The following is a 139,045-nucleotide window of genomic DNA, read 5'->3' as shown; positions in this document are numbered from 1 at the left end:
AGTATGAGAAACACACACCCTGAAAACAGAAATGTCTAGTGTTTGTATGTAACCTGTGCTTTTGGGCTCAAGCATATGCTTGGGAATTCGTCTCCTGCCCTGTAAATCTTCAGATTTGTTTAACAGCTTCTGCTGCTTTACAAACTATGTTTTTTCTTGCATTAAACATCCGATGGTTAAATTATTTAAAATGTGAAGCAGTCATTTATCTAATTAGTTTTACTGTTCAGAAAGAATATCAGAATTAAGTTCTGTTAGAATGCATTTGCAGCTTTTCAGTAGTAACATCATTTTAACTGATTAATACTTGTGATTGATTTCAGCAAGCCAAAACCTTAAAATACAGGAGTGTTAGTTCAGTTACTTACCTTAATGCCCATATTTGCACATTATTTCTAACTATGCATTTAAAGACTGTTTGTTTCAGTAACTGAATTTGTTTACAATTAGCACAGGGTTCATATAAGTCGACAAGAGTTGCACTGAGACCTGAAGCTCAAATCTGGTGTTGCATCTACTTGGATTTCCCCAAGTTGCCCTTCAAAGCTCACCAGTGTCACTACTCAGCTTTGCCCTGAGCTCCAGGACTCCATTGGTAGCATCTGCCTTCAGCTGCTTCAGACCACTATGTTTTAAAGCTAAAAATAGGTTAAAAAATAGAAAAAAGGCTTTGGGTGTTGGTTGGGGGTGGAGAAAAAGGAAAAAATTACCTTGTGGAAAAACAAGAAAGAAACCTTTCCTATTGGGGCTATGCTTAATAGTGCTGCTTCTAGGAAGCAGTTCAGATAGCAACCTGTAAGGAACAGTCTTGGAAACTGCTGAAGTTTAAACATCTGATTCTTAATGTAAGAAAAAACAGCTTTGCCTTTTTAAGATGTTTTCTGTCAATGGTGTACCATTTCACTGTCTCAGGAAAACACTGATGTAAGTTACTGGTATAGATTCTCTAGGCTATCTCAGTATTGGCCAACATGGAACCCAGGTGAGGGATACCACTGTTACTCCTCTGTAGTTTTAACTTCCTCTGTTAACTAATGAAAACTGTTTCTCAGCATATGCACTTGAGACCATGCAAGATAGGGTAACCTGATTGTCTAGAAGTGTGTTGTATTCTCTGCTGCATTGGGACCATCTCAAATTTCCTGTTGGAGATTCCCTGGTTTCTAGAATTACCCATTCAGGACAATGGACTTTGGGACCATGATCAAGTTCTGGGTTTGTACTTTGATTATTTTTAGCTGGAGAAAGACTCGAGGTCCATCAACCCAGACAGCTGTATCATCTGTGAGCAACTTCATGCCTGGTTGGGGAGAAAAAAAGTCTCTTATGAAGCAAAAGAAATCTATTAAGTTGAAATTGGTTCATTTGGGAGAGAAATCTGCATTTCAGACAAATACAGGTTAAGTAAAACCTGATTATTTCACCACTTTCTCATTATTTAACCATGCAAGAGCAGTTAAACTTTTTAATCTGTAAAGCACTTTGTCATTTAGATGGTGACTGGAATGTACTCTGCTAGCCTCCCTAAGAAACTGTATAACTTTCTTCACACAGTGATCATTGCTTAAGTTTTGTCTCTTTCATATGAAAAATTATTCAAGGACACATTTGTAATTTTACAGTCAAGAAGTACTTTCTCATAATTGGCATGGGATGCTGATGGGTTTCCTATTTTGTATAAATGTTTGGCTTTTAATGTGCTTGCATATTTGTATGTCAGCTAGGAAGGAACTAAATAGTTTTTTAATTCCTGACCTTGTATCCAAAAACCTGTTTACTGTTTGCCAGATTAATAGTATTCATCTAATGACAGTATTTCAGTACTTCTTCCAAAGTGCATCTGAATTTGAGGTTAAGAAAAACTGGAAGAATGCTTACATTGGTTTATCAGGATTGGATGTTAGCTAATTATTTAATTGTATTTAAGGAAATTCTGGTTTGGTTTTTAGATTTTTAATTCACTGTTTGACAATGTGCCTTTTTCCTAAATTGTGTCAAAAAAATAATGAATGTAGGAGGATAAAAAGGTCAGTTTCTGCTATCTCAGATTCTATATCCTTAAACTTGAGAGTGTGAAATGATGTACTCTCATAAAACCCTTCCAGGTCTGGCTTTGATTGCACAATTAAGGTAGCTACTTCTTTACTGCTAATGCTAAATCAAATGAAGGGCACTTTCTATTGATGACTACTTTTTGAAAATGTCTTGTATTTACACTTGAGCTGTATTTCACTTTACAGCAATGTCTTTTGGAGGCCAGGGTTTTGCATATCACAGGAAGCCTTAGTGTGCAACTCTGTGCTGTGCTTTAAAATAAAAATCTTTCAAGAAGTATATGAGATCTCTATGGAAATCTGGATTTATTTTTGTGTAAAGCCCAAAATATTGTCCAGGAAAACGAATTTTCTATTTTTTTTTTTTGCATTTTGTAATATAATCTAGTAGCTGATACATATTTCTAGATATAGCATATTTCTGGAGACCAAAACATGTCAGAAAATAAATATATTGAGAGACTGGTGTTTAAATTGTGATGAATGTACTTCTATTTATTTTGGTGAGTGGGTGTGATACAATATTAAAGTTAGTGTGTAAATAACGGTGCTTCTAGTTTTAGCCAATGTTTTTTTTCCTTTGGGGATCTCATGTGTGCACAGTGTCTTTTTACACAATGTGACAAAATCAGGTTAAAAACTCCTACATAGCTTACCTGCTTTCTGGTGCTGTCAAGGAAGTGTGTACTTTAGCAGACACCAAATGCATATAAATTTTGCAGAGTATGTATACAATAAATTATAGGCATTAAATATTTTATTGCTATTTCTCATTGGCTTACTTTTATGGAAGATTTATCAGAATTGCTTTCTGCTGTTTCTGAGCTCTCACATACAACAGTGTCAGTCTGAATGTTCTTTGAGAATGGTTCTCATGCAGCCAGCAAGAAGGTATGAAAAATGTAATGGAGTCACTTAACCCTTCAGAAAAATCTGAAAGTTCCTGGTGTCTCCTGCAGTTTAGGCTTGACACGGTATGTACTTGGAGGAATGTGTATTTAGAATGATAATATATCCAAGTGTGCCCATTGCCTCGAATATTTTGCATTTGAAGTGTTCACAAGCAACATCCTTCTGGATTTCCATATTCCCATGTAAAGGGGTCTTAACTCCCTTGATGGCTGTCCCCTCTGGAAGGGTTTTCTGCTTTGATGGTGGAAGTAAATGATTGTTCTGATCATCTGGGCCTGTGACCCACTTCCAAATGGATGAATGGATACACATCAGTGAGCTCTTACGAGGAACAGCAATGCATGCACACTCTTGTGCTTAAAAAAACAGTCTTAAAATATTGCAAATCTGCATTTAATGTGTCCTATGACTACATTGTTTTGAAGGAATGAAATCTCATCTTCTTAGGAACTACCATGTATGGAATTCCCTAAGATTTTTAATGTATCTTAATAGCTGTGATCAGTCAATCCTCAGCCATTATTTAAGATGTGTTCTGTTCAGGAGGAGAGTTGTTGCACATTGAGTCATTATCTTAACCCAGCCAGTAAAGCTACTTCTGGAAGCAAAATTATTTCATTCAGATTGGGGAGAAACAAGTAATTACAGGTTTCCCTTGTCTGGGGACAGCTTCTAGTTGTAGTTTATTTGGAATAAGACTTCAGTTCCACAAGACAGAACTACAATTTATTTATCCCATAGATAGCCTCTTCTTACCCCTGGAACTGCATAGGGAAACATTTATTTTTCCATGAGCCTGGTAATCTAAAAAGCCTGGGTATACTATGCTTAACATTCTGTGGAATGAAATTAAAGACAGAGGTAATTCCTGAAGTAATTATATATGTAATGAGTTTAGTTCTGACTTCTCTGTCTACAACTAATAGTTCTGGTTTTCCACACCACCTGGTGCTTAATTTGTTTTGAGGGTTCCTCTGTTTGGTTCTTCATGGGAGGCTTGGGTTTTGCCTACATCCTTCTCCCTCCACTGGCAAATTCATGAACTTTTTTTGTATCCTGGATGTAACTTAACATTCCTTGCTTGAAAACAGGCAAGTGTTCTGAACTGATGCCATCTCTCTTACTGTGTCTGAAAGTTGATGGCAATCAACAGTTTAAAGAACCAAGAGCCTCAGGAGGTTTTTTTGGTTGAAGGAGTTGGCTTGATTCTGATTTGAAAAACACTTGAGTGTAGAGTTCCAGGTTTTGCAGTGCATGGGAATAACTGAATACATACCTATGAACACATAGAGTACAAAAGGCTGTTTGAGTGCCTTGCATGCACTTCACATATGAAACCTCTTGTTGATTTCTTCAGGAGTGGTAAGTAGCTTCTTTGAATGATGCAACTGAGGGTACATGATGTATGTTGTGGATCTGTCCTCAGCTCCCTGTCATAAGGCAATAATTCTCCCTGCCACCTCCTTCCAGCTCTTGTGTTGTATGGATGCCTTGTGGTCCTTACAAATGTTCAGTATGTCAATATTTGACCAAACAAATAAGTATGTAAGTAGAGCGTCTTTGAATTGACCTGCTGCTCAGTAGCTAATGAATAACACTGATTATGGTTATTTTTGGACAGGAGGGGCACTTTATCTGGTTCTTGATCTGTGCAGGATGTGCAGGAAGGGTTTCTGAGACCTCCACAGTTGTGTCAAATGTGACTGTAAATGATATGTACACAAGCACCTAGTCCCACCTGGTTCTGGTGAATGTTGAGAGTTCAGGCTGAGGGATGTGCTGCTGTTACCACCCTCTTCCCCAGGCAACAGGAGGCAGCCAGCAACCCCTTTATTAGTCTGGTTCCTATTTGCCAGCTGTGTACAAAGGGAATGTAGTAGTGGCAGTGCATGGTGCATGACATGGCCCAGGGCTATGGGGAGCCCTGTTTACAAGAAGTGTGAGATGCTGAAGCTGGCAAGAAAATGTAACTATTTTGTGGGAAGTCTCTTCGCTGTCTTGACAGTTGGCAATGAGAGCCGATGTACCTCATAGCTGCTGGCTTAAATCCAGCCTTGTTTGGTTGGTGTTTTGTAAGTGATTGTTATTACATACAAAATGGTCCCAGTGTAGATCACACACATGGGTGACTTGCTGGTTGTTCAGAACAGAGGAGCATTGAGATTAATGCTCGTAGTCATGATATTCCCAGAGCTGCAGGTGGTTTGGATTTTGTTAGGAAGCTTGTTCCTGCCACTTGTGTTGTGGTTGGTCTGAATTTATTACCCAGTCTTTGGTATCTGGGATGATCACTTGAGTATATTTTAAAAGCAAATTTTTCCCATAGCATTTAATATTTACAAGTTGAACTTGTAATTTTCATTCCATTACTCTGAAGTTAATTTAGACAACTCATAGCATTGCATGATTTTCCCCACTGGAGAAAATCCTTTAAAATGCTTCCTGGTTAGTAGTTTCCTGTTGTTGAGAATCCTTTCCCTTGGCTTTGCTCTCACTAGCATGTCTGTAGATACAGAATAATAAGACTAGTATTTAGAGAATGAAAGTTGGAGGCTGTAGAAATGTCATTGTCCTCTTCTGTAGAGCTGAATAAAATTCCAAAGCTGTTATGCTGCAAGACAAGATCCAAGTCACTCCAACACTATCTTTTTGCTTTGCCCTCTCCCTTAGCCCTTGAGAAATTGCAGTTTTTGTTTCATTAACCATCTTAACTTTTCTACCAAGTCTCAAAGAAAACATCTTAGTCAGGAAGATGATCTGTACTGCTGGCAAAATGCTGTTTTTTAACACGTAGGGTAATCTTTTATGCAGTGAGGAGTTGTAATAATACAAGAGCTGGATAAATCCCTGTTTGGGAGAATTCCTATAGCTTGTTTGGTAAGAATCTATGTGACATTCTACAGCTTCATTAGGAAGTGTTCCCAGTGATGGGGGCAGAGGAGCTACTAGAGGAATACATGGAGTAGCAAGGCTGTGTGTTAGCCTGCTAGCAAGATGTTTTGTTACCTAGAGATTAGTTTGCAATACTACGTTGATGTAATATGGAGTTATTCATTGCAAATGCTGTTTAGAGAAGATTTTGAGTCAGAGGGCACAGACCCAGCTTGGAACACAAATGAGTTTGAACAGTGAATACTAGGTGAATCTGTAGTTTGGGTGCACGTTTAGTCAGGGGTGACTTCTAAGCCTCAAGTAGAAACACTGCTACCAGCAGCAGTGAGTTACTGCCACAGGGATGTGGTCACTGTCCTGGTTGCTATGATTGTTTTGATTATGTATGAACACAGAGATTTTAAAAATGTTTCAAAGCACCAAACTTATTAATAACTAAATACCTATCAGACTTTGCCAGTTGTTTTTACCGTGAAATAATAAGGAAAAAATTAGGTGCTTGAGATTTAAAATTTTAAAGGAATGTTTTAGTCTCAAACATTATAATAAGACTTCTATGAAACAAAATTATTTTCAAATTATCTCTGAAAAGGTTTAGATAAATGTTCATGCCAATAATTCTGTAGCAGTTTAATTGAAGATGTACTATGCTTGCTGGGCAAATTGCTGGAATCTGCAATGCCAGTTCCTGAAGGACTGATCTTGTCCTACTTTCCAAACTGAATGTTGAGGCTGTAAGATCCTTCATTACATCACACACAACAACTTCAGCGCAGAAGCAGAATCAGCATCATTAAGCATTATGTATGATGGAGAAGCTTACTGAAGGTTGTTCTAAACCTAATTATTTTCTGCTATGGCTGTATCAACAACCTGTGCTCTTAGTTACTGTCTGCTTCAGGCCTCAAATCAGTGGCCTGAAGTAAGGGAGAAAAAAAATTGTTTGAGCCTGCTCAAGATCTTGGCTCCTTGTAAAAATGTGCTACTGTCATGCTTGTTCTGTCCTGTTCTCTCAGTTTTCTGGGCAGCTGGGGGAACAACTGGCATTTGTCACCATTTACCTTGCTAGACCTACTGTGTTTTCTACCAAATTGGCCATCAGACTTGCATGGCCCATTTTCCAAAAGGTCATTTTCCAGTCTCTGTTGTGTTGTAGGGAGGCTTAAAAAATAAGAGACTAATGTAGGGAAATAAATTCCTATCAGGTTTGTATTTACATACTTGTAATTCCATAAAGTTGCCAATCAGTTCTGATACTGTCAACACAGAGGGAAGAAATCCCTGTGTCCCTATAGTATCTATGTATGGTCACAAGGATGGTGAAGGGTCTGGAGGGGAAGCTGTAGAAGTGGATGAGGTCACTTGGCTTGCTCAGCCTGAAGGAGATGGAGAGATGTCATTGCTGTCGACAGCTTCCTCATGAGGGGAAGCAGGGCGGCAGGCACCGGTGTCTGTGTGGTGACCAGTGACAGGAGGAAACGGCATGATGTGGGCAGGGGATGTTCAGGCTGGATATCAGGAGAAGGTTCTTCACCCGAGGGTGTTTGGGCAGGGGCACAGTTCCCCAGGGCAGGGCTCACACACCAAGCCTGGCAGAGCCAGAAGTGTTTGGACAAGGCTCTCAAGCACATGGTGTGTGTGACTCTTGGGAAGTCCTGTGCAGGGCCGGGGGCTGAGCTCCGTGATCCCGGTGAGTCTCTTCCAACTCAGCGCAGTTTGTGATTCTATGAACAACAGCTTGATTTACTGCATCCTTAAAGCTTGTTCGTTCACGGATGTCCGTGACTGGACGGAGGCTGCCGCCTCTCCATTTGGTTAGGTGTGATATATAATGATTTTACATCAAAGGAGATCCTGGCTCATGATCACGTCGACACATTCCACATCTTACAACACCACGGCGGGTGGAGATAGCACCTAGCCCCGACGGTCACCAAGCGTCGGAAAGGCAATAAAACTCCCCCGTCCTCCCCGCCTTTCCCCGGCCGAGCCCAGCCCGCCTCCCTGAGGGGCGGCGCGGCCGCGCGCGGGGCCCGCCGGGAAGCGGCGCGCGCCGCCATGGCGCTGGCGGAGGAGGCGCTGCGCCGGCAGCTGGGCAAGGTGCGCGCGCTCGCGGCGGGCAGGGCGGGGGGCGCGCGGGCGGCGCTGAGGCGGGAGCGGGGCCGGGATGGCGGCGGCGTGCCGGGGCTGCCTGCCCAGCCCGCCCGTCCCGTCCCTTCGCATCCCGCCCCGTGACAGTTTACCCCCGCGCTTCCCACGACTGAAACCTTACTCTTCACTCATCGGAAGTTGACAATTTATTTTTCCACCCCGGTAGTATTCCCCGCGTTAGCGCCTCCACGCCTTCATGGGCACAGGCGCGGTGTTGTAGCATCGCTCTGAGCGTTTTCATTTCCACGTGAGAAACTGAGGGGGGCGTGTTGAAGCTTTGGGCGTGCCAGATAGTTTTGGGTGCGAAATGAGGAAGATCTGTGTCTGAGTCACCCCGTAAATCTCTAGAAGAGGACAAACTACTTAATGGGAATGCCTCGTTTTGTATTACGAATAGGAGGAGGCCAGCTTGGGAAAGATGACTTTGGTTTCACAACCAGATATATCAACGCCTCCAAAAAATGTCATAAGTGTAAGTTGTGTAGACATTCGTAATTAGGGAACGTTGGATTCTTTTTTTTTCTGCGTGACTTTGCAGAATCCAGTGATGGGGAGAAGCTGACTGAAAGGTGTTTCTTGTCAGCAGCTCTCTGTTTTCCTGTAGACAGTAGAAAATAACTATGCCGTGCCCGTAGCTGTCACATTGCTGCCAGGGTGACAGACCGAAGAGAAATTCGATTTTACCTACTGTTTTGTGACAGTTATTCCAGGGCAGTGAGCAGCTCTTTAAGCCACTGTCAGGCAGCAGCTTTGTTTGCTTAGGCAAGGGTTCCAAAAAAACAGTACCAGGTTTCCTAAAGGAGAAGCAGAGGCTCTAATCTAGGAAATGAAACATATTCTTTGTAACTTTGGGATGTGGTATGATGCAAATCTCTTGGAAGTTCAGGTATTGGATTGGCTGGGGACGGTCTCAAGCAGCGGTAATTAATTTTCTCAGCTGTCAAGGACAGCTTAAAAATGAAAAAAAAATCCTAGAGGCTAATTACTTACACATTTGACACATTTGTGGAAAGTGACATGTTAGTAAACTTCTAAAATGTGTGTGGGTGGACCTGAGTTTAACTGTGTCAGTAAGAAAATAACCTTTTCCTAAGAGGTTCATATTTTTATATTATAATGTGTGTAGAAGAGACTAAATTTTACTAAATTTCTGCTCACCGCTGTAAAGGAGAAGAAATGGTATATAAGGAACGATATTCAGAATTTCAACAGCAGACCTGCAGTAGCTTCAAAGCTTTTGTAATCAATCCTTTTTGATAATTTATTTCACATCAAAACTGTTTATAATACTGAAAGTAATTATTACCTCCCCCTTCTTGTGTTTCTGCCTTCTACAGTGTCCTTTTCCCTAACTGTCATACAGAAGCATTTGAAGTGAAACTTTTTTCCTTATTTTCTTCTCCCCCTTCCCAGTATAAGTTCAGAGACCTGACCATAGAAGAGCTGAAGGATGTTAGCAAGACCTACCCCAACTTCACATTCTCCATGAACACATACAGTAAGAATTGATGCACTTGCTCTGAACTATTTGTGGGGAATCTTACCTGCCATAAATGCAGACTGTGTATAATAGAATGTGAACACATTTCTATTGTGTTCCTGTCTTTATGTTGACTTGCAGTAAAATTTCTCATGCCATGTGACTGTTCCTGAATGCTTTTCCAAGGATGCGTACATATAAAAACCTTAGCAACTCATTTACTTCATCTTACTTCAACTTGTCAGTAATTATAGGAGACTGATTCTTTAAATTCTTTATATTGCCCCCATATTTCATTATTATTTTGATGGCTTTAGCTTGTAGAGTGTGACTTCCAGAATCCATCAGCCTGACTGGAAATTCCCACAACATCAGAATTACCCAGGACAAAAGGTTTTCAGACTAATGATGTGCTTAGTTGTACCAGTGCAATTTCTAGTAAAATGTCATTAAGAAAATATTTTAAAAGGTAGGGGGGACCTCAGTAATAGTCTAGTATTGGTTCTTTCAGGAGCAGTGTATTTTATTTCTAAAGAAAAATTTATGTTGGATATTTGTAGTTGTGGGCAGGATTGCTGTGCCAGGTTTGAAAGGAGTTTTTTGGGGTTTTTTTTGGTTTTTTTCTAATTGCATTTTTAATTTCAGCCTTCAAGGATGGATCCCAGAAGGACCTCCTGAATTTTAGTGGCACTGTTCCAGTGAAATATGGTAAGATAAATCAAATGTCATTTTCTTGCCAGTTATTAATCTAAATGTAGAATGTGTTGGGTACTGCCTCTTTAAGGGTTCACTGTGCAGTGTCTTCAAAGGTGACTAGAAAATATTTTGTTTCAATTGGCAGAAGTCACTCCTACTGCACAAACGAGTGCACAGATGCTGAAATAAGGTGCTAATAATTAAATAAGTAAATCAACTATTTAAAAAATAGTGTTGTGTGAGACCATGTTGGCAAGCTCTTTGATGCTAATGGAGCTTGTGTGAACTCTGTATACACTTGTATAGTCAGTGTCCAAAAATAACTTGTAGGCAATTTTTTATTTTCAACTTAAAGCCTTTGAAGTCTAATGCAAGGCTCTTTATAGATGCTTTTTTGCACTAGGTGTTAAGTCATAAAATAAGTATGACATATATATATATATATATATATATATATATATGAAACCTTTCTTTGCTGGGAAAAGGGGACATGTTGGCTGAGAGAAGACCCTGGGAAGCAAAACAGCAATAGATCTTTATATTAAGAAAGGTAAGAAAGGCACATTCAGTAGCACTTCAAGTTGATCTGGTTTTATTCATTAGCCTAAGTAATATAAATATTTTCCAGTGTGAATCTGGAAGTGCTCTGTCAGGCTTTTTTCCTTTGTTATTACAAAGTGTGAATCACATCACCCACAGCTGGTCTTTAGTGCCTCTTCTCAGTGCAGAAGTTACTAATGGCTTTTGTTTTAACAGGTAATTCCTATAACATACCTATTCGTCTCTGGATCCTGGATTCTCATCCCTTTGCTCCCCCCATTTGCTTCCTGAAGCCAACTGCAAACATGGGCATTGCAGTGGGGAAACACGTCGATGCACGGGGCAGGATTTATCTGCCCTACCTGCAAAACTGGAGCCATGTAAGAGGTGGGGTGGATGACAGGGGAGGGAAGCATTTGGGAATACTGCAGGGTATCATGTGGAGCTTTCAGGCAGTCTGAGGCTTGTAAAGGCACTTGGGAGTAATTCTAATGAAAAAGGGGACTGAGTCTTTACAAAGCAATGTAAGCCTCATGATTCTTTGTTGCTGTCCCAGTTGAATACCCCTCAGGAAAGTTCAGTGGAAGTTTCTGCCTTTTGGGTATGCCTCTTTTGGCAGACCTCTGAAACAGCACAGAGATTCAGAAGTCATTGCTGTTGATGACTGATTTTATGCACTGTATTAAATTACTCACTTAAGTATGACTGCTAGGCCAGTAAAGATTATTTAATGAATGCCAGCTTTTTGAAATGAATGAGCTGTATTTTACATTATTGATACAGAAATTCCTAAGGGAACTTCTGCTGACTTCACAGTGTGTTTTGCCCGGAGGAGGTCTGAAATGCCAGAACTCTGGACAGTTGAGCTCATCTAAGACTGAACTACTCTTTAGCTAGGATTTGTCCCCTTTACAGTACTGGCTGTGGCTATATCAAAGGCTTCCATATATTCATGGATGCCTTCATGGTAATTTCAATTTTAGAACTCCTTTTGTTAAATTCCTTTTAATTCACACTCCTGTTTGGAAAGTATCTTCTTGAAGTGATGCTTTTCTCTCCCTTAGGTGTTTGTGTAAATGTTAAGAGTGTCAGTATTTATAATTTGATTGAATTTTGTTTGGCTCTGGCAGTTCACAGCTGATACCACTATATGAAACAGCTGTTCAGGTGTTTTGTCTTCTGTTTGTCTGATGTATTTCAGCCTAAATCAACTCTCATTGGATTAATCAAGGAAATGATTGCAAAGTTTGAAGAAGAGCTCCCTTTATACTCACTGTCATCATCTGATGCAGCTAGGCAATCAGAACTTCTCTCCTATATTGCAAAGATTACTGAAGGTGGGGATGTTTTCATGGGCATGTTTTTAGTATTCTTATAAAATATATTCACTTATTGTCATTACTTGATGTCACAAAGAAACCTACATGATTTATATTTTACAAATTTTATGACCATGGTCTGTATGCACACCTGTAACAGCAGCACAGGGAGTGCTGTTTTTGTGGTGTTAGTGTTTAGATTCTTGCTACTGTTATGCTTGTGTATTTCTACTTAGTGAAGAAAACATTTCTGTCTAGAGAGGAATATTTGTTTTACACCTTGCAAGTTGTGAAGGATTTTCTGTGGTCAGTCTTGACTACCGTTTTGAAAAAGTCCATGTACCTTGATTTAACTCTGACACAACCATGATCCTTTATGAAGCAGCAATACTTGTATTGATACAGTGTGGACCAGCACCCAAGTTTGTGGTTTTCTTTTAATTGCAGGGGAGACTGACATGAAATCCAGGAGTAAAACTGGAGGCAGAAATGAAGGGTGTTTTAACAAAATTACTGTTGTTGGAGCTGGAGATCTTGGCATTGCATGTGTACTAGCAGTTGCAGCAAAGGTACATAATTATTAAAAATAACAAGAGATCTGATTCCATTCTAGTTCTTAATATCTGACACTAAGGAATACCTCATCAGTTTTAACAACTTTCACTGCATAGGTCATTTGTCCCTTCAGTTAATTTAAGGACACATAAAGGTGTTAGTATTTTGCCCTGGTTTCTCAGTCAGTTTTTTTAATTCAAAGGGTTGAGTATTGAATTCACTTCCTTTGAAAATCCCGGAAGGATTCTTGTCTCAGCAGTAGCCTCTTACAACTGGGATCTCCCATTTCCCTGGAAAAGGATAGTCTGTAGCTGGGCTGTACTTCATCACATCTGTATGTTAGATACAACAGTAACAATATTTTTTAACAGTATTTTTTAGCAACAGTAACAGTGATTTTTGACTTCCCAGAGATAGTTTATGAAGTCTAACTGGAAAAAACATAAAACAAAACAAGAAAAAAAATTACAAAACTAAGTCCTTTTCCTTGTGATTTGGCAGTAATTTTGACCAGTAGTTTTGTTGGATTTGTACACAGTACAGCAAACAATGAAATGGGAGGAATTTTGGTTTTTTATTCCTCATTCCCATACAAACAAATTTTGTTTTAGTTTATCTGTATTCTGATCTGTATTATTTTTATTCATGCAGGATATTGCAGACAAGGTGGTTCTTTTGGATCTTTTTGAAGGTGCAGCAAAAGGAGGGACCATGGATTTGGAGATTTTTGCTGTGCCAAATGTGGAGATCAGCAAAGGTATGAGATGTTATTTCTGGAGCAGGAGTGGGTGCTGTACTGTGTGTGCTTGTGCTCATTTTAACAAGAGCAGGACACCTGGGGAGATACAGTGGCACATAGGCTGTCCTTTTTTACAAGTTTGTACCTGCAGGTAAGAGGCTAATGCTGAAATTGGACTCATGCAGAAATATAGAGAAGCCAAGCTAGAACTTTTGTGTCATGGGCAGAGAGAGGGAAGGGGGAAAAATATTTGCATAGGAAATAGGGAAGGCTGTGAAAGCGGTGTTCAAAAGGCTGACAAATAAAGGTGCATTTCAAAGTGCTGCTTTTGTAGCTTGATGTTCATTAAACATGCACATGGCCAATAGCGAGTCCTTGATCTCTATCACTGCATACTCAAACAATGAGTTCTTAATATCCTTTTCTTCAGTCAGCTGTGAGCATACAAATAACAGAGTCAATGCTATGTCTCTGTAATTAGTGATTAGTTACAGCCTTTGATGATCTTTGATAGTTGCAGAGGTTGAGACCATGCAGCTCAGAAATTTTTCCACAGAGAAAGCTGGAACTGAATTGAGTAACGTTTTTCTTTGCCTATGTGTCATGTTTACATGTTCCTTGCACCCTTTGCAAGATAAAATGAGGGATTTTCTTGTGCTCCTCTTTTAATTTATCTTATTTTGGGGACAGGGACTTGTTCTGGTTCCACCAGGCATCTTTGTGGCTTATTCTGCACCTGGCATTGCCTGCTGTACATTCTTTGATCTTATCTTGCAGGTTTTACTTGTAGCACACCTTTTTTCTGAACACTGATTGTGCAGCTGTACCACAAATCTGTTTGTGCCTCTGTGGCTGTCTGTTGCATGTTTGCATTTAGCTGTGGCATAAGAAGCTTGGTAGTGTTACAATGCTACAAAATGCTTTTATACTGTCACCTGCTATTTTAGTATGTTTAGATCTAGGTTTGGGGCAAGTTGGTATTAATTATATCCTGCTTTGTATGGTTTTAATTTTTCAGTGCATTACACCCCTGCTTTGGCTTAAGTTGGTTCCAAAAGTGGTGCAACAGACAAATCACCTTATTTCCAGGCTATCAACTGTGTGGCACTCAGATATTCAGAGATACCTGCTCAAGGCAGCTTTGATTTATAAATTCCTGCAGCAAGCATGGTTGTGTGTTTCTTTGGGCTAATAAGTACAATTTTTCTTTTATTTGAGTTAACAAATAGACTTTTGGAGTGCTTTTCATAGTTCTCTACATGCCATTGATTAAGGCATAAGATCAAAAAGTCTAGAAGAACCCTCAGATAAAGGAGTAAAACTTTTCCCCTTCTTTAACACTTGGAATAAAAGTTTAGGAGCCTTTTCATGGATTTCTTTTTTCTTTCTTGCCAAGAAAACTTGGAAAAGTTTATCTGTCAAAGCTGTCTAGATATTTTCTTGTCTTTGCTCTGTAACCTTGGACAAATTGTAGTCTACCTTTTGTGTTTGACACCTATAAAACAGGAAAGTAGTTCTGTAGGAGAGCTGTGTTTTATAGGTGCTGTGGAAGTGCCCTAAATTCCACTGGAGGCAAAGAATCCCTAATTAGGCCGGATGCTGCAGTTCAGTCTTTAGAACAGCTCTTGGTTTTGCATCCAAAACTCAGTAGAATGACATAAGTTTCAAAATTTATTTTCTTTATATTTTCAGATTTTTCTGCTTCAGCTGATTCCAAAGTTGTGGTGCTTACAGTTAATTCTCTGGGTAATGCTCAGACTTACCTTGATGTCATACAAAGCAATGTGGATTTGTTCAGAGGAATTATTCCAGCAGTATCCCACTACAGTCAGAATGCTGTTCTTCTTGTTGCTTCTCATCCAGGTATGCTGGTACTTTGCATAAGGTTCTGCCCCTCACCTGGCTTTTTCTCTGGCCTGTTCTAAAAACATGTTACTGCTGAATACACCTCGTTAGTCAAAAATTCTTGCTGCTCTGAAAAATGTTTTCCTTTTCAGCTTTGAGCAGGACACTGTCTTTGAGGGTTTTTTCTTTACTGTTACCAAGATAAAAGAAAATATTGTACTTTGTTTTGTGTAACAGGTATGTATTTCTGTGTTTCTGTGCATAGTTTCAACCTGACTCTGTCTACATCATTAGCAACCATTGGCTGTTGTGTTGTCAGTTGTGATTTTTATGTGCACATTTCTTATTGCAGCAAGGATAGATCTATGTAGGTTATGTTCCATATCATCACACATGCTACTCAGATACCAAGTATAGCATTAATAGTAAATATTTTAGCTAGATTTTTGTGGAAGGTTTAAATTTCCAGGTCAGTGGTATTGTGGACTAAGACAAAGCAAATCACTATTTAGGAAAGGGAAAGAAGTGTCAGCCTCTATCCTGTAATGCATCAAAGACAGCTCTTCCTACTACCTTACCATTATTGTTCTTATTTTTTCACTTCTTCCCCACCTGACTTTGTGTTTTAGGTTGAAATAAACTACCAATATATTCTTACATGCTCATGCCTTTTCTAAAGTAGAGAAATCCAGAGTTTTTTGTAATGATTCAAAAGTTGCAGTTGAGTTGAACTTTGAGTGGTCCTTCATTGACAATATGTTTTTTCTCTGACATTTAGTTGAAGTAATGACATTTGTGTCATGGAAGCTGAGCTCCTTTCCCAAAAGCAGAGTGATTGGGGTTGGTGCCAACCTTGATTCAGAGAGATTTCGGTACATTCTGACCAATCTTTTGAAAGAAGAGGTGCTGGCAAAAGATGCCTGGGTTATTGGTGAACAAGGGGAAGACAAAGGTAAAGTGATACTTTTTTATGACCATGAGCATGTAATGTCTTGGCAGTGCCTAAGTAACTGAATAATGAAAGAATAATTGAGAAAAGTAATCAAGATAATGAGGAGAGTAATAAGAAGAGTAGTAAATTCTCATAGTAATGGCTTTAAGTAATGGAGTTGTGGGGTACCAAATCTGTGGAGTAGTAGCAAAAGTATTTGCCATTTGTCACAGGAAGAAAAAAAAAACCAAACAAACCACAACCTCAAATGCTTTTTGGTTTTTTTGGTTGTTTCTATTTAGTGCCATCATGGACCAGCTGTAATGTAGCTGCAAATCAAACAGAAGCAATGGCTGCTCATAACTCAAGGGAAAAGGTGGCTAACAGGTAGCACCATTATAAACTTTTTTTTCCTTCATGTTCAGGCACTTGGTGTTTATATGTTCTATAGCTTTTTATGAAGTGGGGGAAGCTTGCTCCAAAATGTTCATACATTGAGTTTATAGGAAATTGTATGTCAGGTTGTCATTCACTTTTATGGATGTGTATATGGCCACTGTTTTTCTTACTACCATTGTGTCTGTGGCAATGTAAGGAGACACCACAATATACAGCAGAATATCTGAGCTGTTTGATTGTGTGTTTAAAACAAATACTAGACAAGCTTTCTGGCCCACTTTCCTCAGAGCTTGTGTTCAAGCATTTGCTTCAAAGTCAAGCACCAGTTTGGATTAATTTAATTATCCAAACTGATTTAATTATCAGTTACACCTCTTGACAGAAAAGATAATTGTTACGAGTGTAGAGAAAAAATATTGTAAAGAAATTATTTTCAGCAATTCTATATTCCATTGTGTTGTTTTCCAAAACAGAGAAGCAGCTTTTTATAGTACGCTTTACCTGGTACACTTAAACCTGTATTTTGGGTTTTACATAAAAACCAAAATAAAAATAATTACAATCTCAACATCACATTTTTCTCCTTTTCCTGGTTTATGTGCAGAGTGATGGAAGTCCTAAAGGGAAAAGGTCAGAGATCTTGGTCTGTTGGACTCTCAGTTGCTGATTTGGCTGACAGCATTCTGAAAGATAAAAGAAAGGTTCATTCTGTATCCACTCTGGTAAAGGTAAATGTGTTATTAATACCTTTTGGTTGGCATTGTAATTATATTATTTATTACAGACATGACCGTTAATTTTAGCAGCACAGACATCTCAGTGTTCTGAGGTTACTACTTTCTACTGCCATTACTTTCTTCCAACAACAGCTCTCAATTCTAGTCCAAAAATTAGCAAAAATCAGTTACTGTCTTAACCTGATACCGTTACTAAAAGTGGATTATTTTCCTAAAAATACAAGTCCATATTCCAGCACTCCTGGAATAGCTGGACTTGGCAAATGAAATGTGACTTGTAGTTCCAGAGTGTTCAGTACTAAATGTAGATTTTTTTTTAATAGGAAAAGAATTTTGTATCTTTTTTGAAAGTATTAAATGCATTTTCTGCCAGTATTTTATTTGATTAAGTTTGATACAGCTGGCTTTTTACCCCTTGTGCTTTCCTTAAAAGGAGAATATTATGAAGCAACATTTAACTTCAAATTGTAGACTGAATTTTGTTTGAAGTTTCTCCTAAGAAGCTTCACTAAAGCATTAGGTCATTCCATATGATGAAAAAGCCTATGAAGAAACATTTAATTGTCACTTCAATTCAGAGCCTGCAGAAGGAAAATTTGCATGTTTCTGTGCAGGGAAGTTGAGCTGGCTGCTTACATACCTAATTAAATCATTATGTTTCAAGTGAAGTTTTTAATAATTCCTGAACTAAATATAGATACAGAAGAATCACAAATCTCTCAAAATAAAATTTCCGAGATTACAAAAATATAAAATTTCCCAGATTACAAAATTAAACACATTCTATAGTGTAAACTTGAATTATAGGGCTATAAGTTTGATAAATTCTTTTGCAGAATCCGTATGGGATCAATACTTGAGAAATTTTCTACAGTTCTTAGGTTGCATTATTTAATTTATTATGTTGAGTCCTAAAAGAACTAATTATACTGTACAACGAAGTGTCCCTGCTTGTTCTACCCATGAAATGGTGTTTAGTGGTATAAATTTTGTCTGTGTTATAGAGATTTATCTATCTATTTGGAAAAATTCCCCAATTGTGGCATGGTTCACAAATTTCTATCTGCACAGTAATATGTTACAGTTTCTATACAGTAACCCACTGCACAATATCTAAAATAAATGGAAGTTGACCTATCCAAACACAGCATATGTTGGAATATCCTTGCTTAATTAAAATAATCAAGTAGTTTTGTGTAGTTGTATGTTTTTGTGTAGATGCAGCAGAAATAAGTAACTGTGTGTGTGACAGTGTTCTTTGTGTGTTCTTTCAGGGGTGTTGCAATATAAACAGTGAAGTATTCTTAAGTCTCCCATGTATTCTTGGAACCAGTGGAGTGATTGAATTGGTCAGACTGGAGGAAGACCCACTGGTGCAAGAGAAACTGCAAAGCAGTGCAGGCTCAATTCATGACCTTCAGCAGCAGCTGAAACTGTAAGGAAGCTCAAGGGAAGCCTCTGTGTCTACTCACTGAAGTTGGAGATCTGCAAGGCAGAAAAGGCTGCTTCATATATATGGATTCCTGTGGAAAACAGGAAGCTTTGTTACTTTACTTTCTAAAAGTGCTTTCTCAGTTTAGGTTTGAATTATTTAATACCACACTGTACAGCAATTTTTTTCCTTTGTAAAGTGCACTTTTGAAAGCCAAAATGAGGCAGGTAACACACAAGAATATTTTACCTAAATTCAGGTGGCACTTGCCTGTGGTTTTTGGCTGCCAGTTAGTTATAGCCTGACTCTTAGGTTACTCTTAGTTCTTTGCACATCTTTAGGAGGCAGTCCTAGAGAGGGGCTTACCCAGCTCTGCAGAAACTCCAGCATGCAGAGCCCCCTTGAACCCTTCCTACAGCTTTTAAATGCTGTATCTGAGGCTTGTTTTGGGTACAGTCACACTCCAGCTCTACAGGCACTGGGGATGCAATTCCATAGCTTCATCTTCCATGGCTGTCAATGCTCTTATGTCAAGTATTTTGCTATTTACTAAGGGGAACGTGGTGTTCACAGTATCCTTCAAACCTGAACTATTGGCTATGGATTTCTGTTCACACTTTATCATGTCTGAAAGACTTCCGTCATGACTTGTTTGCTTTTATTTTATGAGGATATTCAGAGCACTAAAGCACCTGCAGTTCTCACTACACACATGCAGCACTGGAACAGGGGGCTCTTCCTGAATGGGAGGAGCAGGAGCTGGGCTTCAAATAAAAATGAAAGATAAAATCCAGCGGTTAAACAGTGCAGATGTATCTGCACATTCAGACCTTGATCCAAAGCTGGCTGGGGGCTTTACATCAGCCTCAGGAGAAGGCAACAGAACCTGTAACCCTCCTCCCTGGAGGCCAAGGATGTGATGAAAAACCAGGCTGTGGATTTGTAGGTAAAAACCAGATGGTTTTGAGATCAAAGGGTGTTTTGGATTCCAACCCCTTGATTTACCACCAGTAAAAGACTGTATTACTCCTGATTACACCTCACCATCACGTGGCAGGCACAGGGGACTTGGGCTCTACTCCTGCTGTGTGTGGCTTAGGAATGTCATTCCACATTTACACTTTGAGGGGTGGCTGGTTGGAAATTTTGCAAATGTTGTTGGAAATTTTCCAAATATTGTTGGTAATTTGTTCTGAGCAAAAGTAGGATCTGTGACAGAGCAAAAGATCTGATCCTTTGTGCGTTTCAGTTCCATCTCACAAGGAGCCAGGCAGTTCCTAGTGCTGCAGACACTCAGCAGAACTCCCTGTCTGCAGGGATTTCTGAGTGCATGCTGATCTCAGAACTGGATTAAACACAGAAAGAAAAAACCTTCAGTAATTCAAACCTTTATTTTTTTTCAAATACCCAAATGTCTTTTACTGTAGTGGTAAATGATGGGGCAAAACTAGTGATGGCTTTAGGTAACCAACTTTGCTGCTATATTTTTAAGAAGCTACACTTTGGGGTTTGGTGGTTTTTTTCATTTAATTCGGAAAAAAAAAAAAAACAAACTATGAATGTAAGGTTTTACATTATTTTTCATGGTGGCGTTTCTCATCTGTTGAGCATTTCTTTTCATGCGAATAATCAAACTGTTGTTTCTTTAGTTTGGCGTTCGTGTAATATTTTAATCCTGAAATGCTGCCAGCTCTTAGAGGCGCGCTTTGTGCGTTAACCCGGTGCTGCGTTCGTGCCGTACGCCGCGGTAAGAGCCAGAGCGGCGCTCGGCGGCGCTCGGTGCCCGCCCCGTGACGCGGCGGCGGCGCCGGCGGCGGAAGCGGGCGCGGGGCCGCTTCCTGTGTTTATGTAGGGCCGGGCCGGCGGCGCCGCGAGCACCGGGAGCAGCGGGGCGCCGACAGCGGCAGCGAGCGGCGGCCGCCATGGCCGTGTCCGAGAGCCAGCTCAAGAAGATGCTCACCAAGGTACGGGCTCGGCCGGCGGGGCCCGGCTCCGGGGAGTCGTGTCGGGAAGGAGGAACGGCGCGGCGAGCCCAAAATGGTCGTGCCCAGCTGCGGGGCTGGGCTGGGGCAGTGCCAGGCACCGGAGGGGCACGCTGCACTTGAGCTCCCGATACGGCAGAGCTCAGCATCGCTGCCCGCGGGGGTGGGTTTGGTTATCGCCTTGTGTGAGGAAACGGGAAATTCTCATGCAAGGCGAATCATTAACCACTGAATCATGCGCTGCCACTCCTCACTGAAAACTGGGCTTTGTCCAGCAGCTTGGAGCGAAAACCCCTAATGCTGCCACTGAGGGGGAGTTACGGGTTTGCTGGGGGGGTTTTGGAATTTTTTTTTTGGCAGCATTTAATCGCACATGTAGCGTTTTGAAATGCAGTGCAGTAGTTGAGACTCTGATCAAAGCCAAAGGCACATTCACCTGCATGGAGTCATAAGCAGAATTTTTTATCAGCCTGAAAATGCGTGTTGAATACCCATGCACTGTCAGTAAATGAGATCATGTATGTATTTCTATACACCTGTCTTTGCTAAATTAATGACTGCAATGCCATAGAAGAAATAGAATTTAAGGTAGTTCAATGTCCTTGTCCCCCAGACTTGTTCATTTTATACTCCATCTGGCTTTCTGTAGGTGATGAAAAATGAAGATGCTATTTCATTATGTTTTTCAAAAATAGTTACACTTTCTGTTCTAGAGAGGGAAGTTTAGTGATATTTCACATATTGAGTAGTTCAGTGAATGAGATAACAAAAGCTTGATCCTTGTTTGGGGGAACTTAAGCACTTAATTTGACTTCAGGTGTTTACCTGCTGTCAGATCTTGAAAAGCTTCATCTTTTTGTGATCTGTTTCCTGGTATGTAAAAGGAGGGGAATGTATTTGCAGTCCGAGAATGGAGGAGGAAAAAGGAGTCTAGAAATTAAGCGTTCAAATTAATCAGTTTTAGTTGCCTTTGTAGAAATCACTAGGATCTTATATTTTCCAAAGAGATTTTGACATTTTTTGGAAATCAATCTAAGTACAGAAATTTACAGCTGAAATTAGCATTTAATTTTTCTTGTGGCAGTAGCTGGAATCACACAACTGTCTCTCTACTAAGTAATCATCACTCAGGGTAAAAACAGTTTGTAAGAATATTATCTTTCTTTGTTTTAAGAGGGATGTGATGATGCTTGCTTGATGTTCAGGTGGTGTGCCTAATTTTTGGAAGTGCCCCCAATAACCAAATTTGTGGTTCATCAGCCCCATAATGTACTAGATTCACAGAGTGCCTGCTGAGCAGGCAGGTGTTGTTTTATCAGTTCTGGACTCAACTGACTTGAGATTCTTGTGGCAAAAGTGGAAGTAAAGCCTGACTCTGCTTGCCTCTTTACTGTGAGGGTGGTGAGGCCCTGGCACAGGCTGCCCAGAGAAGCTGTGGGTGCCCCATCCCTGGCAGTGTTCAAGGCCAGGCTGGATGGGCTCTGAGCAGCCTGGGATAGTGGGAGGTGTCCCTGCCTTGGGCTTGGAACAAGATGATCTTTGAGGTTGCTTCCAACCCAAACCATTCTGTGGTCCTTGTGCCTTTTTGGAGCTTCTGTTAGCAGAATCCTGCTCTCTTTTTAATAGTGAGTATGGTGATCTTGTTGAGGCTCTATCCTGGACCATAAGGCTTGTTCCTATGAGAAGGCCCTGCCTTTTAAAAGTAGCTGATGATCAGTTATCATTTGTCCTGTAGTGACACATGCAGTGGTGTGGATATGTGCTGCCAGTCTGGCTGGTGTACATGAAAATTCCTCCATGTCCCCTCAATGGCTGTTCCTGCTTCTGCCATGTATTGGGGAGGGAGGGAGGGAGGAATGTATTCAAATGCTAACAAAGTTGTCTCTCTGTCAAGCCCTGCTGCACACTCCCAATCCTTCACCAATTTTACAAAGGAGGCTGAGATGCTTTGCTGCAACCCTGCCACCAAAACAGCATCCAGGGGCTGATTGTCCTCTGTGCTGGTGCTTCCCTGTGCACACAGGAATCCCTGCAGGAGGGGTTGCTTTCTGTCCCACAGACCAGCATTTTGCAGACAGACCATGTGGCTCTTTTGTCCATGGTCATTTGAGGAAGAGCAGTCACAGCATCACCTGAGGTGCTGGTGCTTCCTCTAGGCTGAGGTGGCACTGTTGGGAAGTGGCATGGTGGGTTCATCTCTGCTCAGCAAATCCAAGTTGTCGTGCCCAGGAGGAACATCCTTGTCAGTCTCTGGAGGTGACGGGAAGAAAAGTTAATTTCTAAGTTTCACAACTCATGAGTGTTTGTCAGGGCCAAGGTGACCTTTAGCTGTGGCACCACAGTTTGCTCTTGGATCATGTCTGAATTTGTTCAGATGTTGTTAATATTTGCATACTTTGGATGTCAGACATTTCATTGTGCTGGGCCCTTTGTCTTCCTACCATGGGTCAATGAAATGTTGCTGGCTGTATTCCTTATGACATCTGAAGATTGCAGGTTTTTTTTATTGTATTAGAATGAAAAAAAAGTCAATGGACCACATTGCTGGCTTTTCTTTTTAATAGTAATTATCAGGAGAAATGATAACAAGACTAAAGGGCTGCACTGTGTGGTGAACCAACTCTGTTGCCCAGGAGCCTCTTTGCTGTCTCTGGGTTATGGCTCTGAGACTGGTGAATTCTGTAGTGTATCTGTGGTTTACAGGGCACCTGTGCTGTTACTCCCTGCTCCTGATAAAAGGACGGGGTAAAACCAGTATTACTGTGGGTAATATTGTGCCTTGATATGTCTGCTTTCTAGCTGACAAAATACACATAAATGCTAATCAATGCTTGATAAATATGGTGTTGCTTGAAAAGTGCTATGAAATAGATCTGTGTAGTTCATATCCTAGATAGCTGTTTATCAGGAATGTTCAAAACATCACTTTTTTTTTTTTAAGATTAATTCATGTTTCTCAGATACACTTGGTGGTGTTAGAACAGGAAAGAAAATGCAATAGCTGTTTCCCAAATCAATTCTGCTTACACCCTTGTTAAGACTTAACATCTTATTGAAGTTCAATAAGTTATATAGGCAGTGGTTGCTTAAGTAATATGGACAAAAATTATTATTCCAAACTAAGAGTGGAGACGAATGTCCATGTATAGATGTACGCTCTCATATATGCTGTCTATTGTGTAAAATAAAATATTGAATTAAATTATACTAAAAATTTAGCCTCTAAAGTAATTTCTTTCTCTTTTGTTTTCCAGTATAAGTATAGAGACCTAACCATACAGGAGACAACCAGTGTTATTACTCAGTACAAGGACCTCAAACCTGTCATGGATTCATATGGTTAGTTTGTGCATGAGAAAATTTTTATTGGTGAATTGTTGATGTGTTAGATGTCTTTGGTAGTTTTTGTGGGGGGAGAAAGAAGATTAACACTAGAAAACATAACTTGAGTTTCTCTTTTTTGTCTCTGACATCAACACTTCTTTAGAAACACAGACTCGGTAACATAGTAAGGTTACTTTAGAAAATAGCTATCTAATGTGGCAAGAAGTGTCACGTTTTTCACAGCTTAACTCATTGTTAATCACTCACTGATGTCATCAGTTGGTGTCCTGAGATTGCTGGTATCTTACAAATTCAGCTTTGCAGCCATATAAAGACGTTTTTAAAATTCGGTGTAGGAAGAACTGTAAATCAATGAAGAAATGCTTCATTTAAAATCATTGTGATAGCCCTTAAGAGTAGGAATAAAACTGAGACAAGTATACAGAAAATTGGCATGAGGGTTTTGTGATGTAAATTATCTATGATAATCACTGTTTGTTAGCTGTTTTAAATTCTCTAATTTAAATTTGAGTGTGTTAAAGGAAGATATCTAGGGTTTCACAGCATACAGTGAGCCAGCTAGCTGCTGAGATCAGCCTTCTTATGGTCACCTTTTTTTAACTGTTACCTGTGGGACTCCTCTGTGATCTAATTTATATTACTAACACATCATCAAAAATTTTTAAGTCTTCTGCTTTTTAAGTTGTGTATCTGGATTGAAAAATATTAAGGGACATGGACAGGTAAAAGATGAATTGTTTTAACTTGAGTAGCTGCAAGCCAGCAGCTGTCACAGAAATAAAAATTCATGAAGTGATTGGAGAAACAAAACAGGAGTGAAAGGACTGTGGCTGGAATAGCTGCACAAGTTTGCATAAGATGGTGGTCACAATTCCAGATATCCGTGAGCTGTAGCCATTTGTGTTCTCTAATGCTCTTTAAGCTGCCTGGAAGAGGCTAAGCACAGAATCACTTACAGATAATCGATATTATTTGTAGCAGTGACATCAGCTGCAAGAAAGTGATTACATGTGGGAAATGGATTTGTAGAGATTTCTTGTGTACTTCACTGTACATGACAAACAATGAACAAAGCCATCAAAAAAGTTTTTTCCATCCAAGAGAGAGGGGGAAATATGGGAAATGGATTTGTAGAGAATTCTTAAAGCCTGGCAGAAGGCTCACATAGTGTGCATCTTTATGCAAGCTTTGAGATAAGAAATGCTGAGTTAGAAATGCCATGGAATATGATAGACATTGTTGAGAGATAAATGGAACTAGAAACAAGTTTCAAAGGATGGCCTTGCAAATAAGACTAGATACTTTGGAGAAATAAAACTATGAAAGCTGCATTGTAGTAGGACCCACAAGGGGTAATTTTAGATAATTGGCTTTAAGGCATTAACAACATTTTACACACTTGTAGCAAAAGCTGATAGGCCAAGAAACACTTATAGTGTATTGCAATTAGAAAATACCTTCTAATTGTGATGGTGTAAATTATAACATCTGTGTTGTCTCAACCTTCTCATGAGACTAAGAATGCAATAAAAATTTTTAAATGCCTCTCAGTTGCCCCATCTCTAAGTCAGAGAAGAGCATAATCCGACAGTTATGTTGCTGATGAGACAGTTTTCAAGTTCATATTAATAATGGAATGCATACTGCCATTGACATCCCAACACGTTCTACCTGCCTTTGCAGACCATCAGCACCACAATAATTGTGCACAGTAACCTACATTTGAATTATGGCTAGAAACTTTCACGAGGAATTAAAAAGATAAAACTTTCTCAACAGAAGCTGTTTCATTCAGCCAAGAATAACATATTGGATTAAAACTATGAGGAAACTAAATACAGCAACTCAGTAAATTTAGGTCAGAGTTCTTGTGCAGTTTGTGACTAGAATTTGTCAGAGTCAAGCACTTTTTCTTCCTCTTCAGTATGTTACTGTTTGGTTAAATTACCTTTACTGATTTTGTAATAAATTCCTGTGACCCAGGGATTTTCAGTGTTCTTGCTGACATGTTTTTTTTAATAAAGCATAAGGAATTATTTTATAAACCTCAGGTGGCAGTTGTTTTTTTAAATCAAATTTGAGTTCAGATTATCTTTGCAGCAGTTTGCATTACTTGCAGTTTGCAAGGTTCCATCATTTGGCTTGGTCACTGAATGAGGGAACAGTTTTATTTGTAGAGAAGATAGTTGGACAGTGATTAATCATTCATTTCTCAGAAGTGTGTTATTCATAAGGAGTTATCTGACTGTGAACAGTCATCTACTAATCCATAAATGTGCAAGATTTGAGGCTGAGTTTCTATGTGTGTAACTTGTGAAAACTTATGCCTATAAATAGATGGGAAATAACGTGAACCAAGATTAACATAACAAATATATTTGTTTTTAAAATACTGTTTCTTCTCTTTCAGTTTTTAATGATGGTTCATCAAGGGAGTTGATGAGCCTCAGTGGAACCATTCCTGTGCCTTACAGAGGTATGGATGTATTATCATTACCATCATCCATATTATTTTCCCAAATTGCCTGAAAAACTTGGATTTGTCCTGATTCAACTTCACTATTTCAGTGATCACTCTCTTCTTGAAATCCTTTACTTGTCCAAAGTAAAATATTTTAAAGAAATAGTTCTCTGTTTTTGCTGCAGGATAAAATCTGAATGCTGAGCATTGCTTCTTCAGTAATTTACAGCTTTGTAACATCTTTTTTCTTTCAGCATTGCACATTTTTTCAGGCTTGTCAGTTGAATGAGGCTTGCACACCATTAATTGCTGCAGCTAATGATAATTCAAGTCTTATAATGTTGCATTATAGAACAAATGAGACTGGGTATTAGTGGTGAATGATGATTGTAAATCAGATTTTGTAAATTGTTCTGAAAAATGTTGAGTTTGTGACCATAGTGTTGCCTATTCATTGAACATTATTAATCGATTTTGGCACTGGCTTCTAACTTTGTACAGTTGAGTTTACTGGGTTTAGGAGTTTTTAATGAATCTGAATACAGGAGGACTCAATTGAAGAATTGAAATAACTTCTAAAATCTTTCAAAATATCTTTTCTAGGTAACACATATAATATCCCAATTTGCTTGTGGCTGCTGGACACCTACCCTTTCAACCCCCCAATTTGTTTTGTTAAACCCACTAGCTCTATGACAATAAAAACTGGGAAGCACGTTGATGCAAATGGAAAGATATACCTTCCCTACCTGCATGAGTGGAAATATGTAAGTACAGGAAGCTTGACCTTCTTGAACTGCTCATTCTGCATTCCTCAAGAAAGTTGTATCATTTTTAATAAAAACCATAGTCTTTATTAGAGATCTTAAACCATTTTTAAAATAAAATCAACTGTTTGTTTTTTTAGAATGTCTTAAAAGTTCAGGATGTTGCATTCTCTGTTCTGGTTATTTAATGTAATTAATTTTATCTTCAGTTATAACTTATCTGATTAAACAGTGCAGCACAAGGTGACCTCTTCCCTGGCAAGAGAATGATGTGAAGTGTGAGATAAGAATATTTACAGAAGGGAATTATAAATGTACTTAAAACATCTTTGTGATTAAAGTGGACTTCTACAAGCACAGACATTCCTGGAGCCTCATGTATATAGATATATTTGCTTTACCAATAAATAGAGGCATTGAGCACTGTTTTGGCCAAAACTTGGACTTGTAAAGAAGCTAAACTCTGTTGACAAGATTAGAAAAATGATACAAAATGCATGGGTCTGTAAAAAGTTATTAACAGGAATATATTTATTAATTATATTAATTATAGTTATTAAGGCTGGGTGGTACGTCAGTGCTTGCATAGTAATATTGGAAAAAGAGTGCCCAAGTCTTGCACAAAACAAGAGGATCATCTAAGGTGCAGCTGATACAGAATTCTGTGTCTGAGAGGTTGGTAAAAATAATTAAGTGGCTTATAGAGCTTAGTAAACTCTGAATTGGGGTATTTAATCTGGTGCTGCATTCATGATGCTTGTTCTTATTTTGGCAAAATGAAATCATGCCTATATTAAGTAGTTATAAACAGAGGCCTGGTTTAACTGTATTTAAAGGAGGTTTGTGCCACTCCTTAGTGGGTTAGAATATTTTTTCTGTTGAGACATTATGAATCAGAGCAAAAGCTGTGATGTGTGAAATTAAAATGTCCAAAAAGCCTGGGGATCTGTATATTTTTCATGTTGGGTGGTGGATTTAATTTTTTAAAATATTATAATTCATCATTGGACATTTATACCCAGTCATTTATTGTCCTGCAGTTGATATGGAACCATGTATTACCCAGTTTATTCTGGGTGTGTTTTGCTTTATGGTTTTCAGTACAAGCTGACTGGGTTTGGTATGTGTAATAGAATCCAGAAAGGAAGTTAATTATGCACATATGTATACAGATGGAAAAACACATTTTAAGAACATTTAAACCTACAAATAAAAGGAATTCTTTTGAGAGCTGATGGAATGGCATCCTGTTGTTGCTACAGTCAGTTAAACTCTCTGTTAGCAAAATGAAGAACTTGTGATTTTCTTTCCCTCCCAGCCCCAGTCAGACTTGTTGGAGCTGATCCAGGTCATGATTGTTGTGTTTGGGGAGGAGCCTCCAGTGTTTTCTCGGCCTACTGCTTCCTCCAGCTACCTCCCATACCAGGCAACAGGGCCACCGACCAGTGAGTGCTCATCACTATTGATTTCTGCAAATAATCATCTTAACTTTCCAAAGGGGTTGTTGCCCTGCACAGTTTGCCCACAAATAATGCGGTTTACTTTTTATATTGCTGGGTAATGAATTCACCTGGGCTGTGAATTCACTTCACTTTACCTTGTTGGACTTAATGATCTTAAAGGTCTTTTCCAACTAAAAAGGTTCTGTGAGTCTTAAGAATTAATGTGGGGTTTTGGGTTTTAGAGGGGAAGAATTCAGTTTGTATTATAACACACAGCAAAACCCAGACAAAACCAGAACACACTCAAGCACCCTCAAAACAGCCAGTGTCCTGTCAACACTCAAAGATAGATTTAGAAAGAGATTCTTCAAATAGTTTTGTATCTCAGTTTTTTTTTATTCTAATAATACAAGCCCATCTTGTAAGTAATCGTGGAGGCATTGATTCCATAAGGCCAAGCATGGCTATAGCTTGTGTTTCCTATGCCCACACTCCTGTTTGTGTGGTTTGTTTTTCTTTTTTTTCAAATTGCTAGCTGAATATTAAAAAAAAAACAACTCTTGCCTTGTGATTGTTTTATTCTTTGTTCTCTGTTAAATTGGTTTTGTGTCTTTCTTCTAAGAATGGTGTTGTATCCATTCTTATTTTCTTGCAAAAATCCTGAAGACTTTTTAAATCATTTATTTAAATTCTGGAGGCATCTTATAGGTGGGGAGAAAAGAAGTGGGAAACAGAAAATCCTAGGAATTCTTTCAGGAGGAGACTCTGCACTGGGTGGGAAAAAGCCAAAAAAACTCCTCAAGTCAGAAACTGGGACAGTAGGGAAGGGGAAGCAGTTTAGCTGGAGATTGTTTGTTTAATAATGTTATAACAGTTCCACATTAATGGTACAGTAGCTGTATTTGGGGTTATTTATTTTTGCCAGATTTTTAAGGCTGTGTCCATTTTCTATTGAGATATGGCTTTTACTTGATCACAGTGTTACATTTGAAAAGCTGAAATGCTATTCATTGCTATTTCCAGCAGAACCCATTTTTAGCAAGGTTTTAGGCTGTGAACCTGTGAGAAAATGGGTAGGAAACCTAAATGTGACCATTAGGAATAATTGGCTAAAGGCAGGTGTTTGGGATTTTTCAGCTTGTCTGTGGCTAGCCTGCTTGTGAGAGCTCCAGAGGATTGGATTGTCCTGATTTTCCAGGAACACTGGGGGTCAGTATAAGGGTAGTTTTAGCAGAGGCTATGACTTGTGCCTTAAGGACAAACCTTCAATGAACCACATTTCATTGCTCTTGTAGTCACTCAAAGCTGAAGTGCTTTGAATAATTATTATTTTGAATTGAATTGAGCTAAAGTACTATGAATTACTTCATAGAATTGCAAGTAATTCTAGTGAAAATGTTTCAGGGTTTTGAAATTATTAATAGCCACTTAGTTTTACTAGTGTAATCAGACTTTCCTTATTTTACAGACATTTAGGGTTTTCCATGTTATAGATACACTGTTTAAGAAGAAATTAAGTCCTTTGATAAAAATTTTAATCATTTAAAAGCACTGAAGAGTGGAAATAGCTCCACTCTTAATAACTCTTAAAAAAAAAAAATTATTTGATTAAGTATTCCTAAAATTGCTAGAGTGTTGGATATGTATGTCCAAAACATAATTTTGTCAGCTTCTCAAGAAAAATCTTAAAACATGCTAAGACAATTTAGACATTTATATGTGCTGATAACAAATTTTTAAATTTGTCTCAACATCTGAATAGCAGAAATTACTCAATAAGGACATGGCTGGATCATTAAACATCTAATCAACTACTCTGAAGGTACTTAAATTATGCACTTGCTATTTAGTGAGTAGCCATCATTGACAAGAAAGGTTAATTTCTTTTTTCAGCTATTACATAAAAAATGGAGGCAGCTCTTCATGTGGGTCATCCTTAATAGCATATTTTGGGTTTTTTTTCTGAGTACCCTAGCTGCAGATTCTTTTTTTTTTTCCTTAGAATACCTATTTGCTGTGCATTTTTAAATCAATATCTATTTTTATCCATGCAGTAATTAGTTTGAAGTAATGATTAAGAAAAAAAATCAATAAAACAATAGGGTTATTTTTGTATATGAGGAACAACTTCTTTATATTGAGGGTTTTAACTTCTGAAATGTAAAAATATACAAATTTCTTGTTTTATTTAGCTTCCTACGTGCCAGGAATTCCAGGTGGAATATCTCCCTATCCAACATCAAGCACTCCAAACCCAAGGTAAGAGCCTCTTTAAACTATCATAATTTTCCTGATAGAGAATTTCACTGAATAGTGTCTAATCATACTTCTATTTTCTTATTATGCATTCGTTGTATAATTATTCATATTAGCAGCGTTTGTTAAAAGTGAGGGCTGAATTCTTGTTAGTAACCAAAACTGGAGGAAGGTCTATCTTGCTTAGTTGCTTCAAATAAAATATATATGGGTGTGATAAATAGATTTTTGAAATTACCTAACTCCCAGCTGTTAGCGATCTTCACTCATATTTTTATATATTTTCTATATGACATAGAAAGAAATGTACCCCTAAAAGTCAAGATTTTATTAGCATCTCAAAAATTGAACAAAACTTTGCTGGGTTAATACAAACCTTGACTCCAGTGTAAATGTGGACTCTGAGCACTCTAAGGGAATTTGAGGAGCACAAGGTTACTTCAAAAGCTTATTATTAATATTAACCAGGATTTTTTTTTCTATATAATAGTTAGGAATAAAGCTTTTCCAGAAGACTTGCAGATCTGCCTTAGTAAATAGTGAGATGTTGACTACTGCCTCCTAGTGTGTACTTATATTTTTTACATCATAGTTAAATGTTTTTTTATTAATATCCTTATGTCTTGATTTTGTGGTAGGAGCATATGAGATTTTGGTGTAATATGGAGCATTTTTATTTTTAAAAGACATTTAAAATGTAAAAACCTCTGAGGATTGGGAGCGGGGGGAGTGTTATGTTTTAAGAGGATAAAAGTTAGAATTTTTCAGGTTCTTACAGCATGGGTTTTTTTCCTAAATATGTTTGTTAAAAGCACTCTTAATGTTTGTACAAAATTAATAGAACTGTTTTTAAAATGTATAATTTATTAATTAATAGGAAGCTTTTAAGAACTAGTAAATTTGCAGTTGTCTGAAGAGAGAAGAGCATGCTTATTTTATATTTTGCAGGGGGTTTTGGACCACTTTTGTTCAATTATTACTGTTGTTAATACTGCTGCATGCAGGTGTTTCTCAGTCTAGTACTGACTGATTTGTGTCCTTGTTGTAGCTGATGGTAAATGTATTTTAGAAAGGTGTTGTAGACTGTCACATGTCATCTCATCATCGTTTCAGTGAGCAAAGGAATACTTTTGCTTTCTTTATACATCAGAGCAGGACTGAGAATTTCTGGGGGGGTGGGTTTCACCTTGCAACCATATTTTGCACAGCATTTTTAGTTTTACATAAAATAGTTCATCAGTCATCTTCCTAACTGTTCTCATATTAAAAAATATTAATTTGAAATTGTTTTGTGGGAGTTTGTAGCTAGAATAATTTCTTTTGGATACTTGTAGGATTTCATATAGCAAAGCTAAGATATTCAGGAGAATTTGTTATCCCAGTGTTGACCAGGCAATAACTAGATAGGGTTTCAGGTAAAATGATAACTTAAATAATACCAGAAATACCAGTTGTGAAAGATGTTCATGTAAACAGGAAAAGGGCCTACAATTTAAACATTTTATTATGCAAATGACTGTTTAACATGGTGGCAATAAAGATAATCTAGGTGGATGATATTTTACTAATAGTTGCATAACATTAGCATATCTTTCTTTGTCAAAGCAGCTTCCCAAACTATCCTTACCCAGGTGGTGTTCCCTTTCCAGCAACCACTAGTGTGCAGTACTACCCTTCTCAGCCTCCTGTCACCACTGTTGGTGAGTACCTTGGAAAGGGTTTCTCTGAAGTAAAGCTTCTCTCTATAACTGATATATAAAGAAATAAAATGGAAAAAAGAATGTATTGTTCTTACTCTGAACTTCCAAATTATTGATCTTTAATTAAAATTTATTCAAAGGAAGAAAATAATTATATTTTATTCAGCTTAATTCAGGAATTCTGTGAATTCCTGGGTTTATGTGCTTTGTGACTATTTTGAAGAGCAGTGCATGTAACTACATAGGATTTTCCTCACCCTTTAACTGTAGGTGACTTTTGATTGTCTGCATTGTTCTGTTCATGGTTTAGAAAAATACCTTTGTCATCATTTAAACATCTAATGGACTCTATTTATACTTTCTTCCCTCCCAAATAGTAACTTTCTAAAGTAGCAGATTGGAATGAGCTTCATTTTTAGTGAGTTTCTTCTCCAGCCTCTTCCCTGTTGCTTCTTCTTGATCTCTACTTGTCACTTCCTTCTTTGTTCCCTGCAGCATCAGCATTTAGGGTGTTGACCTGTGTCTTTTCCCAGCCTGCTGCTCTGTGGCCCTTGCTTTCCACCTTGCCCCTCACTTTCAGTGTGTGTGTAGGAGACTGGGAGTCAGTGATAGATGTCACCTAGTTAAGTGGGAAGCTGGTGCAGTAACTTTCCAGCTGGCTGATAGTCCTTTGGCACAGTTACATGGTGAGGGTGTAGATTCTGCTGTGATGTTGTTCACATTAACAATCTATTATAGACTCTTAAGCCCCATAATTTAGAACTGCATCCATAGATTCTTCATCTAACGTGTGAACTCATTTATGGAATGGCCCGGGTTAGAGTCATAGAATGTCTTTTCTTTCCAGAACTGTGTGTATTTTGTGATTTTTCTTCACATACATGGGGACAAGGCAAGGGAAGAGAGATGCTTCTACTTTACTCTTACTAAAATATCTGAGGAGTTCTGTTACTACAGAATTTGAAAGCAGCAGTAAGTTGTATGTTGTATTTTTCTTGTGCCTGATCCTGTCCTTTGTGTCCAAGTTCTTTCAGCCTTTAGAATTAAGAAAGCATTTTCTGAAAGTTCTTGGTTGCTTCAGTGGTCCCCTGCACTCTGAGATGATGTGAGTCTGCCATGCACAGTGCAAGGAAGCTGCTTTCCCACTTAAGTACCTCAAACAGTGCTTGGTGTTGTGGGGCTGCACTTGTGTCCTGGAGAATTAATGGTCTCCACTGGCTCTCCTGTAGGGAGCTGATAACCCTTCTAGGCAGACTTGGCTTTCTGCAGTGTCTTTGTCAAACAGTTTTGCCTTTATGTAGCAGAGTGTTAATTTAAAATAGAAATATATTCTATTTTATTTCTTTCCCTCATTTTCATCCCCACTGAAGATGAATAGAGGTGAAGTATCTGGCAAAGATAGAAGACTCTTCCAGTCCTGAGTTAGATCATCTGTGATGCCATGTTGTAATGTAATGCCAGATTTCATAATGACAATTCAACATTACACTGACTCATTTGCTGCAGCTGGGTAAAAGCCCTACACCTGGTTTACATGGTTTATCTCTTGTGAATGATTTCATAGTTGCATCTCTTGGCAGATGAAATGCAAACGCATCTCTTTGATCATCCACTACACATAAAATACTGTGAGATGGTTTTGTGTTTGTTTTGTTGGGTGTTTTTTACAGTCCAGTATTGTTTTTTCTTTTGAACTGAAAATGTTTCTTTCCTGTACAGTGTGTTTGGCTGTGGTTTATTGTGATAGTTTATTTAGGAGCATATCAGTTGTTACAACTTCAGAGTTTTGTGTGGGTGATGGTGCTGTGTTTCCTACAGTGAACCAAGTTTGAACTGAATGAAAGTGTTCATGAAAAGTAGCTCAAGTTTTTTCCAATCACTGTTTTTTCAAATAGTCCTTTAGGCTTTTTCTTTCTGTTCAGCCATCTGCCATTAATTACTTTTCTGATGTAGTTACTGGTTTGATGATTCTGTAAGGTCACTTCTGAAACCAGACTCTGCCTAGTAAAGGTTAAAGGTTTCAGAGTTCTGTTGCTTTAATGACCATGTGCCATGACATCTTCCCCAAGCTGGGCTAATTATGGAAGTGACAGAAGATGCTATGGGTTCATGCTCTGTAAGAAGATACATTGATTGAGCTTATTAAAATGATGCTTTTTATGTTCAAAGACCTCTACCCTACCTGGTGGCATTTCTGTGTGAACTTTCATTGTTTTAGGTGTATTGTGGTTTTATATTTTTTTTTCCCTCTGTCCTACTTTACCGTTAAAGTGAACCTTGCATAAAAACTCCCAGAGTGAGGGATGTCAGGGGAAAAGAAAGTAAGTTTTACTGGTTCTGGCTGATTCTGACTTTGTGTTAGAGTATAATTCATTATGTAAAGCAAATAGTAACTAAAATCATGCTAATGCTGTTTTTTGAAGGGAAATCAGGCCTTTTTGATTGGGAACAATTGTCTGCCTTAATTAGGAAGTCCTATACAGTGAATAAGTTCTGTCCTAGATGCTTTGACAGACTTGGTTTAAGTTTTACTTCTCAATGTAGAAAGTGCTCTTGTTCTTTTCTCCTTTTCATAAGAAGCAGCAATGATAGATACCTGGGTTTAGATATATGGTGCTCTTTGACAACTTCTGTTGCTGGCTTTAAAAGTTAACCAAATTTTGCAAATTATCTTGTTGATTGGCAATAGGCTGAATTTTTCAGGCCAGAACTGTAAATCAGATAAAGTGTTGGCACATCCATATTTTCTTAAGGTTGTCTTTGCACCAGTTGTTTAATAATTCAATATATTTATTTTTCAATGGTAATTTGCTTATTTTTTAAAAAAAGAGTATACATATTCTAGCGCAACTTACACATATGCAAAGTGCTTGCATTAGTAATGATCAAAATTTATGTCTTCTGTATTTTAGAAGGGTTTGATGGATTAGTAAGCATGATGTGCTTCTTCCTGTAGTTCCTGTCATTCATTTGTATAGCTTTATTTTTCCACCCATATGGCTTGGTGTAGGTTTTGTGGACAGAAACAGAGTAAAAAACATAGGGAAGAGATACAATTTTATGCAGTCTTATTTTGATAGTGGAAGTGTAAAAAAAAAGTATTCAATTATACAAGATTCACGTGAGCAGTGATGAGTATTTTTTCATGTTGTTTTTTGAAATCTAGGGCACTGGAAAATGTGATGTGCATAGTGCTATAACAGCTTCAGGGTTTTGATAGCTGTGTCTCTGGATAAAAAGATACTCTGGTAAAAATTCTTGCACATTTTCTTTGCAGTTATAGAGCTTCAAATATCTGTGTTTTCATTCATAGCAGTTGTGAAGTTTAGGCACAAATGCTGCTGTAATTCTTGCTGTGTTGTTACAATCCAGTTGAAATTTCACTGATCTAGAAGGTGTGAAGCACAAGCCTGGGTAAACTGTGACCCTCTAGTTATTCCCAGAGAAAAATTGAAGTGGTTTGTGATAAATATCACCAGTAGTCACTCACATTTACTAGAGCACTCTGAGTTTCCTGGTCTGGAGACATACTGCACTTCTTTTGACAGACATAAAGTATGTTTGTCACAGACATTTAAAAGTGTGTTTGTGACAGACTCTTAAAATTGTACTTGAAAGGCTGATTTGCAAAAGTGTATTCGGGTCTCCTGGCCCTTCTGCTCACTTGCCCATAGGGATGCACTGTTCTTGAACCTGGAGGAAGTGATCCTTGAATATTCACCTGCTCTCTTGGATGCCTCTTCCCTCTACGGTAAATTCTCATGGAATTCTTCCAAGAAGGTCTGTGAAGAGGCCTAAGTTAGCTCTCCTGAAGTCCAGGGTTGCAATCTTATTCAATGCCATGCTTTGTACTTGTGGGATGCAGAACTCCATGATCTCACGGTCACTGTAGCCAAGGCTGTTCCAACCTTCACATGTCCAACCAGGCGTTCCTTGTTAGTTCTACAAGGTCCAACAGCACATCCTTCCTCATTGGCTGCATCTGTGTCAGAAAGTTATTGTCAGTGCTTTCCTGGAGTCTCCTGGATTGTTTGTTCCTGGCTGTATTGTCCCTCCAGCAGGTGTCAGGGTGGTTCCCCATGAGAACCTGGGCTGCGTGCCCTTCCTGGGAGTATCCCTTCTTGAGCTACATGGGTGGTCTCTGTAACTCTCCCTGTGCCTTTCCTAGTTTAAAACCTTCCCTATCAGGCTAAGCAATTGAAAAAAAAAAAAAAAAAAAAGCAAAGAACAAACCCCGAACTAATACGTCTAGCAGGTAAATTAATTGTCTAGAACCAGCTGTTACATTAATTGTTACATTGATTGCATCCAGCCATTAACTCTTGCTCTTCTTTAAAAGGTCTTGGACTAGTAACATTTAGGGACTTCAGGGGAAATGGCCACCTCTTTTTTAAAATAAAAACAGTGTGGACATGGAAATAGTGATGTGAATGAATGGATGCATACTCTTAAATTTACTTGTGTCCATCCTATTGTGTTATCTCACTGTAATCTCTTTGCTTCTCCTGGAAATTATTACGGAGAACAGCTTATTTTTGTGTCTCACACTGCTGAAATACATAGAGCAGCTTGGCCACTTGCTGTTCCAGCTGGCTTTGTACTGCAGCCAGTGCAGCCCAGCATGAATCTTAAGCTTGTGCAACGTCCTTGTGCAGGACCCAGCAGAGATGGCACCATCAGCGAGGACACCATCCGCGCCTCCCTCATCTCGGCCGTCAGTGACAAGCTGAGGTGGCGCATGAAGGAGGAGATGGATCGCGCCCAGGCTGAGCTCAATGCCTTGAAACGCACAGAAGAGGACCTGAAGAAAGGGCACCAGAAACTGGAAGAGATGGTGACTCGCCTGGATCAGGAAGTGGTAAGCTGAGAGAAGCCACTGCTCCCTGCCTGAGTATTCCTAATAGTGAACAGAAGCCTGTGATTAATTAATCATTAAGCATGATAGAAAAAACAAGGCTTCCAGTGTATTGTGCTTTCCCTCTTTTGCAGCTAGGGGCTTGTGCTCAGACTGAAGCAAGTCAGAAATAGCAGTGACTATGAGATGCAGTGTCCTGCATGTGTCTTACAAATTTTTAATTTTCCCCATTCTTCCTGTGGAAGATGTTAGTGGTGTGAGATTATTTCATAGTTGCATCTCAGTTTCTTGATAATAATGTGTAACAGCAGTACTGGAGAACATTTCAGTGTCTTTGTGCAGATACCACTGATTTTGGTCACAGCCTCCTTGTATAACTTCTCCTTTCCCAGAAGTCTCGCCTACTTACAGTAGGCTCAGAAATTCCTGCAGTTTTTCATTAAGGCATCTTCTGCTTAGTCCATCTGCTCCTTGCACTGCTGCTCAGGAGAAAGGTTTTGGTATTGATGAACAGTGTTCATCAATAAGCACACATCTGAACAGCTCAGTGTTCAGATGTGGCTTAAAAATTACTAGGAGCTATTAATTGGACTAGAGAACTGTGGGATACCGCATTCTAAAGAAAAAATTACTTTGGTTTTCTTTTTATTATTTTTAGCTAGTTTAAATGGTTATTTTTCCTAATGTGGCAACTCAGAAATACTTGAAGTGTTGGCATGCCTTCTCTACAGTTCTAAATGGGTATTGGATTGACATTATCTAAAGCAGATGTTACTTTCTTAAAAGAATATGAAATCTACAGATTGATAGCTCTTTCTTCTGTAAAAATCATAGCAAAGATAAGCAAAGAAGTATAGAATGAACTGGTATGTCTAAAAATCTTTCATCTAGACAATCATATCACAAGAAGATAAATAAATATCTTGTTTTTAGGCTGAAGTTGACAAGAACATTGAACTTCTCAAGAAGAAGGATGAGGAGCTCAGTTCTGCCCTAGAGAAAATGGAAAGTCAGTCAGAAAACAATGACATAGATGAAGTCATAATTCCTACAGCACCGCTTTACAAGCAGATCCTGAACTTATATGCAGAGGAAAATGCAATTGAAGACACCATTTTCTACCTTGGAGAAGCACTGAGACGTGGAGTGATAGATTTAGATGTCTTTCTAAAGGTAGGTTTCTTGGGATGTTTTTAAGATGTGCGTTTTAAATGTGTTTACTTTGGACTCTTTGGTCAGCTTACTAATGTTCATGATCTCTTCACAGAAGAGGATCCTGTAGGAACAGGAATATTGATACATTGAAGCATAAGTTTTAGAAAATTATTTCAGAATTTAAAGACCAGTTTTAAAAGCATTATAGATACAAAGTCATATTGTTTCCTTCTTGTGTAGACCTTGCTAGTTCTGTTTGTCTGTTGTTAGAAGAACCATTCTCTGCCCCATGGGAAGTGCATTAGTCTGATTTCACCTTATGAAGTCCATAGTATTACCTTGATAAGAATTGTGTAGAGTTAATAATTAATTATTATAATTTAATGAATTAGTTAATAATTAAAAATCACAACAAAGATATGGTAGAATCTTGATAGCCATCTGCCAGTCATTTTAAGCCAAGAAAATGACGTTTAGTAGAATAATGAATTTAGTGTTTCCAAAAAACTGACATCCCATTTGGGTGACAGAATACATTTGTATGGCAGCATTAAGTTTTTGTCAGAACTTTATGGCTAGCCAGCTGTTGTTTTTCTTTCTGCAGCATGTACGTCTCCTGTCTCGCAAGCAGTTCCAGCTGAGGGCATTGATGCAGAAAGCAAGGAAGACTGCTGGACTCAGTGATCTCTACTGAATTCCCAGACTAGCTGGGAAGTTAAGATTTCCTTGTGAAGCAGCCATTCTCTTGATCTTTCTCTTAATCAGTAGGTGCCCAGAGTAAGTTATTACATCATCCAAGTGTAAGATATTTTGAATCAATAATATATTTTCTTTTTGGTAAAGACTAGCTTTTATTAATGCACTTTCTATCTCCTGTAATCTTTGTGCTGGTGGACTTAACGCTAAATAAAACTTGTTGCATATTTTCTTCCTCTACAGAACCGTGTATGATGTGCTTTGTTTTCAAATATGCAGTGTCAGCTTAACCATGCCTTCAGTTGACTTGAGGGATTTGGAAGATGTTGTGCCAAACTGGAAAAAAATCGCAGTAATTATGACCAGCAAAAACTGAAAACTGAAAAGGTTCTTGGTCTCAGCACCATAACCAGCATAGCTTAAGGCTGAGCCTTTGCCTTAAGGCTTTTCATGTTACTGCTGGCTCTGAAGAGGTTGGAGTTTATTTTAAAAACCTGGGTGTGACTTCCATAAATATGTAACTGCCTGAAGCCTCCAGCACAGCTGTACACAGAACATGATTGCACAGATGATGTTTGAGTTAGTGTACGCATAACATGATTACACAAGTAATGTCTGAGTTAGTGTGACTTGAAAAATAGAACTGTGGGTGGAAGTAGAACTTCATGTGGAGATAAAGCCCTACTAAGAAAAACAAGGAGACAGAAATAACAGTTTGTGGTTTATTTGGTGTTGTAGTTGGTACTACAGTTGGACAGTCACTGTCTTGTTGCACATAGAAACCTTAACATTTTTTAAACATGCTCTGGAGACAGAACTTACAACTAGACTGATATAGTACACAAAAATGAGGTTCTCTAAGAAAAAAATACCCACAAAAATTCCAAAGCAGTGTTAGGAAAATACACTTGGACCTGTCAACAGTGAAATATTTAAGCAATTCAGCTGGCAGAGAAGGTTGGTCAATTGGCTTGACAATCCTTAACTTCAAGAAATGTCTTTGGTTTCACATTTTGTAGCAATTACTTACTCCTTATTCCTTTGAACCAACATGAAACAAGATGAGGAAAAGGCAAAGGGTTTTTAGGCAGTGCTGCTTTGAATGCTGGATTTCTGTCATACCACTTCACTGAACAAGACTGACTAGGTAATCTAGCTCTGGCTAAGAACATGGGTGTCTGAACAGGGAAAACCCTATATTAGTTTCCTAATGCTACCCTCAGGAAACGCCATTGTTCAGATTTGAGCTTTTTGTGTGTTCTAGTTGAGATAATACATTGAAAGATTTGACTTACTTGGAAAGTGCAACGTAAGACAAACCACTAAACCCGTTAAACTGCTAAGACCCAAAAACTGCTTGAGCAGGTTTAAAACTGTAGTTCCTTCTGGATTGCCCACAGTGTGTCTGCACTCTTCCTTAATTTGTCCTCTTCCTCAGGTTTTAGGATCATCTTTACTACATCAGTGATGCCATTATTGCCCAGTACACAAGGAACACTTAGGAAGACATCATCTTTTATTCCATGCAAGCCCTGAAAAGTACATAAGGATTGTTAGGGTGGAATTTATGTATGTCTGTATATTTCATAGAATATCCTATCAGGAAACCAAATTTAATAGAAATTAAACTAGAAAGCGATCACTGTTTTTCAGATTTCCAGAGATACTTAATTCTCAGTAAGACAGAAATTAGGAAGAAGAGGCTGCTCACCTTAACAATGGTAGAGATGGGATGCACTCTTCTCAAATTCTTCATAATACTTTCAGCTAGGTCTCCCACAGAAAGGCCAATAGCCCAGGATGTGTACCCCTTCAGTTTGATCACCTCATAGGCACTGCAGAGACACAGACACTCATTAAAGAACAAGTACCATCAACTGATCTGCTTTAAGTTGGTCAGAAAGGCTTTTGGAGGTCTCCAGATCAATTTGGAGGCATCAGAATCTTGACTGGTTTTCTGACAGGACAGAATATTTCTATTTGCATTTCACACTAGTCCCCACAATTATACTGGAAGCCTAGAAGTTTAAGTTCTTCCTTAATTTAAAGTTTACTAATCTTGAAAACTTTACTGCCAAATCTACATTACTCCTTGAAATATTTTTTTCATGTTCCATTATGTTTGCATCCTGACATTTGGGGCTGCTCAGGTATTCTAGATCTGGGTATTGCAGAACAGAGATTTTTCAGCTCTTCATGATTTGTTTTTGTGTTGAAATTTATAAAAAAGCCAAGCCAGTATCTACCTGTCCACGACCTGCTTATGGACCTCCTTCCAGTGTTCCTTGTCTCCATCAGTTCCCAAGTCTGGATGAAGAGCCTTCAGAGAGACACCAGCAACGTTCACTCCACTCCAGACAGGCACTGAGAGTTGCACATAGATTAATTATCTCACAATGCTCAGTCCTTCTCCAATTAACAGTTAACATGAGATCTAGCTGGGTTAATCTGCAACACAGCATTATGATTTACCTATGATCTTAAATATAGTATGACTGTTAAGGCCAACCTAAATTGCAGGCTAGAACCTAGGAGCACATCAACACTTACACATGGTGTCACAAAGTTTGAATACACCTTTGTTAATGTGAAATACCTGGGCAACGTGAACTAAAATGACAGTCACTGCATTTTGCAAAGCTTTCCCAAAGTAGGAATTAATTCCAAATGCATTCTGGTGGGTGTCAGGCAGCAGACAGTACTGCTCTGGTGCTGCTTGGAAAAGTACAGGTTAAATAAGGAAAAAGTGCTTTCTCCTGTCCTCCAGACTTGCCTCTGCAATTCCTATATACAGTGATTAAGAGATGCCAGAAATGGCAGCTGAGTGACTGCCAGTAGGTCTGGTGCAGATCTTTGAGAGGCCTTTGCAGAGAACTTTATCCTCCTGCTGCTTCAGTTTGGGTTTTTTTGGGAGTTACGTGAACAATCTAGCCTAAAAATGTTTAGCCAGCTCAGGTTACAGTAGTGACCTTTTCCAAGCAAGTCATTCAGGTCAAATATAGATCATCTAGGGTTACTCTGTGCAGCAAAAGACTAAAATCAGAATTTGCATTCTTAAGGTGCTGCACTGCAAAGGTTTTACAGCAATGCTTTGCTGTAGCCTTTCAAGGTGTTCCAGGCAGACAAAGCATCAGGGAGTGCTGTATAACAGGCAGCCCAATTTCACCCTTACCACTGGAATCTCCGTGCTCTCCGACGATCCATCCATGGCAGCTCAGGGGGTGGATGCCCAGCCTTTCTCCCATGAGGTGGCGGAAACGGGCAGAGTCCAGATTGCAGCCACTACCAATAACACGGTTTTTGGGGAAGCCACTGATCTTCCAGGCCACATAGGTCAAAATATCCACTGTGAGGAGAGCAGGGGCAGAACAAGTGCCACTCATGAGCAGACTGATAAATGAGGATGGTACCTTACATTCATCTGTAAGCATTTTACCTGCACACTGGTTGCATGGGACAGAGCACAAAGCAGTGCCCACGGCCAGGCACTGCAGTGGGCTAACATAAGGACTGTTTAATATAACATAATGACTATTTGGAACAGTCTCTCAGCTCTGCCTTTATGCTATGCATGCAATTATCAGTGATCCTAGTGTGCTCAAGATCACTCAGTCTGAAAACTCAAGTTTATTTGTCAGAAGACCAAACTGCTGAGCCTAGAGAGGGAAGATGACATTTTTTTGCTATACAGATATCATAGAATGGTTTGGGTTGAAAGGAACCTTGAAGATTATTTCACTCCAATCCGTTGCCATGTGCAGGGACACCTTCCACTAGACCAGGTTGCTCAAAGCTCCATCCAACCTGGCTGTGACCATTTCCAGGCATGGGGCATCCAGAACCTCCCTGGGCCACCTGCTCCAGTGTCTCATCACCTTCACAATAAAGAATTTCTTCCTTACAGCTAACCTACATCTACCTCTTCCAGCTAAAGCAGTTACCCCATGTCCTATGTAAAAAGTCCACCTCTCTTTTAGGCCCCTTTAGGTACTGGAAGGTTCTCCAAAATCTCCCTGGAGCCTTTTCTTCCCCAGCACAAATATTTTCTAAAAGCCTGGGCACTAATGCCAAACACTCTTCTCTAAGCCAAATCCTCTTATGGCAACACAAGACAAACCTGGGTTTGAGACAATAAGCAGCTTGCAGTCAGGACTGTATTTAACGACGTTGGGAATGATGAATTTGAAGATATTCACGTTGCGCTGGACCAAGTTGAGGCGGCTCTCTCCTTCCTGCTGCCGGGCACCAGCAGTGACAATGACCAGCTTGGAGTGTGCAGTCACGCTGTAATCTGCAGACAAAAGGCTGTGTCAAACACAACCTCTTCCAACACATGGTTCAGAACTGGAGCTCTCACTTCCTTTCTGTACTGGGATCTCAAATTATCAAGCTTGAGGGTGTAGCAGTTCCCTGGTAATTGTTACCCTAGACTTTGCCTCTATAGAAAATGTCACTGTCACAACCTTGTAACAACATTGAGGCGTGTTGATATTGTTACACACAGCTGCAGGCAGTGATACTCCTTGGTTCTCAGCCACCAAATGGGACTGGGGATAGCTGTTGGGATGGCATTCAGGGTAAGTGCTGTGTACAAGAGGAAGAAGGCTCTGCCCTCATAACCTACCTGTAGTAACTGTAATTAAGGTATGAGCTGGTTAAGCCTTTGCCCTACTCAAGGCTGCCACTAAAAGTTATCAGAATTAAGCAGTAATGAGTTCAGGGGTTAACTGGTTGTGAAATTAATTTCTCTAAGGTGCACAAGTACTTAAGAAATCTATCTTTCTCTACTGAGTAGTGAACCCTGGAAGAAAATTCCTAGCTGGACTGGTATATTTTAAATGGACTAGGTATATTTTAAGATGTCAGCTGAATAGTATATCCATGAGCTTTCCTCCCAACAATTAGAGTGACAGGCTAAGTGCTAGACTTGGCTGTCCAGTGTGACACCTGAAGTGGCTACCTCCATTTAGAAACAATGAGCACATGAGAGCCAGCTACTTGCCTTTGCCAGAGACAATCTTTGGAGTTTTAAGGAAGAGGCTGCCATGCTGGAGATCCAGCATCTCTCCTCTGAGCTTGTCCTCGACGACATCAACAAGGGCAAGTTCATCAGCCAAGTCCTACAAGAGACCAAGAGCAATGGTGAGTTTGCTGCCTCTTTCAGCAAAGCCCCCAGTTTTCAAACCGTGAAGTTACAATTATTTTAAAAACTATTTAAACAATTCTGCTCATCTCTAACACTTCACTTCTTCCCAAAGTCCTGGGATATCCACTTCCTTGAGTTCACTTTATACTTTTCATAACCACATTCTGCATGAAATAGTAGTACAATTAAGCAGGACAATAACGAACAATAATTTAATAGTGATTCATATGCAACTTATTTGACAGTCAAGAAAGGCAAGCCTAATGCTAACCACAGCATTTTCAGTATAACTGAAGCCAGAAGACAAGTTGTTCAGAGTGTCAAGGACCAATTTTCCCAGACCACACCGCAAAGAATTTTTCCACTTGCCTGCTCAAGACAAAACAAATCCTCAGTTCTCAATCTTTCTGTATATTTAGAGTGTTAAGAAAATTCCTACTTAGAAGGGAGTCTGCAAGTCCAGCAAAGGTAAATGCAGCTCATAAAATGGTACATAAAGGACATTCTGTCTGATCCCAAGGCAAACTTCATCTACAAGAACTGTAGTTATTTGTTCTCTGTCAATAGCTTGAAGACTGTCACTTCATTTCAGGCCCAAAAAAGGATTGTATAACCAGAAGTTCATCTAAAAATTTTTCGCCCCTCCTTTAGGTCTCAGGTTCTTCTGCTGCTTCCTCCCAAGCCTGACACTTACCTTCATGAGGATGCTGATGGCACAGGCCATTCCCACTGCACCCACGCCAACCACGCTGATCTTATTTTCGGCATGGCCCTCCTGTTTGTGGAGAGTGTGGATGAGCTGATCCTTGAGAGACATGGTGCACTGCTGAAAGGAAAGAAACAGATCATTTCTCCAAGCTTCGGAGCTTTTACTGGTGCCATAATATCTGTATCCAGTAAGACAGACTTTATTCCAGGATGATAAGAAAATGGATCCAAAACACATGAATAAAATGTCTGGCAATACTGTCCATGTGCCACAAAATGACCGCAAAACTGAATTACTGATGACAGTCCTCTGTTCAAGCTCACCCTAGCTTTGCCTCAAATGCAGCCTGAGAGCCATTGATTATATTAATGGCTGGTGGCACTCCAGCAGCAGCAGTAGAATGTTCTAAATGTTACATTTAGGTACAGGAAGCCATTTTAGTACTTCTAAGTACAGCACAGTCTGGCAATCTCTGTTCTCTCACCCTGAAAAACTGGTATTCTGTGCCCTGAAGCCTTTCCAGAGCTGAAGCTGTGCAACACTTAGGAAGTCCTTTTTTAGCACAGCATGAGCCTCCACATCGACTTCATGAATTTGTTTTGAAGTGGAACTGCAGAGTTTTGAATTAAGATGGCTGGAGTCTGGAGCTACCATCTCTCCCACGCTCACATTTTAGCTGCAGCTGCACAGCATCCTGGTTAGTTGGGTTCTGACAGACAAGGGGGTGACGAAATGGTACAAAGATGACAAAGGACTGTGCATTCATCCCAGTCTCCTCGTGGAAGCCACCACCACGCTTTCCCAGGCAATGGTGCTACACTGGGAGCAAGCCTGAAGAGCCCAGGGCAGGAGCAGCTGCACAGACGGATGCAAGTACAGACACCACCCGTCTCTCTAGTGCTGAACAGGCAGCGACTCGTTCAGAGCATGAGAAGCCACTCAAGAGCAGCAGGTAGGTACTGCAAATTTTGGGGCTGAGGGGAGGGCCAGGAAGCCAGCAGTGCCCATATTTAGGAAAAATCAACCAAGCTACGTCAGTCTTCCTGTGCAGAAGCCTCCTGAAGCGTGGCCATGCAGCGCAGTCTCCACGTGCCAAGTCCTCCCTTTGCACTATAAGCGCTTTAAGGCTGATCAGAACCACCCACTCAAGCACGTCTGCCACACTTTAAAAAATATTTCCTTTTAAGAGTGCCATACCCCTCAAAGAAACAAGTTAGGGGAGTGGTAGGCGGTCCACTAATGCTGTTATTGCAACGCAGCCCTAAGCCCATCCTCAAGTCTCTTTGCAGGATCACTCCCTGGGACCACACGCATCGGTCACGGGGAAGCAAGTTAATCCACGGAAGCTCAAGGGCATGGAGGAAGGGAAGGATGTTTGTGAGTGGAAATCAGGCCGGCTGGACTCGAGCCAGGGCTGTGCCCGATTCCATCACGGCCGGGGCAGGCGGCGTGCAGAGAACTTTGTCCATTCGTCGCCGCCTGCTCCGCCGCGTCCCCCCGGAGGTTGGCGGGACCAGCACCGCCTGCACCGCCCGTTCTCGCACTGCCCCCGTTCCCGCAGCCCGGCTCCACACCCATCCCCGCCCGGCACGGCGGTCGCACCTACCGAGCGTCCGAGCGCGGCTGCGGCGGCGGGCGGGGGCGGCGCGGCCGCCGCCTTAAGTACGGCCCGGGCGGTGACGTGGGGCGGGCGGGCTGCGGCGGTGGGGACGTGCCCGCCGACACGTCGGGGTGGAGAGAGCAGCGGGAGGAGGGGGAAGGAGCAGCGGGAAGGAGATGGAGCGGGGCGGCGGAGGGCGGCGAGCGCAGGGGAGCTGGGGCGGGGCTGAGCAGCTCAGCGGCGATGCCCTCAGCGCTCGTCGGAGCGATGCCGTCCCGGGAGATCTCACTCTCTCTGGTGTTAGCCGGGATGAGTGAAAGCAAACTCTCCGGCTCTGCAGAGTTTGTGGGGAATTCAAGGCATTCCTGCCTTTGTTTCCCGGCCGGGCAGTGCCGGCCAGCCCTGTGCTCCTCCTCAGGGGTTTGTGGCGATAGTTCCGGACGGGGCCTCTTGTCTAATATCCAGCTTCCAATTTCCATCTGAATCAACAGATGTTTGTGGGGTTTTGTTTACTTCCCTTTTCCACGTATCCAATTCCCACTCATTTGTTGTGTTAGGTTACGTAAGTCAAACCTTTGGAGCCCCGCATGATCCTACAAGCAGTTCCCTGCTCATTGGGATGTATGTTCTGCGGCACTTTCTCGATTTAAATGCTTTTTAAATGCTTTTTGTCCCGAAAGGGGCTGCTGCATGGAGTGTCAGACGGCGATGCCTCAAACACAACGCTAATGTTTTCCCGAAGTTAGTGGAAATTCCATGACTGGACTCACACTGTTCTGTTTCAGTCACAGCACGCTGCCAGTTTCCTGTCACCCTGCGGTTGGTTAGTAAAGCCAAATCCTTCTCCCATTCACTTATTTCTTGCTCGGACTCCCAACAAAAGGCAAAACCAATTTTTTAAAAATTTATTTCCTGAATGCCTGAAGTTTCAATTTTATACTATACTATTTTGTGGGTCATCCTACAAAACTGGATTTTAGTAAATCCATGCTACCTTTTATCTATCCCCTTATTATTCACTGACTAAGATGTTTTTAGTTAGATTCTCCTTTGCAAGTTTTTCTGAAGAGCTGCACAGACATCAAAACCACAGGTCCAAATTGCTTCCACCATGACTTACTTCTTAGAACTTGCTGCTCTCTGGTCCTGTGGTAATGCCTTCAAGTAGGCAAATTTACTTAAAATCTTTTGGATTTATGCACATCAGGGTTCTGGAATTGAGAATGCTTGGTTCCTCCAACTGGAAAACAGCAGACTCAGTGAGTTTTGCTCACCATCTGTGAGTTGTGTTCATTTGTTATCTTTTACCCATTTGTGTATTCTCCTTCTCTTAGACATCCTGTCTTTACCTCATGGATTATCATATTCATCCTTACTGAAAATCAGGTATGTATTAATTTAATCTTGAGTGGTTAGCTGTGTTACCTTTATTTTCTCATTCTTGTTTTCACAGTAATCTTTTTTCTTCCTTTTTGATTTTTTTTTAAATTTATTGTAGTTGTGATATCTTTACAATATTTGACTTTAGTTTCCTTTTGGGATTCTGACTCTGACTGATTTTTGGCCATATCTGTCCTCAGCTCCTAGGATGTGCTTGAGTTCCTTTTGAGGTGCTTATCTTGCTGTGGCATGCCTGGTCACACACCACCCCAGTGACAATTCCCTTCTGCTGGGGTGATCTGACAGCAATGGTAATCCAAAGCCTCATCATTTATTTGACAGCCTTTGGCAAAATAACAGAAACAAAAAATACTGGGGAAGCAAATACCTTGAAACATATAATTTGCATAGATTTGCATGAAACAAGACAGAAAAATACAAAATCCTGCCTATTATAAAGACTTCCAGCAAGGGAGGTTAAATTTACCTTTGTTCCTTGCTGCTGCTGGAGGAAGGAGCAATGCTTGTGGGATGTGCCATGCCAGAGAAGACTGGTCACTAAGGAAGGGAAGTGTGGGTAGATGCTGAGCTTGCCCAAAGCCACATGAATGCAGGGTGAAAAGGAAGCATAATTCTGTCATTCTGCATTATTCTGGGTTCACTGAGCATCTTGTTCTGTCAGAAGCCTCAAGGATGGATTAGGAAGTTTAGTTCTGCATCCCAGGAATTTGTATTTACAATGGCTCTATATAAATGGGACTGAATATCATCCAGGTTTGAGTTACAGACATCTGGCAGAACAGAAAATGAACATTTGACAGGAATTAAGACCAATAATAAATATTTTTACCTATAAAAACTTTTATTTCTAAAGAGTTTAAATGCAAGATTAGGAAGCTTCTATGACAATACTAGCTGAATAGAATAATAAGCATTTTTAAATGAATAACTAATATAAAGCAAGTGGTATTTCACTACTCACAGTGAAACCAAAGCTCCTAAGAGAAGATTATTGGTATTGTAAGATTCTTCTTAGCCTGTGGCTCAGACAAAATTAACCTGGACATGGTTTTTAGCATATAAGTTCCAGTAACATCTTCACTTGCCTTCACTTGTGTTTGTGATCCTTGTTACTGAGAACAGAACCAAGAATTAATTGCTGTTATCTGTAAGGCATCAGGTTGTCCTTATCTCTCTGGTGGCTATTCAGATACCAGGGGTCCTACTTTTAATAGACCAGGCCAAAGAAGACCAACTGGGATGTTTCAAGACCATCCTGGTCCCAGTGTGTCCTCAGTGATGATGATAAGCAGATTGGAGCCCTTTTTTAATTAAAAAATAGAGTCAGCTTTTAATATGCCAGTGCTAATTCACCTGTTAATTTATCTCAGTTACAGAACTGGGAAGGCAGCTGTGATGGCCAAATTTTTCCTTTTATGTGGCCTTTGTGCTCTTATTATCAGCAGTAGATGCTCAGGAGGAAAGCAGTCATCTGGCATGATTGACATTGATTTTCTGCCTCAGAGAGCTTCAATGGGAGAAGGCTCAGAGCTGCACAAACAGAACAGGGTGAGCAAATAGCAGGCATTTTTCTTGCACTTGGAAGATGGAGGCCAGGTCTGTTTTGATTTCCTGTAAGTCATTGATTGTAAGGATGGGTTGACTTTTCTCACATGTGTACACAAGAAGTTTTATTCTTCTTGCTCTTTCTTCACTGCTGCCTTTTATCGTGGTAGCAGAAGGTGCTGTTGATAGAGTGATGGGAATGTCAGAAATGTGACCATGTCTCTCCAGGGAAGCTTGACCCTTCCTCAGCCTGCTTGACCCCTCCTCAGCCTGCTTGCCCTCCTGTTCATATTCGTTTTCACAGATTAAACATGAATAATAAAGCAATAGAAGTTGCTGAATGTAGAAACATTTATATTTTTATTCTAGGAGTTAGAAGCAGAGCCATTCCACTGGCCTCAGGTGGCATTTGATCAGGATCTGAGCAATAACAGATGGAAACAAATGCCACATTCTTATTATACAATAGTTTGCCTTCAAACTACATGATATCATTAGGCCATTGTCACAAAAATAAAGTCCAAAGACAGTTATACAAGGTGAGTTCAATGTGTACATTTTGCTATTTTCAGTAAAACAAAAAATGTTAGTAAGTTTCTCTCCATTTTGCTAGTATACAAGAGGTTTTACATGGTGACATTTATTTTCTGCTCTGTCCATTTGCTTAGGTCCTGGCTTGTGACAGACTGAGCCAAATCTGATGGTGCTGCAGGGGTGAACAGGGACACCAAACCAGGACCTGCAGGTTTGCTGAGTGACCTACAGCTCAGCTGGGAGGTTATCAGTAACCCAAAGTTACTGATAGACATGACCAGCCCTGGAAAGGGCAGTGCCATTTCTACATGAGACATCAGGTTTAATTTGCCCTTAAAAGTCCTAGGGTCTATTCCATTTATGCTCAGTCCTGCCTTTGCTCTGACATCATCAAGGGCTCTGCTTTCACACGGTGAGGGAACTGCACATAGCTACATCATGTTCCAGTCCTGTCTTTCCCTTCGATTTATTCCGAGACCTGAACAATTTCCTCCAGCTTTAATGGCTTCATTTCTCTTTTGTGAAATGTGAAGGTGTTTTTGCCTACCAACCTGATGGTGGTACTGCAGAGATTTGTTAATTGTGAAACATTTCAGCTTTATAAAGCAGCATGAAATTGATGGATGATATTTTCCTGAACCAGACAGGCCCAGACTCCAAAGTGGAACTTGACACCAAAAGTTTGTAGAGCTAGATTTCTTGCATTATTATTTTGAAATATTTACCAGGGCAAGATACAGGGAGTTGGTTCATCCTTCACAAAAATCCTTCTGTTTGTGTTGTTCCAATTTGGTCGGTATAGCCACATCAAACTGTTTGAACTGATCTCCTAAGAAAACTAAAAGCTGAAAGATGAGTTTCATCCTGGCTTGCACTGACAAGTATCTCTGCACAGAACTGATTAGGCATGATCCATACACCTCTGGGTCCCTCTCCTTGGCTGCTTCCATGCACATCTAAGGATGCTGGTGTTACAGAGATCCCGGGCGTTCGCTGCTCCACGCCCGTTTTCTTTGCGCTGTCATTGTGGGGAAGGGGAGGGGCCAGCTGATGCAAGTCTCATTTCCTGGTGTTTACCAGTCTGTGTCTCTGCAACCTATTTTTAAATGTGCAGGAGGGGAATAAATACGGAGCGCTGTGTAAGTAAGAATCAGTTTCTGGAAAACCCAGACTTCCACAATGTTTTCTGGTTTTTATTTTTTTGGTCAGTTGTCTGGTTTGATTGCAAACTACTTTCTAGCTGACATCTTTCAATACCCAGAACCTCCCAGTTACTCCAGTTCTTCTTTTCCCCTTAAGAGGTTGGTTATGTTTGCAAGTACAGCTGCAGTGGATTATGAATTCAATATAAAGCTAGATAAAACTGTGGGGATTTTTGCCATAGCTTCCTAAATCAACATTCTAGGTAGCTGGACTAAGTGGAACACATGATTTTGTCTTGTTTCTCTGAGGAAATGAATTTATTCATGAAAGCATGAGTCACCGTGCAGTATTCCAAGCCAAACCCATTCCCTTGATGCAACTCTGGAATCTTACTCATTTACTTAGGAACTACACGAAATGGGAAGCTCTGATAAATGGCATGCACTTAACTATACAATGCTGCTTTCCTTTTGGACAGAGACACTTTTCCAGCATTTCAGACCTTTTATATCTGGTTGATGCTCTGTGTGATAGCAGATTATGCATTCTCTCCCCACTAAAAATCACTGTGTCCAAACTTTCATTTCTGTGAATCGGAATTCCAAGTTACATTGCTGGAAAGTCGGCATCCTATGGGGAAGAAATTGCTGGGCCATACCAACCACTGCAGAAAGCTGAGAGCACTTCTCAACATTACAGATACACAGACTTGGTGGAGGGACCTACAGATGACTATATAATAAGTGATAATCCCTTCCTTGGAGGAGGAAGATGAAGTTTAACTTGCAGTTCAACAGAGGCAGCAGTAGAATGGAGACAGGAAACCAGGTGCTTTCATTTTGGTTCCCACATTTGGGCCGCCCCTGAGACTCCTTAAAGAGCTGCAGCTGGGCTGGCTGAGCCCTAGGGAGGTAGTCCTGATGGGTGATGTTGGCTTCTGTTGCAGACCTCAACTCTTCTGTTCTTCTCAGAGGGGAAAAATAACTTCACTGCTTCTGCACAAGGTATTCTTTTAAATATTTGGTTTTGTGTTTGTTGTTGGCAGCTCTGTAGGTAGGTACAGAGCCCCTGGCAAAAGACATGCCTGTGGTCCACGGGTGCTGTTACCAGGTTACCAGGCAGAGTTTTAAATGTCATTTATATCCTGTGTGATGCCAGCAGAGCCCTCTGGTCATATGTATGTTCAAAGTGTGGTTTGCTAGGAAGGGAAGAGTGATTTCTTTTTCTTTCCAGGAAAGAGTTGCTTTGTAGTCCAAATTTCCTTCCACACCTTTTTAATTTTAAGTGCCTGTATTTCTTAATTAAAGCATGGTGTGTTGCACCATGATTCTGTACCAAAGGTTTGAACTATGGCAGTGATTCCAAGGAAAAATGAAGATGAGTAGAGAAAGATGCAGCCTCAATTGCTATCAGGCAATAGTTTTTGACCCAGCTTCATTATGCAAGCTGTAGTGAGATCATTAATACACTTCAGGCAAGCACCAAGCTGAACATCTCTGTTAGGAGCACAGCTTTGCAGCACAGGCATTGTAAAGGCACACAGCAGAAAGAGCTCATCAGCTAAGAGGCAGAATGAACCAGGGGGTTGAAAGTGGTGAAGCAGAATAATTGCCAAATATGGTTCTTGATTTGGCATGCTGTGTTTTACAAGAATATTGCACAAATACCAACTCTTATCTCCCTTGATTAATTTAGGGGTTTTATTTATACTCAAGTTTTAAATAGAAAACAAAAGGTTGCTTCTTGCTTATGGACTGCCAATGAATTGTTTGCACAATGCTATGTTAAGTGTGGCATTTCTGACTTGTGTTCCCTCTGTGCCTCTATTTGGATGAAATTGCACAAATGTTTAGCAAACATTTGCAGGGCACGACCTCCCTGTTTTGCAAACCGTGGTGAGTCTTGTTTAAGGAGAAGAATATTACCAAAGGGAGGAAGAGAGGAAGTATGACTTTTAGCTCCTGTGGGGAGGTCCTGATTCTTACAGAGCCTCGTGGTTCTCCAAGCTGGGCCCTATAGTAAGAGGAGCAGCATGCCTGTGTCCTGGGTGCTAAGTGCAAGGTACAAGCATTTCTCACAAGCCACCTCAATCCTGTGTTGTTTTTCTCATGGCTCAATGCAAAATTGGTTGTATCCCTGAACCTTATGCAGTTCTGGCTTTAAGAGGCAATACCTCAGTTTTGGAGCCCTTTAAAAGATGCCATGTGATGAAAATGTGAGATGCTGGGAGACAGTATCATGTGTTCTGTGTGTGTGTGTGCACAGAGCTGGATTTATGGAGGCTGGGTCTTCTGAACAGTTCACTCTCCATTACAGTCTCCACATCTTTTTTGCTAGTTGTACAACATTTCTGCTTTATGCATCCTATAGGTTGTGTGTTTGTGTGATATTTAATACTGTGATGTCAGAAGGGAAAAGATACCTGCATGCTTTATCTTTTGCTCAGTCTGTGAGGGCAAACAGTGTCTGGAGTAGCAACAGGGCTGTGCAGTCCCCTGGGGCAGAATTAACTCCCTGCCTCTTGAGGAGCCTTTGGGCAGCTGCTGGGGCAGTGGGGCTCACCCATTGCTTCGCTCTCGGCCTCTGGACCAAAATGTTTGCAGTCTGGGCAGTGCCAGTTTGTAAAAATGTCAGCATTAGAATTTGAGAGACACAGGACAGACCAGAGCCCAGGTTTTTGACTGCTGGGAAGTGATGTGGTGTGTCCATGTGTTCTGACAGATGGAACCAGGACTGTTGCTTTCTTTATGAAATATCCTTCTGTGCATGTGTTTGGCTGCTAACCCAGCGTTCCTCATTTTTGAATCTCATAAACTCTTTGGTGGCACAGACTTTGAAAATAAATCTGTTTCAATCTGAAACTTTTGGAGCTTCTTCTTCAGGTTTGGACTTGAAAAGTGAAGTCAAGGCTGTGGTACTCAATAAATTCTGGAAAATTCTGGATTAAGGCTATGTCTTTAGTGTTCTATTTGTATGTTTAGATGTGATATTGAGCATGCATTCTTTGGGTAATAATCTTAGGCTTGCAGCCCCTTGTAAAATGTACTCCATTACGAACATCTGGAGACTGGGAGTCAGTAGTGTGTTAGGTTATGGAGAAAATTAAAATGAAAAAATCTCTGCAATGTTTCATATCTCCTAGGCAAAAGTTACTGAGGTGCAGTTAGTTTGGTGCATAACCCTTGTAAGAGTTCTCAGGCATATAAGAGCAGCCAAAAATAGCTCCTTGGAAGGTCAAGGAAGGCATCCTTTCTGCTTGTGGGTAGCTTTACTTTTCCATCCTGAAAACATCTATATGCCTTAAGGTAAGCAAGAAAGAAGGGATGGAAAGAAAATAGAACATCAGAATAGGCATGGATGGCAGCCAGAGCCCATGTTACATGTTCCTATGTTCATGTGGCACTGCCAGCCTTGGAGTTTGTTTTGTACATGAATTGGAGAAAGCCTGCATTAACTTCTAAACCAGGTTTCAGAGACAGAGTGGCCAAATGAAGGTTGGATTCAGTCTCTTTCATGGGTGAACAACAGCAAGAGGAATCCTTTTGTTTTAAAATGGAGCCATAGGCTCACATCCAAGTGGTTTTAAGCTTCTGACTGACCCTGGAGCCTGGAAGAAATTTCAGCTTGTCAGACCGAGTGTTCTCTTTGGCCTGATGTCTGCATGCTGAGACAGAGTTTATGAGAAGCTTTTATAGCAAATCCCAAAGTCAGTCACCACAGAACACGTTAATTATTGAGTAGGCAAGGGCTAATGTGAGAGGGAAAGGTTCTGTCGTGCTCTGCTGTATTAATCTCCTCCCCCGCCCCTTCCTGCCCAAATCCTCCTGGTTAATCAGGTTATGTTTGCCCTATTTCTCTGGGGAGCATGCAGAATGCAGTGTTGCTACAAATGGAGGAAGCAAAGGAGGAGAAGGGCATGCAGGAAACAAGAGTGGGTAGAGAATGCTTCAGAAATGAAAGCCTCACTCTGACAGGGTTCCCAAGCTCCCAGCAGGACTGTGCCATGTCTCTGTGCCCTGTCACACTTGCTGACATGCACGGTCCCGCATCCCAGGCGTGTGCCAAAGGACGTAAAGGGGAACCTGTCTGCCTGCACTCAGCCTGGGATGCTGGTGGTCTCTGTGGCCAGCAGCTCCCTTGCCCAGCACCCACCCACAGCCCATTCCAGCTGAGAGCCCCTGGTGGGGAAGCTGATGTCCCTGAGGAGGAGTAGCTGATGTTCCCTTGGAGCTGGGGCTGCCTGCCATTAGCCCGAAGTGCAGGTGGTTAATCCTGGGGAGGCAGTGTGTGCTGTGTGCTTCTGGGCTGTCACACAGCCTTTCATTCTGGCCACACTCATCCCCTCGGGTATGTGGCTGCAAGCCACAAGAAAAGAGCACAGATGGACCCAGCAAAGTAAAATGCAGCTATGATAAGCAGGAAGCCAGCACAGACCTCTTTCCTAGCAAATCTAAGTTTCCTCTTAATCTGGAGGTCCTGGAGTTTAGCTGTGAGTGTGCTATGATTAGGGTGGTTCTCCATATGGGTTTGTGCCCAGAAATGCTCTGATATGACTGGGAGACTGCAGTCCAAAGCTCTTCTGTGCCCAGTGTTGAAACCCAAAGCTTGCAGCTGAAACTGTTCCAAGAATGGGCAAAATTGCTTATTCTGAAGTCAGGGTCTGATCAGCCTTAGGAGAACTGGGTAAATCTTGATGCAGTGACTTGAGTAATTTTGGGACTGTGGTAGATAATTCAGAAGGATGTAGAGTTGCAGGTCTGTGTGTGCATTTGTTGTCTTGAGGTGAATTTATCCAAAAGCTCAAAGCCAAGCCTTTCTAGACCAAATGACAAAGCTTCAGGGAGTTTATATGTAACCCTCTGGGCCTGGCTCAGAATCAACTGAATGTCAGACCATGCTTGCATTTCACTTGTGCCAGGAAATGCCAAGCCACACAAACATTGCCTAATTCAAGTTTGATCAGAAAAAAATGTGTGCTAATGTCTTTACAGTTTGGTGGGAGAGGGCATGGGTGTTAATGTCTTTGAATTGTGTTTTAATGTTTCTACCAACTTGAAGACTTTGTTACAGACTCCTGAAATAGACAAATGGGTCTGCACAAGCCTGAGTTTCTGATCTTTGAGGGAAAATGACAGGTTCAAGGGGGGATGTATGGAGGTGGTTTGGGAAGGCCATAGCTTCCTAGTGCCTCAGTCAGTGGGGAAAGGAGGAGAGCAACACGTGGCTGGGAGTTTAGGGTAAAAGGAGGCTGTATCCTCCAAAACCTTGTGAGAGAAACCCCACAGGAATATGCCCCAGTGGACACTCTGTCCCTTCCTTGGGATGAAGTTGCAGGACTCCTCTGTCTCCTTTATGGACACTGACTTCCCATAGCATGGTTTTTCCACAGTTTTGAGTGCTGGTTTCTTTGCTTGGATCACAGTGCACTGTTTCTTTGAGAGACATGGATTATTAGAGGAGGTTTTTAGCACCTCTCCTTGTTCATAGCATGTGTCAGAAATATTTCTGTAGCTCAAAATCAGGTGAGTGCTCTAAGGCGTTCTTCCAAAAGCATAAACATTGGCAGATGCAAACCTGAGCCAGTAAATCCTGGAGCTGTAGCATGTTCACATGATTCCACATTCCCCAGCACAGAGCAGTGCCAACTGGGTGGCCACAGACTCCATAAGAATGAAGACAGGCAGGAAATGAACCTCCAGAAATCATTCCTGGGCAGCAGAGGGCTGTGCTGAAAGGAAGGCACAGCAGCCCTGAGCTGTGGCAGGGACACAGGTGCCTTCAAGCCACGTGGGGATCCCAGCAGCCTTGTTGCCTCAGCACAGTGCCACTGGAAATGTGTGCTGGGCTCTCCAGAACTTGCTGATGCCTCAATGGCCATGGGCTGGTGGCACATTGCTGCAGGACCAGCCACCAGCTCTGGTGGTTTTGCTGTGCTTGGGCATCCTCTGTGCATCCTTTTTCCAGCTCTGTGGAGAAACTGGGGCACGGTGCTGCCTTGGTCTCACTGCAGCAGGCCCGTGGCATTCCTGGCCCAAAGAGCACATCTCATAAATTGTTTTTGGGTTGACAGTTTGGTACTGTCAGGTAAAAAGCTGTCAGTTGCACAAATCTCCTTTTTCTCCCCTACCTGCCTACACACTAGGTCCCCAGAATTACATGCCTTCCTTAAAAAATCAGAATTTAGCATCTGGTGTGCTTCTAATTGACTTTGTCTTCTAAAACCTGAATTTCTGCTTCCAAGAATCTTATTTATAAGTGAGGAACTGTTTGTTTGTTCACCAAGCCCCAGGACTCCAGAAGAAAGCAGAGCTGCAGCAGTGTCTCGCCCCTGGTAGCACTGAAATGAAGCAGGAAGGAAAAAACCTGCACTGAGAGGGTGAGCCAGGAGGCAGGGCTGGAACACTGGCCCCATTGTTTGACTTCTGCTGGAGCCCGTGGATGTGGCTGCATGTCCCAAGGAGCAGTGTGTTACAAATGCATAGTTCATGGTGTGCACACCGATCAAAGCACAAGGGAATTGCTCAACAGTGGTGTGCAAGTAGTAGAGGTTGTGAAAGAGGTTCAACAAAAAGAAATATCAACGCTCTAAAGTTCAAAGCTCTGCTCGTATGATCTGGTTTTAGGTGAGAAAGAAATAGGAAGTTTAGAGATGAAGAAATCACTATCTTGCTGATAGTGGCTTTGATAGGGGCTGTAGCTATACTAATTTCTGTTTCCAGTGAAGTTTTTAACCACTTAAAACTCTAGGCATCTAATGCACTGAAGGTCTGATTTTGTAGAAAATACTGGTGCAAAACATCTACTAAAGTCAGGGCACTAAAAAAAAAATACATAAGTTTTAGGAACATTGATACAATAGCAGGGAATTCATTCAATCCACAGAGTTCTTCACAAGATCCATAGGGCTGGATCAGATAGGGCTGGAGCATCTTTATTAATAAAAAATATAATTATTTTAATCTAAAATTTCTCATCATTTCCACACAGTTCTGCTGAACACATGACATGGAATTTGGAGAGTGTGGAAAAAAAAAGTTAAGATTTAATAATGTAACATATATTAAAGTGTCAGTTCTGATGTGCAGTTTCATGTATCCTACAGAGATCAGGTTCTTGGAAATTAGGTACTTCACGTCTGGACAGTACTTTTTAAGCCTTTTTAAGCTGTGGCACAGTTTCTCTGAAGTTTATTGTCCTCAGATTGACTTAATCTGTCTGGAAACCTCAAGCAGAGTCATAAGGTCTTTATTTTGTATGAAATCTTGAATGTGGGTGTGTGATCAAGTTGGTAGATGCTTAATATTGGCCAATGTATTAAAGAGTTTGTTGCAGTTCTAGTACTTAAAATGTAAGTAACTTGCCTGTGATAAAGAGAAACTTCTTGTGTCAAGTGGAAACAAGTTTCTTTTCCTATGATTTCTGTCCTTTTGAGGGAGGATATAACATCTAGTTCCTCTGAAATGAGTATAATCACTGCTATCTCCTTCTGACAAAGAAATACAAAAATCAAATCGTGCTTCCCAGAAAGTATTGATAGCCTGCCCAAATTACCTGAAAATGCCTGTAATCTCAACCTTGTAACTGGACTAAAGATGTCATTAGAGGCCTGCTGTAAAAATAGTTGTGCAAGGCCTTTAATATGAAAATTAGTTTGAACTTTGTTCTAGTCCCATTTCCTGGCTTTATGTAACCTGCTATTATTATGTGTAAGTAATGGGGAGGAAAAATCCAACATATCCAAAAGTAAGGTCAACCACTGGACTCTGGACTGCTTGATGTAGTGTTTCCACAGATGGAAAAAATACTTCAGGGTTAAAGCTTTGCCTTTGCAATCTTTAAATTATATGCACCTAAAAAGAGCCTGAGGGCTTGCCTGGGTGATGCTTTTTGTTCATGTAGCTGTGGCACTTCCACCAGGGCTCCTTCCATAGTCAGCCAAGAGAAGTCATTCCATGGATTCATCCTTGGGAAGAGCTGAAATTTGTTTCTCTTCTCCTTAGATGAGTTTTTAACCCAAGTCATTTGGAGACTCTTGGAGATGTGTGAGTGGATCCTTGCACACAGAAGACAAGCTTGTTTGACCTGAGAATGTTTGCACATCTCTTGCAATTTACCTGTGGACCCTCTGCAGGTTTTATCTTCCCTGAGAGTAAGAAGAGCCCAGCTTTGATGAGCTGAAGTTAGCTCTTGTCACTATCCTTTCTACTTCTCATCCACTCAGTCTTCTTCTATATGGTATTGGAAGTCAGGAACAATTTAAACAAAATAGCCAATTCCTCTGGGACATCTTGGTGAAAAACAAACCTCTGTCTGTGACCTAGATCCAGTGAAGTTTTGAATTATTTAGATTACATCTTGCAGATGATGCAGGGAACTTGGGTTTTGGAGAATGTTCTTTTAGGTTGAATTAGGTAATGTTTTTTTCTTTAGAAAGTTTGATGTCTTGGGTCAGCTGAAGAGCTCTCACCATTGCTACTGACTTTTTGATCGCATAAATATTCTTAATAGCTGATGGTAACCTTGGGAAATGACAGATCCTAGGTGTTGTCCCTGATCAGTTTTTTTCCCTCGTGCTGTTGTTTGGCTGATGCAGATTCCAAAACAGCTGTACAGGTTGTGTGTGCAGCTACCAAGGTTTGGGCCCTGTGCTGCCCAGTACCCTCCTGCCAAGCAGTGTCACCAGGGATGGATTTTAAAGTAAGAATTTTAATCCTGCTGCATCCAGTGGGAGTTAGATGCACAAATACTTGCTTATAAATTGTACCAGGCAGGAAGGGAAGCTGCAGACAGAGCTTGGGGCTCTGGCTCACGGCGCTGCTCTCTGGAGATGCCATATGGCTCATGCTGCACCAGGATCTGTGGTGCTCCTGCAAGGCACACAGTGCTGCAGCAGGGCAGCTCACCCCGCCCTTTAAAAGTGACAGTGCTATCGCCGTGTCAGTCAGCTGAAAGTGAGTAACATGAACTACTTATCTGATTTATTAGCGTGAGTTAGTGCAGTTAGTCCAGTGCTTCCAGCTGTAGGAAGAAGTTTGGGCAGGGACTTGCCCTGCTGCTGCCAGGAAGAGAAAACAGGAATGTGATAAAGCTCTGAAGCCTTGGAGTTTGGAGTCTGGCTTTTGAGATTAACCTTTATATGAATCATAGTCATTTCTTGGTCTAACAGCAGTGCCTTGGCAGGGAGATTTGCATGGAACTGCGAGCAGCTGTGTCTGCATTAACAGCCTGCGTGCCTTAAAGGGGGCTGGATACTGAGCAAACAGTTGATAGTAAGGACCTGACATCCTCTTTGTATGTGTGCTGGAGGTTTTATTTCTGGCAAATTCCAGTCTTGTCCTGTAGACTGACACACGCTGGTGACTGGAGTTCACCTCTGGTTTACTTTCAGACCAGGGAAATCTGCTCTCAGACTGCCACGTCATCTGAACCAAAGCTCAGTGACCACTACCACTCGGGAGATTTTGCTTTAAGAGTTTGTCTGTGATGTGATTAAAATGCAAACGTAGTCGGTGCCCGGGAGCTCCGAGCTGTGTTGTGTAACACAGCAGTGTGTGCTGTAGGGCTGTCTAATTATAGCATCAGATTCTGATTGTGGAGAGCTCGATATTTATCACTTAAAAGGGGGTTGTGGGTGATGTTTGAGGGGCAGCAATACTGAAATAATGCAATGAGCTGAGGCAGCAGCACGAGTGCCAGAGCAGGAGGGGTGCCTCCCTCGCAGGCTGTCTGTAGCCTGGCACCCGTGGCTCCTGCTGGCGCCGGGCATCGCCGGCTGCGCAGGAAATGGAGCTGTGTTGCATAAAGGGGAGCGACGGCTGTGAGTCAGGGCTGCAAGGGAGAGGCGTTCTTGCAGGGAACGAAATGTCAGCGTTCAAATGGCAGGGTTCTGAGCAGGGCTGTGCTGTGCCCTGTAGGATCAAACAGGAGTCTGACTAGGGCAGAAATGAAACTGCTTTCTGCTCGTCTTTCTGAGCTTTTTCTCACTCATGTCTGTGGGTTTTCCTGTGGTGGAAAAAGCATTGGGTTGTTCTAGACATGAATTGTGATAGGAGATGCAGATCACCAATGGACTGAACCAAGCTGGCAGGAATTCAGCCACCAGATTGAGAAGTGCAGCTTCTCTATCTGATACTTCTTCCAGCTCAGACTCTCCTGGGCACAATCAACTTTATGGCTGTTGACACCGACACATTGAACCCTTCTGTGGACAAAGATCTCTTGGAGCAAAAGGACGAGGTAGAGCCCCCATACCTGCTGGCAGGGACCTGGTTCTGGCTGCCTGATGCCAGCTGTGTCTGGGGGAGAGCACTGAGCCAAGTCCACAGTGATAAGAGGCTGCAGAAGGTGCTTTTCTGCATCTCTGTGCACATGCACCCCCAGAAGTCGGGTCTGTGTTTGTGAGTCTGTGACAGGTCCAGCTGCACCCAGGCAGGGTCTGTGTGCCAGGTCAGCTTTGCTCACGCTTCCCTGCTGTCTCCCTAGGAATCTGCTATTTCTGAATGTAGCACAGAGCTCCACAGGCCTGTGGCATTCTCTGCGTGGGTACAGGGAACAGCTGCAGGGCACAGTGCCTGATTCGCACTAGGATGCTGTGGTGTGGTGTAACTTCCTCAGCAGCAGCTCTCCACACTGAGATTTCTTCTGGCTGTTCTCCAAGGGTACTGAAGCAGTTACTGACCCCCATGGAGACAGGGCTGTGCCTTTAGGGCACCTCTGTTTCCATCTAAGGTGGCAGGAAAACTCGCTCTTTCTTCTGTGTCTCCAGATATGGAGTCTGGGGATTGGCAGTGCTTTGTCCCAGCTCCCACCAGCTTGGGCATGGCAGGGAGCTCTCAGGGAGGGCTTCAGAGCACATCTGTGGCCTCGGAAACCAGGCTGCCCACACTAAATGGGGGTGGGGGGTTAGGGATCAAGGCTGGGCTCTGCCAGCCATGCTGCCAGGACACTTTTCCAGCGTCATGGTTCCTCCAGGGCTGGTATCCCTGAGGCCTTGTTCCCATCCCAGCCCCACAAAAGGCAGTTGCTGCTGCAGGAGCAGGGTGACAGGGGGAGCAGAGGGGGTACAAAGCAACCATTTCCCTGAGAGAGATGTCTCCACCTAGGTGTCTGTCATTATACTTATCTGAGCAGGGGCTGGCAATGGCTAGCAGCACTAAATTTGGGGCTGGTAAGGGAATGAACACCACTGTTTTTGGGGTTGGTTTCTTTTCTGTCCCCTCATGTGTTTTGGTATGAAATTGTGTGGCACAGGGTCAGCTTGTCAGTGGTATGGCTGGGTAATGAGGTTCAAAGCTGCTCTTGTCTGTCTCCTCTCATGAGAGAATGATCAGCACCAATAAAACTGCTGGCAATCTCTGCTTTCCAGATGGGAATGCCTGTGCCTGGCTGAGATCTGGGATCATCCCCCTTTCTCGAACTAAAAGGGTTGCCAGTCCTGTGATGTGAAGTCTAGAAATTGTGGCATGAAGGGCTTCCTGGAAAGAGAGTATGATGGGGAGGGATTTCCTGCCTCCCCGGGGAAAAATAGGACCTTGCTTAAGGACTGGATTACAGCTCTGACACTGGTTCTGGTTTACCACGGTGGAGTGTGGAGTTGGTGTTTGCTCAATATAAAGTAGTGGTTATCACCTGAGAATGGTAATCACAAAACTGAATTGTAACCCCTGTGTTTGTCTTTGGCCTGTTGTGTGTGTTTGCTTTTGTTAAGGCAAGGTGAGGAGCTGTGCCCAAGGGAGTGGCAAGCCATGGAGAAAGCACCTAGGATCCTTGTCCAAGACTGAGGTCCCTAAAGAAACATTCCACTGCCTGCTGCAAAACAGCACAAACCAGTTTGGGAGCTTTGCCTGGGGGGTGAGGGAGGCAGAAGGACCATGACGGTGCAATTTCCTGATCTCTGCAGCGCTGCAGGGCAAAAGGAAACATTCTGGTTTTGGTGACATAATGTCTTGGTACAGAGACCTCTTCCCCCATCCTGTGCCACGCTGCTGTGAAGCATTTTGCAGTTATTTGCTTCATGTGGGTTTTGCAGAACAGGGTGGTTGGTGCTTACCAGATTGATACCTGCTGCCTGCCTCTGGCCCAGCAGTCTTTGTCCTGCTGAGTCACGCCTGGCAGAGCCTTGATGCCAGCCTTGCTCCGAGTCCCTCCTGCCGCTGTTTCCCTTCGTGATCAGCTCGTGACAGGAGCGGAGGTGAGCCGTGCCCAGGCTCGGGGATTGTCACTTGGGGACCGCGTGGCTTTACAGCTCGGCATTTATTTCCTTGACATGCTATCTGCAGCTGGGCAAAGGTAGAAGTGGGGGGAGTGCTTACGGGGAAGTGGCTGCTGTGGGGCTGTTAAATTGGAGTTGTCAATTCCGATCATGGGACGTGCTGCATGTCAAAGTTCCCATCAATGCTGTTTTATCTGGATCAGCCCATCAGCTGCAGGTGGAGAGGCTGCAGGTGAGCTCAGGGAGGATGCCAACACTGGAAGTCCCACCTGAGGCCAACATTCCCTCTGTGGTACCTGGAGAGAGGCAGCCTCTGCCCCAAAAAGTCTGGTCACCTCTGGCTGATTCCCAAAGTTTTTGAGTCTTGTCACTTTAGCAGAAGCTTTAGCTTGGGTATGCTCCAATGCTTCCCTCTTTTCTCTGGAACTTGCAGTTGGGGTCCTGTTGAGATTCTGCAGACATGGCTTAGGGTTTAGGGGATGAGGTGTAGAGCTGTGGGTGCACATAGATAGTGTTGGCAACCAAGTCCTGGGGAGGTTACACAGAAGGGATCTGGGATTCCCAGGCCATGAGGTGCTTGGCCATGGTGTCCAAATGTGGTGGAGACAGCATTCTGCCAAAGAGGTGATGGGCAGTCCTGTGGGTGAGCACACAGGGCAGGAGCTCGCTTGAGGAGGGTGGTGCAGGGACGTGGGGATGTCAGCAGTGCTTGAGGCTGCTTCTGCTGGGTGCAGGAATCCTAATAAAGTGATGGTTTGTCAGCATGTGCCTGTGAGTGGATTTAGAGTGGAAGGGGGTGGAGTGGGGCTGTGTGGAAGGTGATGCTCTAGAGAAACAAAGCTGTGTCCAGGTTTATGGGTATTTGGGGGGAAGCTGCCTTCAGCAAATTCAGATTATACTGATAGTTTGTGAGGGCTGTGAGATAATAAAGCAACAGGATCTTGGCATGCATGAAGGACAGGGTCTAAGTCCAGGATGTTATCTTAGGGATATGCTGACACCTGAACTAAAGTAGTTTGGCTTTTCCACAATGAAGGGTATGTGGACTTTTATGGGGAGAAGAAGACCAGAGGGTTGTCAGGTTTTGGAGGGGATGGAAATGTTCCTGGGGGGAAACACAGCAGCTGAGAGCATGTGGCTGTGTAAGTGGTGCCCCAGCCTCGGCTGCATTCCTTAAGGCACTTTTCCCATCGCTGTGGTGGCACTCTGCCCCCTGGCCGTGAGCCCAAAACGCCTGGAGAGCAGCACAAAGAACTGGCACAGCATGGGCTGGAGGGATCAGGGTGCAAGTGTGCAGAGCTCCCTCACTGAGGGTACCAGGGGCCTGGGGGCTGCTCACTGCCCAGGGCTGGGCACAGGAGTGCCCAGGGGTGGCTGTGCTCTCATCTGTGGCCTCTGGTTCCTTCAGCCAGGTCAGCTGTGCTGGCTGCATCTTGCATCTGGGCCTGGTCCCTTCCACCCCAAAAGAACCCCCACAGAGCAATTTCCATCTAGGATGTTAAAAACTCCCTTACTTTCAGCAGACAGACAAGGGCTTGGCTATCTTTTTGGGAGATTATGTGCTCAGAGAGCTGAGAGGAAATGCAGTAGCCTGAAAAACATGTGGGAGATTGAGTTAGGTAATTTCATGGCTCCCCAGGCTTTTGAGCTGTGCTGTAGGAACACGTGTCACTGGGTTTATTGAGGATCAGTGTTAGATCACCAGTGATGTCTGATTGCTATGCAAAAACTTGCTGTGTCCCATTTGGATTGAGGTCTAGTTCTTGCTGCAGGGCAAGGGAGAGCATGGAAACAAGTTGAGAATATCATGGCTTACACTGAAACTCTTCCAATACAAAGGCTCCTAAGCCACAGGGATGGTTGGGCAGCAAGCCCTTAAGAAAGGGAAACAGGATGGATAATGGAAAGCTGGGTCTTAAGCTTTCTTGCTGTTACCTTCCCTGCTTATTCAAGTGACTTTCTGGATAAAGCAGCTGTTTCATAGGAGTTTGGACAAGGATTAAGGAAAGCTTTCTAACTGATACCACCTCCTAGAAGTTGTAAGGATGTACTTACAGCATAAGTAAGGGAAAATAATTGTAGCTTTAAAAAAAGTGTCTTAAGCAGTGAGTGGAGGAGAAACTCATCCATCTGGGAAGGCACAACAGGGCCTTGGTGAGATCTTTGTCATGTTAGGAAGCTGCAGATGTCTTGAGAGCTACCCTGTGAGCATGTAAGAAGCTACTCATAGGGTGGCTGCAGTGGAAGGCTGTCACCTCCTGTCCCTGACTGGGGAGAGCTTTAGGGAGAGAATCAGCCCAGCTTTTTTTGTAGTGCATCTAAGTATGTTCATCTGCTGAAATGCACGGGCTAGTTATCTCCATTATCCTTTCTCAATTACTGGCAAATCTTGGGTTAGAGTGACTGACAAAGTTCCTGCGCAGCTCTCCTGAACCAACAGCTGCTGCACCAATATATGAACAAGAAGAGCACTAATCCCTGGAGACTTAAAGTGGCTTTTGTATGATAGGGAACAGAGGGACAGTAGAACTAGTAATGATGTAGAGCCCTTGTGCAGCAGTAGAAGTTTTCAAGTCCTGAAAATGGAACAATCTGACAATAATTATATTGTAACCCTTTTGCTGCTGACCTGTCAGCACCAAGGGACAGAAAAGCGAGTTACACACAGGTCTCTCAATTTAGACCTCAACAGAGCCTGTTAGGGATTTAATTCAATCAGAAAACACAGCCTAAGCATTAGAGAAGACTTCACTTCAGAATTCAGTAGGGTTTATTCTACAAATCTTAGATCAATGCCAATGATACAAGTTTTATGAATTCTCATTAAAAATACAAGTCAGTATAAAGATTCCAATAGTAATATAATGCATGATGATTCAGTTTCAAAATTTAAGGAATGAATCTGTTTTGGACCATGCTACAGAAAAGGGGAACACAATGTAGAAAGAATATTTAGTTTACCTCCCTTTACTTGAGGAGGGGCCTGTGCCTTATTGCCACAATACCTGAAAAAGCAATATGAAGTGCATAGCAGCCTTGCCTGTACAGTCTCTAGGCAAAACTGTTGAATTTAGTATCATAGTCCTTCTCCCCCTAGTTCTGGTCATTAAGGTACATTTTGATAGCCTGATATCATTATAATAACTTAAAGCTATTGCAATACCATCCCCAAAATGGTTACAAACATCAGTCCTTGGAGCTGCAAAATGTTTTCTTGTTATGCACTGACACTTTTTCACCATGTTAAGTATTTTGCCCAGTCTTTCCAAGAACACTAAATACATTCGAAGGTGAATTAGTTCCATATTCAAAACTCTCCTAGGATTTAAATGAAGTCTCAGTGCAGTCTAATATTTAAATGCGTTGTTCATAGCTTCAGGCACAGTTAGAATGTAAATCTGACCTGTTTTCTTGACCCTAGCCCTCTGATATGATGAAAGATGTGCTAGCTTTCAAGGAACAGCTGGAGCTTGGCCCCAGAATTGCAAGACCAAATGCTTTGGATCGGGGGAGAATAAAACTACCTTTTTTCTGGAAGCTGCCTGCACTTAGAAGGGGATTCGGCTTCATAAAGCCACACCCTAAGCCTAAATTTTAGAGAAAGTTTAGGTCTCACAAGAGGTAACTCTTGACAAGATGTGCAGCTCATCCCCTAAATGCTGTAGTACATCTGTTTATTCCCAGTCACATTTTCACCCTGCAAGACCAGTGGGCATCTCTGGTTGAGCCCAGTCATTTCTTGTAGCAGAACCACACGGATGGTGCAGAGCAGGGATCATGCACGGATCTGCAGCAGCAGACAGGGAACGAGGCTGAACAATATGCACACAGCTCTGAACAGGACTTTGGTGCAGGCAGTGATGCTTAACTGAAACTCAGCTTTTACCAAAATATTATAGCATAATACAGAAATCTGAAAGAAAAGAGTCAAAAGAAGCCGCTGACTTCCACGCACCAGTTAAAGAAAAAACCCCTCTTGCATAAACAGAGCAGCAGCACAGAACAAGCACCCACTTGGCTACACCAATACGTCTTTTTTGCTGTAGGAATTTTCAAAAATTATCCACTCAACATCATACTACCATGTTTTAGCATCATACCAAAATGTTGTATTAAGCCATCATGCAGGTTTGGGGAATTTCTTCTGCTGTACTGAACACTGCTGTGCTTGCTTTGAATACATATTGTCAGTCTGATTTGTCTTTGTAGTAGATGCATCTTTAACAGTCACATTTAATCTGAAGTAAAAAAAAGTTCAGTAGCCCATACTGGGCTATTGTCCACTCAAAGTGACAAAAAAATACAAGGTTGTCATTAAACTGCATATATTCTAGAAAAGGGGCTTACTTTGCATTTAAGTCATATTTAATACAAGACAAGTTGGTCTGAAACTGTGAACTGATTCTATTTAGAACAAAGTATGGCACAGATTCCCAATACCTATGGACACTGTGTAAATAACACCTTTTTCTCTTTGCAATGATTATCAATTCGCCAAAAACAGTATAATAGTCAAAAGGGAAGGGTGAAGGAAAACAGGTTTAGGAGAAGAAATAAAAAATGCCTAAGAATTGAAAATAAATGACTTCTTTTGTAAGAAACTTTATTTAACTTCATTTTAAAAATGCATTCTCTCCTCAGAACAAATGCCATAAAAAAAAAAAAAAGATTGCAGTAGCACACACTTGCACTCAAAAGGAAACATGCAAAATGGATGGCTGAAAAATTTTTGCATAAAAATCGAAGACTTCAGGCAAAAGCTTGCCCCTGTCACCTTTAGGGACCCCAGACCATGAACAGCTTTCAGTGCAATGTCTCTTGTTTCCAATTGGTGGGGAAACATATGGCAGGAGCTTGTCTTCTGACAGCTACACTCTCCCAGATGTTTGAAGCAAAAACAGTCTCAGCTATGTTTTAAAACATCATTGTTAAACTGTTGCAGGAAATACAAATGGAATTCAAGAAAATGTCAGAATCCAGTGAAGAAAAAGTTTTGAGATCTACCCTGTGCCATACACTTCTTAAAAAAAATTAGACAGAAAAACAAATTTTATTAATACACCCTCTTTAAATTTTTTATTTCTGAAAGCAGCTTTTTATGCAAACCAAAAGCAGTTCCTGAGTAACTGCAGTAAACAGTGTCTTTTAAATATATTTGCGCCTCAGCTCTTCCATTTTGGTTCTTCCTTGTTTTTCTCCCCAGTTTTCAAGTTTAATCTCAGTTCTTTTTCAAAAATGTGCAAGTTCAGTTAGCATCATTTCCAGAAGTCCACAGCTTGCAGGTCTTCCTGCAACAACTCTAAGATCTGCACATACCTAGGCTGTAGTCCTACCCTATTGCAGGCTTTGCTCTCAGACCTGTACAGGATGTGCCCTCACGTCTTCTTCAGCATGCGCCGGGACTGCCACGTGTGGAACTTATTGTAGGCTGTCTGCAGCATTTCTTCTATATGACTTACCAACTGAAACAGGAAAAGGGAGAAAACATTGTCCCAGCTGCTGGAAAACAGATCCCCTCCCCTTCCTTTCAGGTGCATTTTTGCTTTTAGTCACTATACGAGTAATCTTGCTAAAATCAGAGAGAGGCCCTTGAGGCTCTGCTGCAAAACATCCCCATAGAGGGAGCAGTGCAGAGAGCTGCTGTGCTGAAAGGTAAGGGGGAAGTGACACCTCATTGTGCCGTCTCTTCTGGTATTTAGTCTGTGACCACTTCAAATCTGACATGGGGGGAGAGTTCTGAAGTTGCTCAAGTTCTGCTTCGTGGTGGAAGTGAAAAATGAAACGTGACTTCCCCTTTCTATCACTCCTGTAATTTCAGGTTACAGTTCTTGTCAGTTGCTGGCATCACTCAGCAAATTGGACAGGGAGCAATGACTGCTTAACTGTATACCAAATTTCCCTGCCCATTTCCTAGTCAACAAAAAATTTAAAATGCCCTAGAATAAGAAGTAACAAAGCCATCATCCTCATAGTTAAGAATGAAATTATTAATATGCACCCATATAATTAAATAGTATCTTCCCCTTACATTTGTGCTTAAATATTGTCTCCGAATCTTTTCTTGGAATGGGCAGAGCTTTGTAACCTGAAATCTTTCCAAGTTGCTCCTCATTTTCACAACCTGAGAGACAGAAACCAGTATTACAATACTGAAGAATTACAGTAAGACAGAAGTTTCATTTCCTTTAACAAACTGCTCTCCAACAAAACATAACTAATTCTGGGGACTATTTCAAGTTTGTGTAGTTTGAGGAAGGAAAATTATTCAAATATCAGTCTCTAACACTTCTCTGTATTTATTTTTGAGGTAAGTGCAATATGACTGAAAGTGCAGTGTACCACTCTGATTATTACCTCCCTAATAAACACCATAAATAGACACAAGTTATTCACAAAAAGTTTTTTTTTTGTTTCAATCGAAGACTGGATTTTCAGGTCACATTTTGCAGCAGACATGCAAATATATCTGAATGCAAATTTTAATCTTTACTATTCCTGTGAGGTCAAAAGCAACAGAAAAATAGTTATTGGCTATAGACAAACATCTGTCCTTGAAGGCAACTTAGTTCTCAAAAGCAGTGTGTGTGTGACAGTGGTTTTTGCAATGGCTAGAATAAGGGAAACTTGCTTGTACTGTCACTGTGGAAGTTATTTCTTGCAGCTAGGGAAGGGAGGCTTAAGTTTTTGTGTTTTAAACTGGAATGAGAACGCTGCAACTGAGCTGCCCGTTCTGTTTGAAACTGGCTAATAGCTACTACTGCTAAAGGGAGCTAACAGGCAGGCAGGGAACATGTATGATTTTAATTAATAGTACCAGCAGAACTCCTGAGAAAAATAACGTTTCATGTTATTTTGTGACGTTTAGTTTTAGGGATGAGTAAGTGCTGTACTGACTTGAGGCATGTGTATTAGCTCCATACTTCAGTAATGACAGCCATCCTAAACCATGGTCATTCTAAACCACATCATAAGAGGAAGCTCTGCCTTACCTTTTCTTCTAGGAATGGTGTGTTAACAGGGAAGCAGGACCAGAAGTGTCGTAGCAGTTCTCCTACTGCCACATACAAATGTTTTAGTTCAGACTGAATGTCATTTGGCACCATCTCTGCAACAGGAAAAAGGGTTTTTTCACATCACTCAAACAAGAACTAAGGCTAAGGAAGGAGCTCAGTGATGCACACCTCTACTACAGTCACAGAATGACTGGCTGGAAGAGAACACTGAGGTGCCTCACAGCAATTAGATCAAGACTATGAGCAGCTGTTAGATCAGGTCAGCTGCTATTTATGGCTCTACACTTGGAAGCTGGTGTATTACTTAGGAAGATCCATGCCAGGCAAAGAATGGACACCAAACATAATCCAGGATTAGAAGCAGTATTTTGTATTGTTCTAACAGTGTGGCAGTGCTGCTGCTGGGTTGTCCTAACAGCACAGTGCTACGAACTCTGTGGTGGGTACTTCAAGTTTTTCCCTCTATCTTATGTTGGCAATATGGTTACAGTATGTGGAAGATGAAAAATCCAGACAAGGAAAAAAAAACTGTCCCAGGCATTCTTAAAGAAGAAAGGGTGACAGGGTTCAAGAACAAGGAAAGAGCCACACCTGTAAAACCCCAAATAAAAAGTACAAGTAGTCACTGAGGATGAGCATAGTGAAGTGAACAGTGAATATCAAATTTTAGGATGAGGCTCTTAAAAGAAAGAAGTGGTGGTCAGGCTCAAAGAAGTGAAGTGTAGCACTCAATATGTCAATCAGGATGGGTAAGAAAGCCTCACCACTGCTTGCTGATTTCTTTTATTTCAGTACCATAAATAACTCATACTTGCTTTTTCAGCTGTCTGAGTTACTGTCTGCTTCTTTTCAGACCAAGTAACACAAGACAAACTGGAAAACTGTAATAAATCCTGAGAACAGGGACTCATGTGCTGTGAGACTAAAGAGACAGGAACTCAAACTGGCAGCAATGTGAGAATAGGGAAAGGGGTGGTTGAATGGAGGTGTGAGAAGGAGAGACTATCTGATTTGCCCTTGCAGTCTACAAGGAAGTTGCCTTTTTATTCCACAGCACGCTGTGAATCTTAAATGCAGGCTGCAAAAACTTAGTTTCAGATGATTATCTAGGCTTTGTTTCCTTAAGAGTCTTCACAGAGTATGTTATATTCTACAATCCAAGGAAAAAAAATACTGAACAAGTAAAACCCTATATCTGTAAGACAATTTGGTATCTATCAGGTGCTTCCTTCATTACTTGCTGTGTAAAATGTTCTCTTGTTCACTTGCCTCAGCAATGGTGTAGCCATTACCACCCCCACGGTGTGGCTGGTGCTTTTCTTTTGTTGCTGTAACCCAGTACTACTCCAGCTACACATTTCCATACTTTCCTTTATCACTGTAACATATTTAAGATGAGAGATAAAACAGCAAGCCAGTAAGTGCTGTGCAGTGCACCAGGACACAATTAAAGCATTAGACATCCCAAATCCTTACGGTTTATGGCTTGCTGTGTTCCACCCTGCATAAGTGCTCCTCCAGGTGACAGGACTGCAATAGTGCTGGCAGCATCACCACTTGAAAGAACCTGGAGAGAAAGGGAACAAATATTTCAGGTCACTTTTTCTAGTAAATTATTTTAAAAATAAGATTAATTGAACACATACATGGAAGTTCAGGTTTTGCTCTTTTTCAGAATTATGTGTTATAGCTCATTTGCTGTGAAAGTGCTCCAATTAATTATAACTTTTTCTCTGCCTAGACCTTGAGCAGGCTGTGCACTTACTCAGAAATAAGACAGAGTGTTACTATGCAGAAGTGTAGCAGAATTGTGGCTTTACCTAGGGCCAAACTAGATTTAGAAACGGGTAGAGTTCAGATGCTTCCTGGGGAGATTGGCCACAGGGCTCTGCTGCCCTCCAGGTGCCAGCACAGAGCTTTTCTGCAGCCCACAGCACACTGACAGCCTAAGTGCATTTAGAAACAAAAGACCAGTTCAATTAAAAACCTGCTCACTGTAACCTCCTCCACTTCTCAGGGTGGGATGAATACACTGGCCTGTGCATGACTGTCCTGCTTTATTACCTTATATATTTACCATTTTCTCAAAAGAAAGCAGGAACAGAAGAATATAAATGAGCATCAGCAATGACTCAGTTTCCTCTAGTGTAGATTTTAAACATAACAGCTCAAAAGGTATCACATAACTCAATTAACAGAAACTGGAGATAATTTAAGTTTACCATGAAAATTTGAAACTTCAGTAGACATGAACACAAAACTGTATAGAAAGCAAGATGCTAAGATCAAGAGGGGCACTTATAAAATATACTTCCATACCTGAGTTAGTTTGGGTACATATGCTTCCATTTCTTGTCTAATACTATGAAATGAATTAATTATATCCTGACTGGTTGCATATTGCTGTGATTGAATTGGAGTTGGACCATGGTAATACCTGTAAGGTGAGAAAAGGGAAAAGTGTTATTAGAGTAAAGCAAGAGAACAACTCCTGGACAGTTCTTCTACTGTTTCTAATTTTAGATGTTTTGCAACTGTTAACAGTACTTTATTTATTGACAAAGTACAATATGTTGCCATATGGGAAGAGGCTGGCTTAGGGATGGTATGGCAGCAAGTAACAGTTTCTAGTGCTGAATCTGTGATCATCATTTCACCATAGAAAAGCTACCCCTGCCACCAAATTCTGGAACTATCATTACAATGGAACAATTCACATCACTTTCAACTAAAACTAAGCTAAATGAAGATAAGTGCACATGTGGAACTGTTCTTTCTCTGGTACTATTGCTCCTTTTCTGATGTTACTTCTATGGTTTTCAAGCTCAAAAGTCTAGAAAACAGAAGGACTACCACTAGAAAAATCTTAGACCAGTGAGCAGTCCAAACTATCCCAATTGCACTTTTTTGCCTGGGAGGGGATTTTTCTTGGAATTCTGTATATTTTCATATGTAATTTTTCCACTGAAAGCTGCAATGATGTGCTGAACTGTGAACAGAGGTCTGTCAGGCTTTCACAGATTACATGTCTAAGGTCATTCAGGTTGGCTTACAGAGACTCAACTCTGAAAAGTAAGATGGAATTTGGCAGGGGTGTTGGACTAGATGATCTCCAGATGTTCTTTCTTTCCCCAACCACTCTGAGAAATAAAACTACAAATTCAAGAGGGAAACTGGTTTATGCAAAAGCTCGTATTAGGTTTCTAAACTCAGCTGTAACACACCTGAGTGTGGCACAGCAGGGACTAAATCAGCTGGTCCTGTGTGGACTGTGATTAAACCCTTGATGAACTGGCTCTGCTGAAATAGCTGTGCATTATTTTAACTTACCTATCAGACTTCTTTAAGTTTAGTGCAATAGTTTTAACGCTATCATTCTTTGATAAATCTTCATATTCAATGGCCTCCTGCAGTTTTACCTAAAATTAGCCAAATAATGAAACATGTTACTAATAAAGGCACAAGCTCATACATCCAATGCTTTCTTCTGGTGCATCAAGCTTGAGCTGAAGGGTTACTAAAACCTTAAAGAAAACCCAGGTATGGAATGACTCATGCCTACCCTCCAGAGGAAGTGATGCCCATTGTTGTTCAGGATGGGCCATTAGGAAGTCTTGGCACCATTGCCTTTTCTCCAGATTCTGCTAAAATTAGGCAGTCCCTGCCACTTCCAAAATGTGTTCCAAAAACTATACATAGATAATAATTCATGCTCTCTATTTATGTCCATCTAACTCCAGATTAGCAGAAATACTAATCATTTAATAGCTGGTGCATAGGAGTCTAAGACTAAAACCACAGTAATTACCCCAAGCTATCTGGTGACAGCAGAGCTGTGGAGAATTAGCAGTGAGAGATAACAGCACAGTGATATCAGACTTTGTACAACTAGAAAACTATTTCTGAAGTCTCCTATTCTCCTGCTACTTTCACTCTCCTTTTCATCACATTTCTTCTAGTCTTCCTATGTAATTTTCTGCTCAGTGAAACTTGCAGCTTTTGAGGAAAGTCAAAAACTACCCCAACATTTACCAACAGACGTATTCTATGAGGTTTTCTCACAATACAACCAAGTTTTCAATCTCTCTGACGTTTTCTGTTTAGGCTGTCAGCTCCAGGAAGAGTATTCAATTCTGTTTTACAGCAATTACAGTACTCTGTTCAACTTTGTGTGCTGCTCTGGTTAGTCTAGATTAGGCTGTTGCCCTGTATTTCATTGCACCAGGTGTCACTACACTCAGTTCAACCTCACTTCAGTTTCTAAGATGAAGGATGTCATGTCATTTTCATCATCCCCTCTACAAACAATGCACTTCACAGGTTAATATTGGTGCTTGAACACCAATATCCTTTTCTGATGAATGTTCTCTAGAAGTTTTCAGGCATTTGAACAAAAAACAGAAGGAAGGGGGCTGAAAATAGAACTGCAGCAAATGAAAAGAACCAGATTTCTGAGTCCAATCTGAAGTATCTTAGAATTTTTTACTTTCATTGGGCACTACTGAAGAGATAAACAGCACAATACTTCAATGTGTAACTTATTTGTGTTTACTAACAGAGGTAACAAGGTTTCTTATGGGTTGTTACTCTATATACTTCTAAACAAGGCTAAAAAAGTTTTACTTCAGATGTGTCATAAACCAAGTAAGGAACTTTCAGCAATTTTTTGAGAGACAGAGCTTCCAGTTCCATTCAGTTAGAATCACATCAGCTAACTTTATACCTTTTTCAGTGGTGGCTGAAAGAAATCTGAATCCCTGGAGTTTCCATCCGTACTGCTGGTCTCACTGTAATGGTCATTTTGTGCTTCTCTTAAAATAGAGAAACAGCATTAAGAAGAATTCACCTCACAGGAAAGTTAAGATACAAGCTAGAGACAAAGTAAATACATCTGTTTCAAAAACTTCATATGCACCTTCACATACTTTTTCCCCCCTATGTCTTAATTTCTAGCAGTTGGTGTAGACAGAAGGAACCAACTCCTCACATTAACCCTGTTTGTCACAGGGGAAATTCAACAGCAAGGGGAAGGTGCTGGTCCCTCTCTTCAGAAATAGCAGCATGGCAACAGTGCATGTGGGACACAGCAAAATCATGGCTAAATTAGAAACACTTTGTATACACAGTTATGCAACCAGGTATTAGCAGAGCTCTCGGAGTCCTGCAGTACAACTATTCCAGAAGACCTATCCTGTTGTCCCTTTCTGAACTGAGAAACAGAAACACACTTTGCCCAGAAGAGATTGCTTAATGTGCAGGGCTCAATTTGTGCCATACAGAACAGTGTGAGGGAGCCCAGCTAAACAAACGGAAGTATTAACCAAGATCTCTCACAGTTAAGGTCTGTAGGATTTGGGTAGAGTAGTAATCCTTGCTGGTTGTCCTTAAAGCAGTTGCAGAGCAGATGACCTGACAGGTGTTTTTTGGCCAGAGGCACAGTACTGCACCTGAGGAGTCTTTAATCTGATCCACCTATGCCACACTGCAGACCTGCTCCTGGAAGGCAGGAAATAGGAACTCCCTGCACCAGACCTCACCTCACACAGCACACAGAACACTGCTTCTGCTGCCTTCACCAGGGCTAGACATCTAAGGCAAACACATTCTTTTCTTTTTAATCTTCTTTATATCGTAACTCGGTTAAAAATAGCAGTCATCATTTCAAACAGCTCTGAAAAACTTCTATAAAGTAAAAAGAATCCTAAAGGTTTTTTTCATTTTTAAAGAAAAATAATTCAATCATAAAAAATTAAAAGAAAAGGTTGTATTAATAACTGAAGATGTGTTTTGTTTTGGAAATGCCTCAAAATTTACTCAAAAATCTATCACAAAACATTAAAACTTACTGTTTCCTGAGGCCAGCTGCAAGGACCATGGCACTATGATGATTAAAGCGTTTTATGATGGCAGCATTGCTGCTTTCTCTAGCAGACTTTGAGGCATTTGATGTAGAGGCCACAGAAGCAACACCATAGCCCTACAAAGAAAACAACATTAATTTCCTCTTGCCCCCCAGAGCAGCAGGACAATTCTGTTTTCCTTTGAGTCAGGAAGCCCCCTCCTCTGCATCATCATCATCCATAGCACAATTTTCCTGCTTTTGCCCTACCATCTCCTTATGTACTTTGAAAAATCTCCTATTTTATTCTGCTAGCACTTGGAAATTCAGAGGTGTCAGAGAGAAGGTAACAAGTCTTATACAGGTAATTTTATAAGACCATGTTATAAATAAAACCAGAACTAGCTTAAAAAAATTAAGGATCATCTGTGCAAAAGAGTCATTGATGGCAAGGAAAAGACAGCAATTGTTTTACTGTTACTTTTTAACACCTAGTGGGACACCAGCAGCCTACAGACTAAAATATACCTGTCAGAAGGATATGATACCACCAGAAAATTCAAAGAACTTCAAGCCTTAAAATGCTGGCAGAGTTCTCCACTTGCCAGGTGGTACTTTATCCCATGGGAAGTTTCATGCTTGCTGTTAATCAGCCTCAAAAGCAAATCTGGGCAGTTTACAGAGCACTTCAAAGACACCTATCCTAAATTCATGGTCCAGTTTCAGGCTGCTAGCTTTGGACAACTCCCACAAAAAGAAAATAAAAAAAGAAAATCCAAAAAGCCACCACTAAAAAACTTTGAAATACAGCTTCATTATTAACTACAACTTAACATTTTCAGTTACATCAACTGCAGAAAAGCACATCTCTAAGTTACTTCACATTATGGTACACCATTGATATGAATTGCTTTTACTTGTTCTTGGAAGCAGGTAATAGTTCAAGTGAGTCATAATTTTAGCAAAAAAAGGTATTTGAAGCTAAACAAAGAACACTGTATGAAGTGTCCTTCAGTTAGGGCAAATCAAATAGCAGTGTTCAAAGTAAGAACAAATCGAAGACTTTTTCCTGGTTTGTGCTACTCTTCTGTACATTGTCACAGACTTTAAAATGTAGGAAAAAACCAAAGAGTTCACTTTAGACTAAAAAGCCAAATGAAAGAGTAATTCTTTAAAGAAGGGAAGTCCTGTATTTACACTCTGCACACCAAGGCAGATGTGATCACACAGGTCCATGGGCACAATCTCCATTTCCCTTCACACACACAAGAGCAGCAATGCTGAGTACCAACAACTGCCACTGCCTAGTAAGGGATTTGTTTTTAGAATTAGTATCTGTTGTGGTTTTAAAAGAAAGATCCACTTAAATGCAACTAAGGAAAGGGTATGGTTTTCTTTTGGATTTTTTGTTTCTGTTTTGCTTCCCAAGTACTTACTTCATCTAGTGTTTTATCTTCCAAAGCTGTTAAATCTATCAGAGGGTTTTTCACTCCTTGAGACACCATTGCTTTTAACCCTGTATGAAACAAATTTTAAAAAATCATGAAAGACTGTATCTAAACAAATAGCATAACTATGGGATCATTAGGTTAATCTTCAAAAGACAACAGAGGTTCTGCACAGGACCAAATAACACTGGAACTAAAACTTTAAACCCTTTTTAAAGTTCCATTTAAAATAAATAATAAATGTGGGAAGTTACTCTAAAACATCTTCATACTAATTAGCCCAGTTTTCATCAACTTCTACACATCACTGAACACTGATTAAAAAAAATGAGATGCAGTTATAGTAGTGGGAACTGGGAAGCCAAAACTTTGTTTCTTCTAATTTTGGCACTGTTCAGCTGGCCTGCCTGGGTAGTATGCCAGTTTATATCTGGTGGTAGCTTTGACTTGTGATGGGTTTTGCATTCCTAACAGAGGCTGTCAATACATTTTTTGGAATGGTGGTGATCCCAACTCTCCACATTTCTGTATCATCACAAACCTATCTCAAAAGTTCATATAAAACTTGAGTCAGATAATAATTTAGAATTTTACATTAAAAAGACAGAGAACAAGGATGGCAACTCCTCTGGAAAATCTGGACTAATAGCAACCTCATTTACTAAAACTCCATCTATAACAAAAGTTGTATCTTTGTAAATTGTGCACATACCATGAAACAAAATCTATTGTACACATAATTATTCCATAGTAACTGATGGCACACAATCAATCTACCAGGATGGCATGCTATGGAATTCATAGTAAAGCTTACTTCTAGTGCTGCCACTTTCCAAAGCCTAATTTGTTCCAAGAAATGCTTTCACTATGAAACATGCTCAGAATGGCAAAGCTGTAGCTAACTTGCCATGACCATCTGTATCTTTCAGAGACAACCAGCTTACCTTTTTCATCCAGTTTGGCACATTCTGCAAAGAGGTCTTTTGAGCCTGTATTGAGCCTGTCCCGATGAAAATAATGAGACTGAAAAAATCGTGTCCAGAATTCCCTCTCAGTCATGTTATGTGGAACATTCTCTGCATATTTCATTTTTACTGTGAATAGAACACAGAACAATTACAAACTGTTCCACAAATCTTAACATGGTATTTTATATCACCATTTCCTTGATGGCTTCCATGTTTTCTGGCTGCCTACGTTCATTCCCATTAAATGGAAGGAACTGCAGTAGTTAAGCATGACTAAACAGGTACTCATTTATGCCTATAAAGCTTTGAAAAGTGCATGTAACAGTGGCCTGAACACTCTTGAATTACCCCCACACTAGGGGCCAAAATGAATCAGTGTCAGTGTTCATTACAGTGGAGAGGAAATGATGGAAATCAGGTTATTTTCCTCCCAAAGGTGATTTCATGAAAAATAACAATTAATTGGAACACTAAGTAGGAGAGTATAATGGAAATCAAACATTTACTCACAATTTAAGAAACTAAAAGTCAACACAAGTTAAAATGCTTATATTTAATAAAATCTCATATAAACATTTTTGCCTTTCTACAGTAAGACAGTAAAAAGACCAATCTTAAATGGATGTGTTTGGTTTGTAAAACAGTGCTCTTACCTGCAGGGTATGTCCGAAATATGGATTCAATAATATCCGAAGTCAAGTTGTACCTCAGCCCGTTGCAGCCATCTGTCTGAGGCCGTACATCAGCCTGAGAAAAAACACAGGGGAATAACAGTTATGCCTGGATGCTTTCTCTTAACTGGAGAAGGAAAAGAACTGGCATCTTGCAAGCAAGGTCTGCTGCAGGTAAAATACTCTTCTTCTTCCAGTAATCCATAGCGCATTTGATCATACATAGGTGATTTAGAATGAGGAATAAACAAGCAAACATTAATTGCTTTACTATACTTGCCACTTAATGGATGATTTAACTAGCAGACTGCAGGATTCAGCAAGCAAAGAGCACTCCCCTGGTCAAAACAAGGTATGCTTAATTAATTTATGCTTATCCTTGTGTTAAAGTAAAAATAAGTAAGCATACTGTATATGCCTCAAGCTTTATTGTTCACGCAGCAATTCAGCTAGTGAATGATCAGTGGTTATAATGAAGTGACAAAAAAGGCTCTTACACCTTATTCCCTTATAAACTAAAAACATCTTGGTATAACTGATAAGTAACACTGAATTTAAAGCTTGAGGATTATCCTTAGTCTGAACTTTGAACTTAGATCTTAGTGATGTGTTTAGGAAGCTCTGGAGGAGGCAAGTGCTCCGTCCAGTTCTCAGAAACAGGAAAAGTACATGATTGCACAGGCTGCTGCCTTTTCCTCCTTTTCCTGTGTACCTCAAGTCTAGCTTTTGTACCATCTCCTTCCTAGGCTAACACACAGTCTGAGCAGAGCCAGTCAGATTTAACTTGAATTGGGGGACACAAATATCTAAGATATCTTCTTCACAAATGCAGAGAACACAAACATAACCACTTGGTTTAAGAACACTTCAGTTTTGAAGGTTTGTTTGGTTTACTTTTCATTGTTGTCTCTTTTTTTTTTTTTAACATTAAGATGTAAGAATAATGGGAGACAGAAAATCAGAACAATCAAATCTGTTTGGCAACTGATTCAGGTATTTACAAGGGTTGGGGGGAAACCCAAATGGTTGTACAGCAGCTAAATTAAAACAATTCCTACCTCGTCTTTCCCTCCCAAATCCACTGTGTGGACAGTCATTACAAAGGTGGATGTGGGATTCCATCTAAAGAGTCCCATCTGTGAATTTTGTAGCAGAAGCAGAAACATGTTTCTGTGTAAGCAATCTGATGTTGTACCTAGATTACTTTTAGATTGCATTGAATTTACTGAAGCACAGATTCTACAAATGGGTAAAATAACTGAAAGTTAGAGAAAAAGAGAGAGAAAATGAGCTTCTAGATAGACAAGTTATTCTTCAAGTAGCTGAAAGCATGTAGTGATTAAAAAAACTGGGGAGGGAATAAAACCCTTATGTGGAAAGGTTTATTTATGCATGTCAATGCTGCCAAAAATATACTCTTTAATTTACTGGGCTCATACATTTTAATCTAGTGACCATATATATACATCACTCCTGTTTTACAGAAGGCAGAGCAGCTGTACAAACATCATCCGCCTATTGGCAATTTAAAGTTCAAATTGGGCATCTCAAACTGATAAAATTTTGAGGTTGCAGATTAGCAGGAAACTTTTTTTTTTCCTCCTTTACACTTGGAATAGCAGAGAGATGTTGAGGAACTGGGAAAGTACAACATTCACGTATATGGGAATAAAGTGCATGAGCAGAACTCTCACTTTACCCAATTTGTTTGCTCTAAAATCCTGTAAGTTAAAGGTTCAACATACCAGGAATGCTGCAGAGATGCCCACATCCTGCTTATTAGGTGCTGCAGAATTATCCCCTGCATTCAGGCTTAAACGGTTGGCCCAGAACTCTTCAGCACTGATTACTTGGCTCACAACAAGGTCTTTATAGAGCTGAAACAAAACAGGATCTTCTTGCAGCATTCTGGTAAAAGAACGTATTGAATAGAATTGAAACACTGCAGAATAAATCACTAGTATTTCCACAACTTACATGAGTTCACAAAAGGAACAGAAACAAACTTTTCTTTCAAAATGTACGTTTCTTAATAAGACTGTGTAAACAACCAATGTCAATAGCACTGTTTGTCTGAAAAGACTTAAGAAATGGATGGTAACACTGAAAGAAAACAGTAATGCTTAAGAAAAATTAATGTGGAATTCATGTCTTGTCCTATAATATTCTGTGGTGCTTTTGTGTCTTTGTATACCAGGACTGGAATCTCCTGAACTGTAAAAGCACGATGAATATTCTTGCTGTTCCATTACAGAAGTATGATGAGGGAGAAAAAAAAGGAGATTTCAGTGCTGTCCAATTCTTGGTTTAAGATCTTAAAATTCAGTAGGTACAGATCTCTATTCTAGTGCAAGAGTACAGATCACAAAATATGTGTAAGATCCCTTAAAACACATTACCCCAATGGTTGTTCATTTATGTTTCTGTGGTAACAGTAGGATCTTCATCCCTTCATCAGATACAGCACAAGTGTGAGACACATTCTGTGTCATTACTTCCAGGGAGCAATGTTTACAGAAGCTATCATCCACATATCAGGTATCACTACCCAAAATGCAAAGACTATGCACCTGAATCTTCACTAATGCTTAAGCAGCTGTTTGTACAGCTGTGTATCCACTGGCTATTTTCAGGGGAGCATGCATGTGTGTTCACAACCTGCCAATAACCTCAGCAGTCTTTAGCACGTACCCTCAGGGTCTTGATCAATTGCAAACAATGAGGAGTCTTATGGATACATGGTCTAGGGATGAACATGGATAAACTGCAATCTGGACAGAACGAAAGCCTTTAGCTGCTCTAAGGACAAAGCAGGATGAGGTGGAAGTGAAAGCTTTGTGGCAAGATTATTATGTTTTAACCACCAGGGTTTCTCCAGTTTTTCTTATTGTCACAAGTGTGGGTTAGTGGCAATTCTTACAAATTAGTGCAGCTGAAAGCAGCCTGTTATTCTGGTTATTTCATTAAAGCTTGGAATTTTGGTACGTACCCAAGTCCCACATATCAACAAATGAAGGAATGTTGTACCCTCCCACAACAGGCTGGATCTTTTCTGCCTTAACTGTTGCAATTAAGCTAATGAAGCCCCATCACAAGATATGGACTTCTAATCAAGAGAACAAACTATGGCTGAGTAGGTGCAGGGATTCTGGCTTTTCTGTAACTAGAAAAGCTCCTGATACTTCATGGTGTGATGCTGTAAAACTCCATTTAAGGAGGCAAAGATTCAGAGCTAAGACTGCCTGTGTTCTGAGCACCAATACTGTCAGAAATAAGACACAGCATAAAGAAACAAGTATGGGAACAGTGCCAATGCAGGCTGCACTGCTGCAGACCCTAGTGGTTGCTGCAGTAGTGGAACCAGTTAATCCTGACTGTGTCACAGCTCCAGCTCTTGCCCTTCTGCTGGGAAATCTCCTTGTTAAGATCCAGTCTGTCCCATGAGGCAGTGCTCTCATGTCTTGAAAAATCTAGCTTTAACTTAACTACTTTAAATCTAGAACAGTCTTTGAAAATGGAAGCTGTAGACACAGGATTCACAGCAGACACTAGAATGAAGTGAAACTCGTCAGGGGAGATGCAGAGAAGAGAGCTCTGCTGCCACAGGGATTGGTTTAACACAAACATTTTAAAGGAACGGAAATGTATCTCAAGAGCCCATTTGGGAAAAGGACTTACATCCTCAACATCTTCTCAAACCATTTCTTAGAATAAACATCCTGTATACCAAATAACAAACTGCAGCCTCTCAAGTGACATGCATGAAAATACCTAACAATTTAGTAGTCTATAAAACATCAGGAAAGATTTGAAGGGCAAATGGGGCTTTATGGGGAGGAAAAAAAAATCACCAGGCTCCACAAAATTTCTGGAAAGGGAAAAAAGAAGTCTTTCATGCAGCTTTTCTAACTGATACATATATAGTTAAGAAGACTAAAGAGGACAGACTGCCAGTTGGGTGCTCTCCTCTCATAGCTATGGATAAGAAAGACCGGGTGGCAGCCAGACTGGCTGCCTTTACACCTCAAGAACGTGTCACTAAGCACACAAGTGTAGTCTCAACATGTGATAGTTATGCAAGTCTCAAGGAACTGCACTGAAATTGAAAGCACAGAGTTTTTACTAGGGAAACAAGTGCTGTATCATTCATGATGATGAAATAACACTGTTAACAGAAATACACGATGGCTAGCTAACAAAAGAAAAAAAAACCCAGCAGACTCTTAAGCTGCTATCCCTTTACCTGTTCTTCTCCTCAAGTTCTTTATTAGCTTTCCTTTTGAACTTGGGCAAGAGCTGTTGAAGAAGATCCTTGACCGCATCTCGTTCCTTCACTGCTGTGCTTTCATTGGAGAAGTGGAAGTTGGTTGTGTCCCCTGCATGCAATACCAGCTGCAGCTGAATTTTAGCTTTGCCTTCTGGACTGATTTTCTGGCCTAGATTGCAGAGAGACAGACAGTAAGCTTATACAAGGAACTGTCTTCCCTGGAGTATTTACTTATAAGCAGTTATTCTCATCATCCAATTAAATACCATTATCCTGCATGCGAATTGCAGCTGTGAAAATGGAACATCAGTTTTCCCCTTGTGTTAGTTTGAACCTTGCACCTTGTTCACTCTAAAATACAAGACACAGACTATAGTAGCCTGTTGCTTAATATCCTTCAGCTCCTGCTCGGGAGTCCTGATTCATCTTTCACTCCCCACAGCATCCATTAGAAAACTGCTGCAAATGAGGCTGTCATCACCTGGACACTTTAACATGGAAGCAATGCAGGCTCCCTGCTGAAAGGTGACCTCATTACCCCTTTCCACTTCTTCCTGCTGCATTTCTTGTATGATTGCTAGTGTTTGTGCAGCAAGAACTACAGAACTGATCCACTGAAAAGCATCCCCTTTTGTTTTTCCAGCTGGCCCAGCTCCTGCAGGACAGTGGTAGGAAAGCAGAGGTAGGGTGAGTAGGAGCACACCTGAATACCAGTTTCCAGTGGTGAGCTAAGTGCAGTTAGCCACTAGTGCTCCCCAACTTAATCACCAATGCCTCCAAGGTACTACTACACTCTCATGACTCATAAGAAAAATCTAATTCCTGCTTCCATCCTCATAACCAGAGGGAGCAGAGACTGGGACACATGCTTATGGATTGCTGTGCTGTAGTGACTTTAGTGAAGCACTGCAAATGGCACTAACCTAACTTCTAATATCAGACCTTCCCCTAAAGCAAGGGGAACCAGATGTCATCACCTTCTCTATTTCAAATTTACAAATACATCTCTCCCTTTTTTTATTTCAGATGACAAAAAGCACATCTAAATTAAAAATACTTCAATGGCTATATATGTACATATTTAAAATATAAGGTATGTCAGTGTAAGTTAATAGACAAATCAAACCTTCACAAAGTTGATTATTATAGGTGAATGGGGCTTTTAAACTTCTTATCACTTTCATATTTAAGAAAATATCATCTAGTTCTAGTTTTGATTATGCTGCAGTGCTTGTATGTGACTTTAAACATCAATAATCACTAAACAATTACCAAGTGACACATACAACTTACATTTTATTCCTTCTTTGGCATTAGATCACATGAAACATGAGTACTAACTGGAGCCAGAAAGGCAGCATACTATAGACATCTACTGTTTAGTTTTGACTTGCAAGTACTCTGCTGTTGCAACAGCAAATGCTTGTTCAGAATGCTACCAGCTAGGCCAAACTACACAAGCTGACACTTCTGAAGCTACGGTCTGTTGAATGAAAATGGAACCGAGTTCATTTTATATGAAAACTGAAACAGCTTTAGATACTGAGTTAAACAGATGACATGCCAGATAGTTTCTGCGTTAGGATGAAAATCCTATATGCTTCCTTGATCCTCCTCCCACCCTCCCCTCTACAAGCATATGGCATAAATTATTTTTCTGTTCTATTTATTGCAGAAGTTTATCAAAGTTAATAATAAATGCAGCATAAGTTAAACATCTGAAGACTGTAGAAGTTCTGTGGTAGCATCCTTAAGCTGGTGATACTTCACCACAGTCCTGATCTCTGCTGCTACAGAGAATCCTGGCCAGAGCTCCAGGCCCTTGCAAGCTTCCTGAGGTAGCTATAGGTAGCACTATATGGCAGGTGAGCTTTGTGTGATTTAGGCATCCATGGCAGCAGTGCTGAGTGCAGCAGGCGAGTGCTCACTCACATTTGATGTCTGCATACATGTGGCTGATGGTGAAGCGGTCCTTGCCCTCGGGTGCCCAGGCAATGCGTTCAGCCATCAGGTACAGGGCCCCATCCTGCTTCTTCTGCCGCACCTTCTTCACTATCAGCAACACTTCTTCAGATGATGTTGCCATTGTGGCTACAAAGAGCTGTTAAAAACACAGAGTTGAGCTGATTAGCTGTGCTGTAACTCTTTCACTACTGCTATCTATATTAAAGTACTACAACTCATATTCACTTGTTCATGCCTATATAATTTTGTGAGTATTTCGGATAAACATTCTCCCCTCTTTCAGTACAATCAGCAAATTTATTTAAACAAAATATTCCCACCTACCAAAAAAATCCACCTAATTATATTGCTGATACTGCTTTTGATCCACTAAAAGATCCACAAATCTTACATTTAAACTGGTAACTAAATTAAACTGTTTTACTGTGCTTTTACTGTTTTTTCTAATTCAGAAGAATACTGAAGCTAAGCAATGACGAATTCCAAATCTTCTCTGGCACTAGCAGCAATTCCCTTTTTCAGTAGGAATGGCAGATGCTAAGTCATTTCAGAAAAGAGAAGGATACAAGGTATGTGAAAAATCATGGATATTCAGTTCATTGTACTAAAGATAAGGTAGCCCAGTAAGAATCAGGTGTTCTTACTGCGGTGGGTTTTGCCCAAGGCTTGAACAACATTTTGTACACTTGACTGCAGCTGGTCAGTCCCTCTCCTCCAAGGTCTGAGGAACTAATGCTACACATACTACAGCCCAACGATAATTCTGTCAGCAGTCTCAAACCAACAAGACTTTCAATACTTGTGGCATTGCTCTCCCCAGCAGTCACTATCATTTCTCTCTCCAGGTTCACCCTACAGCCTTAAATTTTTCAAGAGATAAAGGATATGGCGAGTAAGACTACACTGTCAAACATACAGTTGGTACACTTATCAAAAATGTACCTATTTGGTAAGTTTGTTGAACCTATTTAGTATGTGCAGTTGCTGTATTTTGTGTATCATAAACTTTACTACTGATATGAATAATAATATTTTCCAATGCTAATGTGCATGTTGCATGTGCTTCAGAATGCCTGTTATCTTTGCTGGGATGCATGCCAAAGTTCAGACCATAACCTGCATCAGTTATCACACTACTAGTAGGTATCACAAAATGGTAGTTCTAAGCATTTAAATTCATACTTCTTTTTTTCTTAAAAAAACCCCAAAAAATAACTAAATGCCAACCAGCAGCAAGGTAAGACATTTTATTCTGACAACTTGGACAGTAGCACAGTATTCTCTTCAACAGAAGTCTTACAAGCTCCTATGCAAATGAGTTGAGTAACACACTAGATAGAAAGACATAATGGCAAAAGGGCTCTGCACTTAGACTTCGCTCCTTCACCATTCCAGCCATCCAAGGCTTTACTAAGGAGCCCAGTCATGCTGAGCTGAATGTGGGGTTTCACATCAGCACCACTGCAGCAGTCACTAGAACATGCTGTGCCACATTCAGAGCATCCTTGGTAATACTTCTTTCTCAAAGAAAACTGCATGGCATGATTTCAGGACTATTCCCTAGCATAATCCATTACAGTCTCCCAGCAGCATTATTCCCTTTCAGTGCTATTCACACAACCATTTTATGTAGTTTCCTATTGCAGGTCTGCAGTCTCATCAGCACCTTAATCCTTATTGGAAAAAGGCAGCTGACCACAGACTCTCAGAGACTGGAAACCTCACCATGTGCAAGATTAGGGATTTGATGTTTTTCTCCCTTTGTTACTTTATAGTGCTTTAAGGTCATTATTATCCAACGCAATGGAGGCAAAGCCACAGAACACAAAGGAATTGAACCTGTACAGAACAGCAAGAAAAAGGAAAGCATTTCCACAGTCAGGCTCATTCTGATGCCAGCTGCTCTGCTTTTCTACCATGCCGTTTCACCTACCTACACCCAGTCTTTCAACTACAGAAGCAAAGAATCGGCAGCTACCAACTTCTCCTTCAGAGCCCTTCTAGTACCCTACAGTGTGCAATCTGTGAGAGCACAATTATCCCGCAAGTGGCTCATTCCACCTTCTGGGAGGGTGAGCACACTGCCTCATGCTGTTCTTCTTTCTGTCACTGCTGTACTTCCTTTTTCCTGCAGTAATTTACAGTGGCAGTGGGATGATACAACTCACAAGCACAGTAAGCTTTACCCAAAATGGAGAAAGCCCTGAGCTGTCTTTTGAACAGTACATTAGAAAGAATAAAAAAGCCCTATTAATAATAGGGATTTAGGAAGGTTACCGTCTGTCACTAATGGAAACAAAATGGCTTCATGTTACAAGAAGTACAGGAAAAATTCTAAAATAGGAATCTTGCTTGAGGATTTCATTCCCTGTCTCCTACAGGGAAGGCTACATCCTTGCTAAGCAAAGCACACACACACAGCTCAGCTTTTTTTTTTTTTTTTTCTTTTTGAGCATGTAAGGCTTACTATGCAGCAGAGTGAGAGCCATCAATGATGTACTTGTGCCTGCCCAAATTTTATAACCTCTACATTTAACATCTTAAGTTCCCAGGAATCAATACTATGGATGATGACACTGCTGCTGTACAGGGCAAGAGCTGCCACATACACACAGAGAAATGCTGTTATTTTGTGGCTTTAAGTGATAATTTTAACCTGCTACAGCATTAGTGTTCTTCGGCATTAAGTGTTCCAGCAGCTGGTTCAAGTATCTTGCAGAAGAGCAAGGTCAGACAATTTATTTTAAATTCACCAGCAGCAGAGGTTGGTCAACAGTTCTAAAAGCACATGGATCAACCAGAAGCCTTAACAATGGGGTACAACTTGTTATCAGGCCTTTCTTAGGGATGTTAATTTCAGCTGCAGTTTACAATGGGCAAGGTTTATTAGGATTCAGTGTTGTCATTGACCAAAAGAAATGTTGTGTGCTTATCCACCTACAAGCCCTTCCCTCCCAGCTCTGTGGGAGCAAACAGCTTCTGGAAATGCCATCAAATTCCAACAGCTATCCTTCCTCCATTGCAGTGAATCTTCCTAACCACTTTTAAGACACAGTACCTCTCATCTCTGTTTTTTACAACACCTGTTCTGAACACTCTCTGTTACCAGCACTTCAGTCTCTTCCCATATGGTTTTGTCGAGTTCTGAGCAGAAATAAAGGAAACGTTTGCACGTTTTAGTAATCCTGACTTGGCCAGGGTGGGTATGGGCTGGCAGGCAAGCTCTGACAGATCAATGCAGGCCTTTCTGCTGCTGGGCTTCCGCTCCCCGCAGGCAACAGCAGAATCATGGAATATTGTGCCAATGGCCCAGTCTGACCCGCAGCGGCACAGGGACGCTGCCAGCTCCGGGAGCGGGCAGAGCAGCGCCCCGCGGCGTGGCAAGGATCTGTCAGCAGGATGGAGAAGCGGCAGCAGTGCCGCTCGTCCCGGGCACGTCGTGGGGGATGCACGGTCCTGAGCAGCCAGCCCGGCCATGCCCCGATGAGCATCACTCACGCTCCGGGAGGGATGTCACCCTGCCCCGAGACGGGTCCGAGGACACCCGGGCTCTGCGCGGCAGCAGCCGGGGCAGGCGCTGCCACGGCACCTCTTTGTCTGCCGCCCGCACCGGGCCAGGCAGCCGGGCCAAGCCCGGTGTCCCCGGCCGCGGTGCCGCCGGCGCAGCGCTGCCTTCTCCCCGCCACCCCCCGCGGCCCAGGGGAGCGCAGCCCGGCGGTGCCGCCGCCCCTTTCGTCCCTTCCCTCGCCGCAGCTCCGGCCCGGCCACCGTCACACGTCCGCGGGGCAGGAAGGAAGCGCGGGAGGCCAAAGGCCGCCGCGGCACCATCACGACGCGGTCCCGCCGCCCCCGGGGACAGATCGCCGGGTCGGCGCGGCCGTGATGCGGACCGGGCCCCGCGGCCTGCCCGGCGCCGCCGTTCCCCCGCGCCCCGCGCCGGCGGCTCTTACCGTGCGGGCTGCGCCGGGCGCTGCTCCGAGTGCGGGCGGCGCTACGGGGGTCGGGCCGCGGCCGCCGCCGGGGCCATGGGGCGGGCGGGGCGGGCACGTGACCGGAACGGGCCGCGGGGCGCCGGGGGCGGGGCCCGCGCCACGTGACGGGGGAGCGGCCCCGAGCCCGCGCGTCCCCGGCGGTCACGTGGCGCCGGCGCCCCTCCCGGCCCCCGCCCCGGTCACGTGGCGGCCGCACCCCCGTCGCCATGACGGCGGCGGGCGGAGGGGGCAGTTACGCGGCAGTAAAACGGTACCGCCACCGCCCCCCCCCGCCCCCGCGCCCATCCCCGCCGCGCCCGGCCCGGCCCGTTCCCCGCCGTCACCCGTCCGCGCGGGCCCCGCTCGTCGTCCGCCACGGGCCCCGGCGGCCCGTCCTGCTCCGCTCCCGGGTCGGCGGCGCCGCCTCGCTGCGGGGGAGGGGCCTCCCCTCGGCCCCGGCCCGCGCGCCGGGAGGGCGGGGGCGCCGCGCGCGTCACGGTATCACGTGGCCGGCGGGCGGGCGCGCGCGCGTGACGCCGCTTCCTCCTCCTCCTCCTCCTCCTCCTCCTCCTCCTCCTCCCCCCCCTTCCTCCCCCTCCCGCGCGGGCGGCGCGTGATGCGGCGCGGCGCGGGCGCGCGCTCCCGCCCCGCCCTCCCGCGGTCACGTGGCCGCGCTGTTTGGAGGCGGCGGCGCGAGCGGCGGCGGGGAGAGCGCGGGGCGCGGTGAGGGAGCGGCGGCGCGGGGCGGCAGCAACAACAACAAGCTGTGTCCCCTGTGCCATCTGTGCCCCCTGTGCCCCGCCGGGGCTCGGCTCTCGTCCCCCGTCCCCCCGCCGCGGTTCCTGGAGCGCTGTGGGTAGGGCTCCTGCCTTTGCGGTCCTTCGCCTCACTCCGGGTACGGGAGCCAGAGCCCCGCGGTGCAGCCCCGGCCGGAGCTCGGGCCACGCAGGTGGGATGTGGCAGAGAGCGGGCAGGGCAGAAGTGGCCATTTAAGGTTTTTGAGACGCTTTGAGAAGTAACTTTTAGTTTCGTTGGCTAAATGTGCCGCTTCCCTTTTCCTAGCGCCTGGTGAGAGTGAGCGCTCGCTTTTCTTTTGAGGAAATGTGAATTTCTCCCGTGACGGGTTTTCTGGGAGGGAGTTCCTTAATTTATGGAACCGCGTACTTAGAAATTCCGGGACTTGCCTGTGCAGTGTAACAGGTTTAGCGTTTTGTTAAGCAATGTGCAGGTTTAAACTTTAAACTCAACGAGAAGTTATTTTAAAGTATGTGCTGCTTAGGAAAAATATGAGATTGTGATTTTAGTGGTTATTTAATTCTTGGTTTTCACTCTGTTATCACTTGAATGCGGGAAAAGATGCAGTGGAGACAATAGCTTATAGTTGTATCAAAATGCATAAATGCAGTTAATTCTGAATTTAGTATAACTTGAGAATAATGCTCTTTAAATTTACTTTTGGGGGAGAATATGATGTAGTTATACCAATGCTAAATTTTTTCCTTGAGAAAGTTAGTTTCAAATCAAAGGTGCATGCTGTGGGGAAAAGCAAATTTTTCCAGAAAACAAGGTGTTTTCTGTAGCTACATGTTAACTTGCTTTGTAGGCAGATGTAAACATAACTAAAGTTTAAATATTTCCAGGTGTGTTATCTGATAGGTTAAGTTTTCAGAAATTAACTTGAACAAAATCTTCTCATAAACAAAGCAGGAGTCTTATTTTCCAGCCCTTGAACCTCTTTTTGGCAAACTGAAACCTGATGATTTTGAGTAGGAAAACACTTAGTGTTTCTTTAAGCGTGGAACTCCAGCTCTAATACTAAAAAGTGAGCTAATCAAGATCTTTATTTTTGGCAGGTACAGCTAAAAGTTGAAGCTGTAACACGCCCATGAATGAGCAGCATTAGTTGTGTGCACCCATGGCCTCTGTGCCAGTAATTCCAGACTCTTACAACCATGTCCTGGCAGAGTTGGAGTGTTTGGATCCGTTGCTTTCTGCGCTCAGGTTGGATTCCAGTCGTCTTAAGGTGAGTTTGTGGTGTATAGCTTTTTTTAATTTTTAAAAAATTCAAGTAATGACTGCATTTGGCTAATTATTTGATTAAGCCGTAGGATTAATCTAACTCTTTCTGGGATGTGTGTATGCTGTCTTAGCAGGGGGAGTACTTTGGGAAGAAAGAGTGAAGATAATGGACCCTGTTGCTCTGTGCGTTTCCTTAATGCAGCTGTTGGTAACAGCCTGACACAGCTTACACTGTTTGCTCCAATTGCAGAGTGCTGTTTAATAATCTTCCCTGCCAGTGGTTCAGGAGTGGTACACACAGCTGGCAAACAATGAAGCCTTTAAAAAAACCACTGTAAAAATGCAAGAAAAAGATGCTGTGATCAGAACTTACCAGGTTATGCATTATGATTTTTTATTTCTTCAGTGCACGTGTATAGATGTGTCAAAGAGATGGCTGGCTCTAGGCAGCTCAGGAGGAGGACTGAACCTTATCCAGAAGGATGGTTGGAAGCAAAGACTTTTTCTCACTCACAAGGTAAGGATAAAAATTTTAAATGAAAATTTCCAAAAATGGGGCTGAGAAAGAAAAATTATTTCAAGTTAATGCATTTTAAGAGTTAATAATTATCTTCAGCTTACTGGGTTGTCCAAAGAAGGTGAAGTTTTGGACTGCTGTGTTTAAAACAGGTTGTGGTTCTGGAGGCTATCCCTACAGTGTGTGGTGTATTGGATTTCATGAGCTGTGAAAAATATTACTTCAGAGTGTCAAACCTTTGTTTTTCAAATTCTTACTTTTTAACAACAGCAACAGAGTTATTTGAGTATTTAAGGATTGGAAGAAAATTTTCAATATGAAACCAGAGCAACTCACAAGTAGATAACTCCCAGTGTTTGAGTGTCCACTGTGATATACCTGGATAAGTGAAAAAATGATAGGCTGACTTGCTGTTGCTGGAAGAGATTGTGAAACAGAGATTGTTATTTGTAAAGCCGGGTGCTATTTCTTAGGAGCCACTGCTGCTTTCAGTATAGCATGAATGCAGCCAGTTTTTTAAGGCTGGGAGCACCTCACTTAATTCTGTCAAAACATCTTCCAAAGGTGTGAGGACAGAAGAGTGATTTCTTTGCTTTCCAAATCAGAGAACTCAGTGCAGTCTTTGGTCTTGATGTTATCATGTTGACAGCTGCATCTTGGAGTAAACTCAGTGTAAGCAAACAAAACCTAAGCAAACAGTAAAAAACAGCCACATCACAGCAGAGTGGTAGCATCTGTTGACATGAATCTGGTTTATATGTTAAAGATAAAAGCTGCACAATGGTAGTGGCAGTACAGCAACAAGTTTCACCTGCTCTTATTCCCATGCTTGCTTTCAGGAAGGTGCCATTTCCCGGGTGGCCTGTTGTTTGCATGATGAAGACTACGTTGCTGTTGCAACCAGGTGAGTGGTCTACTCACAAACCTTAATATTTTTAAGAAGCTTCAAGTTTCAGACATGGACAGTTGCTGAGAACTCAGAATTAACTTACCTGGTTAGCTGGTAGAGGCCCCTACAGGATAATTCTCTACACAGACAGTTTGCTTAACTTTTTTTTCTGGAATAGTCATTCTAGGTTAAGTATTATTTCTGTAACAGAGCATCTATGGCAGAACTCATGCCTGTGAAATTATGATGGTAAATGTTTCTGAGATCTTTCAGCATGAAAAGAAGCCTTCTCATTAACATGGTAGAGTGAGATTGATAGTTAATTCCACTTATATTTAATAAAATCCATTTAAATGTTTTTCCATATCCTCACTGGCAAGTGTAACAACTGTAAGAATAGCCTTACAAAGCTGCTTATACATTTTGTGCAAAGAAGGACACTTATTCTTCTCCAGAATTAAGTGTGACACTTGCTGAAAGCATGCAACCTCCAACAGAACCAGCTCTGAGGCATGCTGGCTTTGCTTGGGGCTCCTCTTTCTTTGAGGAGATGTGTTTGCATCTATGTTAAGTGATAAAACATTAGAAGACTTATTTTCAGCCTGTATTCTCTTTTTAACTTGTTGTAGCCAAGGCCTTGTAGTAGTCTGGGAGCTGAATCAGGAGCGTCGTGGGAAGCCAGAACGGATTTATGTTTCCTCTGAGCATAAGGGCAGAAAAGTCACAGCTTTGTGCTGGGATACAGCTGCCCTTCGAGTTTTTGTAGGAGATCATGTGGGAAAAGTATCAGCCATCAAGATTAACACATCAAAACAAGGGAAGGTAAAATGCTGTATACTTTGATTTATCTTCGTTCACTGGGGATGATGTGTGGAATCTCTTTGTTTATGTTAGCAAAGTGGAACAGAGCAGGGCTTGCCAGCTGATGAAGTTCTGGTAGCTTTAACTATTAGGATGAAGAACCAGTCTCTTGAGACAGCCATAGAAATCCTGACCCATGAATTCTCCCCATCCTTAGTCTGTCTATTTTAGTAATGCAATTTGAAAAGGCTTTCAAATGTTCAGAATTAAAAAGCGGTCAATCTCCTGCTTCTTGGAATTTACAAGTACTAAAGTTAAAGGTCTTGGTGTTTCTGAGCCTATTGGATTCCTTAGACTCCAGCTACAGGTTCAGCTGTTTGTTTTAGTCCTTAATTAAGCTGTTGGTCAGAGAAAGAGCAGTCCCAGACTGGTTTTGCATGGCTTTCTCTGGATGCTCTCATTCTTAAACATCTGGATTAGATAAATAAATGGTATGTGGTCATTGAGCCTACATGCTTTATATTTTGTGCAAAGGACACACCTGTTAGTGATAGCAGCCTGATTTCTGGCCCTTAAGTGTTCTTTAGCTTTACCTCTACTGGGTCCTTTATTTTTAGTTAGTAAAAAGGAACAGAACCTAGAAATAGTTGTTTGTCCAGGTCCTTTCTAGCCCTCATAGAAGATTTTGATGAAAAATTGACTTACAAGTAGCAAGACCATCACAACATTTAAGTAAAGGGTGGGAGAAGTTCAGCTGTGGGAAGAGAGGAGAAAGGCCCATGGAATCTGTGTCTCTTCACACCTGTTAAAGGAGCAGGACTGTTGGATTTGTCCGATAATGCGCTTTGTCATATTCCTAAGAAGGGAAAACAACTCTAAGATGGCAAAAATGGTAACTGATAGCAAATTCAAATGCAGTTCCCAATAGTTTTCTTACCCATAAGTCTGTCTGAGACTCTTCATCCGCCTGTGCAAACTGAGACACTGGTAGGATAAATAGATGTAGATAATTTGTGGCAGGGTAACAGAGGAGGTGAGTTTGTGAACAATCTAATTCCAGTAGAAGTTGTTTTCGGTATCAGTTAATCTCTCTGTTTCTAGAACTGTTAGCTCAACATACCTGTAGGGAGAATTGGAAGAAAAAGCACAAAGCTTACAATAGCAGGAATAAAACCCTCTCTAAATGTTGCAGGAAGAAACCCTTTATAAAGAAATTGCAGGATGCTACAGGGATATGACTTTTTTTTTTTCCTTAAATCTTTAATAGCGGTTTTGGGAAAAGGAGGATTTAGACTCTTGTGCTTCTGAGCATTGTAGCCTTGCTTTGTAAAGACAGAGAAGAAAGGCACTGCTATGTCTTTTGTTGTGTATTCATAGCATACATGAGTCTTTGCTGAATTTTGCTATTTTAACATAATGAAACAGTCTTTACTTTGAACTAAAGACCAGCATGTTTTCTCTTTTTTATCTGTAGGCTGCTGCTACTTTTGTGATGTTTCCTGTCCAGATTATAACCACTGTAGATTCTCGGGTGGTTCAGCTTGATTATTTGGATGGAAGACTGCTCATATCTTCACTTACCCGCACTTACTTATGTGATACTGAGAGGTAAGTTCTGTTTTATTTCTGAAATACTGGACTTCAGAGTCACACACAGTTTCTGAAATGACATCAGTGTCTCTTTATCTAGCCCATGCTCCCTCAGTCTGTTTCTGAAGATGTTGGGAGAGGTAGTGTCAAGAATTTTACTGAAATCAAGATAAGCAACATCCTCTGTTCTCCCCTGAACTACCCAGCCAGTCATTCTGTTGTAGAGGGCTGTTAACATGATTTCCATTCCATAAATTCATGCTGACTGTTCATAATCACTGTCTTATTTTTCATGTGACTGGAAGTGATTCCTGGGAATGTTCCCACTTTCCCATCATTAGGCTGAACAACTGGTTCTGCTGAGAAAAAACCCCTTTGATCTGAGCATTCATTTCAACTAATGAATATTTCTGCACCCTGTCTTGTATAAACTTTGGGCAGGCTTTGTAATAATCATTACAGATTTCTCTATTAAGCACCAAAACCAATTCAGCAGCTGGGATTAGGTATTTTTTATTATTCAAGAAAACCATAAAATTAATTAGGGCTTTTGTTAATGCTGGCTTACTTAACAAGTTTATTTTTTCCCCTCTAGAGAGAAGTTCTGGAAGATTGGCAATAAAGAGAGAGATGGAGAATTTGGAGCATGTTTCTTTCCTGTTGGAAAAAACAGTGGGAATCAACAGCCATTAATATACTGTGCTCGACCTGGCTCGAGGATGTGGGAGGTGAACTTTGATGGGGAAGTGCAAAGCACACATCAGTTCAAGCAGCTGCTCTCATCACCACCTCTTCCTGTTATTACTCTCAGGTAGAAACATGAGTGTTATCAGTGATGAACTTGTTTGGGACATCTTTAAGACAAAAAAGACTGAACTTCTCCTTCAGTCAAATGTTAATCCTAGTTGTCATCTTAATACTGTCTCCCCTAAGAGGTGTAGCCAGTAATTATCAAAAATGCCAAAACCCTGATTTCTGCAGCTGTGTCTGTGAGCAAATGAATTCTGCTGTCATGAGGCTATGTTTATTTAAGACAGCCAAGTATTTACAGGATTAAGAATTTTAGAAAGTTCTGTTATTGTAGTTATGCTTGTACTTGATAATAATTTTATTTTGCAGGCAGGATCCTCATTATACTGGTTCCAGCTGCTCTCCACAATCTTTATCTTTCCCCAAGCTGCTGTATTTGACGTGAGTATTGACAGCATATCTTCCTGTTGATAAAGTAGGCTTAAAAGTTATATATTCTTCGAATTTATATTACCAACTTCAGGTTTTTGCATAAGATTTTTCCAAGTATCATGCTAAACATGTCTCACATCTTGCTTGCTATACTTAAGACAATGCAATCCCTGTATATTTTACTTTTTTTATTTAACTTATCTTACCACAACTGACTGTTGCACCATTACCATATGCTTTGATTGCAGTGAGCACTGCGTGGTGACCTGGACAGAAAGAGGCATTTATATTTTTCTTCCCCAAAGTCTTCAAGTCTTGCTCTGGAGTGAAGTTAAAGGTAAACTAAAAGTTCTTAAACATTGCTTTGCAACATTGTCTGTTACACTGGTCGTTCCTAAAGTCTTTGCCTAGCATGGATGCTATTAAAGCTCAATTTCTGCAGCTGGATTGCAGAATATTTATAAAAAACTTGTCATGTGTCGGATAGATCCTTGAATATTAACCATTTCCATGCCTCCTTCAGCAAACCCCTCCTTCCATAGATCTCAAAGCATATTTCTGGAGCAACAAAACATGGTGTAGAGTGACTCATAAAATACAGTAGTTAAAATACATGTGATTAACCTGCAGTATCCTTTCCACTTTACTCGGGCTCATTGTCAGTTGTCCTATTGAAGGATAATCTGAAAGTTTAAAACGTTGGGGTTTTTTGGGGTTTTTTTTTTCCCTAAAACCTGTCTAAATTACATACAGGGAATATATTTATTTGGCAAATGAGTGAAGGCTCATAAACAGGGATGTGTTTGGTTATAAGTAGAGTCCTACAATAGTTATTGTCAGTCACTCTTTCCCCCTCTCCCCATTTTGGTGTTAAGTTTGCAATACCTTTGTTATGGAGTGTTTGCATACAGCATAAGTATTGTATTTGAAAACTTCTGGAAGGACAAAGTTGTTTTTTTACCAATTAATATTTTCCTTCTGTTTCAAAAATTAAAGCCTGATAAAGATGACAAATACATAACTGTATTTGTCATCTTTATCAGGCTTTAATTTTTTATCTTAGAGCAAAAGGAAACTTTGGTAGTTTAGTGTATTTTTTGAATGTTTGCTAGAAATGGAGCTCTGGAAAGTTTTGAAACTGTTTTATAGTGATTAGGTGCTAGGTTGGCACTCCTCAGTGTTTGTTTTCCCCATGCCTCTCGTGCTTTGCACTCATTTACAGTCAGGTGGGAATATACTTTCATCTTCTTTCAGGGACAAAAAGGAATGTTGGTTAATGACTTCAGTCCTTCAGGTATTGCTCTGTGTGTGATTTTGCAGATATTCAGGATATTGCAGTTCACAAGAGCGAGTTGTTCTGTCTGCATACAAATGGGAAAGTTGTGCACCTCTCCCTTCTGTTGGTCGATCGCTGCATAGAGCGTCTAATGAGAAGAGGATTCTGGACCCTCGCTGCCAGGGTCTCTTGTCTCTTCCAAAATTCAATTGTTTCTTGCAGAGTAAGTAAATATATATCTCTTTGTAAATCTGCAGTACAACTTCACTGTCTTTCCTGCCCCCCTCCTCCATTAAGTTTCATGGTTACTGAGATTAATTTTGTTGGAATTTTTAAAGGTGTCTAAACATTATACTTTAAGGGTTAAAATCATCCTGCATATATGTTTTGTTTTCACATGTGCATTAGAAATAATAATGCTTCTGTTTCACTGGGTGCTTTTAGGCAAGAAAAAATTTGCCTCTAGACAAGCTGGAGCACTTGAAGTCTCAGCTGGATGCTTCAACTCAGCAAGATCTCACTGCACAACTGGAAGAATTGATTGCAAAGCTGGAACCTCTAGATTCTGCATGCAGCAGTAGAAGGAGCAGTATTTCATCTCATGTATGTGTATTGGTAGCAGCAGAAATGTTATCTACAGGTTTTATCTTTATGGCTTGAAGTCACCCCATTGCTCACTTGGAAGATGAGGCTTTCATTTCTACCCTGTCTACTACAGCCCATAATGCTGTATTCTAAAACTAGGTGGGGTGAAATGCTTGCATTCTATAAGCTCAGACCTCTGCCTCTTTCCCAAATTATTTTAGGGCTAATGGCTGAGATGTGGACAAAGATTGATATGAAGATGATTTTTTTCCACAGCTCTGTTTAATGTTTTAATGTACTTCAGTAAAGATAGTCTTGGTTATAACTCTAGTTTTATGTCATGAAAATGAATGTCTGAGTGCTCAGAGCTATCTTAGCCCTATTTTAAAAATTGCCACACTCTAAGAAGCTTAAGGAGAAAGCTCTAAATAAAATCAAAGTATATTTCTAATAAATATACAGCTGCTTTTCAAGAAAGGGGAAATATTTCATAGTTTATACAATATCGGCTGCTGCTTTCACTTTAACAGTGTTTAAAAGAAAAGTTTAAAAAACCAAGTAATGTAAATACCATCTTGATGGGGTAGACAAGTTTTTCTTCATTGCCCACTGCAAAAGTAAACCATGAGCAAAAAAATATGTGTTGGTCCTGAAATGAAGTAGTTTTGTGGGGTCTGTAGTTGTGCTAGCTGGTTATGGCTGTCCAGCAGGAAGACAGATTCTTGGGTATGCAGCTACAAAGGGGTGAAGTGAAAGTCAGTCTTGACTGAAGGACTAGAGCTGAGGTGGGTTTTGCCTTTCACTGTGTACACCACTTGTTCCACAGGCTGCTTTTCTAAAACCAATTGCAGCATACACATCTTTTTAAAATCACTGAACTGCACACTTGCTGGCATCTGTGTTCTTTCCTATCCTGGATATGGTAGAAGTACTCCGCTAAATAGGAGTTTTCCAGGCAGTGAATTATGAAATGCTCTGAGGTGGGTACAAGAGATTGAGTTTGTGTGGTACAATTGGTTGAGTTCATTGCAGAAAATTGAACAAGGAAGTGCAACTCGCATGGTGTCTAACTCCCCTCCTTGGTCTGACAGGAAAGCTTCAGTGTCCTAGACTCTGGAATCTACCGTGTTATCAGTCGAAGGGGCAGTCAGTCAGATGAAGACTCATGTTCCCTCCACAGTCAAACATTCTCAGAAGATGAGAGACTTAAAGAATTTCCTGCACACCATGAAGATGAACAACTAGAACTTGGTAGTGTTTCTTAATGAAAATGTTTGTTGAATGTTTTTGGTTTCTTGTTTATTCTACAAGAACTTGACTGGGTTGGCTCTGTGCTCTTACTTTCCACTTTCAAGTTATTCATTATTAATACATGTAATTTGATCAACTGAAAGTGTCACCCCACCTTCCAGTTAAAATCCTTCCTGAAACATTGGGTTGAAAAGATGGTTCCACAGAATCCAGACTTAAAAGCAAACAAAACCCAGTGAAACAAAACAAAAGGTCTAGAGGGCTTTACGAAGCATGGCCTTCACTCCAGCTTCTCCCTCTCCATGTGTATGTGAGCATTAGTGCTAAGATTCTTTCAGCTGTCTATGCCAGTATCAATTGAGCTTCAAACAAGATTTGTTTGCTGCCAGTATCCTTTTGTAATGTTTGTTCCAGAAAATTTCTTAATTTGGATTCTGGCTTACATTTCTTCAGGGAAAGCAGAAGTATTTTGATTAAGCGTCCTTAACTTTCTCACAGGGTTTCCTTTGTACAGAAGATCGTTTCTTACACATGTAAATTTTAGTGTTGGTGTGCTAGAATAGTTAATAACTAATATTTAGTCCATGCAGGGAGCTTTTTTATTTTCTGGCAAATGCCTGTCACTGGGCTTAAGCTAGAGTGAGACTGTAATGGCTTTTGTTCTCTGCTGTGATTGGGATTGGGAAGGGTTGCAGAAACCTAGGATGATGAGGAGCTGCCTTAGTTCTAAGTATGATAGAGAGGCTTTTCTATAAAAAGGCTATTTTTTAGCTTTTGCAAGGAGTATGTGCCAGTTGAGGATTGAGAGAATTTGGATGCTTTGGAGAAAACCACACTGGGGAGGGAGAGTGCAGAAATTGGTATTTAATTCCCTACTTATCAGTAGTGTTGTCCTGAGATACTCTTAGGTGTACATGTGCCTCTTTACCTACATCACCATAAAAACAAGTGAGCAAACTCTGAAACACAATTCCCAACATTAAAAGTGAAAATTCAGTGACTTAATTTTTGAATGTCAGAAGATAGAAAGGTTGTGTGTTCCACAAGAGATAACAGATTTGTTGATTACTTCCAAGTAGAGAAGTTCTAGATGCTTCTTGAAGCACGAGTACTTGATTTGGTATTTGGAAGAAATGGACTTACTGTTGCCCTGCTCACAATGGCATAAGATGTAATGAGTTTTTAGGTTGCTAGTCTGCATAATGAACAAAAGCAGCCTTATTTACAGCCGATTGTAAAGTCAGTTATGACCTTTAGGCACAGAATCCCTTGAGGGATTCTGATGGTAGATTTTCTGTAACAGGGCAGCATCTTTTCCTCTCAATGCTGTGGTTACTGCTGACTGTTGCAAAGTGCACTGTCATCCTGGCTTAAAATGTTCCCTTTTTTCTTGTTGACATCACTTAAGATAGTGTGTGCTTGTACCAGGAAATTATTAAGCAAAACACATTGTAAATACTGTTAAGGATATAGAAGAGAAAAGGAAATAGTCAGTCATTCTGTATTTCCTGTGATTCTTGGCAAAAGCCAGAGGGCTGTGGGCTCACTTAGATTTTTAAGTCCTTTCAAATAAGAGGGTAATTTATACCCTAATCATGGATTACATGTCTCTCTGTTCACATGTGATTTAGATTTTGGAAATCATGGTCATGACTGACTTTACAATCAGTTGTGAATTGATGTATGCCACACTACTTAATTTTCCTAGATGTATAAATAACTCGGTGGATTAAATCAAAGTTTTGTCCTCTAAATGGTCTGTAAGTCTAATTTTAGAAGACAGTTTTCATACCGTTGTTGATCGTTATTTGCCGTGCTATAAAGCCAAAACACTGTTAATAAAGCAGACTTAGCTAGGTTCAAAGTCAGTAGTAAAATGGCCCTTGAAACCTGGCTCCATGACTTCTTGAGTATTAAAAAGGAAAGTATGGTGAGCAGGTTATTCATTAATGAATTAGTGACTTGCAGTTCATTTCACTGTTTCATTTTTTTTTTTGCTAGGCCACTGTTTTCATGACTTTTTATTTCAATTCCATTTGTCAGAGAACGTTTCTCATGCATCTGTGGTGGTTGAGACTGACCGGAATGAGACATTTCTCCCATTCAGTATTCCTTTGTCATTCCGTTCCCCATCTCCTCTCGTCTCTCTGCAAGCTGTCAAAGAAAGGTAAAACATGCAGCAGCTTCACTCATCCATTACATCTTGCCCTCTTCTGTCCCCTGGATTTGTAGCATTGTGTGCTTTAGTTCATGCTCTGTTCTGCAAACATGTAACACCTGAACGGGAACACCAGAGATGAAGTCAGGTTTGCCAGACAGTTTAAGTCTTAATCTTGGCTCTAGTGAAGATACAAAGAGCTGCTGGTAACTTCAGTGGAGCTAAGACTTCAACCACAGTTTTAAACAATTAATAAATGTTACATGTCTAGGAATGTTTACTGTTACCCTGTAAACTCTGGTTGTGGTTTGTATTCAAAGGAAAATTTACTGAATATTGTTTTGGGATTTTGCCTTCCTGTATCTTAGGGGAAAATCATCTTATGTTGTATAGGAACAAACAGATAGCTATTGCTAAAACACACTTGCAAAGTCCTATCCCCACATGAACTTTTCAGCAAATCTAATTGGTTTCCCAAACACTTATGGAATAATCGTGGCTTATACCTGCTGCACTTAGATCTGTATCCATTTTATGTGTAAATCACATTGGTATTTTAGAACTCTTTTTAAAAAAAATGGAAGATAAGGGGGTGGGTGTACAAATACAAAGGTGATGGTGTTAAATATTTAACTTATTTTTTTTATGAAAGTGCTGTACGTTAATTACTTAGCTAAAATATCTCTGGCCTGGCAATGATCTGAAAAAATTGCACAGCCTTTCCTTGATCACTTCATTAGGTAAATTGTGTCGTGCAACAAAGAATTGTGGCTGCTGTCAGCAGTGTGAGGATCTCAGAATAAACATCAGAAGAACATGCAATGTTTTGAGTTCTTTCTAAACTGTAAGCAGCCTTGAGGACCTTACTAGTTTCTGCTGATAATGAAAGCTACATTTTCAAGTATTTCCTGTATGCATTTAACCATTAAATAAAATACTATCATACTTACAGTTAATTTTAAAAAGTAGCTTTAATCCTTCTATACATTCAAATCCAATTGTTTTGCTAGATTTGAATCCTTTCTTTCTGCCTAAAAATGCTGGGTTGGTTTGTTGTTTTTTTTTGTTTAGTTATAGAGCAGAAAGCAGGAAGCTTTTTTTTCTGTTCAAGTCTTGTTGACCTAGTTCTCTTCATGGCAGTGGTAGAAATAATTGAGTTCTGCTATGTTCATTGAGCTTTCTCTCCAATAAAATACCTGAAGGAATAGGGACTGCTGAGTGAAAAGGTCATAGTTGGTGAGCTTTGTAATCTGAAGAATTAATTTGAAGCATTGTAAAGTGGTTTCTTACCACCAAGACTGACATAATTTCTGAAAGATGCTTTATGTGTTAAAGCTTTAAAATGCAAAAGCTAAAATGTAGCCGATCTGCATTTATTTGCATACAAATTACACATACATGTCAAAAATCTGTGGCTCATGTTGGTATGTGTTCCTGCTTCTCCAGCAGGAGTGTTAAATACTTCAGGTTTCTATTCTGTGATGAAAACATGATCATGGCTGGAGTATGAATTTTGAGCAGGTTCTTAGTAAGTTTTGTTCCTGTTGGTCATCACTGCTTTTATCCTTTTCTCAAGAGTTCTTCAGATTATAAAATCTCTGAAATTAGGGTTTGAATGAAAAGAGTGCTTGGTTTGTTTGCTTTTAAACTTCTAATTTTAAATGTTTGAACTTGTGATTCTTAGTGTTTCCAGCTTCGTACGCAAAACCACGGAAAAGATTGGCACACTTCATATAAGTCCTGAATCTAGAGGGAAGCATGAAGCAAAGGATGATGAGCAGCTTCCAGAGCTAACTCTTAATCCAGTAGGATCTCTCCAGGAAGAAAAAGAGTGAGTGCAAAATCACATTTTCTGGATGTCCTGAGGATAGAAAAAAATTCTTTCAAGCAGAGTGAGGAATTTGGCATTAGGTTTTTCTAGCTGCCTGTGGTGGGTTTCAGTGGTTCTCCCAACTCTTTTCTTAGAGCTGATGAGGCAATGAACACAGAGCTAAGTAATTTCATATTCCAGTGCTTATTTACCAGTTTGGACTAACTTTCATACAGTGGCATGGTACTGTTTTTTGTTCAGCACCTGCAGAAATCTACTGTATCTGGAGTAGAAGCAATAATAGAAAGCCACAAAAATAGTATTATCTGTTGCTCTTCATGCCCAGTTTATCCATAATTTCTGTTGAGCTGTTCCTTCTTACAAGTGATAGCTTTGTATTTAATAAAGGAATTAGTGCTGAAGAAATTTTTCAGGAAATCCTCACATAATTATTGAAGTTAATACTTCAGATAAGACTGAAATGAATTTGCTTTTCAAGGTCAGAACCCCAGAACTGCCGGCTTCCTGAGGAGGACCGTCTGAGAGATCTCAAGGCTGCAACAGCAGAAACTATGTAAGCAGAGAAATTTTTACTGTATAGATATGTAGGGCTTTGGCAGAAAAAAAATGGGTTTTTAAAGTGTTTTAGAGCATCGCTCATATATGCATGTAAAATGAACAAATGTCTAGTAACATAACCTGAAATAATCTCATTTGGTGAATGACTTGATTCCTCTTTTTAAAATCAAGCAAGACTCACTAAAAGCTCTTCTAGCATTATCCCTTTGTCTTAAATGCAGGCATAGTTTAAAAAACTAAAAATCAAAAATAAAAATTCATTCTGAAAGAAATCCTAGGGAGCTCAAAATATGCTGAGGTCATATGTAGACAGTATGAAGTAGCCTAAATTCTGTTTGAAATCAAAATCACAAAAGACCTAACAACTGAGTCAGAGTCAAGTCTAGGGAATAGTTACACAAAACCTATTTAAAACTTCACTTGTGGTATCTTATAATTGTTAAACTAGCAAACTTCTTTTTTATGCTGCAGGGCCAAGCTCCAGGATCCCCTGATTTTGTTAGAACCTCAATGTATGAGAAGAGTCTTACAGGAATGGCTTGTCTCTCTAGAAGAAAAATTCAGCAAGGAGCATTCTGCTTTGTCTGTTAACAAAAGCAAGGCTGTGAGTGCTGAAGATCAGAGGGCAGTCCTGGAGGAGACCCTGCAAGTGGCTTCAGCTGACAGAGACCCAGCAGACAAGGAACAGAGTGGTATTTTGGAAGACTGCATTGAAAAGGAAAATACTGATGAAACCTGTGTGAGCAAAACCATGTGTGAAAATGGCACTGATGTGACAGGGCCTCTGGGCTGTGGCTTTCGGGTGTCTTCTCCGTGTGTCATGGAACCTGATGTTCTGAAAGATCTTGTGGAGCTGACCACCCTGTGCTTTGAGCTGCGTGTCTTTTCTGGTGGGAGTGCTGAGGCTGAGGAGAGCTCTGAGGGAAGTCTGCCACCAGCAGCCTCAGGGACCTTGGCTTGTAGGTTTATGCAAAGCTACTTCTTCCTTTTGGATTTAAAGAGAGTAAAACAGTGTATTATAACCACATGTGCCACCAGCCCTAATGTATGGGAGACATACATTGCAGGATTGAAAGGTAAATTATGAATGTTGTATTGCTTCTTAAACTGAAAATAAGACTGGGAGAATACTCTCATAATCATGTCTGAAGATTTTCCTTCTGCCGGTGTAGTGTGGCAGTGGGAGAATTATTGGTGTGTGGGAGTTTGTTCTGGTTTTGGGTTGTTTGGTTGATTGTTTTTCCTCCCAGATATTTCCCTTAGGAAGTACTTAGCTCAGCTGGTTATAACATTGTGCTAATAATCCTAGCATTGTGGGTTCAAGCCCTGTATGGACTATTCACTTAAGAGGTGGACTTGATGACCATTGTGGGTCCCTTTCAACTCAGAATAACCTGTGATTTCTTAAAAAAAGAAGTGTTGGCTCCTTGGGGAGAGATTGTTCTCCTCCCACTTTGCAGCTTAGAACCTGTTAGTTGCATGGACCTTGTTAATGGAGCACTGTAGTGATTCCAGCCTATTTACAAACATGAGCTAAAGCATCATAATTAGAATCACAAATCTGTAGAAACAAGGCAGAAGGGAGAGGGAGGGGCTTCATCATTTGCACTAGCCAATTCAGCTTGTACAGGAATGTGCAAGGTTAATATGAAACAAAACTGAATGGAATAGATGGTTCCATGCAGATGAGTGGCTTGTGATCACTTCACACTTCCCTGTTCCACAGAAATAGTTTCTGATCTTTTTGATGCATCTTCAGTTTTATTGAACCAAAGCTTCATGATGATATTGGAAAACAGAACTTTTCTGTTCTCTGCACTCAGCTGCTGCCTTATGTATTTCTTTTAAGAATGAATTAAAGCCTTAGCATTGATTCTGCTCCAGCAGAGAGCAGATAAACAACAGAATCTTGCTTTGAGGATTGGTGTTTGTGTTTCTGGGAATCTCACTGTTTGGATTCTGAGAGCCCTAGAAGTGAAAGTAGTGTATGCATTCTTAGTTTGTCCTTAGTTGGACACTTGTGCCTGGAGATAATACCAGGCATCAGGATTGAGGCGGGTGTTGAACTTCCCATGAAAGCAATGATAGCTGTTGTTCAGCAGAAGGACAAAAGGAGGGCCAGGACATGCTAAGGAAAAAAAAAATTGCACAAATCTTATAACTTGTGCACTGATATATTTCAGAAATAACTTCTCACAGTCCAGTGGCTTTAGCAATGGAAAGTGAGGATATGTTGAAAATACTGAAGCTACTGCATGACCTGGGGCCATGGGATGACAGCCCACTGTTGCTGGCACATGCTCAAAGGTTTGTACCTAAATCTTCTGAACTTCCTGGTGGGAATTGCTTCACTTACCATGTCATGGAGATGCCTGGACTCTCTTAGAGAGATCACCTTTCAGTACTATTTTGAACTTGCAGGAGATCTTGAAAAAAATATTTTGCTGTTTGGTACTGAAAATAGTTTTTGTTCTCTTTCTTTCTCCAGGCTTTATGAAAAATTTGGGGAAACAGCTCTTCGGCCCTTGATCAAGTTTCACCCCTCTATTTTGCCTTCTGATATTAAACAGCTTTGCAGAAATGATCCAGCTCACTTTTTAGCATATTTAGATAGTCTGGTGAAATCTAAGCCGGAGGATAAAAGGTGAGGGGAATGTAGAATCCTTTTCATCTGTCTGCTGTCTTCATTGTGTAGCTGTGTGGAGATTTTTTTGTCTTGGCTTTTTGGGGGCCTTTTTTTCTGTTTCTGTATCTGTCTGTTTGATGTTCTTAAGCATTAGGTTCCAAGTAATTCTGCCAGTTGTAGCTGGCCTTAGAGTGGACTTCTTGTTAGGTTAGTATCTAGTTTTAAAAGGGATTTCCTAAAAAATACTTTTAATGGAATTGACGTTTTTTTGTTCCTATGTCTGCAGTTCAGTGTATCAGGGTTAGATGGCATTTAAAAAAATCCAAGCAAACCAAACAAACAAAAAACAACAACAAAAAAAAACAAATGTGTGGGAACTCAACCTGCAAACTTGGTTTTCTGTGGTTGCCTCAGTTTATAGAGACATAAAACATTTTAGACTTTTCCACATTTAATTTTACATCCCATTCTCCCCACCCCCCAACCTCTGCCTTTTTGTTTTTTTAATTTGTCCACACACAATCATTGCTTCTTCTTATCTAGTATATTTAAAACTGGTAGGATTGTTTTTTTTTCAAGTGTCTGCTTTGTTTTTCAGGCCATTTCTCCTTAGGTCTCTTCTGCAGCCAGAATCTGTACGGTTGGATTTGTTGTGCTTGGCAGTTTCTCATGATGCTCCACAAAGGGCAAATACTGTGGATGAGGAAGGAAATCCCAGGTATAGTGAGTTTCATCCAAGGTCCTGAGTGCAGCAGAAAGACTTAACAGGTCTGGTTTTGGGTTAGATTTTATGTGAAAGTTTGGATCACTGACTCCTTGGAGCATTTTGCAGAGTTTCAGCAGAAGCAACCAAAGGATTGAACAATTTTTATTTGCAATGCCTTTCAGAGTGACTGCTCTAATGACATTGCACATGGTGTTTCATGCATTTTTCCTCCTCTCTTTTCATAAATCTTCCATAATGTTCTGAAGAAAATCAATAATGCTTTAAAACTGAATTCTCATCTTCTAGGCCAAGATCACATTTGTTTACTTGGGGCTACAGCCAGCTCATTCTGCTCTTGATTAAACTCCCAGCTGATTTTATTATGAAAGAGAAGATGGCTGACATCTGTAAATCACATGGGTAAGGAGAAAATTTGGTAACTGTTGATACTAGGTTAGTGGATATTCTGATCCTGAGAAGATACAAATGTAAATGGCCTATCTGCTTCTTGTTTGGACAGGTTTTTTTTAAAACATTTCCTTTCTTGAGGGTGAATATTCAGTGTCCAATTTAATGTACCAAATGGGAGGTATTCCTCATGTCCCTACTCTGTTTCTGACATTGATTAAATTTAGTTGCTTTCGTCTTTACTGATACTTAAATGATCATGTGATTGTTCTTGACCTTGGTTTGAACTGAGTATTTGATTCCTATAAATCTTTACTCTCTTATTCAAGATTTTGGCCTGGATATCTTTTTCTCTGTCTGGAGCTGCATAGAAGAATAGAAGCCTTTACTAATATTGTTCATTTGGATGATTTGAGCCTGTTGAATGAAGAAGATGGTTAGTGGTTCTTAAGTTATATAAACATACTCTTGTAATGTAGGAACTGCCCTTATATAGTGGTTTGCCCAAAGCTGAGTTAAACTCTTATTTGTTGAAGTATTTTTGTAGCCCTGTGTGTAATACAGCATATTTGAAACATATAAATGGGTGTTATACTCTCGTGTCTTTATGCTGTACTGTGTGAAATCAGTTGTGCTAGAAAATGCTTGGAGTTAAAGACTCTTTATTTATCAGTTTGGAGTAAAGGCTAACCTTGCTGTTGTAGACAGAGGAGTAGGAAGCCTTCCTGCACAGCACAAAACTCGCCCACTACATGTGCAGACACCCAAAGTTAGGGTGAGCAAAGCACTGTACCACAAGGCAGAACTTACAAGAAAATTCATTCCAGCCCTAAGATGGAAAAAACTTTGTTTCTTGATGTAATCCAAAGTCTTGAATACCGAACTATTGTGAAGCTGTGTGTGTTCACCACTAAATCTTTACACAGAGCCAGAGCAGTAAATTTCTGTGCACAATTTGCTTGTTGATAATGCTTGGTCTCCTAAATTTCATAGTAAAACAGAATAGCTAACTTCCCTTTTAAGTACAGCTATAGTTTACATAGTAGTTTTAGAATAGTCCTTGTTTTACAAATAATGTAACAAACTCCTTTTAAATTTAGGTTCCATTCCAGAGACCATAGAAGAATGGAAGTTTGTTCTGCATCTTGCACAGAATCACAGCACAGCTTTCCACCAGCACAGCCCACAGAATGGGAATGCTGTCAGCAACGGAGGCCCGAGCTGCCCAGACTGCATCACTGTAGAAAACGTCGCTCTGTTGCTGGCCAAGGCCATCGGCCCAAATCGTGCCTTGCCTCTCTTGCAGGAGTGTGGCTTGACTCTAGAATTGTCTGAGAGATTTACTGGTGTTTGTGAGATACTGAGAATAGCTGAGAAAAGGCAGAGGTAAGAGATGTGTCAGCAGAAGATCCACACTATTCTTGGATCTCCTCCATGCTTTAAACTTCCTTTTTGGTTTACAAGAAGATAAAGTAGTTCATATTTTTACCTTTGGTTTTAGACTCATCTGAAAGCTTTCTTCTTATTTTAGACTCATCTGAAACCTTTTATATTATTTAAGTATTTTGCAATATAGGCATTTTAAAAATGAAAATGAGGAAACAGGAAATCCTACATTAAAATTGTATGTGAAGGAGATTGTCTGAAAGAGATCTGTTCTGCTGAGACCTGTACAGACTGATCTCTCCTATTCCTCCAAAGGTGTGAATGGTGATGTCAGGATGTTACTTCTGAAATGCCATCATGTTTTTTACAAACTTCTCTTTATAAACATCAAACCAAAACTATGTTGTTCTTCCTGTTGTTAGCTTTTTTACTATTTGACCTTTTTTTTTTCTCTCCCCTTTGCTTTAATTGCAGAGCGCTGATTCAGTCCATGTTGGAAAGGTGTGACCGGTTTTTGTGGTCTCAGCAAGCATAGAAAACAACTTGGGAGAACTCTGGGAACATTTTATACTGTAATGACTGTATATTCAAGTGCCTCTTAAATTTCACAGGCCCTTAAAAATAACAAACTCCAGTCTAAAAGTTCAGGTATACTGAGCCAGTCTCCATCTGGCAGGTATCTGACCTGGAAGTGGTGACGGTTCTACTTACTCCTTTGGAGATTACTTTTGAACTGTAGAATATAGATCAAAAAAAGACAGTATTTATCTTGAAATTAAGCTCACAGATTTCCAAGATGAAAATTGCTGAATTTATTTTCTGAGTTTATAACTTAAGTGTCCGGGGATATGAGCCCCTAAGTATTAAATTATGGTGTATAAATTTTTTTTTGTTTCTTTGTTTGCAAACATGAGTAACCATTCCTGGGAAGTAGCTAAGCCTATACTTGTTTAACTTTCCTGTAAATGACATTTACCTTTAGTGTTGCTTTAGAAGTGTCTGTTATGGTACCTGTTTGTTTTTTCCCCTTCTTAAATTATATGGACAGGCCTTGCCTATTTGAAATTCATTAACCAAGCCAAGTCTCAGAATTGGAGGGAAATATTTTTAAGTAGTGGATTTAGGGTTAAAAATGCTGATTAACAGACAATCTTGTTAAATGAACTCGCTGTCAAACTACAAGCACAGTATTTCTAAATTGCCCATACCTGTTTGTGCAATGTGACCACAAACATCAGTTGTGGTATTCCAACAAACCTCAGGACAATGGAATTGGAATCAGAGTCATTTAAGTTGCAAAAGAGCCTGAAGATCTAATCATTAGCCTAGCACTGCCAAATCCTTCACTCAGCCATGTCCAAAGTCCACTTCTACATGGCTTCTAAATGCTTCCACGGATGATGACTCCACCTCTTCTCTGGACAGCCTGTTCCAGTACTGGACAATGCTTTTGGTAAAGAAATTTTTCATGATATCCAATCAAAAGTTCTCCTGGAGCAACTTAGGACCATTTTTTCTTATCCTATCCCTTGTTACTTGGGAAAAGAAACCCACCCCCACCTCGCTGCAGCCTCTTTTCAGGCACTTGCAGAGAGAGTGATGAGGTCTCTCCTGAGCCTCCTTTTCTCCAGGCTGAACACCCCCAGCTCCTTCAGCCTCTCCTCGCAGGACTTGTGCCCCAGACCCTTCACCAGCTCCCATTTCCCTTCTTTGGACTCTCTCCAGCTCCTCAATGTCTTTCTTGAAGTGAGGAGCCCAAAACTGGACACAGCACTCAAGGTGCGGCCTCACCAGTAGAGAGGGACAATCCCTGTCCTGGTGCTGCTGGCCACACCATTGCTGATCCAGGCCACAATGCCTTTGGCCTTCTTGGCCACCTGGCGCTGCTGGCTCATGTCCAGCTGCTGCCAGCAGCACCCCCAGCTCCTTTTCTGCCCAGCAGGGTCCCAGCCCCTCTGGCCCAGCCCGTGGCCCTGCCTGGGGTTGCTGTGACCCAGGACAGCCCCGGCACCCGGGCTGGCTGAGCCTGGACAATCGGCCTCAGCCCCTCGGATCCTCTGCAGAGCCTTCCTGCCCTCCAGCAGGTCAGCACCCCCAGCAGCCTGGAGTGTCTGCTGGGAGGCTGCCTCTATCCCCTCAAACAGATCACTGGAGTGTCTGCAGCTGGCTGAGGCTGCCTCCATCCCTCAGACAGATCACTGGAGTGTCTGCAGCTGGCTGAGGCTGCCTCCATCCCTCAGACAGATCACTGGAGTGTCTGCAGCTGGCTGAGGCTGCCTCCATCCCTCAGACAGATCACTGGAGTGTCTGCAGCTGGCTGAGGCTGCCTCCATCCCTCAGACAGATCACTGGAGTGTCTGCAGCTGGCTGAGGCTGCCTCCATCCCCTCAAACAGATCACTGGAGTGTCTGCAGCTGGCTGAGGCTGCCTCTATCCCCTCAAACAGATCACTGGAGTGTCTGCAGCTGGCTGAGGCTGCCTCCATCCCTCAGACAGATCACTGAGAGAGAGGCTGAGCAGTGCTGGGCCCAGCACCGAGCCCTGGGGAACACTGGTGACCATGCCCCAGCTAGATAAACTCCCATTTCCCACCACTCTCTGGGCCTGGCCATCCAGCCAGTTTTTTGATTGGTGAACAGTCTGTGTGTCCAAGCCAGGAGCAGCCCATTTCTCCAGGAGAACACTGTGGGAAGCAGTATCAAAAGGTTTTCTTGAAGTCCAGGTCAACTTTGGTAATTCCACAATTAATTCTGACATTTTGGAAAGTGAGAGGATTTATTTTAATAGCATTTTTTAAAAGCTGAAGGTTTACATAAGTATTTTTAGATGGGTACTGTCAAGAAAGAAGTCTTATTGCATATCTGGTTGAAATTGAAGATTCACAAAATCACTTGGATTTTATACATCATTTACAGAACTATGCTTTGTACTTGTGTTCTTTCCACATTTAATACATCTTTGGACGAGTTTCTTTTCAGGCTTCTAGTCTTGATCCTCTTCACTGTCTGACTCATATTTTAAGCAGAAGGCCACAGCATCTGGTCAATATTCAATTTTCACAAATATAATTTAAATGAAAAAGTAATGCATTAATTGAAACTAAATTTAATTAAAAGTTGATAATTTTGTTATATAATGATATGAAAATATTGCTTTATAAGGAATATTTTTATGTAGACTTACAGCACTTGTAGTGCTGCAAAATAATGCTTTAATCAAAATAGGATTGAGTAAAACATTTGGCCTTTTGAGAGATGCAGTCTGCAGACTATTTTATCTTTTCTGTAAGAAAAATTTGGGTGTGGAGGGATGGTTGCTTCACTAGGGGAAGGGAAATTCCAGGGAGACAATGAATAATGTCAGGCTTTCAGCCAGAGTGTTGCTTGTTGAAAAGCCAATACAAAACTATTTCTAAAACTATTTCTAGGCATTTCTTTCTAAAAAAGAGAACTTTCAAGCTTCTGTGGTTTGCATTCTGCCATTGGAAATAGAAGGATCTGTGCCATCAGGAATACTCCATGCTCTCACAGTAGGACTTGGAGTGGGAGCCAGACACCTACCAGATGGTGTTGGTGCCTGTTCTCTTCCCTGCCAGATGAGCTGCTGCTGCCTCAGGGGCTGCCACAGTTACCTACCTCGGGTTCATGCAGTGTGTGGTGTAGCTGAGTGCTCCCCTTGCCTTCCTCAGAGGAGTTCCTGGATTTCTGAGAATGTGCCTGTATGGTTCCACTCCATTTGCTTGGTGTATTTTGTGTACACATCAGTCTCTTTCTTACTTCTGTGGGGGTTTTGTACACTTGGTCACTTGGTTAACTTTGAGGGTTGGGGCGCTTTTGTTTTGTTTGTTGTTTTGTTTTGTTTTGTTTTTTTTTACAGTAAATCATAATTCCAGTTAGAGCTTTTTTTGAAAGTATATCATGTCAGAAGGGTCATGCAGGTAACATAATGGGAATTGTGTGTTCAGATTTTGTGTCTAAAGTGAGCTTGTGTTCATCATTTCAGCTAACTTGCCTGCCAATAAAGAGTTGGAAATTAATATTTCCTATTCTGGATGAGTTTGTTTTCATCTCATAAGGGTAGGGTGAAGGGACTGAAATTAGAGGGTCTTCTGTTCAGGAATTACTGAAACAGAAACTGCCTCAGTTGCACAGAGCAAGGCTCCTGTCAGCCAGCTGAGCACACATCAGTGACAGCTCAGCCAGCCTCATGGGGAAGATGAGCTGCAGCTCAGCTTTGGTTTTTGTGGGTGACTGGTGGTGGGAGAGACCCTCGAGAAGCAGAGATTAATAAAGGGGGGTTAGCCTGGAGCAACTTTAAATAGAAACTGGTTGGTGGTATTTTATCAAAGATAAAAGTATCATACATTATTTCACTATTAGAAACCTATGGGTAAATAACTTTTACTTCAGATACATGCCTGCATTTTCATTCTGCTTCTTTAAAGGAGACAAGTTTCCAGTCATTCTCTATGTGTATAAACCCAAGGTCACTGGTAGTGTATATTCAATACTTGGCAAAACTCCTGAAATGAGTTATTGCACACATAAATAAGGTACTGTTCTTTCCCAGATTAAGAAATAACTGCCGATATTATTGTGCCTAAGCTGGGAATTCACCTCATCCCCTTTCTCAGTCTAACTTTCTTAGATTGCAAAATTGTGGAATGTTTGTTGGACACAGTTTGCATTCATAGATATTTACAGTTGCAGGGCAGTGTTGGCTGCAGTTCATTTCTGTGAGCCAAGGGCCATGACCTGGAGCTCAGGACAGGAGGATACAGGAAAGCAGGCTCAGGCTGTTCCCTGCTGGAGCCCCAAGCTGCAGCTTTGGCACAGCTCCAGCATTGTCACTGCTGCTGTCCTCCTTGCTGGACACCAGGGGATGCACTCTGAGATGTTCTAAAGAATTGTTCTAAGAGAACAACTCTAAAGATATGTTCTAAAGCACCTGCTTTCTTGCAATTATTCTTGTGTTTTGCAGAAATACTGGTGTGGAGAGAATGTGAAACAGTGTAAGACTCAAAATATCTTCTATGGTCCACAGTGTGTGAGCTCTTGTAGGGAAAAATTCCTTAGGTCAGTTTTGAAGGCAATGCTTTGTTCTAAGTCCCTGGGCAAAGTGGATGCTTGTACCCCAGCTTACACGAGTCATTTGCCTTGTTTTTCAAAAACCAAAAAGGTGACAGACAAGGCTGCTTGCAGCCAGCAGAGAAGGCACTTGAGCTGCCATGTTCTGCAAGGATGTAGGTACCAGAATGGAAACAGGGTTGCAGCAGAACACAACGCTCCAGTCCCTGCAGTAGCTGAGCTCTTACACTGTGAAGTATCGGGTTCAGGAGTGCCAGGGGACAAAAATCTGTGTCTGCTCCCTGCTTTTGCTTTGTCCATTGGTTTAGGGTTTAGATTCTTGTTGCAAATTGTTCCATTATGAGATACATCACACTACAGCGTGTCTGTCCTGCTGCTGCAGGCTATGGAAAATGTCTCCTCTCCTCTAAAGCTAATTTTTTTTAAGTCCAGTGATGCCCAAGGAAGGCATTGTCACCACTTTATTAGCTTTGCTGCACCTCTTTCAACTCATGCTCTGCCCTGCAGCTCCAGGAGTGAATTGTTTACAGTAGCAGAATTGTGACTGGAGCAGCTACCCTTAACTCTTCTGCGGGGAACCTGAAGTGCTCTCCTACTTGCCAAATCATCTACAAGGCCACACAATGGGGACACTTCTTGCACACTCACTCTCCAGTGCAACTGCACTCAACCCAGGAGTTTTCTGCAGGGGAAAGGCTTGTGTCAAGTTGTTAACCAAGGGAAGCGAGCAGGCTTTAAGCAGGGAGAGCACAGTGGGTATTTAAACAGTGAACCATGCCAATAGGGCCAGACAGCTGATCTAAAATCTAGCAGAATTGTGTCTGTATCTGAATCTCCCCTTAAGTAAAATGTTTACTGCTGTGTCCAAAACTTTCCATCTGAGCCCCACAGAGGTGCTGTTGCAGCAGGGTGGCTGGAGACCCTTGAGAGGGGCCTTTGAGAGCAAGCCAGGGCAAAATGAACCATTCAGAGCCTCTTGATGGTCTGCGTGTCTGTGCTACATTAGAGCATGATCAGCAGGGATGTAGGTGTATGTGCTTTGCTTTGCAATGGAGCAACACTTCACATTTTCCATTTCATTAACTCTGGGATTTATCTGGCAATACCAGCACACATGGGAATTCCACCTAGCAGTTCCTGCAGCCCTTCTGTTAACGCAGCTCACTGTTCCTTGTGTACAACACAGACCTGACCTTGTGTTTCCGTGTGAAGACAGACATGCACCTTCCCCTCTGAGCTCTGTTCAGTCCAAGATCCAAACAAAAGCATCACCCTTAAGACAGCAGTAACACTTCAAGCACGTGGAACTCTTCAGCCTTTAAGGCAGTTTGTCCATCTGGTTGTTACGAGGAGCAAATAGTCCCAAAGACAGCAGAAGAAGTGCCATGTACTCTAAAAGATTGCATAAGAGGAGCTATGAACTTTCAGTAAGGACAAGGACAGGTTTCCAGTAATGATTTCTGTGTTGGGAGTGCTGATGGGGATTTCCCAGCCATGGCTATCCTTTCCAGTTTCCTCTTTTGAGGGGTTTGAATTGCTTATAAATACCCTCTCTGAGTCTGAGAGCACACAAGACGATCTCCAGCTCCTTTGGTTTTGCCGTTCTGCAGTGGTGAGTGGCATTCTGAATTAGTGAGCTGTGTGCAGTGTTTTGAGCTGGTATTCTGGGAGCAGAACCAATGCTTTAGCATGTGGGGCTTCTTTGTACTCATGACAGGAGCAGCAGGGATTGCTAAAATGCATGTTTCTCATGTGCATCTGCTTTAGTTGCGGAGCTTGTGGTTGCACAGAGGTCACAACTCCTTGCAGGGGGAGAAGGGGGTCCTGGGTGAGCCCCCAGCGCTGGGGCAGCAGCCTGGGCACATCTGGGGGTGTGGTGGGTTCTCAGTGGTGCTCCAGGACTGCTCATCTCTTTCACTGTTTCCCAGCTCCCCTGGCCAGGAACCATGAGGCTCTGGGTCTGCATCGCGTTGCTCTCCACTGTTCTGTGTGCAAGTGCTGACAGACCAAGGATGTTCGATGGAATAGTCCGAGGTGGACAATTTGTCCGGGATGCAGCGGGAGGTAAGCTCTGTTACCAGGGGCCCTTCCCTTAGGAGCTCCCTCCCCAAGCACTGCTTACCAGCAGTCAGTGCTGCAGCCCTCAGAGCAGGGAAATCTGCAGCTCCACCACGTTAAAAAGCCCCTGGTTTCTGCTGCAGGACCTCGAGGGCCTTGACCAGCCCCTACAGGTGCTTTCTGTGAGCACAGCCCTGTGCAAAGGCTGATGCAGAGCAATGCCTCACTCTGTTTCTGCACCTTGGGCCTTTCAGCTCCTGACTGAGATGGTACTGAACTATTTCTGGTGCAATTCTTTCAAGTCACCCTTATCTCCATTTCTCTGCCTTCTTCAGGAGCGTATGATATGTTCAAAGCATACAAGGACATGCGTGAGGCAAATTACAAAGGTGCCGACAAGTATTTCCATGCCCGTGGGAATTATGATGCTGCCCGGAGAGGACCTGGTGGTGCTTGGGCAGCGAGAGTGATCAGGTAATGGAGTGTGTTTGGCTTGTTAAAGTGAGTTATTAGCGATCCAGGCATTCCAGCTGGAGTGAGGTCCTTTTTGACTCGTAATCAGCTTTGCATCTAGGCCAGCAGAGGGGAGGGGAAAGAGTTCCCATCTGGACAGCCGATCTCTATAGGAATGGTGCCACATGATTGTGAGCCTTTCTCCTTGTCCTCCCAAAAAGGCAGATTTCTCTCTCTGCATTTCTGATAAAGAACTCTCCTTCATTGCTGGTTCATTTCCCAGCATAACAGATACGGGTTCCACCGCGGGCTTTCAGACAAAGGCCGGGCTTGTGCTTGCATCTCACCTTGAGAAGCCTTAAAAAGCAGTTTCACATGAGTGAGGGCCCCAGCACAAGGCTGAGTTAGATGCAGTCCGTTCAGGTGACATTTTCTCCTTCCGCACAGCGACGCCCGGGAGAACTGGCAGAGCGGCGTGAGCGGCAGAGGCGCCGAGGACACCCGGCTGGACCAGGAGGCGAACGCGTGGGGCCGGAGCGGCGGGGACCCGAACCGCTACCGGCCCAAGGGGCTGCCCAGCAAATACTAGCGCTGTACTCCGCTCCTGTCACACCTCCCTGTGTACAACCCAATAAAGGAATCCTCCTGAGAACCGTTCCCTTCGCTGCGAGCATCCGTCCTGCCGGGGCGCGGGACTGCGGGGCGGCGGTGTCGGCGCATCACGGGGGCTGCTCGGGTGCTCCGGGAGCGCGGGCGCCGCTCCCTGCCGAGGGGCGGCCCTGGGCGGGCGGGTCCCGGCACTATCCTGTCACGGTCCCGGTGCGATCCCGGCACTGTCCCGGTGCGATCCCGGCGCGGTCCCGGCGCGATCCCGGCGCGGTCCCGGTGCGATCCCGGCGCGATCCCGGCATGGTCCCGGAGTGATCCCGGCACGGTCCCAGCGCGATCCCGGCGCGGTCCCGGCGCGGTCCCGGCGCGGTCCCGGGCGCGGCAGGCGGCCGCGGCCGCCGGGGGGCAGGGGGCGCTGTGGGGCCGCGGGCGCCGCTCCGGCCGCGCCGCCGCCTCGCTGCCCCCTCACGGCTGTGGGGCCACCATGGACCGCAACCCGTCGCCGCCGTGCAGTGATGCGGAGGAGGAGGAGGGGGACGCGGTGGGGAACACGGTGTACAGCAAGCACTGGCTCTTCAGCGTCCTCACCCGCCTCATCGAGGTGCGCGGCCGCCGGGAGGGAGCGGGCGGCGGGCCCGGCGTGGATCAGCGCCGGGTGGGTGCGACGCGATCGCTGCCAGGGCCGGGGGGACAGCCGGGCAGCAGCGGGGACAAGCCCGGGGACACAGCTGGGATTCACAGGGCACAGAGCCGGGGGCCGGGCGGGGACACAGCGGGGAAACGCCTGGGGGGCTGCCGGGTGTGCGGGGCTCAGCCGGGTGGTTCTCCCCCGCCCCGCCGTGTCGCAGGTGATCGCCCCCGCCGAGCCGGAGCCCGCCGCCAGCCCCCAGGGAGCCCGCACGGAGCTGGACGAGGAGATGGAGAATGACATCTGCAAGGTGTGGGACATGTCGATGGACGAGGTAGGAGCCCTGTGTCCCGTCAGAACGGCGCTGGCCGCGGGAGAAGGCAGGGAACCAGCCCGTTCTGGCGCTGCTGCTCACGCCCGGCTGTGGCGGGCAGGGTGAGGCAGGACTGCTGCGCTGGGGCGGAGCAGGGCAGCAGCTGGAATTAACTCGGTGCACAGCCTGTGCTTTCAGCACTTGCATTATCAATAGTATTGATGCCATCTCTAAGCAGGCGTATTTTCCTCTAGCAATTGTCATATATCCTGATGGTAACATAGCTTTCTCTGATAAACAGTCTTTCAAAGTTTAGCTGCAGACTTGCAGTGTCAATGTATATTTCTCAGCACTCTCAAATGCTGGAACAAATTATCGATATATATATATATTAGTTTAAGTATTATTTTATTCCCTACCTTGTTTCTCAGATTTTTTAAGTAAACATCGAACATGGATCTTTTACTCCCAAACAGACAACTAATCTTGTGTTTTAATGTGGTAAAATGAGGAAGAGATTTCTTCTAATCAAGTGTTCACTTCACTTGCTTCTTTTTTATATGTCATGGTGATGTCATGCCTTAAAACACGATATTTACTGAATTCTGGTTGAGAGTCTGTTTCTGTTGAGATAGGGAGCAATTTGCATTTTCTTGTGAATGTGACTTTTTGGCTCATTCTACAGCAAATCACCACCATACTGAATCACCAGAGGGGCTTGCTGACCTTCTCTCATTGGAAAACAAGGATTATTGGTATTAACTGCTGGCAAATAACAAATTCCTTGTAGTGAATTTGTCATCTCTTTGATCCAGTCCTTGTGCTGTGGGAACATGTTTGATTTTGCATTTGGAAATTGCAAAGGTCCATTTACTTCTCCATTCACTTTCTCTGCAGGATGTTGCTTTATTTCTTCAGGAATTCAACGCCCCGGATATATTCATGGGAGTTTTTGCCAAGTCCAAATGCCCTCGCCTGACTGTAAGTATGGGCTGTCAAAAAGCTCTCCTGTGTTAACAGCAACAGTAGACAGCTCTGTACATGCATTTACATTTATCTCCCTTCTCCCACTGCATGTGTAATTTATAAGGGGAACCAGGAGAAAACACAAAATCAAATTTTTAAATGCTTTTTCACTCTGTTTTTAACATGGTCTAATCAGTAAGAATTTTGGTAATGCTGAAGCTGGTCCATCTCTGCTGACACATCCTCATCTAGATATACTGATGAAGGACTGAGTTTATCGAACAGTTATAAGACCTGTTATAAAACCCAGCAGTCTGCCCTGTTTTTTCCTTTTGACTTGTTTCATGATTACTGAACAGAAATGGTCATGAATTTGTTTAGGCAGACCTGCAGAAGTTTGACCCTGGCTGGAGGCCAGGTGCCCACCAAAGCTGCTCTGTCACTCCCCTCCTCAGCTAGACAGGGGAGAGAAAATACAACAAAAGGCACATGGGTCAAGATGAGGGCAGGGAGAGGTCACTCACCAGTTGCTGGGATTTGTCATGGACTTTGGCAAAACAGACTCCACTTGGGGAAATTAATTTATTACCAATAAAATCAGAAGAAGATAATGAGAAATTAACACAAAAAGATTACAAAAAGTAATATTTGGAATTGTTAAGGCACCAATACTTTAATTAAAAAAAAAAAATTATTTGTTTTGATGTTACTGATTTCCAGCTTGTGCTACACAGTGCACTGCAAGTCTCAAAATAGGATTTTCAAAGGTATTCAGTGTTGATGTAAATCCTCTTTCTCAGAAGTTAGCAGATGCTTTACTCCAGGAGATCAGTAGAGACAAATAGAGCTTTGAAAGTTTAGTACTTTGGAAAATACAACCCAAATTTGCAAGTGAGTGCAAATTGGCTGTCACAGCTACTATCATGAAACAGTGTTTGCTGGAGTGCCTGATGTAATATAGCAGATGTTATAGCATGTTCATAATTAAGAAGACAACCTTAGTGGAGAGAGTTGATTTCTGACTTTCAATTTCTGCAAACTAATGACTCACTTTGTTTTAGCCTCAGTTACCTGCAGGTGTTTCAGTGCTCTCATGGTCCTCTTTACACAAGTGGGCATCCTCTTAATGATTACCTTGGCACGAATATTCTAATGGGATGCACTGCTTTGGGGGTTTTATTTTATTTTATTTTATTTTATTTTATTTTATTTTATTTTATTTTAATCTCTTTAATCAGAAAATGGACTTTGCTGGAAACTTGTATTAAGATCCCTTTCTTTTGTGGGCACAAGAATATCAGTGAGGGTCACATTTATGTAGTGGTATTTTTGTTTTAGGACTCCTTTTTTGCTTTAATAACAGGGCTGTCAAATTAGCTTCAAAACAATATACAAAGAGTATGCAAGCAGAGCTGATTTCAAGATTTGTTTTTATGGAACACCTAAATATCTGCATAGTACCTGAGTGTATTTTAAGCTAGTCTGATAGAACAGAAAAATTTGCATGGAATCTGTGCAAAAATTTGTATTTTTGTAATGAAATCAGTAAGTCATACAAGCTTGGAAGTCAAACTGGAAAACATCTTTGAACCTCTCTTACTTTTGTCTTATGGCTCTGGAAGTGAAATTGTGGACTTGCAGTTGTCTCATTATACTGTGTTTTGACTTTCTAGGAAATCTGTGTGGGAATATTAGGGAATATGGCCTGTTTCCAGGACATCTGCATGTCCATTAGCAAAGATGAGAATCTTGGGTAAGTGTCTGTGTGCTTTGTACGTGAACAGGTACTGCTTGTCTGGACTCACAATCAGGAAATTCGTGTTAGAGAAGGATCTAAGCTTGCCTGCCCAGCCTTATCTTCATTCATAAGCTTTGGCTAGCCATGTTTCTGTGGAAAGTGTTCAGGAAAGGAAGAAAGGACACACACCACTGCTTTTGGGGATTTTTAATCACCAGTCAAGTTAGTTTTTAAGTTTGGTGTTCTTGAGACACTGGAAGTGTATGCACAGTTAGGAAAAGCTGGCTTTAATCTCAGAACTTGGCTGCAGTTATGAAATGAATCTTTTTATACCTTTTTTAAAAATAAAGATGGATTTTATTAACCTTTTTCCCCTCTGCATTTTCTCCTTAAAGCCAAGTGTTACTGCAACGTTTGTGTGATTCGGACTCCCCAACTCTTCTGGAAACAAGCAGGTAGGACATCTCAGAAATTAATGCATCATTAGTAGTAACATGTAACATGTAGTTCTGCTATGCTCTGAGGCCTGGGGAGAAAACTGACAAGTGGGCTCACTATTTTATTATCCTCTCATCCTTTCCTTTTACTGTTTCTGCACTGTTGTGGAATCACTTTGTAGTGAGTTAAATTCCTGTTTCTGTTTCCACTGTCATTATTTTGGATTTACTCTTGTACAGCTAAAAGGAGTGAAGTGGTTTCTAATTTGTTAAATGGGGAACTCTTGCCTAGGTTGTTGTTAACTTGCCTCTCCCAGCCTGAGGTGGCCAATGTCTGGGTGGAGAGGATCCGAGAAAACCCTTCTGTGTACGACTGTGTTTGCTTTATCATGTCCAGCTCTACAAATGGTAAGTTGCCAAAACAAGCTGGGATTTAGTGGGTGTTTGCAGAAGAAAAATAACCGAAGTTTGCAATTTCAAAGACAGATATTTTCAGTTGGGTTAATTTCTTAAAATAAAGGAAAGCTCATGAGTTTAAAGGACACCAAAACAAACTTGCCCTGCCTTTGCAGTTTTATAAATATATATCAAACCAACCATAAAAGCACTCATAGAGGAAGAAGAAAGCTCTGGGGGGAAATAAAAATACGTTTAAACTGAAAAAATTATTATTTGCCACAACAAAAGAAAGGACATAGTCCTCATTCAGGATATGCATATGTCATTTTTGAACCTTGAAACAAGACCTCATTTAATTTACGTTTTTCAAGTCAGATATGGATTTTCTATCTTTAAAGCTACTGTATCTGTGGAATGTGGACTGGAGGAACTGTTCAGTTACTCTGGCAGCTGAATGCTGTGCAGGCTTTAGGTATGCAGACAGTGCTACACAAATCTCTTAGCACTAATTTAGCAAAAAACACACCAACTACCTAAAAATGGAAATGTTTTGAATAGCATTTGTGCTTAACATCCAACTCAGCAGTAACAGCAGTTGTCATTTGTCAAGAATCCTAATAATACAGCTTTTTCAATTTTTTAATCAATTTTTTAATGCCAATTCTCAGAAATCCTGCTCCATCCAATGGAAATAACAGATCTGTTTAAGTAAAATGGCAGGTTGGCAGGTGGATGATTAGCATAAAACTGCATATCTAGGAACAAGTCTTGAAAAATTTTACTTCAGAAGCAGAAGTGAGGACTTTTCAGGAACATGGCATCTCTTTGAAGAATAAAGTTACTGCTTCACGTGTGGCATGACAAGGTAGAAGGTGTCAGTTGGCTTTCTAAAAATCCCTATGTATCACACTCTTTACCTGGTCTATGCCACACAAAGGAATTAAACATAGCAACTAGTAGTGGGTTACAAAGAAAGTGAATTTATTTCAGTCCTGAATTTACTCCAAATACTTGTATATACTAGCATTTTGTGAGCTAATTTTTGTTCTTAATTTTTAGCCTTGTTGGAATAAAAATAACATTCTCTCTTTTGCAGTTGAATTGCTGGTGAAAGTGGGTGAAGTGGTGGACAAGCTCTTTGATCTGGATGAAGAGCTGATGTTAAACTGGATCAAAAATGGCACTTGTCACTCTGTGGGACCATCTGTAGATGATTCTCCTGAAGAACTTCCAGACTTTAAGATTGTGCCTTGTATACTTGAAGCAGCCAAGCAAGTCCGGTATGGGAGATTTCTTTTTGATTTCATGGCTGAGGAGATTCTTCATAACCTTATAAGTGCCCAAATATCTTGCTTTTAGTGGCACTGTTTGACAAATCACTGGGATATGTTTTCCTGGACTTATGGTTTGATATGAGTCAACTTGTTTGTTTGCAAAAGGAATGGCAGTGACTGCTGATGGGCTTCTCTGTGACCAAAACACAGAACATAAGCTCTGTGAGCAGCACTTTAATTTGTCTTTTTGATGTTTCTTCTGTGTAGATCAGATAACCCAGAAGGACTGGATGTTTATATGCATATCCTGCAGCTCCTGACCACGGTGGATGAGGGCATCCAGGCTATTGGTAAGAACCTGGAATTGTTTTGTGTGAGGGGACCAAGAGAGGCCATAACTTCTGGATCACCATGTATTTACTGGGGAGAACAGGAATTCACATACTTGGAATTAATTTGTTGGGTTGGTGGGTTCTCTTTCTTTCTTTCTCAAGTGCAGGCTCCTGATGGAGGAAAAGAGACTTGGAGTTTGCTTTATGACCTCGTTTGCCAGGAGCTTTGCCAGCCAGATGACCCACCAATCATTGTGCAGGAGCAGAAGACTGTGCTGGCCTCTATTTTGTCCGTGCTGTCTGCTATGTTTGCTTCACAGACAGAGCAGGAGTACACCAGGATGAGGAAAAGCAAGTCATACTGTTTTCTGTTTTTTTTTTTTTTTTTTTTTTTTTTAAGTTAATATTCATTCACAGTTGGCTTTATGTGGTTGTGGAAGGTGGTTCAATTCAGTGACATTGCATGCAGTAAGACTCTTCCCTGGTTACTCAGAATCACAGCTAGCCCAAAATTCAGTTACTGGGTGGGCTGTAAATTCTGAGGATTTACAGTACCGGAATCTACAGATTCTGCTCAGTCTTCTCCATTGGGTAAACTAGTAAAAATTTCAGAATTTATTTTTGCTAAAATACAGTAATACATTATTACATTGTTGTTTTATACATAATATATACAACATATATTTTTATGCAATAATTTATTTTTTTTTTTTAAGTAGGGGAAGATTCTGCACTTACTTAAATCCCTCTATCATTTCTTACTTTTCAATCCATGGGAAAGTATTTAGAATTAAAAGCCTGTCTTGAGAATATGAGTCAGGGTCATCTTCAGCAGAAAGATGCTGTGCATTATGGTTTGTCAGATAGGATGATCTGGATGCAATTTTAACATACTGCCCCCACTGAGTACTTCTAAAGACAGTTTCCTCCTCTTGCTCCTTACACTGGCATATAGTTTTTATAGATACAGGTCAGCTTGCAGGAAAATTTATTTGGGTTTTCTACTACATTTCCACTTGCTTCTTTAAAACTGTCTTTGAGTAACAAAACACAACACTGTCAGGATATACATCCCTATAGCTTTTGTGTAAAAATCTGATTGTGTTTCAAAATTCTAATGCCTTGAGAGGATGGACAAGAATTTTCAGTGTTTAAGTTCACTGTTCTTGTTACTTTGTGTTAAGATATGCCACTGATTGGGAGCTTGATTCGTATTTTACAATACATGGAGGGCTGTGGGAAGAGAGCTGTTGATAACTCCAAGGAGTCTGAGCAAGAGGAGACTGGAAGGACCGATGTAAATGAGGAAGATTTCCATTTAAAAATTTTGAAGGATATTTGCTGTGAATTGCTTTCCAATATGCTTCAAGAACTAACCAAGGTAAGAATAAACAAAATTATAGTAGGGATTTCTGCAGGGTAGGTAAGAAATATTCAGTATTACTGTGGACATTTGTCTGTGCAAGTGCAGTTGCTTATGGGGAATTCATTAGAGACTCAACCAGAAATAACAACATGTGTGGGAGATGGGAGGGACACAGGTTTTCTGAGGGGTGTGCCAAGATTCTGTATGATAAATTCTGTAGATATATGTTGCTCTTTATTTTGAATGAAAGTCAGTTTATTTAAGAAAAGGAAATATATAATCTCACCTTCTCAGCTGGACCCTTTTAATTGTGGAAGTATTCAGGTTAAGAGACTTGTGATGTGTGAACTTTCACACCTTTTGGCATCAGCTTTGTCTGGCTTTCTCTGAGATCTGTAAGTTCTGGTTGTTTTACCCACTAATAAGAAAAAAAAATACATTCTGTGGATGCTGTGCACTGTTTTATTGTTCTTTCAACAACTGTTCACAATATGTATTTCTGATTTTCCAGGAGAATACCTTAGAAGGACTGCACCAGGGACACCTGAATGAACAGACATGTTCCTGTGCTTTTCAGAACCTCTTACCTCTGTATTCTGCTTCGGTGAGTATGTGACAAGGTCTGTGACACAGCTGAAAAAGTGCTCCTTGGGTGGCAGGACCTTTCCAAATCTGATATACAAACAGGGCAGAATTGCTCAGGCACAGGTAAAACACCATCCAGTGCCAGACAGTCTTACCCCCTCTGTCTGTTCTGCCTCGCTTCAGCCAGAACATTGCTGAGATCATCAGCTGATGCCAGGGCCAAACTGTGCTGATGTGAGTGGATGTCTGAAAATTTATCCTAGCTGAAAAGTTGTCCTGTGTATTTTTATATAATAATTATTCCAAGTATTTTTCATAGGGAGCTTTCTTCTGGGTGAGAAAAGTTTCTGTGTTTCTTTTAAATAAGAAAATAAGGGTTTGAGGAAAGTGGTACCATTTCAAAATTTAGACCAACTGGAATTGTGAAGTTTAGGAGGAAGGTAGCTGCTGTAGAGCGTTTTCCATTATTCATTGCAGTGGCTGCTGCTGGCTGCTCCTATATGGAAGGTACAGAAGTAGAAGGAGCCTCTGTGCCAGTATGAGAATTCTGTGTTCCATGCAAGTTGGTTTTGTTTTTTGTTTTTTCTCCTTGTGTGTGTTTTTTATTTCCAGGTGGAGAGTTTCCTTGAAGTCCTGCGTGAGGCTGATCAGACACTTGCTGACAATCTAGAAAAGCGTTTCCCAAGCCTGAAGGCTCACACTTAAGAATGTACATGAAATATTTTCCTTCTTTGGAATGAAGATTTTTGACTGTTTCATTACAGCATTTCAGAAATCAAGTTTTCAGTAAATGCAGGAGTAGGAGTCAACCTCTTTGACCAGCAGGTGGCTTTTAAGAAATGTTCTGGGCAGCCCTGATTAACCTAGGGTTAACCTGGTTTGCAAGGGGAAAGAAATGACTGTAAATCACTTCTGCATCTTTCATCCTGTTTGCTCTGGTAATGAGAGACTGTTGATTTCTAATTGCTCTCCTGCAGAGTAGTTTTCTTTGAATAAGTCTCAATTCTGTGCTTTTCAACTGAAATTGAAATAGCAAAATGAATGAAATGCACTGAGTAGTTCTTTAACATGGTGCTGGTTTATTTCAAGTTGCTGTTGGCAAAAGGAGGATTGCACCATAGAAATCCCCTTCAAGCATCTGATGAAATCAGTTAAATTATTGAGTTGTTTGGGGATTTTTTTAGATCATATCAATACCTTGAGCAGGTACTGTAACAGAAACTTTTCATTCTGCTCCTTTCAAATCTTCACACTTCTACTGAAGCCTCATCTTCACTGCAGCTCTGAGCTGAGGTGTCTCAGTCCTGTGCAGTTCAAGGATTTGAGAATATTGTTACCAATGGTCTGTGGTGCAGCTTCCAGCCACTGCTGGTAACTACCCATAGTTAAGAGTTGCAGGGCAGCTTTGGATTCAATCCCTGGTGTACTTGCAGACCTTTGGGGTTTTTTGCAGCAGTCTGTGCTTCAGTGTAGAAGTGTAATATATCAGTTCTTTCCTTCTTGATTTCTTGTATGAATTATCTCAGAGTGGCATGAGAAATGCCATGTTTTCCATGGGGGAGGTTAGGGTGTTAGGTCACTTGCAGGAAATTCAGTGTACAATCTCCTAAAACTTTAACTATATGATATTTTAACTGCATTGCATTTTTAGATCCTGTGTCTGCATGCAATGAACCTGACATGTTCTGAGTCTGAAGAAACAGCCCAGCAGCACATCAACTTCACTGTTTCTGTAAATGAGAATGGAAAACAATTGGTCTTTATTAGGTTTGAGATGTAAAAGCAAATGAGAACCAGAGCACAGAGAATAACTGAATGTCACATACACACATTCCCTGGCTCTCCAGGTTTTACAGACTTTAGTGTTGTGCTGGGCCATGTTGTGTTACCTGGACATGTGGTAAAATACAGTATGTATATATGTACATATAACCTTTGCATCCCAAATTCCAGTTTTCAAAACCAGTGCAATTCAGTCATCCCCCTGCCAGAACCATCCCCCTGCCAGCAGCATCTTAATTGTCAGCAGGCAATTTGGAATTGCAAATACCTGACTTGTTTTGCCAAAAAGAATCGCCGTGGTTTATATCAATTTTTGTATGCTATGTTTGTTGGAGAAAACTGGTGACTGTGAATCAAATGACACCATTTTTCATACTACTTTGACAGTTTTGGGATATTTTCTTAAACCTACAAATTTGTAATAAAGCTTCTTTAAAAAAAAACAAAAAACAAAACCTGTATGCTTTCCTTTATTCCAGTGTCAATTAAATTTGTTTTCTGAGCCACCGGAAATGTCTGTTACTCTTAAGTGTGTCAGTTGTAGGAGGAAGATCAAACCTCTTCATAATGTCTGTGTGCTGTAAAATATGGTTTCCTTCACTGAATATTTATTTTAACTCTTGCTTTTTTTGCACAGTCATTTTTATGGTCTGAAAGTTAATGTGTGTCTCATCCCATAATCTTTTTTTGAGTTTAGTTTGTCTCTAGCTGTATCATAAGTGTCTTCCACCAGAGTGAAGAATTACTTCTGGTGGGTATTTGTGGTAGTTGAAATTCTGCAGTAGCCATGTAACATAACGTAGAAAAAAAAGCTGAGACAAGATCTGTTGTTTTATTTTGTTCCTTCTCCTTTTCAATACATCAATATCCAGTGTTGGCTGATGAACTGTTAAGTGTTACTGATACCTGGTGCCTGTCATGTTGGAAGCCAAGTGGGTCCCATCCTCCTGCTCATCTGCAGCAGAAGGAGCTGCAGGCACGGTCAGTCAGCCTTGCTTGGGCAGAATGGCAATTCAGGTATGCAGGGAATTGTTATCCTTGATAACCATGGTGAATTGGAGGTTGGGATTCCCTCTTTGCCCACCCCTTGTGTGGTGGCTGTGGCGCTGCCTTGGGGAGCGAGGCTGGTGCCAGGGTGAATGCAAGGTGACTGTGCCGTGTTTGTGGGGTTCAGAGAGGGAAAAAATTATTTGTGAGGGTAGGTGGATGATGTGCTTGGAACTGGTGCATTTGTGTTTCACCATCCTGCCAGCAGGGACCTCCCTTGGCCTGTGCTTCATGAGCAGCATGTGTTTGGGGTTTTGGTGGGGTTGGGCTTTTCCTGGGAGGGGCAGGGAGGTGTTTGCATTTTGATTTTACAATTTTTTTTTTTATTTCCTCTCCTAGACCTGTCTTGACACCCACTGGCAAGCCTGAGCTCTCTAGGCCAGTTGATTCAGAATGGCTGTCTGTCTACAAGCAGGTGAACAGCTTTCTTCCATACCAAAGATCTGATTAACTCCAGAACATCCTCCTTTGGGGAGAAATGAGAAGTACTTGTCACTGCTCTGTGCAGAGCTCTGAACAAAAGTGGGTATTTGAAGCATTGAACTAAAGCAGCAGAAGTTCAATCTTGCTTGGACAGAGCTGGATGTGACTTGTGGCATGAGAGCAGTCATAGAAAATTGAGGCAGAAAGCAGACTGGAAGGCCTTATTTTAAATTAGTGCTAATAGATCCGTATAATAATTTCATTCAAAGATAGGATTCTAACGTTATGTTGACTCAACTTTTATGCACGTGTGGCATCTTTACCACACATTGTAACATTTTCCTGGTGGGACAAAGCACCACAAAACCAAAGAAATCTGGGATGTGGGAAAAAAATCAGTGGCATTGGAATGCTTTATCAGCTCCTTCAGCAGTGCAAGGAGGTGGTTGCTGATATCCTAATACTTGCTCAATATTCATGATGCATATTTGTTCTTTCTGGTAGACTAAACTATGAAACCTAAAAAGCTCTTTTATCTGCTTCTCCATATCCATGACACTCTGCTTAATTTTCTGTCACTACTATTTTAGTTCATATTTTGTCTAAGTGCTGTGGTGAGTCCTTTGTAACGTGAAACTGCCCTGGTATAAGCACCTGTCACTGAAACTAAGATGCATCCAAAAGAAATAATAAGTCTTTATTTTTAAGGCATTAAAAGTATGGAGCTGTTACTGTGGTTTTTTTTGCCTGGAAAATCTTCTTTCTCACTACCCTTATTTTGGCTGATACTGGGAGTTACAAATGAAGTGGTCTCTCTTTTGTTTTTCACTGAAGAATTTGCCTTTTTTTTTTTCTACAGCGGGATCTTTTAGCAGTTCCCTAATGTATCCTTTTATTTCCCCCTCAAAATTAAACGTGCTTTTTCAGTGCTTGCCGTTTACTTTTCATTTTGTTGGAGATGATGATGAAATTCACGTGCTCTGCCAAAGTCAATGAGAAGGGAAGAACCTGCTACACCTGGGGCAAGGACCAGTCTGCTGTGATGTTATACAACTTCCCAAAAGCCCTTCATGTGAAGGCAAGCCCAGGCAGCCATGTGCCTCAGCCCTGCAGTCAGAGAAGCCCCTCAGTCCGAGCTGATGGGGCATGAGCTGAGCGAACCTGACATCACCAGCACGGCTAAACAAACCAGGTTATTGCCAACAGCTATCCACAGAGGTTTTGCAATGGGAAATACTGCTCCAACACCTCCTTTTGTTTCCCTTCCCGATTCACGTTTGCAAAAAGAAACCCAGTTTTATAATGCAAGGAGCTGACATCTAAGATGGGTGAGAGAACGAGTTTGCTTCTGAGTTGTTACTGTGGAGAAAATGAATGAATGCAGGGAAAACCCAATGTGGAGGCTCCATTTCTCTTTCTACCAGGTCATTGCATGTGAGCTGCATGTCTTAGTGATGGCTCAGTAAAGTCTGAGAGCTGAATGTCATACAAAAGCTACTGTGAAAGAGCTTGCAAAGAAAAGGTAACAGTGGTAGGAGGCTGTGAAGAGAAGACAGTAAAGAAAGAGAAACAATGAAGAAGAGATACTGGAGAAAGAAGGAAAATAGGGGAAAATAGGGGAAGAATCCTGACGAAGAGGATAAATAATAAGTATGATGTTGTAGGAGAAAAGGTATTACATATCAGTAATTATGTTAGCATTCTAGATCTGTCCAGGTGGAATAGCTGGTGTGCAGTCACCTATCAAAAGTCTAACACTGATTACATTTTCTATTTATAAAGCTGAATTTCCTTTGCAGTTTCTCCTGATCTTATGGAAATGAGACAAGCCTAAGGTGAACACGAGGTCTTAAAAACCACAGCAGGTGGGCTAATGAGTATTGCTGGATTATTTTTTAATTTCTTTTTTTAATTCACCCACTCTCCTCCCTTGTTTTTTGCTGGCTGGGTGAGGCATCAGAGAGCCAAATAATGATGGAGATGAGGCATAGTCACCTTGCTTAGCATAGGTCTTGAGTGTGACAGAGGCAAGATGTGAAAGCAGAGTCCTGGTCTGCAGCAGCCTGCAGCCTGCTCCTGGCACAGGAACAGTGACTGCCTGCATATTTGTGCCCATGGTAACTTAAGTCCCATGTTGACACTTCTCCAGTTTATGTCCCTTCATCCAGTTTCCAAGGAAATCTTAGAAAAGCAAATGCACCTTGGTATTCTGTGTTGCAATAGCAGCAGTTATTTATTCTGTGCTTTAGGTTATGCAAACTTTATTTTAATTTTGCAGTGAGTTTGTATCAATATTATTTTTGTTGTCATGTGTATAATTTTTGGTGACAGCTCTGTTTAAAGAAGACATAACTTTAACAAGCCATCTGTTAACCTTACATAGAAAGGAAATGCTTTTGTCAATTATTCCAATGAAATCAGAAAAATAATTTCCTGGCCTCCAGTAGCAGACCAGTCACCCTATCTTCTGTCAATAGGAGGATATTGAAACATGCAGGAAATAGATGCACACTTTTATCCTGCCATGCAATACAGCCACAGAGCTGCATTATAATTAGCCAGTGACGTCAGAAAGTTTCATTTTCCATTAAAACTTCTTTGTAGTGCACAAACTCTTTTATTGAACATCAGAGAGTTTCCTCAGTCAGGTGGGAAGGCTGGACACAGGAACCATGGGAGGACATTTTGAGTTTATGCCAGCCTGATTAGTAAAGATTTTGATGTAATAAGTTAAGAGAGTAGAAAAGAGGGACAAACACTTCAGATTAGGTGTGAATAAAAAACCCTGCAAAATTACTCCATTTTGTCATTTGGGATGAAGACATAACGATGGCTGAAAGGAAGGAAGAGCAGTAGTGGACAGAAAAGGCTGGAATAATAGGAAAGAGAAAAATGAATGGAGAAAACATGGAAGAGCAAGGGAGGAGTCTGGTTTTATGAGGTTGTAGATAGAAGACATTTATGAGTAGACAAAAAGAAACACAGGAAATTGCCTATGAGGTGACAAATGGTGCAGGTCCAAGGAAAGTCTTTGAGGGACATAAGTGTATTGGCACTGTGTAGTGTGAGCTGCTCTCATGGGAAAGTCCCAAGCCCAAATGAAGGGAAGATTTGTCCTATTCCTTCTTCCCTTATTGGAGAGGTTCTCACAACTCTTAAAAGAAAATGGAAGATAGATGCAAAACATACTGGCATTGAGCTGCTCTGGAGAGGATTTGGAGTTGTCCAGGCCAATTCCTGCACAGTCTGTGTGCTTATTGACACAAGCAAGAGCAGCCAGGGGTAACCCTTAGGGGCAAACTTCTTGCAGCTTTTCTGCTTCTCCAGCCTTTCTGGACAGCAGAGCAGGTGGGTGAGGACAGCATCCAGTAGTGTGTCAGTGCACATGTGGTTTTGAGCCCACCCTGCTCACTTCCCTCTTGTCCAGCACTCAGTGATGACCAAAGATCAGAACCAGATCTTTTCTCGCAGCATTGTCAGTAACTTTAACCAACAGATCTGGAGTCAACCCCCACAATGGAAGTATTGAAAATAACCACAGTGCTACTCCACAGCTGTCAGCTTTTACATGAGGAGAGCTCTTAATGCTGCAGCGTCCCTGGGAGGCAGACTTATTTCTTGTCTGCAGTGTGAAGGTTGAGGGTGCTTTGTTGGAATAACCTGCTGAATGCGACACAGCATGATGTGATTGCCCACACAGGGTAAAGGAAATGCTGTCATGATTTAATTAATCAGTTCTGATCTGCTGATCCCCGAGTTTACTTAGACTTGAAAGAAGTAAATATAATTAAATGAAACAAAGGTTGTTCCTTCCCGCACATGCTCTGGGCCCTTTTGCGTCTTCCATGAGATTAAAAAAAGCTTATGAATAACAGGCAGAGTGGTCTTTGTTGCTGTTGTTGTTGACTTAATGCAGAAGGCTGGCAGGAGGAATATTATGCACAGGTGCAGTATGCATGGCATCAGAAGAAGATGACACATGGGTGTTTGAAATGAGTTTTTTAAAATTTCATTTCCAGTGTTAGGTTGCAAAAGGATAAAAACGTCAAGGTTTCAGTATTGCCTGTTGCAGGTCAAGGTAATTTTGACAAAATGTGGTAATGTTTGAGTTGAAACCTTATCAAAATAGAGGAAAGAGGTAGAAGAGGTTCAAATTCAGCTCTTGTTTTATCCAAAGGGTTTTTCTTTGTTAGTGCCTAAAGCTGTGCAAGCCCTGGGTGCCTCGGTGTGATTCCACAGCAGGTCTGGATGGTTTTCCACCAGCCAGAGGTGGTGCCTGTTCAGTTGTACTGCCCAGCCCCTGCTTGTGTGGCTTTGAGAGCACACCCACAAATTTACAGTGTTTCTTTGGCCACAGCCACTGTGTAAAAGCACATCCTTGTCCAGCTGTGGGCTTCCTGCCTCCTCTCACACGGAGATGTTTCTGCCAGCAGCTGGGACTTGCCCTCTTCAAGCACCACATCTTCATTCCTGGTCTTGTGTCTGTACTTGTCTGGAGAGGTTTGTGGAGGGAGATGTGGCTTTGGGGAAGGCAGTTCCCTTATATTCTATTGCATGTACTGTGTCACATGTTTGTCATTCACAAATGACACAGCATGTGGCTTTGCAGATGTCATTTACAGTGTGCTATGCCAAATTTACCAGAAAATCCCTGATAACTCCATTTACCATGTGGTTTTCCAGGTGAATTTACCCCTGTCTTTCAGGAAGTTAATTCTAGATTTTATTTTTTAATTGTTTGTACTAGTGGGGTAGGAGAAAGTGGGTAGGGTGAAGAAGCTTAATAAAAATGAGAAATACCAAATCTATTTAACCCCCTTTTTTCTCTGGAGTAATTGTCACATCAAACAAAGCTAACATTGATTAACACAACTTGTTCTTAACTAAATTAGATTCAAAAATAAGTAAATATTTTGACCAAATAGTTTGCCAGATATTAAAGATTAGTTTGACTCATCCAGAATTAACTTTTTTCCCATTTTTTCTTTCTAAAAATTGGTGCTGTCCAATCTGTAACTCTTTTCCATTTAGTCCCTACAAGCATGTGAATAGGTGAAAAGAAATGTGAATAGATGGGAGGCACAGTGTCAGTTCACTAAATATATGGTTGTGAATTGCATTGAGCTCTGCTTGCACCTCTTTGACAAATCCTCATTAGCCTGTTTTGGTCTACACTTGCATCCTCTTGTCAGCTGTAAGTCTGCTCACAGTTTGGCACCCTAATTTTTATCCATCATCCTGGTTACTATTTAGCTAATGCTTTCAACCTTAAATAATCTTATAATGTTTTATTTCTCTGAAATAAAATGTTGTTCCTAGTGTTCCTAAAAGCAAAGCTCTCTAATCAGGCAGATGAGACTCATTAGTGTTACATTTCAGGGAGCCTTACTTTGATCCAAACTAATTAATTTTGCCCCAATACAAAATTGTCCTAACTATAATGGGAACTAAAATCTAATAAGATAAAAGAAATTCAGAGAGGAAAAAATATCTGTCATGAGAACACAGCAAGATGAACAGCTTTTGGAAATGATGATGTGTTTCACAGCTCTGAGGCTGGACATTTTACAATTGCCAGTGTGTTTAAAGTTGCTGCTGTGAATTGATGGGTTTACATTGCTGCTTTTCATCCCTAGAGCAAAAAGTGACTGTGATTTAATTTCTGTTGTTCGTGCTGGTCAATGGCCAGTGTCTAGACCAGAGGCTGCCCTCTGTCATCTGTTTCCTGTGTGATTTCAGGACTTCAGTGCATGGGGGTGTCTGAGCTGGCTTTGGTGTGAAGCCCTGAGGGACTTTACCAGACTGGCTAGGAATGAACAATCTGACCATGTCCTCTTTCAGAAAGGCTGATCCTCTTCAGCACGGGGCTGAAACACACCAAAAACCTGCTGCAACAGGCAAACCCAATGTCTTCCATGATTGTTTGGGCCCTGGAGTCTTCTCTTGATTTCCCTTGGCCTGGCTGTGTTTAGGTGTGTGAAACACATGGCATACGGTCTGCCTGCTTCTTACATGCAGCAAATCCAATGCTGGATGCGCTTCCTAAACGAACGTGAACGTGGCAGAGGCTGGTTCCTGGCCCAAGCCCGTGGTGAGGCTGTGTCAGAAGTACCTGGAGAGCTCTTGTTCTCTTTCCTGAGTGGATCAAAGTCTGCTGAATTGCTTTCTGAGCTCTGCTTACTCATATCATTAGCGAATACAAAGCTTTTCCCTTTGTTCGCTTCTCCACCTCACTCTGAATACACAATATGCTGCTGTTCTACTAATCAGGCCAACAGGCTGAGGTTAACAAACACTCTGTGACTGCTCTTATCAGCAGCCTTATTTATGCATTTGACTATTTTGCTTTGTGTTTGTCTGTGATGTGAAAGCACTGGATAATTCCTGAGGTTTTGTAATGATAATGTAGTAGAATTAATGGTACCAAGGTGGTTCCTCAATGAATGGAGTCCACTTCTACTATAATTTCTGCTTAAGGGATGGAGAAGTATCAGGACCTGGTCAGAAGTGATCCCTGAATGCCATGATGTGGCAAGCACATTTCTCTCCCTCTCAGGATTTTTCGTAGAGGTGCACAGAGAGAAATTAAAGAGGAAACAATTTCTATTTCTGCTCCTTGTTTTTCCTATGTGGAATGTGTTTGGAGAATTGTTTACCTGGGTGATTGCTTGATTGGATTCTGGTGAGGATTGTTTGAGCCTGATGGCCAATCCAACCCACCTGTGGCTGGACTCTCAAGAGAGGGTCACGAGTTGGGAGAGAGTGAGAGAAAGTAGGTTTGTAGTTTGAGTATCCTCCTTTTATATAGCATATTAATGTATTTTAGTATATTTATAATAGAGAAATAATTCAGCCTTCTGAATTGAGTCAGTCATCATCATTTCTTCCCATTGGGTTCGCCTGCATTTTTGGGTTCAAACTGTTTTCAGTGGTGGTGGCTGAGTTGCCTTAGGCTCTGGCACACTCCTCTCTATTTGGATGCTTTGTCTTTCATTTTCAGGTTGGGCATTTTGCGCCTTGTACCTGGTGCCAGAGCCATCAGCACTGAGCAGCTTCTCAGCCTCCCCACCTTGCCAAGGCTCTGGAGCTGATGGCAGAGTTGTGACCTGGCTCAGGCTGCCGTGAAAGCAGCTGGGAGCCTCCCCTTCATCAGCCCTGCCTGAGCTACAGGGCTTGGAGTGCCAGCCTGAGCAGAGCAGTGTCTGCAAGGCTCCATGCAGTGTTTCCCCATCCTCCCCACTGCACTGTATTTCCAGGCAGCAGGTAGATCAGTTTGTTGAGCTTTTCCTTTTGGTTTTCCCCATCCCTTGTTGATGGTTCTGGCTGGACTAAATCCTGTTTGCTCTAGTAGCACATGGAAACTCTGCTGGCTGGTGGAGGACCATGTTAACTTGAGATGACTTGACCAACCCTGAACAGATAAGGAAATAAAAGGAAGTTGTAATTGGCTTCTGTACCCAGTAACTCCAGGGTAATTGGAGAAAAGAGCTCTTTCAGGACTTTGGTTCCTGGCCAGACTACATTTTGGTTTGAAATGCAGCTGATGGATATTAATTTTGTGATATTATTTTCCCTAGAGAAAACAAATCAGTGCCTGGTCTGTCCATTGTCCCAGCAGCATCTAAACTAACCTTTTGTAAAGCGTTTACAAAGACATTGTCAGGAAAAACTGCACCTTACTTGCTCAGAGCAGCAAGTAACTCATGTCACTTGTGATTTTATTTAGCTTTTATGAAATGAAAAATATTTCCTGTCTCAGATGAAAGGGCTAATATTGCTTCTTTAAACAGTCCAAAGCAAATATACAAACAGTGAATGGTCTGTTGGCTGGCTGTGCTTCAGTAGGTTTACACAGCAGCTCTGGCTTTTCAAAATAAGGGTGCTTGAAGGCTGTTGATACTACAGCTGGCTGAGACACGATGAGAGGGTAATTTACTCATTGGTTCTTGCACTTTTCATTGGAAAAAGGTATCTGTAAATGTTTTAAATACTTGCATATTGAAATCCCCCTTTTCCTTTTGTCGCATATTAACTGGTTATGAATTAAAGGCTTTATTAATCAACAACTGTTTGGTGGCATGAATTGTTAAGTGATTGCTGAACCACCCTCATGGGGATGTGGTGCCCTTCCCAGGGACTGAGCCATCCAGGCATTTCTCAGAGGTTACTCTGAGTTCAGGGTGTGACACTGTCACAGCTTCTTGCTGGTGAAAGGCTGGCTGAACTGCTCTGGAAAGAGTTTGTTGGGAGAATTGTGGTTTGTAGAAGGGAGAAAATGGAAGAATTCTCTGTAGAAAGACTTCAAGATTTCAGATGCATACATTTCTTTGAAAATGTGAAAAGCTTTGAATTTGGAGATTTTTAACTCCCTTTTTACCTTTTAATTTACGTAAATGTCAAAATGGCAGGTTACCTCATTTAGGTGAGAGAAGTCAAAGGTTGAGAGAATGAAGTTTAGAAAGTGATTAAAAGTGAATGCTGTTCCTCAGGTGTTGTGATAATAAATGCTTTATAATATTGAAAATCAGTAGGAAAAAAAAACCAAGCCAGACTTTCTGACCAGCAGCTTTTTGGGCATCAATATAAAAGGACATTGAAAAAATGAAATCAGAATATGAGGAAGATCCGTAAAACCTATACTGGAAAACAAACTGTGCAGAGGCCTGCATGATGTTCATCTTCACTCTTCCCTGTAATTTTCACAGTGCTTGTCTAAGTGCCATGAAATTCTTAAGGCATAACTTGTCTGCAGCAGTTAATTAACAGAAAGGCAGAGGGCTGTGATTAGAATTTTCAGTTGTGTGCTCTGGAGAAAGTAATTATGATTAGAGCAGACTTGGTACTAAATCGTATTAAACCTGTTTTGTTTAGGGAGTTACCACTTCATACCTGTTTCTGGAAAAGTTTCAAGTGACCTCTTTGCCTCAGACAAATGATCCCTCTTGGAAAGGCAAATGTCTGGGCCAAATAAAGTCCAAGAGGGTTTATACCTCAGAAGTGATGCTGTGAAATTGCCTTATTGGAGATTAGAGCACTTTCTCCTATCACATGGGGAGATCAGGTAATTCCCACTGATGACCTTGATGGGATTGAGAAGACTTTAGGGCTGATTGATTCTCTCCATCAGTCTTGCTGCATTCAGGTAGATAATTATTTCAGCAGAAGATTAATTCTCAACCTGCTTTTCCATGCTCTTGCCTGACCAGTTCAACAAACTCATCTTCTGACTCTGTCTCTCCCCCAGAGCAGAACCCCTTTATTACACTGATTTTACTTTTTTTTTCCACCTTTATTCTCCCTTCCCAGGCCAGCTTTCTCGGAGTGTTGGTAAATACAAGACTTGTGCCATGTCTGGAAAGATGTGCCAGGTTAGTTGAGTCCCCTGTATTTGACCCTTGGAGAGCAAACTTTCTCAGAGTGGGAGGAAGAGGAGAGGTAGGGCAGAAGGTTTATGTTGTTGTGTTTCAGAGAGCAAAAAGGATCCCTTTACTTTTGGCTCTCTAGGGAGGGGAAACCTGCAAGTGTGACAGCTTGGTTTTAATTCTGCTTATCTTAAAAATCTCCAGAGCATTTATCTACAAATGTGTACTCCCAAGTGTCAGAACCACTGTTTGATTGCAAACTCAGCTGTCAAGTTTCTGCTTGGAAGAGCAAAACAGAAACTCTGAAAACTAGAGCAGAGTCACCTCTGAGCTAGCAGATGGGAAGGAGGAATAGACTCATGGTCTCTTCTGGAGATGCTTGATGTTCCTGGAGCTACTCCAGCAAAGGACTGTGAAAACATTGGACTTCAGTCTGATACCACCCTGTCACTTGGATCTGAGTGAGAATAATTCATTTAACGAGGAATTAGGAGGGAAAATGTAACTGAAAACCACTCTGGTAGCCTTCACAGTGCCATGGTTGCTGTGACATTGAGAGAGGTTTTGTGGCAGCTGCACATGGCAAAGCCCTGTCCTGCAAAGCATTTTCAGCTTGACCCACTTCTGAGCA

The 139,045-nt window shown here is 41.5% G+C and overlaps 8 protein-coding genes and 1 long non-coding RNA gene across 30 annotated transcripts in view; 7 read left to right on the top strand and 2 right to left on the bottom strand.

Moving 5' to 3' along the window:
• The window catches only part of SPTY2D1 (SPT2 chromatin protein domain containing 1), an 18,483-nt gene extending 16,142 nt beyond the window's left edge, over positions 1-2,341 (top strand). For both annotated transcript variants that reach the window (XM_085581459.1, XM_021525651.4), the window contains exon 6: positions 1-2,341. This exon is cut by the window's left edge and continues 779 nt beyond it. The gene's annotated coding sequence lies outside the window, so the exon portion shown is untranslated.
• Positions 2,342-7,903: 5,562 nt separating this feature from the next.
• On the top strand, positions 7,904-39,586 carry UEVLD (UEV and lactate/malate dehyrogenase domains). 4 transcript variants are annotated; one of them, XM_085581475.1, is made up of 21 exons: positions 7,904-7,958; positions 9,423-9,507; positions 10,135-10,197; positions 10,942-11,105; positions 11,927-12,062; positions 12,492-12,613; positions 13,251-13,356; positions 15,031-15,201; positions 15,962-16,135; positions 16,417-16,501; positions 17,118-17,241; positions 18,525-18,685; positions 23,919-24,003; positions 26,420-26,485; positions 27,074-27,237; positions 28,556-28,682; positions 30,872-30,938; positions 32,544-32,635; positions 37,291-37,493; positions 38,424-38,663; positions 39,250-39,586. In XM_085581475.1, exons 1-13 carry the CDS (start codon positions 7,917-7,919, stop codon positions 23,935-23,937), a joined length of 1,452 nt encoding a protein of 483 aa, XP_085437601.1. In that variant the 5' UTR covers positions 7,904-7,916; the 3' UTR covers positions 23,938-24,003; positions 26,420-26,485; positions 27,074-27,237; positions 28,556-28,682; positions 30,872-30,938; positions 32,544-32,635; positions 37,291-37,493; positions 38,424-38,663; positions 39,250-39,586. The 4 variants fall into 4 exon arrangements, with proteins under 4 accessions (XP_085437601.1, XP_085437602.1, XP_085437600.1 ...); XM_085581476.1 differs by having other exon boundaries at positions 32,541-32,635; XM_085581474.1 differs by lacking the exons at positions 23,919-24,003; positions 26,420-26,485; positions 27,074-27,237; ... (4 more) ...; positions 38,424-38,663; positions 39,250-39,586 and adding an exon at positions 8,407-8,481 and having other exon boundaries at positions 18,525-20,330.
• On the top strand, positions 20,523-39,586 carry TSG101 (tumor susceptibility 101). 2 transcript variants are annotated; one of them, XM_021525647.3, is made up of 10 exons: positions 20,523-20,646; positions 23,919-24,003; positions 26,420-26,485; positions 27,074-27,237; positions 28,556-28,682; positions 30,872-30,938; positions 32,544-32,635; positions 37,291-37,493; positions 38,424-38,663; positions 39,250-39,586. In XM_021525647.3, the coding sequence occupies exons 1-10, from the start codon at positions 20,605-20,607 to the stop codon at positions 39,337-39,339; spliced, it is 1,176 nt and encodes a 391-aa protein (XP_021381322.1). In that variant the 5' UTR covers positions 20,523-20,604; the 3' UTR covers positions 39,340-39,586. The 2 variants fall into 2 exon arrangements, with proteins under 2 accessions (XP_021381322.1, XP_021381321.1); XM_021525646.3 differs by having other exon boundaries at positions 32,541-32,635.
• A 463-nt stretch (positions 39,587-40,049) lies between these two features.
• Positions 40,050-46,829, bottom strand: LOC110468074 (L-lactate dehydrogenase A chain). Of its 2 annotated transcripts, none has more exons than XM_021525648.4 (8): positions 46,803-46,829; positions 45,182-45,313; positions 44,344-44,461; positions 43,459-43,632; positions 42,514-42,687; positions 41,588-41,705; positions 41,053-41,176; positions 40,050-40,873 (listed from the first exon to the last, which is right to left on the bottom strand). In XM_021525648.4, the coding sequence occupies exons 2-8, from the start codon at positions 45,302-45,304 to the stop codon at positions 40,709-40,711; spliced, it is 996 nt and encodes a 331-aa protein (XP_021381323.1). In that variant the 5' UTR covers positions 45,305-45,313; positions 46,803-46,829; the 3' UTR covers positions 40,050-40,708. The 2 variants fall into 2 exon arrangements, with proteins under 2 accessions (XP_021381323.1, XP_021381324.1); XM_021525649.4 differs by having other exon boundaries at positions 45,182-45,310.
• Positions 46,830-48,188: 1,359 nt separating this feature from the next.
• LOC146767308 (uncharacterized) lies at positions 48,189-88,973 on the top strand. Of its 4 annotated transcripts, XR_014955962.1 has the most exons (5): positions 52,430-60,370; positions 61,469-63,609; positions 79,558-86,370; positions 86,647-86,750; positions 87,577-88,973. It is a non-coding gene; the product is annotated as an uncharacterized LOC146767308 (long non-coding RNA). The 4 variants fall into 4 exon arrangements; XR_014955963.1 differs by lacking the exons at positions 52,430-60,370; positions 61,469-63,609 and adding an exon at positions 48,189-51,415; XR_014955965.1 differs by lacking the exons at positions 52,430-60,370; positions 61,469-63,609 and adding an exon at positions 51,424-52,423.
• Positions 66,378-85,922, bottom strand: GTF2H1 (general transcription factor IIH subunit 1). 7 transcript variants are annotated; one of them, XR_014955958.1, is made up of 15 exons: positions 85,769-85,922; positions 83,813-84,005; positions 81,315-81,477; positions 79,552-79,645; positions 78,875-79,024; positions 77,919-77,998; positions 76,490-76,620; positions 75,367-75,454; positions 73,974-74,062; positions 72,963-73,080; positions 72,120-72,210; positions 71,913-72,021; positions 70,620-70,735; positions 69,659-69,751; positions 66,378-69,092 (listed from the first exon to the last, which is right to left on the bottom strand). XR_014955958.1 is itself a non-coding variant. In XM_021525644.4 (14 exons), exons 1-14 carry the CDS (start codon positions 85,920-85,922, stop codon positions 69,006-69,008), a joined length of 1,647 nt encoding a protein of 548 aa, XP_021381319.1. In that variant the 3' UTR covers positions 66,378-69,005. The 7 variants fall into 7 exon arrangements, 4 of the variants coding, with proteins under 4 accessions (XP_021381319.1, XP_085437597.1, XP_085437599.1 ...); XR_014955959.1 differs by lacking the exon at positions 69,659-69,751; XM_021525644.4 differs by lacking the exon at positions 71,913-72,021.
• A 981-nt stretch (positions 88,974-89,954) lies between the features above and the next one.
• HPS5 (HPS5 biogenesis of lysosomal organelles complex 2 subunit 2) lies at positions 89,955-113,591 on the top strand. 7 transcript variants are annotated; one of them, XM_021525641.3, is made up of 23 exons: positions 89,955-90,043; positions 91,626-91,795; positions 92,198-92,308; positions 93,148-93,212; positions 93,827-94,019; positions 95,473-95,606; positions 96,184-96,399; positions 96,708-96,779; positions 97,019-97,107; positions 98,091-98,269; positions 98,491-98,649; positions 99,723-99,882; positions 101,926-102,049; positions 103,725-103,871; positions 104,350-104,424; positions 104,901-105,505; positions 106,613-106,736; positions 106,918-107,073; positions 107,654-107,773; positions 108,068-108,181; positions 108,499-108,605; positions 109,270-109,555; positions 110,030-113,591. In XM_021525641.3, exons 2-23 carry the CDS (start codon positions 91,688-91,690, stop codon positions 110,088-110,090), a joined length of 3,405 nt encoding a protein of 1,134 aa, XP_021381316.3. In that variant the 5' UTR covers positions 89,955-90,043; positions 91,626-91,687; the 3' UTR covers positions 110,091-113,591. The 7 variants fall into 7 exon arrangements, 6 of the variants coding, with proteins under 6 accessions (XP_021381316.3, XP_085437580.1, XP_085437579.1 ...); XM_085581454.1 differs by having other exon boundaries at positions 101,884-102,049; XM_085581453.1 differs by lacking the exon at positions 89,955-90,043 and adding an exon at positions 90,444-90,721 and having other exon boundaries at positions 101,884-102,049.
• A 2,503-nt stretch (positions 113,592-116,094) lies between these two features.
• LOC110468085 (serum amyloid A protein-like) lies at positions 116,095-117,805 on the top strand. Its single transcript, XM_021525669.3, has 4 exons — positions 116,095-116,254; positions 116,571-116,706; positions 117,036-117,174; positions 117,601-117,805. The coding sequence occupies exons 1-4, from the start codon at positions 116,096-116,098 to the stop codon at positions 117,740-117,742; spliced, it is 576 nt and encodes a 191-aa protein (XP_021381344.3). The 5' UTR covers position 116,095; the 3' UTR covers positions 117,743-117,805.
• A 424-nt stretch (positions 117,806-118,229) lies between these two features.
• On the top strand, positions 118,230-128,084 carry SAAL1 (serum amyloid A like 1). The gene is made up of 12 exons (XM_021525637.3): positions 118,230-118,363; positions 118,611-118,724; positions 119,601-119,684; positions 121,343-121,422; positions 121,803-121,862; positions 122,137-122,252; positions 123,340-123,523; positions 123,785-123,867; positions 124,012-124,200; positions 125,034-125,230; positions 125,727-125,819; positions 126,413-128,084. Exons 1-12 carry the CDS (start codon positions 118,247-118,249, stop codon positions 126,503-126,505), a joined length of 1,410 nt encoding a protein of 469 aa, XP_021381312.1. The 5' UTR covers positions 118,230-118,246; the 3' UTR covers positions 126,506-128,084.
• Positions 128,085-139,045: the final 10,961 nt, after the last annotated feature.

The sequence above is a fragment of the Lonchura striata genome, chromosome 5 (genome assembly GCF_050655825.1).
Source record: "Lonchura striata isolate lonStrDom1 chromosome 5, ASM5065582v1, whole genome shotgun sequence".
NCBI lineage: Eukaryota > Metazoa > Chordata > Aves > Passeriformes > Estrildidae > Lonchura > Lonchura striata.
The sequence above is the reverse complement of the archived record's forward strand: the minus strand, read 5'-3'. Positions and strand labels throughout refer to the sequence as shown.

Bases quoted from the DNA above. Each gene is read 5' to 3' on its own strand.
- UEVLD (XM_085581474.1), top strand. From the start codon at position 7,917: ATGGCGCTGGCGGAGGAGGCGCTGCGCCGGCAGCTGGGCAAG. The intron at 8,482-9,422 runs GTAAGTTGTGTA...CCCCCTTCCCAG, and splicing joins CTCCAAAAAATGTCATAAGT to TATAAGTTCAGAGACCTGAC. The intron at 10,198-10,941 runs GTAAGATAAATC...TTGTTTTAACAG, and splicing joins CACTGTTCCAGTGAAATATG to GTAATTCCTATAACATACCT.
- TSG101 (XM_021525646.3), top strand. From the start codon at position 20,605: ATGGCCGTGTCCGAGAGCCAGCTCAAGAAGATGCTCACCAAG. The intron at 30,939-32,540 runs GTAAGAGCCTCT...TCTTTGTCAAAG, and splicing joins TCAAGCACTCCAAACCCAAG to CAGCTTCCCAAACTATCCTT. The intron at 37,494-38,423 runs GTAAGCTGAGAG...TCTTGTTTTTAG, and splicing joins CTCGCCTGGATCAGGAAGTG to GCTGAAGTTGACAAGAACAT.
- LOC110468074 (XM_021525648.4), bottom strand. From the start codon at position 45,304: ATGTCTCTCAAGGATCAGCTCATCCACACTCTCCACAAACAGGAGGGC. The intron at 42,688-43,458 runs GTTTGTCTTGTG...CTCTCCTCACAG, and splicing joins GCTTATTGTCTCAAACCCAG to TGGATATTTTGACCTATGTG. The intron at 41,177-41,587 runs GTAGATACTGGC...GTGTCTCTGCAG, and splicing joins CATAAGCAGGTCGTGGACAG to TGCCTATGAGGTGATCAAAC.
- GTF2H1 (XM_021525644.4), bottom strand. From the start codon at position 85,922: ATGGCAACATCATCTGAAGAAGTGTTGCTGATAGTGAAGAAGGTGCGG. The intron at 79,646-81,314 runs GTATGTTGAACC...GTTTTTTCTCAG, and splicing joins GCATCTCTGCAGCATTCCTG to GCTGATGTACGGCCTCAGAC. The intron at 75,455-76,489 runs GTAAGTTTTAAT...CTCTATTTTAAG, and splicing joins GCAGCTGGCCTCAGGAAACA to AGAAGCACAAAATGACCATT.
- HPS5 (XM_085581454.1), top strand. From the start codon at position 91,688: ATGGCCTCTGTGCCAGTAATTCCAGACTCTTACAACCATGTCCTGGCA. The intron at 95,607-96,183 runs GTAAGTTCTGTT...TTTCCCCTCTAG, and splicing joins TACTTATGTGATACTGAGAG to AGAGAAGTTCTGGAAGATTG. The intron at 108,606-109,269 runs GTTAGTGGTTCT...TTTTAAATTTAG, and splicing joins CCTGTTGAATGAAGAAGATG to GTTCCATTCCAGAGACCATA.
- LOC110468085 (XM_021525669.3), top strand. From the start codon at position 116,096: ATGATTTCTGTGTTGGGAGTGCTGATGGGGATTTCCCAGCCATGGCTA. The intron at 116,255-116,570 runs GTGAGTGGCATT...ACTGTTTCCCAG, and splicing joins GGTTTTGCCGTTCTGCAGTG to CTCCCCTGGCCAGGAACCAT. The intron at 117,175-117,600 runs GTAATGGAGTGT...CCTTCCGCACAG, and splicing joins TGGGCAGCGAGAGTGATCAG to CGACGCCCGGGAGAACTGGC.
- SAAL1 (XM_021525637.3), top strand. From the start codon at position 118,247: ATGGACCGCAACCCGTCGCCGCCGTGCAGTGATGCGGAGGAGGAGGAG. The intron at 125,231-125,726 runs GTAAGAATAAAC...CTGATTTTCCAG, and splicing joins TGCTTCAAGAACTAACCAAG to GAGAATACCTTAGAAGGACT. The intron at 125,820-126,412 runs GTGAGTATGTGA...TTTTATTTCCAG, and splicing joins TACCTCTGTATTCTGCTTCG to GTGGAGAGTTTCCTTGAAGT.